The sequence below is a fragment of the Acanthopagrus latus genome, chromosome 8, assembly GCF_904848185.1.
Source record: "Acanthopagrus latus isolate v.2019 chromosome 8, fAcaLat1.1, whole genome shotgun sequence".
In the NCBI taxonomy this organism is placed as follows: Eukaryota; Metazoa; Chordata; class Actinopteri; order Spariformes; family Sparidae; genus Acanthopagrus; species Acanthopagrus latus.
In genome coordinates, this window is record NC_051046.1 from 26,586,122 (window position 1) to 26,730,300 (window position 144,179).

The window sequence follows — 144,179 nt, forward strand, 5'->3', positions numbered from 1 at the left end:
CTGTCTCAATAGCACCTTAAACAACACACAGCCCCTTGTGCTGCGGTACAGTACTCTACAGTACTCGAGTACTCTTGATACATCCATGGCTTGCCCATTTGTACAGACATTTGTTCATTTGTCAAAAGTCAGTGTCAAGCATAAATTACTCTCAATGATGAATGAGAATGAATACAGCGTTGCGTCTTCAGCGTAGCATTGCATGATGCAGAAAAAACAGCCTTGGAACAAAATGGCATATTGGTTTTGAATTCAAATATAAGTCAGTGTCCATTGTTCACTTAAATTTGTATTTTGTGTTTCAACTGTGAATGTCTCCATATAGAGTGAGAGTTTTAGTAGTGAGCCATGCAATACCTGTTTTCTGGCTGATGTGAAGATTTGCCCCTCAGCCCTTCAACTGTGAAGGAAAAGCTCAGTATGGGCACCAATGAGAGACCACATACTGGCAGACCATAATAGTCTAAATGTAAAAATCTGTATCAGAGTCAGTGTTGCAATCAGTCAAACAATTTAACGACTTAAGAAACTGATGTCTTGGCCTCAAAAACCAGGCGCTGTAAGTAAATAAAATCCATTTCACACACACAGTGTGGTTTTCTCTCAAGTATCATAATTCTGGTAGTATCCATATCAGCTGATCAATAGGAGCTCTTTGTGTTGTTTCTTCCTCAAAAACTATCCACTGCATACAGATCATCAAACAAACTCTTTTTCCCCAACTATACCCGTTGTCCTCTGTGCTATATGGAAAAGATGACTTCAGCGTTAAATGTCATTTGGGTAACTGACACCTTTATTTTGATCAATGTCAACATGCAGCAACATGCAGTGAACAGTAAAAACATTTGATGAAGTTCTCATTTACTATGGTTAAAGCTGCTGAGCATGTTGCCGTCGTTTTGGCTAAGTTCCTGTCCTGTTCCCTGCAGGTACTGACTCCTGAACAAAAAAGGGGGGAGTGAGTGGCATCTCTCCTAAACTGTGGCAACATGGGATTAGTAGTAGGACTCACACAGAAGACTGGGCTTTGTATCCCATTTTATAACACTATTCCTATTTTACACTAAGTTCACTCCTTATTTTCTGTTTCTTTTTAGCTTTATGTCACCATTTGGTTATAAAGGAAAATAATAAGGATTAGGCAAGAAAAATACTCTGTTTTTTAAAAAAAACAACAAAAAAACATGGTTTGGATTAATATGTACCAAGTGTATTTTTCCCCGAGGCCCTACGCTTCGACATTACCAAAACGTTGTTTGGGCAGTTGTAATGATGGTCCTGCTGCTCCACAAACAACAATGACAAGACAGTATCAGATCACGCAGTGGTATCAGTCTCCCAAACTGAATCTCAGCAAGAAGCAAATAGGCGCATTTCACAAAATGTTGAGCTATTCCTTTAACACTCAGCTGTCTGCTGGCTGGACGTATGTATCACTACCACTGCAGTCATCTTTAGACGCTCGGATCAAGCCAGCCGGCTGAGACTGAGACGAGATGCGGTAAGAGAAGACAAAGGGTGAGAGAATGGTAAAAAGCTACAGGTGATGGAGGGAGAGAGAAGAGTCTGTGCAGAGTGTGTGTCCCTTTAAGAGCTGGAGCGTGCTATTGAGCAGGGGAGGGGGGGGGATTGGTTGGCAGCATTGGAACAGTCCTCTCTAATGAGCAGATTTTCTGAGAGAGAGAGAGAGAGGGATAGAGGCACACACACACACACACACACACACATACACAGATCAGGAGGGAGAGAGAGAGAGATACTGAGATCCAGCCTTAGGAGGAGAAGAGATTGTAAGACCAAGACAGCAGGCAGGAAGGCAGGCCGTGCGTCAGCCGGCGCTCCATAGGGAAACATGGAGACGAGCAGGAGATGCTGAAGAGGACGCAGAACACCACAACAGGATCATATAGATGGATGTTATTTCATCAAGCAGGCAACCTGACGGCAACCCACGCAGAAGATAAACCACTTATGGACGCAGTGGATTAAAGACCTACAGACAGACTGAGAGAGAGAGAGAGAGAGAGAGAGGGAGAGGGAGAGGGGGAAGAGAGGAGGAGAAATTAATGAATTCACTTGTTTATTTTCGTTGTGTGCGTGTGCGCACTTGCTGTCAGAAAGAGTGTGTGTGTGCCTGCATATAGTGTGTGCCTGCATAAGGCAGGAGACTGCATTGCTGGTCTCCAGCAAGACAGGACAGACAAAAAAAAAAAAAAGAAGGCAGCCAAGCAGATTATCTTATGTTTCCCCATTTTTCTGTCTCTCCCTCTCTCTATGCATGTGTGTGTCGCCTCGCTGTGTGACCAGGCACAGTTGCTGTGTGTATGTGTGCAAAGCCTGGGACTAAGAAGAGGATGGTGAAGCCTGAAGTGAGCTACAGACTCTGACTTTAAATGGTCTTCTTTTTGTCTGATCATCAAGAGTGGGCTTGAAGACAAAAAAACCCCAAAAAGAACCCCAACAATCTCTGCGGAGGAGAGTCTTCTTCTTCTTCTTCTTCTTCTTCTTCTTCTTCTCAACATGTCACCGCTCCAGTTTGGTGCTGATCAGGGAGCCTGAGGGGTGGCTTCTATGCTGGAGGCTTGGAGGTTTGAAGGGCTGCCACCGGGGAGACTTCTCGTCTCTACGCCCCAGAGAGGTGCAAGCATCATCAGGTAGGAGGCGAGTGAACGCGGGGGCCTGAGCGGAAAGCAGGAAAGGAGTAGGAGGAAGAGTTGTGCGTGTCGTAGACTGTGTAGGCAGGCCGATGGCAGGACCGGTGGAGGTGCCTGATGCTCTGAACTCTTTTCGCTGAGAGAGGGATAATGGCAGCTCTGGGCCCACTCTCCTCCTCTCTCACCTGTGTTTGCCACAGAGAAGCCGGAAAGTGCTAACCGATGCTACAAAGAGCCCACCAAGAGGATGGTGTGAACAGCCTCACCCTTTCCCACCGCGCCGGGAGACCCCAGACACCCCTGTGAGGGGCCCAAGTTTTGTTCTTCACCTTGTTTCTTCTTCCCCTTCTCCAAACCAGCCGAGGAAAAGGGGGTGGTGTTGCCTGAATTGCTTTGGGGGTTCTCTCCCTCTCCCTCCCGCTCTCTCCTCACCCTCACCCCAGACCTCACCGACCTCCACGCTCAGCTCCATGGGTTGGCTCTAGCACCAACCTGTCCTTACTTTTCCTCCCTTCATTTTCTTTTTCTTTTCTTTTTCTTTTTGTTGAGGCTTCAGGGGAATTGCCAAGACCTGTTTCATGCATGTCCACTGGCGGCAGGTTCAACTTTGACGATGGGGGGTCATACTGCGGAGGGTGGGAGGAGGGCAAGGCGCACGGCCACGGGATCTGTACGGGACCCAAGGGCCAGGGCGAGTACTGCGGGTCCTGGGCCCATGGCTTCGAGCTGCTGGGCGTCTACACTTGGCCCAGCGGGAACACCTACCAAGGCACCTGGGCTCAGGGCAAGAGACACGGTGTGGGCGTCGAGAATAAAGGCCGATGGGTGTACAAAGGCGAGTGGACGCACGGCTTTAAGGGACGCTACGGCCTGCGGGAGAGCACAGGGACGAGCGGGAAGTACGAGGGGACATGGAACAACGGGCTCCAGGACGGATACGGAACAGAGACATACTCAGATGGAGGTAAGAAGGGGAGGAGAGACACAGGGGCAGATGCACTGTGGGTGTTTCGACGGTCGGTTTGAGCGCGTTACGTGAGAATGTGTGAACCAAAGTGTGCCTGCTATGTAGCGATATTTGAGAGTGACAGACAACTGTTCCGTGTAAAAAGGACTCAATGCTGGACAGCTACTGACAGGCCAATAACACTTTCACATGTGACAGATGTGGAATAGGAGGAGTTTGTCTGGGGGTCTTCCCGGGTCATCGTTTCTTCTGCTGTGCCTTGCAGAGGCGAGGGGTTGCATCAGGACAGGCTTTGAACGTGATTCTAAATTTCCACTCTAATTTTCTCCATCTGACTCTGCCTTTCTCCACATCTTTTCTCTCCTCCAAACCTTCACCCCGCTTTTCAGCCACATCAGGACACACTGTGTATTTGGAGTCCTTCAATTGAGGCCATGCAGTCTTAAGGGATATGTAAAAGGTTGGAGGGACAGAGGAGGACAGCAGCTCCAGAGTAACAAGTGCCAAGAAAACAAAGTGTTTTAGAAAACAGATTTCAGTGTCACTGTAGTCATTTAACAGAAAGGGTCGAGACATAAAATCCATGTCGTTACACATACCATGCCAGTTTAATTACGCCTGTAATTAATCTATACACAGAACAAAAGATTCACACTTCAGCGGCAGTGTAGAACACTAATGTTCAAACATTTTTTCACTCCAAATGAGATGTAATTAGCCGTGGTTTCAGTTATTCTGTCCAGACAAAACAAACACAAGTGACACTGTGATGCTAAATGTAAAAGTCAGCATGAGGAAACGCTCACATTGACAGTGCTAACACACTGATGCTCAGCTGGTTACAATTTGTACCATTTTAGTCTAGCATATTAGCACGCTAATGTTTGCAAATTAGCATGACACACAAAGAGGGCCATTGTGTAACTGGTTTTGCAGATATTCGTTGAAGATGGTGCCATATTGAAGGGGAAAAAAGACACATCACAGCAGACGTGTTGACTTGTCAAAGCAGGACAAGTGCAGGTGTAAATCCATACATTAATGATGGCTTCATTCCATTTAGTTGAGCTAGTTCCTGGGCTCTGGTGTTGTGTATGCTTACTCACTGCCATGACTAACTGGTACTCTTAATAGAATGGAGCCATGTAACACTATCGGTCACACCTGTGCTTTTCCTGCTAAGACAAGCCAAAATGTCTGCTCTGAGGGGGTGTATTAATCTTCTGGTAACCACTGACATCTTTACTAGATTGTGTGCAACCACCAGTTGTTGAGATATTTTAGTCTGGACCAAGGTAGTGTAACGGATCAGCTTCCCAACCAACATTGCCATTCCTATAAAATATGTCCAGAAAAATCCAATCGCAATCCAATCCAATTTTAACACTTGAAATATCCCAGAATAATGATAATAATTTGACTGCAGTACAAAGCTGAAAAAACAATTATGTATGTGTATAATTTTTCAAATTTCTGGTTCTATTTGCACTTGTAAACATATTTTAAAAATGCAGTATGTAAGACCTCTAGTTGAAAACATTGAAAAGAAAGAAAGGTGTCAACAGAATGTGAAGACATTTACGCTGTGATTTTTTTGTCGTGAGTTGCAGAAATATCTACTAAAGTTAGCATGCTTACCGGCTAGCCTCGGCACATCCAGGTCCAAGCTCCCGTGCTGGCAATGTAAAGATCAACACTCAGAGAACTGGGCTACCTAGCTAACCACAGCAGTTGCTCGCAGTTAGCGGTAACTCTCGTGATATGCTGCCCCTTTTATCTTTTCAGTATGACTTCAAAATGTGGTCAGTTCAATGTGCACATTTACAGGACTTTAGTTTGTGGAATATCTTTTGAATCAGCAGCAGAATTGCCCTGAAACTGAAACAATCAATGCACTTTAAGTCTCTTAGACCCAGCCTCAGTTCAGTCACTGTTAACGAGACACACCATATGGATTCTGGTGTAAAAATAGACACACACTTGCACACACCCAAGCATATTGTGCGTGCAAAAATGCACACACATGAAATCTGGTGGTGTGACTCGGAGCTGACGGTGGCATACTTGCAGTTAGCTTCGCAAAGCTTTGTGACATAACTCTACAACTAGCAGTCCGTTTTACAACGACTGGTCTGGATTAAAACACACACACACACACACACACACACACACACACACACACACACACACACACACACACACACAGTCCTGAGCAGCCTGATAAAATCCTTAGACCAGACTGGTTTCAGAGGTTGCTGCAGGACAAATGGGAAGAAGTAGGATTGATAGTTACACAGACAGATGGGACGGATGGGTGGAGGGAGGCAGGCCGGGGTGGATGGATGGACAGATGTACAGACTGATGGATGAACAGATCAGTTATATTATCAGCATACAATGGGAGGATGGCTGGCTGGCTAGAGGGATGGATGTATGATTATCATGATTACTATGAAAGATACGCTCTAATCAGGGGATGAGGAAGATGATTACAGAAAGAAAAGGGAGAGATAAAAATGGAAAGCAAAAGAAAAATAAATTACAAGAAAAACCTCCCAGGGAGGGACGTGTTGGAGAGATACTGTAGCGCTGTGAAGTATTTGAACCCGCATACTGTAAATGCAGCACAGATTGGCCTAGTTATGAGTGTTTATCTTGCTCCAGCAGTACACAGTGTCCTTATTAAGACAGCATGCATTTGCCCTTCCTAAAAATCTGAAGTAAGAAAAATGTCAAACAGAAATGTTTGTCATGGACAGATTAACTGATCAAGCTCATGATGATAAATCCTGTCATAAGTGTCCGAGGAGGGAATGATTTACCTCCCCATCACTGACAATTAACGTGTCTCTTTTTAGTTATCTGCACCAGTCACACTTCTTTTTTACTGGGTTATCCTTAGGTTTACCCTAATTTAGTCTCAGTTAGCCTCTTCAAAAGTAATGATTAACACTGGTGAATAATGCTTGTGTAAATCCCTCAGGAGAAGAACTTTCTTTAACTGCAGTCTTAGTATGTCAGGGGACGCTATGTAATAATAGGTGGTAGCTACCAGTGAAGCCTTCACACAGATGGGGTAAAGATGCAAATTATAGAGGCTTAAATGTAACAGATCGGCATGCTGTAACAACTAAACCCTTGGATGAAGCATGGCCTGGAAAAATTTGTCTGGCCTATGAGAACACGCTATATTATTAAGAGAGGTAGCCTATATTTCAGATTCAACAGTTTAGACACGTTGACGAGCTTTATCCGAAAGAAAAATTCATGTATTAAAAACTCTAATTCATTCCTGCCCACCAGAAAATGGATTAATTTAGATGCAGTCGGGTTTACGTGACTTTTACAGATTCAGCAGACGTGGACCAGCATTAGCATTCATTTGGACTGGTGTTTTTAACCACCTGACCAATGTTAGTTTAAAGTCACTTTGTTGTCTGACAACATCCTAGAAAATCTTTCTCTCTAGAAGCTAAATACTCAAATGTCCTTACCAGCTAGTTAGTAACTTTATCTAACAGATAGCATCTGACAGCACGAGCGTTTTTCTGCTCCGCCAGTGAGTAACATACATATATGTACCATTCAACTCAAACAAAGAGCTAAAAGAGGCTACAAAGCACATTTAAGTCATTTAAGGGTTACTTATTAACATTTTAGCTAAACTGAAGACAGTCATAGAATGACGGGAATATGCTGCATTGACTTTGAATTACAGTACTGACTGACTTTTTGCTCAAACTGTTTGCTCAGTTTGTCCTTAATGAACACCCAAATTACCCAGAACTACCAAAGAACTAAAAGATTCCTTTAACCTGTTAGTGTCTGCTTTTCCACCAGAGTCTAAAGACCTGCGAATAATAGAGATTTGGAAAATGAATCTGCTGAATAAGTACGAATAAGCGATGGCTGTTTTTTCACACGTGTACGCTTCAGACTCTACAACAAATGGGCCCAGATGTCGGAATCAGCTCATCTATCGTATGCTTCTTTTCTGTAACTCCATGATGATGAGTTGAAGCACAAAATGGTGGCTATAATAAAATGCGGACTTTTCTGGGGGGGTAATATAATGTCCCTGGAAGCTAGTTTCGACCCTGGTCCCTACGATGGAAAGGCACTGAGATCCTCCAAAGGTTCTGAGTCCCTGGGGAAAAGTCCCGCCATGGAAATGCGACTCTAGAACTGTCAGAAAACTCACTTTTGTTGACTTAATGGATCTTCCTTGTGTACTTGAGTTGGACGTTGCTCCGGACCAAAGTGTTCCCGCTAAATAAGGCATGAAGGTGGACATTTATTATGCATACTGTAAATGTCGACACGTATTAAGAGTATTCAATCGAAATCAAAATGTCAAAGTTGTGAAACATGACGCTAATGACTTTGGCACCCTGAATCAACTCCGGCATGGGAAGTGGTCATCTGAAAAGGCCAAACACAGGTTACTCTCCGGAGGAAGCTGACAGTCTATCTTTACAACCTCGGGGCTCTGTCATGTCCAAAGCAATAAGAGTCAGCGGCCAAATCATTCAAAGATGCTCTGCTGCCTACACACTTTTGGAACACGCAGCGCACTTAAGAGCCAGCTACTTTTCCCACAGTCAGGTCGAGGCTGCCTGCCAGTCCCACTCTCACCTCCATCTACACCTGATGCCACATTTCTAGGAAATACTCCTCCTCTATCTTATCACTGCTGCTTGGCTTCTGGTTCCTCTCCTACATTTGCCAACATTTCTCTCTCCTCTCCTCCCACCTCTCTCTATCCTCCCTCGCTCCACTGCATTTCCTCGGAGCCGCTCTGTACAGTAGGGTTTCCATAGCAACGCTCGCCGACATGCAGCAGGTCAGCGTGTCACGAGGGACTCAGTGTTCCTCGCTGCCATTGGCCGCCCAGCCGGCTCTACCGCGCTCTGATTGGCTGGTTCGGTCTTCCGGGCTAATGGTGTTTACTGAGATGAAGAGCTAAGCTGACTGATTACCGACCACACGCACACACACGCACACACACGGAGGAAGAGAGAGGGAGTGAAGTAGAAAAATGAGAAGACAGCCTCAGTAATCATTTTAGTGAGAAATGAAGTGAGTCACAAATGGAGAGATTACAACTGTCACAGTGTTCAACAGTGGTAACAACTGAAGATTACATCGGCGGCGGCTGCTGTTTGACAAGCCGATATGCCACACACAGGGCCAAACACACAGAGACTCTCAGAAACCATCCCTTATTTCACACTATTTTAAAAGATAAGTGTGGCAGCATTGAAACGAAGGCACATCCAATCACAGACGCTCCATTAAACGGGGCTCGTGACAGCTCAGCAGCATCCTGGAACCTCTCTCCTGTCCCCCAGCTGTTGGCAAATACACTACAACAACATCATAATTGTCCCGTATTAACATATCTTGCTAGCTCTGCTAAAGGCTGCTATCAGCGCAGTAATTATTCCAGCTCTGACCATGTTATGTAAGCTGACATAGTAAATTCACCTCTCATGTTTGAATACACCCAGCAAACTACATCAGTTAATATCTACTCTCAGACACGATGGGTGGCCTGCATTCATCCAAAAAAACTGCTTTCTTTGGGTCACTGCTGTCACGGCAAGACTCCTGGAAGCTCCACGGCTGAGTTTGAGAGAATAGATTTGCAGCCAATTTGAGCGTGTGGGAGGAAACTCTTCAGCTAACAGCCACACTCTGATTTCTATCATCCTGTTACTAAGACGTGTTTCTCTGGAACACTCAGCCATGCATGTAGAATAGTTCTGTTTAGATGGGAAATACTAAGGACCATTTTTAAAGCAGCTTTAAAGTCCCCATGAAACAAGTCGTGGAGTGTTCCCTGTAAAAAAACAAAAAAAAAAACAGACAGCAGCCAAAAGCGTAGAATGTGCGTTGAGCCCCACCCCAGCCCCTGACTACAGAGTCGCCGACGCTGTCTCTGCATAGACTGGCAGCTCCCAGCGAACTATGAAAAGACTGGGAAGATACAACACAGCCTCTGAGAAGATGAAGGCTAGAGAAGACCGAGATGGTTTTCTTGCCAGGCTTGGCTCATGGCAACCTAGGGCTGAGTCAGCAAGGACATCTTGCCGAGCTCTCGGCAGCTAACTACACTTAGCAGCAGTTAGCGCCGCTTTCGCAACAAAACATTCAGTATCCGTCAACCTGCAAACTCCATAAATCCGCTCAGCTGTAACTGGCCTCCTCGGTTGGCAAGGTACAGCCCCGGTCCAGAGGTAATCATTGAAAAGCTGCTGGTTATCAGTGAGTTACACTTGTCGACAGTTATCTTCCATCCAGAGTAAGCTGAGGGCAGCGGAGTGAAAAGCAGAAAATGTTGTTTCCATAAAATGTGACTTAAACTGCTGAATAAAGATATATAGTTGTGATTATGAACAAAATATAAAGTTGTGTCTTTGTACAGTAATCTGTGAGGTCCAGTCAAGAGCAAAGCACTCCTCTATCCTCCTTTTTATACATCCATGCCGGCGACATATAACAGTTTAACAGTATGCACGCCCCCGAGTGCAAGATGAGTCATCAACATTCTAAATCATTTTCCAGGAAGTTACAGATTCTCAAATACCTTTAAAAATACCCTCAAAACAGCTTTTTTGTCACTATTGATCCTGATACTGGCCTATACTGCAGGTGAGATATGGAGTGAGAAATGTGTGAATGGAACAGCAATGTTGATTTGGTGGGAACTTTAAAGACACTACAAACTGTCCATTACAATTACGCCATATTTGTGACCTTCAAGACAGACATCATTTTAGATATGACCAAGACAAACAAGGTCAGAGTCCAAGAAAACAACAACAGGCCTTGTTCCCAGTCCCTCTTTCAGCAGACATGAGCACTGCTGAATGTCCTCAACATGACAGTAGGTCCCCGTGGTCCTGGGACGCAGTTCACCAACAAAAGTTATCCAGGCATCCCTGTATTTACTCTGGTTTCTAGCTAGCTTCACACGCACATCATCTTTCTGTTGTCTGCATTTACATTCCGTTACCAACTGTTTGTCGGCCATCTTGCGGAGGTGACCAACCAATCCCTGTTATCATTTCATCCCTGCGCCTTCTGCATGTTTTTATTGAATGGACTATATCTCTGCTCCATAAAGTTGGAATGATTTCAACACACTGCCGTTTAATTCCCTAATCCTGGTTTGCAGTTGGTGGTTTAACATGATCTTAATGCTGTTCAACTGCATGGATATTACTTGCTTTGCCAACGATTGCCCTTATTGTAGTATCTGTGCTGCTTACTTGTCAATGACACTGCTGAGGTTTGGTCAGTTTCCCATCTCTTTCTAGCTTTCATTTGTCATTGCACCTTCACTGATATCAGAAGTGTTAACATTAAGGATCTTGGTTCTTCTGTGGTTTTGGGGCAAGGTCAACCTTGAGGGGCGGTGCAACTGTACACATCTTCTAATGCATCCCTTGAGACGTTTGAGACGGTAATCCCAAGTCATCTGTAAAGCACAGGTTGTCCAGCACAGGATGTCTTTGATTGCTGTCAGTTGCTGGCGAGAATAAAAAAAAAAAATGGGGAGGGCATGTATCCTTGACGAATGCAGGTCATTGCCTCATACCTGTTACCTCATGATGTTGATGAACTTGACTGACATATCACAAACAGTGCAAGGATACTCAAAGTTTGTCCCTGTCTTTGCCATCAAATACTCCTTAATTACATAGATGGACACACTGCTGTATTCCCTCTTTCTTCAGTCACATAGAGATGTATTTGGTCTGTGTGGTACAGCTCTGTGCTGCTCCTGTTTGAATGCTGATCAGTTCCTTCATACTCTTCAACATGATCCCATGAAGCACTTCGCCTGGTATAGAAAGGAGTGTGATCCCTCTGTAGTTTGCACGGTTGCTGAGGTTGACCTGTTTTGCTATCTCGACCGGAAAGTGAGATCAGAGTGTCTCCATCAGGGTGTTAAAGTAGGGATGTGGTTTCCAGGTCCTGCTGCCTTTCCAGATTTCTTCTTCGTTTTGTTTATTACCACGTCAGTTTTTTCTCATTCCTCACATCCTCTGGCTTTTCACTGGTCTTTCTTAGCAGCCGTGTCACCACCATACCATACTGCTTTGGATTTTAGCTCAAAATACGAATTAACTATAAAATTAATTAAAATTATCAACAGAGTGTGAAGAGAGTGCTGAGGTTATGTCACAGTCGTCTATGTACTGTGTTGCAGAGACTAAAGTTAGAATGCTAACCAGTTGGTCCCTGCCAGTTATGTCCCATTGTAACACTCTGAACCTTTAGAGTTGAAGCTGGAAGTATGCAAGCGTCAAGTTTTCTATGTATTGCAAACTATAAGCTGTTGGTGTAATAAAAAAGTAAAAGTAAAATCCACCCTCAGTCTTTTTCCCATTAGATACAGTATGTCTTCTCTTTAACTGTCTTGTTCATGGTTGGTTCACATGAACACATATTGCAGGAATCAAACCCATTACTTACTTACTTAAGTACAGGACTTTCTACTTGACCAAACCATCTAAAACACTTGGTAGTCTCAGAAGGCAAACATTTCATTTTCAACCACCTGCTTGGTTGGTTTGGTTTCCATCCTGTACACACATGTTTGATTTGGAGAGTCAAACTGGCACAACTGAAGACAACCTGTATGGACTTGGGAAAAGTGAGTTGTGTTAACAAATAAGGCTGAACTTTAGTGGTAGGCCCACTGCACAGTGAGATCTCAGCACAAAAACCATTGGTTACAAAATGTCTGCGGACGTTGTGTGGACGTTATTTTACTGCTCTGGGACACTGCTATGTTGCCATGTGTCTTTTTCATACGTTTTCTGAGCAGAGAAATAATCCCCAAATGGGAATCTGAAAGACTCAGACAGAAAAAGGGGCCTAGGCAAAATCTCTTAAACGGATAATGGTCCCACCCAGTGATTTACACAGGCAGAGGTTTAGCTTTGAACTGACTTCTCTTGCTTTTAGTGTTCAGTGATTTGACCGTGGCTTACTGTGTTTCTGTCTGTTTATCCCTCCTGCCTGTATGGCCTGATGTCTGTCAGTTGTCTCGTCTACACTGGTCTTCAGTTTACATCTGTCTCTCCTTTTGCCTGGGTACTTGTTGCTTTCCCTCTCTGCTGATGTGTCTGAGCCACTGGATCTTAGGGTTTCTTTGCCTTTTCGTCCTCTCTGTCGCTGGCTTTTCTCACACCATAGCAAGCTGAGCAACGCATTTCATAGCAGGAGATGCAAAATAGAAACCCGCTTCAGGGAAGAACCCTTGCATGTATAGTGCACTAGATTTACTTGTTTCTCCTAAAAGCATTGCACACTATCCCCACACATCAGTTCAGAATAAAAGAGACACATCACCATAAATGGTGGAGTCAAGGAAAATCCACCTCCAGCTTTTGTTCATGGCTTTTTTTTGATTTACCACAGATAGGCTCCAATTGTGTATGAAGAATCTATTCACAAGCGCCAAAGCATTGGCTTTATTTCTTTTCTTCTTTTTTTTTTTTATTCAGGGCCATCACTAATATGCTCCTCCTCTACTACCAACAACATCCCCACTGCAGGCTTTAGCTTATGTAATGGGAGTGGTTTGATGTTTGTAGTAGAGGATTAGCAGTGCCTTTCTAAAACATGAAAACTCTAAATGTCCATCTTGGAAGTCTGCCCTGGACCAAACGCTACAGTTCTGAGTGGACATACTAATGAGGGAGTTTGCCCTGGAAGCATTCAGGATGGCATGGTGCTGCAACTTCTCTCCAAGTCTTAATGACTTTATGGTAATAAATAGCAGAGGAGGGTCAGAAAATGGGGAGGGTGAAGGAATATTCATTGTTTTTGTTTTGTTTTTTTGTTGAAGGTAGTCTTGCTTTTTTAGGAGAGTAGGTGAGGATCTCATAATTTGTTTTTCACCCCAGTCTTATATTTTATTTAACTTTTGCCTTTCAGATGAATTATACATGATTTTCCCATCAAATGCTGGTTATAGGGAACATCATTTAAGATTCTTCATGCTTCGCCACTTTGGCTGTGTTTCCTCTGCATGGTAGAGCTCACGCCAACTTGCTTTTGGTACCAGGTACCTCTCTCTATTTTCCACTGCAGATATGATCCCCTCAATATATGGACAATGTCCTTGCTGATTGTCATAGCAATTATTATAAAATGCTACGGCCTGATCTTCAGTGCCACGAGAACATGCAGGATCAGTGAAAGATTCCTTCAGAGATCTTTTCATCAGGAACAGATCAGAGGAACGTCTGCAGTCTGTTGACCCGTTACCCCTTTTCAGACAAGGCGTTCAGGTGCTAGTTCGGAGCCAGTGCCTACTCTGAAACCAGTTATTTGTGCTTCACCAGCCAAAGAATTAGCTCTTGCAGTTGCAAACAAATGTATCCACTCACCTTGCTTGGAACCACAACTGAAGTGATACCAAAACAAGAACCAAGCAGTGCTATCTGGATCTTTTGGTGATGGAAAAACAAAAAGTAAGACTGAGTGGTTCCAGGAGCGTTGAGTAAAGCGGCGTCATATCAGTTCAAAAGCAGTATTTTAGTTATCAACGGTGAAATTGTTCTGCCATCGTTAAATTGTTTTTAGTTACTGGCGGAAGGATAGATTCCTTTTTTCCTTACACAGGGGGAGGGTTAAAATTAAACAATTAAACTTCTTTTTAAAAGTGAAACATGATGTGTGGCCCCGTCCCACACCAAACGTTTTCATACAGTCGCTTATTTATATCATTATTCATAATCTTATTATTGTCCTTGTAATTACGCATTTTCTTAGCAGCTGTACTGGATGAAAACTGAAGAATTGTAATCACCTAAGCTGAGACCTCTGTTGGCAAACTGTGTGAGAAACTTGACCTTGTGTTGTCTAATCTCCCTCTCCCTCCCCATTCCTCTCACACACACAAACACAGACAGCGCTCCGACATGCAAGTGCTGACATGGTGAAACAAAACATTAATAATTCATAAAATAGCCAATTTCAACACCGGCACAGGCCTCTCATTCTTACTGCTGTGCCCCACAGTCCAATATTTTGAGGTTTAAAGAAGCCGGTGAGGCTACTATGCAATAATATAGGTGCATATGAACTACGGACTTTGACTCCTCGGGAGCTAATGGCTGAATTTTAAACCTCTTTCATCAGAAAGTATGACTACCGGTCTAGTTTTTGAAAGACAGAAAAAAAGTACAGTTCAGACAAAAGATTGACAGAATTCGACAAGTGGTTCCTCCTGCTGTATCCTTAGAGTGAAATACAGACCCTGAGAGACAGATGGGATTTAACCTAGAAATAGAGAACAGACGTGTGCATTTGTTAAAGGGACAATTATGAATTCAGCCCGGGGGTTGGCACGTGATCAAATCGCTGCGCCTCTGTGATGTTTCCGCAGCTTTGATCTCTGTGCGTTAACTCTTTCTGTGCGGCCGGCCCGGCCCGGGTTACAGGCCCGTATGATTTCAGAGCGCTTCCTGTTGGCCTGCAGGCAAAATCAGTGAAATCGTTTTTGGCATGCGAGTTGTGAAGTGGATTCTCCTCACAACTGTAGGCCTGGGGTGGAGGCCTTTACGTATCCAGAGGTCTATTTTTTTTTTTTCAAAACAGCTGCGACAGGCTCATATTAAAAATGATGAGTGGTGTATAACTTAATCTGCCGTTGCTGCGGGTGTCGCATTTGGCCTTTTTTCCATTCAAAAGGCGCAGCTGTTGTGGTAAAAAAAAAAAAAGACAGTAGTGTTACATTCTTACTGGATGAGTTTCCATTTAAAGTGTAAATGAGTTTGATTTTGGAGGAATATCCCCACCAACAGTCTGCCTGTCAGACTGTATATTTCAGCACCATGGAGAGCGACAGACTCACTGGAACAGCAGCTCAGTGCCCCACTGAATATTTGATTTACTCAGGCAGTACAGATTGATGGTTGTATATGCATCCTAGAAATCACATAAAAGCAAAACCCACACTATCTTGCTGTTTTGATTTTATGAAACTGGTGGCGATTTGACTTGTTTGAGGCTACAGTTTGTGCTGCTGTTGAAGTGTTTTCTGTTATACTGAAGGTTCGTCAACATACCTCTTAATGGGTTACTCCACCAATCTTACACATTAATGTGTATTTACAGGTTTTGAGGATTTCCTGCAGTTAAAAAAAAAAGTAGTATAAAGCCTTTTGTGGCTCCAGAGGAAGCTGCGTCTAATCTGATAAGTGTCCTCCATTGTGGGTATGTTTTAAAAAGCAGTCAGCTGGCAGCCTCCTCTGGAGCCACAAAAGGCTTTATACTACTGCATATATGATGGTATTTTCCCAACCCTTTTGTGTTAGTTACACTTTAATGGTGTGGACAAAATGTTAGAAGCACTGTGTTTACCAACACCACACTTGGTTTTCCTACTCAATACATTTATTGGCATAAGAGTGATGGGCAGTGTTAAAAGGTAGCTGTGTTCGATTCTCATACTACAGAACAAGCTCTATACAGTATATACATAATAACTGACATTATGCTGTTTTTACAGTTGGTACACAAGAAGTCTACATATTTGACTATAGCTTTATAGTTACAGGAAAAAATTAAACGTCAGTCCGAGAATCGGTTAGCTGAGTTTAGCATCACATAAAGACTTGAAACAAGGGGAGATAGTTAGCCTGGCTCTGCGCCTATAGCTTATTAATTTACCTTCTGTATCATGTTTGTTTATCAGTATTTAATCCAAAGTGTATAAATGCAGTTTTATGTGGGTGATGTGCCTGACTATTTCTTTGCCAGGAAGACAAGGACTCCGGTTGCCTAGCAACCTCACGATGACGACAGACTTGAGCAAACACTGCCACAAACTCTCTGTTGAACGGATATGGACATTTCTGCAATATGTATGCTAAGCTAAGCTAATCAGCTACCTACATCTTTTCATCTCACCCTCGGCAAAACGCTGAACTATTCTACCATTGCTAGTTGAATGTAACAAAGTGGTTACCTTTAGTTTGCTGCAGGTTTCCTGTGGCTGTTTCATCACCAGTCATAGTTCAGTTTTGGTTTAAGTTGTTTCATTTTCAGTTGAGCAGCCCGGCTGTTTAACTTCACTGGGGTTTTTGTGCGCATAATGATTTGTTTTCATTTTTTTGTTCCCAGTGTGAACACAGTACATACCCAAAGCCCACTTACAATTTTGAATGCTGTACGAAGTTGGGACACATGCACTGTTTAGGTCGTACTGCTATCGTTCAGCGTCATTATAAACTTTAGCTTCAGTAATCTTTTTACTAGGTGTGTGACCTGCAGCAGACAGCAGCCTTTTGTCTCTCTGTCTGGTTCTACCTCTTTCTGCACTGTCAGCAGAAACACAGGTGATGCTGTCTGCCTCTACATGCTCAGGACTGTCTCTGTCTCACTCCCCTGCTCAAACATACTGCTAGTCTTTTAATAAAATTGTGATCTTATCACGCTGTTGCACGGGTGTTTGTGTGCGTCTGTGTGTGTGTGTGTGTGTGTGTTCTTTGATCTGTGTGTCATATGGTCGTACAGCTGTGTACTGACACGATTACAAAGGCCCAGCCAGATGTGCTGTCCAGCTGTCTATGACACAGACTGTTTGTTTGTGTGTGTGTGTGTGTGTGTGGCTGAGGGGCAAGAGACAGCATATCATCCTAATGACGAGGGCAGGTTCATAAAGAGGCTTTTCAACAGCACTGTGGATGTGCTTGTTGTGTCTGTGTGAGCGTGTCTGAGGGCGTCTTAGATCGTAAGCAGGGATACAATTGGCTTATAACATCGGCTTCATTGAGCACTTCCCACTTCACTGACACTTGAGCCCACAAGGGAAATGTTTGTGTGTGTTTGCGATGGAGATGGAGAACGTTGCAGTCCTTATATGGTCATGTAGTTAGGTTAGAGCGAGTGCGTTTGCTTCAGAATGAATCAGAGTGCTGTTACATCAGAGGTACGGGCAGGCGGGATGGATCACTTGCACTCCTATTGGAACACACACTTCCGTTTGAGCAGGCTGGTTTGACTGTGTGTGTGTGTGTGTGAGAGAGAGAGAGAAAGAAAGAGAGAGGGAGAAATGACGGAAGCAAACACACACACACACAAACACACACAGATGCCCTACTTTTCAGCATCATGGGGATGTAAGGACTATTATGCAGCAGTATGTGCGGGTGCTAGTGCAGAGACATGGTGTGAACAAATGGGAACTGATGGACAGGCAAGAGTAGGCCCCTCCCACCATGTACAGTACTACTCTTAAACTTAAACCTAACTCAAATTATTTCCTGTACTTTAAACAAAAAAACGGCATAAAATGCTGTGGAAATGAATTAAAGAGGGAATGAATTCACACATTTTGTGATTAATTCCATGTCCAGGAATATATCATGTTGCAAAATGGAAAAAGAAAGAAAAAGCTCAGGTCAAATTGAGCCTTTCATGCAGCTGTGTCCGAATTAAACTATTCAGGGGGCACATTTTTTTTGGAGAAGCCACCATAAATCAGTCCAAAGTATGCAAAATTAACAGCTGCAAATCTGTCTCCTGTTCACTTCCATCAAATGCAAGCGAACTGGCAAATGGAGCTTTTGCATCCAGTGAAGAAGTGAATTCATAACTTGGCTTAGCAAGGACATTGCTGAACTCTGACCGAAGCTGCTATAACAGAACTAGATTGCTGATCCTAAGAGAGCACATATTCCATCCCATGAGAACTGCCTGTCTATTGCATATGCCAAAGACATTCTGGCATTTGGGGTTTACGCCCTTGTTACGCAGCCCATTAAATGTTTCTCCCACAGGCCTTGTCGGTAATTCCAACTCAGCCCATAGACTTTAGATTGTGATGACATCACCGATTGCTTTTCTTGACTCAAGGAAAAGTTTTGCAAATATAAAACCTCAGAAATGTGTAGTAGATAGAGTCATAATGTCATGAATGTCAAGTGGTAGCCAAACAGTTAGTCTGCATCCTTCTGACTCACTCAAAATAAATGATTTTACATGTATGTAAAAGGAAATATTTTCATAGAATTCATTCATTTGTATATTCCCCCCTCTCTCTCCAGGAACTTTTCAGGGCCAGTGGGTTGGCGGGATGCGGCATGGCTACGGAGTTCGTCAGAGTGTCCCGTACGGCATGGCGGCCGTCATCCGTTCCCCACTCCGTACCTCCATAAACTCTCTCCGCTCCGGTTCGGAGCACAGCAATGGTACAGCTCTGCTGGACCGAACCGGGGCCGTGGTTCCTGGTCCGCCTCCCGTCCCCGGTACTCTAACCACCAGCGTGTCCATGTGCAGCACGGGCAGCAGTGGCAGCAGCCCCGCTGTGTCACGCGGAGGCTTCGTGCTGACGGCACACAGCGAGGCTGAGCTGCTGAAGGGGAAGAGAAAAGGCGGGCTGTTCCGGAGATCCATCCTGTCCGGGCTCAAGCTGAGGAAGTCCGAGTCCAGGAGCTCTCTGGCCTCCCAGAGGTCGAAACAGAGCTCGTTCAGGAGCGAGGCTGGGATGAGTACTGTGTCCTCTGCTGCATCTGACATCAACTCTACTATCAGGTAGTAACAGGAGAGGATGATGGAGGGGGTGGGTGAGCAAGCTCTACTCTGTCAGGGAGCTGCGTGGTCTGCTAGGTAGTGAAGTTCGCTTGTAAATTGAAGAACTAGAATATAATCACAAGGATACAATGGAAAGACAAAAAATTTCCTTTTTTAAAGCTATTTTAGATGGACCACATTGACACTGCGGCCATTTCCCTCTGACACGGCACTCAGGTGTGGAAACTCAAATGTTGAAAGTCAAATAATAGTTATTTTCCCGCGCTCTGATTGATTAACAACAGTAAGGACAATGGATAGATAAATCTGGAGGGACTTGTACCATATTTCAAGATAAAACAACAACTTTGATGACTGATTAGCATCCATTAGACGACAGCTTATATCAACATTCAGTCACATTTAAGCAAATGCTACTGTTTGATACAATACTGTTTTGATATAAAACAATTAGGAAAAATGAATTAAAATGAATTCAGAAATATCAACAAACATCTGTGAGAAGTTTGTCTCAACCTCAAATTGAAACACATAAGATATAATCAAATGGTAATGTTATCTAGAGCGTTCTTGAATGCTAACATCAGCTAACGAGTTATCAAATCTCTTGTTTTTCCTTGAAATATGGCCAGATGTGCCTCAAGATTTTCATCATCCATCATCTTTTTAGTTGCTGATCAATTGGGAAGCTATTAAATGACAACAATTTGTCAGATTTCCTTGGTCTGTATGACTTTTAGCTCGTAACACAGCGGCACAGCATAACATTGTACCAGTATTCAAGGTTTCCAGCCTGAGACGTTGGAGGAAAATGGCTGCCACCTGAGAACGGTCTATTGCGGCACAAAAAAAATCGAATGAGGGAAAACTTCAAATATGTTGCCTTTATTATTTATTGTCACACCCTTCCTCAAGTCTCCAAGACCTCAAGTCTCTTGGCCACAATCCCCCTTTTCACACAGAGGCATGTCGAAGGAGTTTCGAGGCTATGACATGGCAGCATTAAAATATTACATATTCCAAACTGTACTGGCTGACACTGAGAACAGTTTGTCATATCAACTCTGTCATAATCTAATAGAATGAACTAACATGCGGAGCAAGGTGGAGTGAGCAGGCAAGGAGGCATGACGTAGGGAGAGAGGGGACTGTCCTTCATCTGGAGGGCATCAAGACAACAAGAGGCGCGTGTCCCACTTTAGTGTCTTTAAAATGGATTGGCATGCAGTACTAAGTGGCCTACAGCTCAGTTTCCTGGTCAGTTGGCCTGGAGCCTGAAAAGTTTCCAGTTTAACATTGTGTTATCCAGTCATCTTTGTCTCTCTGCTCTGATGTCATCTTTGAATATCTTTTTAGCAGACATGTTGCACCAGCTCAGATCAGTCACACAGAGCATATTATGCAGGATACTCTGAATTATAGGAATAGTAGAAGCGTGTTTCATGTATTGAGTAAACAGCAACGTCATTGTCTTTAATGGGCTGAATCAATCCTGTGCCACTCAGTATTAAATTCCAGGTACGCTGGATTGAGGTGGCTTATTTTTAAAGGCAATTACCTGATGACAAGAGTCAGCACCTCCTAACTTGTTTGTCGGCAAACAAACCCGTTCGGAGCAGATAGCAGCTAATCACGTCTGGTTAAGTATTGGCAAAGCTAACAAGGTTTGAAACTTCTAGGTTTTTCTTCTGCGTTTAATTAATGTGTATGTTATATAGTACAGATGATCAGTGATTTGATGAGAGTTTTGGTAGTTTTTATCATTTGATAGCAAAAACTCTTAATTTGGGCCAGTGAAAACATACTAAAGGGAAAACAGATCGTTAATTGACGGATCTGAGGAGACAAGATGTGTCAGTGTGAATCCTAGTTGAACAAGACACTTATTATTCCCCACCAACTTCAGACGAGCTCTACACTGGCTGACCATGAGGGAGTGTTACACCAAGGACTGGTGTCGTATAAATAGACAGGGACAAGAGAATAGGGAAAATATCTGTGAAGCTTTGCCAGTGTTTTGTCTGTTCACAAGTTTTTTTGAGATGTACATTCCCTATAAGCAACCCTGCCTTCCCAACTTGGGATTCTTGGATTTGATCATGACCCGGGTTAAAATATTATTGAATGTTTTGCAATACAGAATTATCAAAGGAATAATTAAATGTCTTGGGAAAAGCCCTCACTGGCCTACTTTTTGAGGGAAGACTGATATCAATCTCACGCCTGTGTGATAAGTATGTAGACTTATTATTGACCTAGCGTAGCGAAAAGGCTTGAAACATGAAAAAACATCAAGCCTTTTGGGAGTCTCAGACTGCATCCAAATGTCTGGACTTCACCAGTCTTGCAGACTTGAGTCCTGACGGTTGTCCAAACCCACAATTCTTCCAGTCCACGAGGGCCTAAATTGCACTTCGTGCAGACTTCCAGAGAGTCCACTTGGGGGGTGTGGACTTTCACAGTATTTAAATGCCAACAATTCTTTGCCACAGGGATATGTATGAATATGTAAAACAGTTGCTTTATTTAAATGTTAATTGAGTCATGTGCTGTAAAGAAATAGCTTCAGCATGTAATTTTCCTGAAAATTCCAAATCTTCTTTTTTTACATTTCTGTTCTATTATATGGTACATATATGATACTACATTGCTGAATTTAACATTTTTAACATTTAATCTCAGTGCTAAGATGACCAGTTCCTGACTTAAGGGTTCAAGCTCGACCACTTTGTTTATTTTTTATGTTCTAAGAAGACCTTGTCTTTTGACCACACCAGGCAGACATAAAAAAAGTACTGCCTAAAGCTGCAATTCTACTTTTTGCACCCGCGAGTGCACAAGGGTCCTGGTAACGTACATTTCAATATGAAAGGGTGTGTGCACACACTCTTTGCAGATGTCTTCTGATTAGTTGTGACCAGCGGACGTTCATGTGATTATGACTCTACAGAAACAAGGAGCTAAATATCTGGGTCACATTGTGTCAGAACTCTCACAACTTACCTGCCACCATACCTGCTTTTGTTTTCTCAAAGTTGTATTAGCATGTACGATTGTAATCTGAGTAAGCCAACTAAACCGAAGTAACCTCTCACCTTTCCAGTCTCGGAGATGCAGATGCAGAGCTAGCCGTCGCCGACGACGATGTAGACGCCACGGCAACGGAGACCTACTGCGGGGAGTGGAAGAACGACAAGCGAACAGGGTATGGCGTGAGCCGGCGGTCCGACGGGCTGCAGTACGAGGGGGAGTGGCTTAGCAACAAGCGTCACGGCTATGGCTGCACCACGTTTCCCGATGGCACAAAAGAGGAAGGGAAGTACAAACAGAACATCCTGGTCAGCGGCAAAAGGAAGAACCTGATCCCCCTCCGGGCCAGTAAGATCAGAGAGAAGGTGGACCGAGCCGTGGAGGGAGCGCAGAAGGCTGCCGACATCGCCAGGCAGAAGGCGGAGATCGCTCTGTCCAGGTAAGGACTTTGTGTTGTTCCTTTGTTGCTTATTTCCTTCAGTTCTTTTAACGCAAGTAAAAAGCCAGCAAGTTTCAATTCTTAGCTTCTTCCTATGAGGGATGCGACCCTACATGAGCAAAAACCTTTTTGCTAAAATGACTATGTTTGAAATGGGTGGGGCTCGGTTGGAATAGGTGATGTCATGTACATCTGCACATGAATCAGGATTTAAAAACAGTGGATCAGGTTGTGATGACGGGTATTGTTTGCTTTTGTTGCCAGCACCATCAATCAAATCTGATCAAATCACACCCACAAAGTCCGGATAAAGCAAATACATTTTTTGGACTGCTCTGAACAAATATTAATGAAGGATGTTTTTTTTTCCCCTCAACTTAAACTTTGTGTGCTCCTGTTTAGTTATAAGTATTTAATGTCGTAATGATAATTAGGATCTGAAACACTTTCAGAGGTTTTAAAAACCTCTCTTCAAAGTACACAAGATAATGAGACGACATTAAATCATTGCGAGACTTAAAATATTCTCAGCAAAGTTCTTTTAGTTTCAGGTTACAGTATTTATCTGCATGGAAAGAACAATCTGCCACTGTAATCTTACTTGAAAGTCCACAGTTTTACAAATGAATGCTGTGGAATGCTTTATAAGCCTACTAATGAGACTGAATTGCCATTTTGTTTCACCTCATTTATTCAGTCACATCGTGTTCAGGTTACTTGATTTCGTTCAAGGGAAGAGAACATTTTTGTTTCTAACATTTTTTGCGGTGCCCCTGGATTTATTTTCAGAGTTTTTAACGCCATTTTCTTTTAAATAAATTCCGACTGACTTCTCTGGAAAAGTGATGCGTCCAAACACCAAACACGAATAATGTCAGGTGACGTTGTACAAAGAGCAAGAAAGTCCGAGTCGTGACGAGGTTGTGGTTGACAGATGGGTCAAACAAAGACAGGACTTTCACCATGTGCTCTCTGACACCAAAAGTCAATGTTGACTTGTTTTAACTCACATCTGTTAGTTAACAGACGTCACATGTTTAACATTTAGATAACATTATCTTTTTCTAAATCTTACTAAGTAGTTTTGTTGCCTCAGCCTCTACCGTGCCAACTGCCTAACAATCTGCACCATGAAATACTTCACTGCAAAATTACGTTTTTATGATTAATCAAACTTATTTTTCTTGAAGTTTTAAGATGACTTTTTACAGCTTCCTTGTAGTCATTGTGACAAAAAAAAAAAGTGTCCGCACACTGTTGCACTTTTGCTAATAGCTACTAAAAACTTATCATCACTTCACAGACACAGGTCAAATGATAATCCCCTCATCTCTTTCCTCACATTTCCACAACATGTGTTCTGTTCTGGTGCAAATAGATGCATTCTGAACCTGATGAACAGTATTTGTAAACTCTAGCAACGCATGGTCTTAACCACAAACACACTGAATGTACGACTGAGGTGAAAAAGCAATGCTGATTGCTGCGGCGGTGTAAACAGTGTTGCCTTCTCTTACTGATGTATTTACTGAGGTGACTTCAAATCTGCGAACTTAATTAAACCTTTTTTTCAAATCAACAAGATGATCTATTATCTATTATCATATGCCAGCCCTCTAAGTCTCTGTTCATCCCTCACTCTGTCCTCATATTGTACCAATGTCCACTGCGATGGCTCCATGTGTCTGAACCATGGGGGAAGTTGGCTCTCTCTGTTAACACTTGTGGCTCCACATCATAATTGAAATCTATGGCAGACTTAGAACTGTATTAAGGTTAAGGTGAAAGTAGGGTTAAGGAGGTTATTGTACAAGTGAAACAGTAAGCGAAGCGAGACCATCGGGAGCTGCTAAGACTCTGATGAAGCTGCTCTGCTGAATGGAAATGAGAATCTGCTCTCATTATAACTCGGCTCATTGAACTACAACAATGAGCACAGTTGGGGTGATGATGTTAATGGGCGTGCCCTGACCTTCTTTAGAAACTTTTGGACAGGAATATAAAGCGACATTTTTTGTTTATCAGCTCAGGACTCAAATCAGAAATTAATTAGCTGTCCAGGGACCTGCAGTCATTGATACTCATGTCATGTGGGGACCCTTCAGAAGTAGGCCTATGACCCATTTTGGTCCCAGACCTTGTTGTTTCAAGGAACCAGGTTATAGGGCCATGAATATAGCAGTTCTGTGGCAGCACTTGCTGTCAGAGTTTTGTTTTTTTTAAAACCACATATGATGGATTTTGTACAGCAGTGTTTGGATAAGGAAATTTGATAATTGTCAAGGTGAACATTTCCAAGCAAGCCTGGGGAGCAAGCAATTTGGCTGCGAGCGTCAAAGGAAGCCCATTTCACAGTTAGATTTATATCCACTCCAAGATGCCAATCGTGAAAAGTAAAACAGATGGTCACCAGTAAAATGTCTAGTTCCCCAGTGGCTGTACTTATTGGCAATATTTAGATCTAATCAGTATTTCCCTCATATTGCCCCAACAGCCTTAGGTATTTAAAATTTGAGAAAAGTGACCTCATTTGGTCCATTGTGTAGAATTAAGGAGGATCTATTGGCAGAAATACAATGTGATATTCATTATTGCATTTTAATCAGTGTATGAATGCCTACAAGTAAGATTTTTTGTATTTTTTGTTATTTTAGAATGAGCCTGCTATAGCTACACAGGGAGCAGGTCCTATTCCACAGAGTCCACCTGTTGCTCCGCCATGGTTCTACAGTAGCCCAGGTTGGACAAACCAAACACTGGGTACAGAGAAGGCTTTCTCATTTTTTGCAGCCACAGTAGGGGTGGGTGAGTCGAGGGGTATTCCCTTGTATACAATATGAAAGCTCAGCAGTAGATGCCGCTAAGTACTACTCACTTTATCTTTAGACTCTGGCCTAAAGGTTAGAGTACCATGCTTGTTGGACAATAGAGGATCAATGACAGAATACACTGGGTAATATGAAAGAGCAGAGCTGGTATCAGAAAAACATGAGGTTCAGTACACACAGCTAGTATCAGTTCAACAATAAAACTTGTATGTGCCTGAAAAGATGTATTCAAATAAATAGTTTGACAAATTGGGAAATGGGAGTTGAGTTGAGTTGAGTTTAAAGGTGCAGTATGTAGGAATTCATTCAAATTCATATGCAGAACAAACAGTGGGAAGCATATTGCCACTGTGACCGCTAACTGCTGCTAACTGTAGCTGCTGTTGGCTAGCTAGCTCATTTAGCCGTGGGACCAGAAGAGTGTTATTGTTAACACTGCTTTGGACTAGGCCGAGTAAGGGCTAGCTGGTTAGCATGCTAACCTAGTAGCAGTAAGAGTAGTAGATATCTATGCAACACAATAGATAGACATCATTATATATATAAAAAAAAAGCTATTTCTTCAAATTCTGTTGATAGTTTTAATTGATTATTAATCGCTTCAGACTTGCATTTCAAAGTGCTTGATCATGATTCTAATTCAGTGGAATTAAAAATGATATATTCCTTAGATATTTCTTATGAGAGGGTCTATGTTTTGTCTCTGTTTGGACTTTTGTGAAGAATTTTTTCAGATTTGACTTTATGTTCACCAAGTGTGTGTGTGTTCAGCCCGCCCCTCATATTGTCCTAAATCAGCAGAAATTTCAAACCTGATCTGAACAATGGGGATATGTGCCACGACATCAGATCTTGCTGCATGCACCCTACTGACCCTAATGAATTGTACGTAAACACAGCAATGGAAATCCCGTAACTTCACTGTTATCCATGAAGACACAGATATTGTGTATATATCCTGCAAAGGAAAGATGTGAGCAACAGTTGAGGTAAAAGGCAGCCTCACACAGTGGTCTGTGACCTTGAGTTTGTGAATGAACCAGCTGTGTGAAAAGAGGTTAGGTTTACTATCTGATTAGCAGTTGACCTTGGAACACATCAATATAATGTGTTGCACACTGACATAATGGTCAATAACTCTAACATGTATACAAAGTCCATGTACTGTATACTGTATATCCTTTTGTTTGCATGTGGTCAACAGTTGATCACGTCGTTTCTACAACTGGCTTAAATGGAAAAGCTTGTTAAGAAGAGGATAAAGAAAGAGCGTGACAAAGAAATTATGTGAGAGAAGACAGCGATGGGGAGAGCGTAAAAGTTGGATTTACAGAGAAAAAGACAATAAGAAAGTTAAACGGAAAAAGTTGGAGAGAGTGAGAGAGATTTCCGCATTACGCCAACAATGTTGGCAGGCAGCCTGAGGGAGAGCAGAGGCTGAACCAGAGGCTCTCTCTCACACACACACATACACAAACACACACATGCACCGGCTCTTCCTTAGATGCTTATAAGCTTACTTGCGAACTGATGTATGTGAATGCAGCTGCTGAGCATGCCTGTATTTGTTGAGCTACATGCAAGAGGATACATGAGCTGAATGATTAAAGATCCAATCCTATTAGTCCTGATAACAGGGCGGTCTGACCACAGCTCGCTCCAGCTGCTCACCTCACTCCTCTCACATTGTTGATACACAGAAAAACAAGGAAAGCCACAAAGAAATAAAGGCAAATTATAGATAGCCAAAACATCAGTCCCACATATATCATCATTAGGTCTTGTGCAATCCTCACTTTTGTTTTTTTTTAAGGATGCAGGTGTAGCAACTGGTATGTTTTACAGCTATCGGACCTGCAGTGAAGGTTGTCACATAATGTTCAGAAATACCCTGATGGATGGACCAAAACTTTGTCACACGTGTCGCCTGATTCTAGTCTGTACCCACACAGTATGAATGACTAGGAATACCAAATGTTCAGTTTTGTTAGGTTGTGTCTAAAATACAACACTTTGTAGAAGCACAAAGTTGAACATTTTTTCCCACTGTAAGAAATGGATTATGTCAACAAGTGCAGCAATGAAGACAATAGGCGTTTATTTAGATATAAATACTACATAACCTTTCAGCAAAAGTGACTGAAATCCAAACTGCCTTTGAAAAATCAGGGCAAAGTATTGTCCAGGGGCAGCTATGCTCATCACAGACCAGCTGGGACAGCCTGTCAGCAATTTTTTAAATATTGTGATATTCCCCAGAGGCTTCAATAGAGGCTAAGCACGGCTATGCAAAGTCAAGTATCCTGTTTAAAAGGGTGTCAGAATTATTTGACCCTGGTTCACATCCTCCTATATCTATAGCACAGTCCAGTATAAATTATATTTTAATGTCCTGCTGTGTGTACACCAGCAGTTGCACAAAACTTCAGAAATGAGTCAATAAGAGAGTGACCGACTGATCTATATATATGTTGTATGATATGCAGCAAACTGAAATGTTTTCTTTTACAAAACGTAATGCAGAAAAAGATGTTTGAGGTAATGAATAATTACATTTCCAGTGAAGTTAATTGTTTCAATGCACTGTTGTCATTTGTTAAACTCTATTATGTCCGTCCTCCATTACATATCTTTATCACAAGTTACAACTCCTAATATCAGCACTGACCCCAAAAATCCAATATTGGTCAGCCCTATTATACATTGTATAAGAATATATAAAGACGTTACTGGCATGACATATCCTCACCATACTACTAAAGTAGGTGGCCAGTGATAAAAATGTAATATGCAAAGAGGGTTGATTGGTCACAAATATAAAATGGACCAGATATATTTGAAAAATAAAACAAAAAAACATTCAAAACAGAAAAGCATTAATTTGTGGTTTAATAACTATCAGAACCTATTTCTATGTAATGCACCACTATGACATTGTTTGCTATGATGCACATACTAATGTTTAGGTCATTGGTATCTAAGTTTGAATAAATAAGATAAAAATAAAAATGGTTGATGTTGTATAATGATGTTAAAGAGTAATATAACAGAGTTTTCGTTTTAAGTAAGTAGCTTTTTATGTCCGCTGACCTTGATAAAAATTGATCAAAGCAAAAATAGATGTGAACTCTATCTCAGAATGTACCTTTTTGTTTTGCATTTGTTTTCATTGTGAGCTTGTGGTTTTCACTGTAGAGACTGACTGCTACAGTAACTTATGACCAAAGACTTGTGGTTTAGACCACTTGCACAGATAAAACAAGACAATGCATATATAAGAGTTATATAAGGACATTATTTTAAAGTGTAAATTTCCTATCAGTGTTAAGTACAGGAATTGGTCTTTTACATGTTTAACGTAAGCTAAAACAAACTCTTGAAGCAGGTGGAAACATGCTAGCTATCTACATCGCTACATCGCTAGTTGGCTACCTACATGATAAAACATGTCAGCTAAGCAATTTTGGATTTGTAAGACATCATTTTGTTCTTTCTCTGGAGGCTAGCTGATTCCCAATGCTTTCTGTCTGTGTGCTAAACTAGGCAACACATTTCAGACCTCTACTTGGATACAAAGGGATGAAATTTATATCAATAATGAATGTTATGATAGAAAACACTTTCATATCTATATATTTTTTAAAAGGTCAATCACAAGCATGTGTTTAACAGCAGTTGTATTTCCCATACATTTCCCATAAACTCTCTAAAAGGGGTTCCCATCAAGAATTAAGACTCTTCAAACTGTATTATTCATTCTGTTCACCTAGTTATTTTTGCAGTCTTTGCTCGTCAAACCGTTTGCTTCTTCGCCACTCCGTTGGTTTACCACTGCGTCCTCTTGGGGTAAACCTATGATACGGTGGGTGTCCTCCCTGTTTCATTTCGTAACAATCGTTGTTTTGAGCAGGTTGAAATGTTCAGTGGGTTTGAACAATGTTTGACTGGACACTGAGTTGTAATTTGGACCCACAGGTGGCTCTGTCAGAAATAAAGACGCACAGTCAGGTCGTGCATACTGCAGCTAATGCATGCTGAGGCGGACTGTGCTGGGATGTTTGGAGGGCAGGAGCTCATGCACAAGGGGGGACTTAAATTATTTTTGGGGAGGGACAGAGTGTCCTTGTTTAAAGTAGGGTGCCTCTTTATGCATGCTTAAAGCAGATAAAACCAGATCTCAATACAAAATGTACTTGAAAAAGCCTGATTCATGAGTAGCGGAGCGATGTCTCTGTGAGGCAAGGCTAAATGCTAACACATCCTTATTTTGTGTGTTATCATGGCAACACGCAACCTGTATTAGAAAAACAGCCAGTTTATGTTAGATTTGAAAACCATATCATGCATGAAACAGAAGTAGAGTTAAGTGGCTATGACGCTGCTGAATCTTGTCAGCAGGAAGTAACGTGCATATTTAAAGGTCTGTTTTCTGAAGTGTTGAGGTAGTTACAGTCGTTACAGTAGATTGCGATCAGCACATCCCCAGATTAGAGTAGCAGGAGTACCGGTGTAGGAAGCCATGAACAGAAAATGAGGCTGTTGTATCGCCCCCTTCAAAGCCACCAGACCTCTTTGACAAAAACAGCAATTTTACCAATTGCAGAACATGGGAGTTGCTGGTCTACCGCTGCCTGAATCCGTTAGTTTGTGTTATTGTGCCACGTGAATCTGAACTAAACCTATTAAACACCAAAGTCACACAATTTCACACACAAACTAATCGGTAGACCAGGAAGTCCTGTGCTCTGTGAGTTAAAATGACTGTTTTTGTCATGGGTGTCTGGTGGCTTTGAACGAGAGCATTAATGGATGTAACAGCCTTAGTTTTCCATCGCAGTGGTTGTCTGGCAAGGTAAAGGAGTGAATATGTTCCAAATATAGCGTACACCTCAACTGATATATATATATTTTTTAGGTGGGTAAAATATGTTTTGCTTCTGCTCCCGTCTACAGCAGATTATTGCTTAGCTTCCCACACTGGAACTCCTGCTTCGCTCCAAGCTGGGGGCGAGCCATATGCCATCTACTGTTGGTAAAACACTGACGATGAATAACCAACTCATATTACCCTACTTTAAAAAAACAAACAAAAAAACAGTCCCTTCAACTGATTTGAAGTGTATAGTTTTCTTGGGTAGCAGCAGAAATTAAACACAACTCTCAACAATCCTAATGGTACATACAGTAGAGTTGGTATTTAAACCAGCTCTCTGCAGCGCTGTGGTACACTCATGCACACACACACACACACACACACACACACACACACACACACACACACACACACACACAGAAATGTCTAACCCAGATTCAGACAGCAGCATAGCCCAGGACAGGACAGCCTCTCTCTTTCTTTCTCTGTGTCCCAGAACAGCAGGGTATTTCCTTGTGGAACACCAGGAGAAACCCTGAGAGGTGAAACACAGTCACAGGATAGCTGCTGCAGAGTCTAGGAGCTAAATACAAGAACAACAGCAATCTGGTTCAAGGATGAAGAGGCTCTTCGTCCAACTTTCCTGGAGTGTGTGCGTGTGTTTCTAAAAATGTTCATCAGCCTCTTTTGAATGTTCATGTGTACAATCCACGTTAGTTGGAAGAGAGGTCAAAGGTCAGCCTCAGCTCCAGAGCAAAATCCTGGATCTGGTAGAAAATCTGTGTCAGATGTCCATGTGCCTGATGTTACAGTAAATCCCAGATTTGTGTGTGTGTGTGTGTGCGCGTGTGTGTGAATGATACGATGTTCCCTGATGGCTGTTGTCACATGTGCTGATGTAACTGATGCGACATCAGGCTACCTGTGATTAGCTAGTACCAGACAAACACACCACTGACTCACTGCGCCTCGTGGACGGAGCCATTCACTGCAATCCTGTGACCTCGTTTCATCAGCGGGCCTAAAGCCCAACACACACTCTCACACGCACGCAAGCACACAGACACTATTAGCAGTGATGCAAACCAGAAAGCTCTGTTAGAGATTCAGGTATGAATCATCCTCATCATCATCATCAGCTGGTTCGGAGTAATGACAGAGATGATGGAGGAGCTTAGCATGAGTCCGGGATTAGACTTTCTCTCCCCGTCTCTCCCCTCATCTAACCTCAGTGTGCGTGTTTGCCTTCCTCTGTGTATCTCGTGTTTGTTTTGGCTCTCTCCCTCTCTGTCCTCCTTTATCTTGTGTCCTTTAGGGCTTGGTATCTCCGTTTGTTCGCTATGTCCTCTTCAAGGTGCTACATGTTGCTTAACATGCCCAAGTGTCTGTGACACTTTACACAAATGTTCGTTGTCCAGTCATAGCTCAGCATTTGATTGGCAGGCCTGTCAATTTTTGGTTATCGCTACATGTTGAAGTAGTGTCCATTAATGCTGTAGATGGTTGTGCATTTGTTAATTAGCTTTACAAAAACCAAAAACACAAGAGCAAAATTGTAAGGAACCAATTATACGGTGTGTTTATCGACTCCAACCTAAAATGAGCTGCTTACTCCCTGCAGTAGTGACCTAGCAATACTAGCCAAGGGTCATGTTGTTATCTAACTTGCCTATATCATCTTGTGGAACCATAGGTTTTTATAAGAAATACCCCTTTTCACAAGACAGACACCCATTTTGTGAGGACCAAGACATCAGCTGAAGGTTAACATCAAGGTTTTGAGTGGTAAATATGCCATTAGGTGTCATGAATGAGGCTGTCAGGGCTTATCAAGGGTTCATTACCATGAAAATATGAAACAGGAGTTATGCAACTAATAACTAACTTGACTGATCTGTCGATTATTTTTTTAGTCACTGGTTATCATTTATCTACACAAAACATAAGAAAATGATTCAGTGAAAATGAAACAACAATCAAGAAAAACATCGCCATGGTGCACATCAACACATTCATGCTGTGACCCATGACGAGTCAGTAGCAATTATTATATTATTACATGGGACCACACCCATCTTTGATCTCAACTACACACCTGCATAGTTTCCTGACTGCATCTTGCACGGTTGTGATGCTATCTGTTCACAGAAACCATTTAAACAGGCTTCTGCAGTAGTTCATATTACAATATTATCTACAGGAACACTTACTAAATCACCTTTTTTGTCTGACTAAGACTTGAAAACCTCAAATAATCAAGTTACAGTTATATAAAAGAGGAAAACAAAACCTTGAACCAGCATGTATTGTGAGGCAAAATTTTTAATGTGTCTGTTACTTTGGTTTATGAACAAATATCATTAACTACAGTTGTACTTTGTTTAGCTACTTAGGCAATCTTAGCAGGCTAGACTAAGATATCGAACATGGTGAACAATATTGATGCTAAACAAAAGCATGTAAGCATGTCGTGCAGTTGTGTGCATGTTAAAATGCTGACGTTAGCATTCAGCTTAATGCACCACTCTGCCAAGGTGTGACCTCATAGAGCTGCTCGCATAGATGATGACTCTTAGTCTTGTTCCTTGATACAGAGCAAAATGCTAAGTTGGTTTAAGAGTTTTTTATCTGTTGATATGACTAATCAATTAATCAATCTATTGTTTTCACACTAGTTGAACTTTATGTTTAAAAATGTTCAAATGGACAATGTATGAAAAAATATGAAATTATTATTAAATTATTAAAAATAAACTATTAAAATGTTCAAAGAACTAAGCTGTTCTACCTTTCTGCTTTCTATTCAGCAACTTTCTTAAATGTAAAACTAAACCCTTGGCTTTCAGTTACTATTTTCTTGGAATTAATCTCTGAGTCTCACGGCCTGGAAAATGTAGCTGCTCCCCAGTCTGGCGGTGCAGCAGTGGATAGTTCTGCTGGGTGAACAGACTGTGGCTGTTTGGGTTATGTCTTTATGTCGTACCCTTTGGGTTCTGTGCAGACATCTCACTTGAATGATGTCATTAATGCTCCGTAGATGGTACCAGTGATGTTCTAGGGTGGTTTTAATAACCCACTGTAGAGCTTTCCTGTCCTGGGCTGTGCACAAACCATACCAGTTGATTTTTCCAGTCAAGATGCTTTCCAGTGCTCTGCTGTCAAAGTTGACCAGAATCTGGCTCTGGAACTTAGCCTTCCTATGTTTCCTTGGGAAGTATAGCCTTTTTTTGGCTATTTGAACCGGGATGGTGATATATGATAACCAAGAATGGTTCTCACTGATGGTGTGTCCATGGAACTTATAACAATTCACCAACCAACTCAGTCCCACTGCTGTAGACAGGGGTGTGTGCCTCCTTTTTTATAGAGTATATGGAGTTCTTACCTCATATACAACCAGCGTCGAGACAATGGGCTGCCCTGTCTGCTTTCAGAGTTATTTTTTTCCGTGCAAATTGCTCACAGTGAAGCCATATTTCTGATAAACCCTGTTCCTCCCTGTCAGAAAGAAGACACTGCTGGTTGAACCCTCCTCCCATTCTCCTGCCTTAATGTAGAGGATGTCAATCTTTCAGGCGCCGCTTTAATTACGCTGTCTCACAATTAATCTGGTAATGATTCATTGACGATGAGGATCTAAAGCCTTTTCAACACCATCTTCTTTTTCTCTTTCTTCCTTTTCACTCTCTCCCTGTCACACCATCTCTACCTCTTCTTTGTCACACACTCTCCTCCCTCCCTCTCCTCATCACCTCTCTTTCTTTTCTCTCTCCTTGCCCTACGTTCTTCTTTTTTTTACCCCCTCTTTTGGACAGGATGTTGTGTTGTATAATCAAGCAAGCCATTGAACAGGCAGCTTTCTTCTCTGCGGGCAGTTGATTCATCCAGAAACAGGTTGTTCCTGGGGAAGACAGGAGTGGGCCAGGAAGTTGTGGAGGGTAGGATGAGAGAAAGAGGGAGAGATTCTTTTGTGCTGTGGCCTGAGCACCAAGGTGAGAGCAGGTTGTGCCAGACTGGTGTGAGTGTGTTTGCATGAGAAGCGGTTTTCCTCCATGACATTTAAACCTTGTGAATATGGAAAAAAAAAGCACATTAAAAAAAATTCCTACATGTGATTATGTCATGTGAAACAGTAGGACAGTCTTCCTCCCTCCTTACACCTCACCTCCCCCACAGCCAGCGAGCACGCACTCACACACATGGCGGTGTTGAGTATACTGTGGGCCTGGCATAGCGGTGCTGGCAGAGAGTGCAGAGAGGGGCAAAGAGAAACAGAGAGGCGAAGAGCAAAAAAAAAAAAAATCAATAGCCATCGACATGCAACACTGCATCAAGACTGTTACTGCCCAGAGAGAGAAACGGGAGGCATGGAGGGAGGGATGGAGAGGTTATTTTACAGGAGTCGAGAAGCCTTTCCAGAGACAGAGAAAGACAGGCGATTGGAATAGGGGAGAGACATCGGTGAGAGGAGGGTTATGATTGAGAGAATAGATCTGTTTGATAGATGCGGGGGGATAGAAAGAGATGGTGCTACAAGAGGCAGATAAAAAGGGGATTGTGATAGAGACGGAGGGAGCAATTAGGAATAGGCATAAAGGGACATGGGCAGGAATAAAAGAGAGAGCGAAGGACATGTGAAAAGGAGGCTGTAAAGGAGTAGTTGGGGAGATGAAGGAGATGTGAAAAAGCCCGACGAGCAGACGCAGCGGGATGAATTATTTTATGATAATAAAGACATTTTCAAGCAAAAGATTACAGCGCCTGTAAACAGATGAATACAGAAGACCTCATTGTGGTGTAGCTCTGTAATTATGGTCCTCCCAAAGCTACTGTGTGAGGTATCATGTAATATGCTGATGCCTACATGCTGTTCAAGATGTTGTGTGTGTGTGTGTGTGTGTGTGTGTGTGTGTGTGTGTGTGTGTGTGTGTGTGTGTGTTTCTCCCTTTCTGGCTCAGGTGTCTTTTATAATAAGATTTGTCAGCCATAACCAGACACAACAGATAAAGATATCTCAGATATAAAGGAGGCGCTGTGTGCTGCATGTGTTTTTAATAATGATACCTGAGGATGCTTCATAAGTTCCCGTAGACAAAGGAAAAGTGTTCTTGGGGTTTATGAAGGCCTGCAAATTGTTGTTGACATGCAACATTTTCTCCAATGTTATAGGCAGGTTTATAACAGTTGTTTAGCATGTGGTGTTGTCTTTATGTTATTCTAACATGTGGTGGCTGAACATTTTCGAGAAATTGTCCATCTAGTCACATAAGTGCACAACTGATACTGGATTTTTGGTGATGATACTGATGCCAGTGTTAGGGAATTAAAAATTCTGGAAGTCATATATCAGCCAATAGTCTTATCTACACAGAATATATACATAAACACATTTTTTTCCCCCAATGATCACTGAAATGTGTTTATCACACAGTTTTGACAAAGACATGTACTTAAGACAAAAGTTCCCCCTACTGTGGTTTCCGTGTTACTGTTGGTGCCGCTGGTGAAAACACATTGAGAGAGGGTTGACCATTAATATTCTATTAATAGGCATAGTCTATTAATAGCCTGCCAGGTTCGCATACTGATTTAGAAGACATAATGCATAAAGTTTTGAACCATCTCAAGCGGGGGGAACAGACTTCAACACAACACTGGCGCACTCCATCAAGTGAATGGCCTTCCCTTCACTCTTGTTTAACCTCTTACTCTCCCTCTTCACCTTCTTTGCCTCCTCCATCAGTGGGGGGGCTGGGGAATTTCCACAGTTCTTCCTGTTCTTCCAATGCTACATTGGGACGGAAACTCTTTTGGTTTGCAATGGCAGAAGCGCTTCCATTGTGCCGAAATGCTGCCTTCATTTTTGCGGGATTCCTCGGTCCCAGTGACAGACAGAATAACATAGTGAAAGTGAAACAGGGAACCAATCTGTACGCAGATGATATCACACCGTGCAGTCAGTATTTACCTCAGAATGGGAAGTTAAAGCAAAAAAGTTTTGCCAGTTTAATGGAGGTGGGATATTTTAAAACAGACAAATAGACTTTATTGTCCAAACATCACATCACTGGACTGTGACTAAAGCTCACTGGGAATTGAATAATTAAAAATGATCACAAACCTCTTTTTTTCTGCTTTGTGTTCTGTTAAATGAATGTTTTTAATATCCGCACATATCGGACAACATACTAGACCGATACCAATATATCTGTGACATGCCAATATTTAACTAATAATGCATGGCTATGCTGAGAGCCTCATTTGATGAAAAAGTTGAATCTGAACACGAAAGTTACATCCACACTTCTTATCCGTTAGTGGCTGATTGGTGAAATGGTCAGTCTGTAGGGACTTGGCTTGGCGAACATAGGGTTGCCGGTTCAAGATCCGCTTGGACCGGGTTAGTATGGAGCGTGGACTGATAGCTACAGATGTGCAAGCTCACTTCCTGGGTGCTGTAGAGAGGAAAGCACCGAATCCCTTAAATGCTTGCAACGCCTAGTTACAGTATTCCCCCATCTCTCTGACACCTCTCCATATATAAATGCAAGTGTGCTGAATGTGAAACAAAATGGCAATTCAGTCTGATAATCAGGCTACATACTCTGATCAACTGCACTACGTTTTCTGGTTATACGACCAAATTCTCAATTCACAGTAGCTGTCCTCATCTGCATGTCATTCTGTTCCGTCACACAAATGGAGCATTTAAATGGTCATTTATTTGCTGCTCTCTAAAAACTCCGTTTTCAGGTGTGATAAGTGTTTTTGTGGACAGAGGGGTCATCATTTAGCGCTTGTTGTGGGTTGGACATCAAAGGTTGCCAACCTGTTTTTTCCATGGGTTTCAACAAGGTCAATGAGAGCCCTTTAGAATTATTATTATATAACAAATAGATTCCTTAATTTGCATGCAGTTTCCTGAACTTTTTTCCAATCAAAGTGTAGAGCCCACGCTGCAAGATACAAGCCGAAACAAATTTAATAGAAGTGAACTGGTTGCGTTCTGAGGGTGTGTATTAAATGGACCAGCGTTCAACAATAAATACCTCTATATCAGTGAAAAACTTTAATACTGGGGTGTACTGTTTGCACTTTCATTGTTACAAAAGGTCAGTTATTGTTTTTTTTTTTTTTTTTTTCCTCCAGTATTTATTGAAACCTTTTCTATATTCTCTTCTGTCCTTTGCATTCCTTATCTCCTTCCAGCTTGCTGTACTTTTTTTCTTGCAGGAATTAGTTTTTGACACTGCTATGATTTATTTATTTATTTATTTATTTTTGGCATACATACGTACATTCTGTTCCCTGTCTTTTGTGCATCAGGACGGCTCACGCACAGGGTAAAGCAGAGGCAGCGGTGGGAGCAGCTCAGAAAGCGCAGGAGGAGAGTCGGATGGCCAGGGTCACAGCCAAACAGTTCTCCCCTTCCTTTCAGCACCCAGGAAACGGTGAGCGAACATACAAACATGTACACGCTACAGCAGATGTCCATAATCTGCAACCCATCCAAGCAGGCTTATACACAACGACACGTGTTTGTGTGTGTGTATGTGTACATGTATGTGTGGGTTGGTGGTAAAGGTCAGTGTGAGCCCCCCTCCAGCTTCGTGTTTCTGCCTCTGTCACTCACTCCTGTACAGCACTGCAGGTAGCCAACCCACAAGAACATGCATTACTAAGCGCTGTGAGGAACACACACACACACGTGCGCGCACACACACACACACACACACACACACACACACACACACACACACACACACACACACTGGCTTAATGACATGTACAGTACACTCCCACACACAGATACCTGAGATGACAGTGATTGTTCTTTAGCAATCCGTTCTGCTCTCAGTGGCTGTCTGTTGCTCTCACAGCTAAAAGGAAAAAAAAGAAAACACTCCATGTCACTGTGAGGACATCTGTGTCACCAAGTATTAGCTGACATTTTGCAACATGCTTGTGTTGAGACGTACATCCTGGACATCATCAAGTACATTACCGTTTGCCCCGCATTTGTACACAAATAAAAACTAAGGGACTTAAAAAATATATATCATCAGCGCCGAGATTGAAAAATGCTTATACCATTGGATCAGTTGGTATGTCCGTGCCCAAAGGCCAATACGCTTGATCCACAGGTTCTTATCACAATTCAGCAGTTAAACAGTAAACAGTCAAACTACCATGTGGCAGGAAATATCCCAATGTCTATGCAAGTCATTTTTTTTCTTTATTAGTGGCTTATTCTGGTCATTCAAAGTAAAGTGAACATGTTACATAATATGCCACATCGGTTAATGTTCCGCAACATAGATTTTATATGAATTACTGCATTATTGTGTTCTCCTCATAAGGATAACTTGTCAGTATTGTTTGGTTGCTTTCTGCTATCGATTAGGCAACGGTACCCATTCAGCAGTCTTTCAATGGCATAACAGTCTCCAGCGGCACATACCACTTTTTGATCTCGGAATCAGTCAAAAATATTAGACCTGAAGATTTGGTTGGAGGAGCCATGCAACTCAGGCATCATATAATCCAGTAATCTTCAATGACTTTCAGGCCAAGGACCCCTTAGCTGATAGCAAGACAGAGCAGGGACCCTACTCTTTATATTGTATAATATTCTGTTTCACATTGAACTGGACCTATAATAACATTAAGGGTTAGCATCACCTCCTGGGTGGAGGTTATGTGATCTCTTACTTGATAAGTTACAAAACAACACATTTTTGCCTCGAGAGAATGTCTGCACACTTGGGATGATAATACAGAAACTGACCAATATGTCAGTAATATATTAGCTGATTTGTTAGCCTCTGCAGATAGGAGCTGTATAGAGATTAAGGGTATTGTTACATTAGCATGCTCACAGGGACAAGTTTCACATCCAGAGCTAGCTGTTATAGCTGAATGGGTTAAATACAGGCTCCTCACCCAGGAGACTGGCATTTGTGTCCCACATGTTAGTTTTGTTGTGCTGTTATTATTTTGGTTATTCTCCATTTTGTTTCTGTTTTTTCTCCACTTCTCTGATGCAGTTTAATTCCATTTTGGCAACAAACAAAGAAAATATGCTTTGTATAGACCCTTATATAATACTAAAGACACAAGCTATGACATTTTAAACACGTGATTTGTCAGTTTAGTGGAGGTCATGGAGTAACTTCACTTGTGATGTTCCAGGAGCAATGCCAACAATGTGATATCAGATTGTCCAGAGGAAATACTGCAACCAGAGATGGTGCTTGTGCTCGTTTCATTCCGCACCTGATAACTTTTTCTGATAGCTTCTTTCAAAGATAGATCCCCACCCTAATTAATTATAAGTTTAGTAGTCCCCAACATGTATTGTGAAATTATGCATGTTTTTGTTGTCTGACCTGATGCAAGTTTAAAGTAGCGAGAAGAGATGAACATTGAATGTCAAAACATCTTTCCCATGTCTTCTGACTTTTGCAGGTATGGAGGTGCAGCGCCCCAAACGCCAGGTCTCCAGTGAGGTGGAGGGCGAAGGGCTGTCAAGTAGCGCTGGCACCGCCGACAGCCCCGATCTCTATGTAAAGAGCGGGGCCTCTGACGACCCATCTAACGACGCTGCAACCCCAGACCTCAGTCCCCCTTCTTCCTCACCCCCCCACACTCCTCCTCCCCCTGCTCGGCCCACCCAACGCAGCAGGAGCGCCCGCTTCCATCGGCAGAGCGCAGTGGACCACACGGACAGGACGAAGGAAGGGGGAGAAAGGGGTGAGAAAGGCGGGGTAGGAGGGCAGACGGAGATCCAGGTGCTGATGGAGGGAGGAAGTGGGGGAGGTGAAGGAGGAGGAGGAGGGAAGGGGGAGTACCCGCGGGCCAACAGCTGGAGTGAGGACAAGAGGAGAGGCGTGTTGTCAAAAGGAGGAGGTGGGGTAAGCGGTCGAGGAGCGAGCCGGACCAACGGACACAAACACAGCTCGTCCAATCACAAGTCCCGGGAGCATGGATCATCCAATCACAGACAGGCCAGAGGGGACAGGTGGACGGAGTCATCCTCCTCTGCCTCATGGACATCTGGACACAGGGGCGTGCACGGCAGGGGGGGCCGGCTGCTGGAGCAGGACGAGGAGAAAATTAGCAATTATGAGATGGAGATGAAGCCTTTACAGCCCAGAGACTCCACTACCCACAAGCCCCATGGGCACGGGGAGGAGAGGCATGGGCACAGTCACGCACACGGAGAGGGGCGCTCGCACACCGTGCAACGACAGAGGCATAAGAACCGCGATGGGAGGGAGGGGAGGGAAGGGAGAGATGGGAAAGAGGGGCGGGAGGCGGGTAAAGACTCACACAAACTGGACAAAGCGGGGGACAAGATGGATTCGCGGCCTCTACGTCGGGACCTCACCCTCTCCCCCCCTCTGAAGTCCTCCCCCATCACACCGGAGCAGCAGGACCGCAGCCTCACGCAGAGCAAAGGCAACTCTGTAAGACTCACACTGAGCACACCAACACAACTCTATCACACAGATTTTCGTCTCACCAAACAGCTGACGGCTGAGACATCCTCAACATGGCACCACACAAATCACTTGGAAATAGTTTCTGTTGTCATTGGCTGAAAATTCCTCTGCCGCAGCGGCTGTGTGAGTTTAAATTTAGGAGAAAAAGACTAACTCCTAAAAACAGTAAGCAAGCACTTTTTTTGGTACTCACCTCGTTTTATACCTTCATTGTCTTTGCCACATCAGCAGCCACAGTGAACACAAAATTCTCCCACAACATTAAGTTTCTTACATTTCAAACTTCCGAAAATTCCATCAGTCCAAAGTTGCCTTTTGATGCAAGATTTAAATCTTTTTTTAAAGACTTTATACAGCAATAAAAATAGCCCACCTCACCGGTGAAGCAGATGTATGAAACTGTGACAACTATGACCCTGTGGACTCAGAGCCCAACTAGTCCAGCTTGAGCGAACTGTTTCAACTTGATTTTAATTGTAGTCATTTTTATCAATTTTATTAATTTTATCAGGCTTTGTTAACTTTAAAGGTGCAGTATGTAGGCACTGGCTATCTGAACTCAAAACAGACAGGGGGCAGCATATCAACTAAGTTTCTGCTAAATGTAGCTGCTGTTAGCTAGTTAGCTTGGTTAGCTGTGCATCTAGTGGTCCAGTGTTGTTTGTGGTGTTTGTATGGTATGTTGTAAATACTTAAAGCTAATTTTAAGGGAATGAAAACACAATTATTCTTAGTGTCAGGTAATTATATTCAAATGAAAACATGATTAGGAGTATTATATATAATTTCTACCAGTATGTCCCCCTAAATCCTACACACTGGACCTTTAACAGGTGATAATATGTCAGTGCTGTTTACAGCTTCCACAGTTCACAAATGTCCAAAACATAAATGATTGCAGATTTAACTATTCGCTAACCATCAGACTTCGCAATAAGATACTGACTTGCTTAAAGCGGCCTTTTTTCCCCTTTCATAGAAATAAGGCATTTTATTTTGATGTCAAGGTCTAATAAAGCATTTTTATGAAACCAGATTAATTCATATATATATTTATTTGAGATCTGGTTGAAAACATAATAACATAAACACTGTCCCAGGTGATTACAGGTGAATTGCTCTGTACTGTCAGGTGTCAAGTGTACAGTATGAGCTGTGCTTGTTAACAGAATTTCAGCTGCCTGATTAACTCCCTCATGCATACTATCAAGCGTCACACTGACAAATATGTGCTGAAAGCTTTTTTAATACACACAGTGGCAACCAGGTGCAAAATAAGCACAGTTAGAATTTGTTCCGTGTTCATTTGTTGTGGTTCAGCAGCACACATAATAAGGTAATCACTTATTGTCTACACCAATACTGCTAATGGATTTTCTGTCAATTTGACCATCATTCCAGTTGGTTATTATAATAACTTTACCCATCTGTTTATTTAGGGACATGGTGACTCTGCTAGACATCGTTAGGACAAAAAACACATCAGTGCTAAGCTCATTTTTCCAGTTACAAAATACAAATACAACCAGGGACTTTAAAACCTGTCTGGTTGTTTGAGTGAAGCCTCATAAATCGAAAGATTATATTTAGTTGAGTTACCGCTTGCTGGATCTCCGCAAATTAGCCTGATGGGTGAAGTATAATAATGACTTTTGTCAGTGATATGCCATTTTCAGTCACCATGTTACTCTATGTGGCCAGAAGTATATGGACACATAAACCTTAAACTTCTTTGGGATTGTTGAACATCCTATTCTGTGTTATAACAGTCTCCACTCTTCAAGTCAGGCTTTCGATGGGACTTTGATACGTGTCTGCACAGATTTGCTCCCCTTCAGCCACAGGAGCATTAGTGAGGTCCAACACTGATGCTGGGCGATAAGTGCTTGTTCACACCCCAAAGCTATTGGATGGAGCTGAGATCAGGGCCTTGTGCAGGCTGGTTATTCCCAACTGGGAAAACTATCTATGGATACATTTTCTTAGATTTCTGTAAAGCTGCTTTAGTTGATTTAGCCAACTGGGGGCAGCACAATAGTCGGAAATCACAACATCGGCATTATTACTGTATAAAGACGATACTGCAAACATTATAGCAGTTTATTGCAGTTTACACAGTGAGCAGAAATATTGCAACATTAGCATTCATTTGTCGTCATGATTCTGGCCATCTAATGTCAGTCCAATATTCACTCTCCATTCAGGTCTGATTTTGAAATGTGTCACAGGAATAAGTACTAAAACGGGAAAAATTTGAGTGCAGTTCCCTTGTCTCAAGTCAATTATTTTGTAATAATGTTTTTGGTTAAATGCCAGAAAAAAAGGTGCGTTGTTTACCCTTTTTATTTTTTTACAACATAAAATACATCTGTAAAAACCCCACTCTTGAATTATAAAGCCATACAGGTCTTTAAAAAGGTATTTGCCAACAAGTGGCTAAATACAACTATAGAATTTGCCAACAACATTAAACTTCTGATGCGCTTAAGCATATCGTACTCAATTATGTAATGTCCGTTGCCATGAGCCTGTCACAACCAAAACCAAATCTTTTCTGGGAAGTGTCTGGTGGTGGTGGGGGGGCAGAGCCACTGCAGCTGCTCAGACCCGGCAAACTTTCCAGGAGAGCATCAAATGCAGCGCCAGAACTTCTGGAGGGATAAACACCCCTCTTTACAGACAGACTTTAAGAGCAAACTAGTCTAACGCCAAGATTCCACCAGATACATGTCTGCTGTGTTATGTCTCCACCACGCCAGTGAAGCTAATAGGTTTCACTCTAGTCTATGTGTTAACTTCCACCAGGTCCGGCGCGCTGCATATCTGCTCCATCCCAGCTCTGGCAGTCCGAAGCCCTCCGGGACTTCTGTTTCTGGCAGATGCCAGAACACGACGCAGCAATTCAGCTGAATTTAGCACAAAGCGGCCAAGAATTCATGTACAGGAACAACAATATGACAACCGGTTACTTTTCAAAATAAAACACTCCGTGTTGATGCCAGCACACAAATCTCACAAAAGAGACAAATGCAAGCTCTTCTACTAATCCTTCGGTCGGGAACACTTTGTGATGTTGTTTTTATAACACATACCTATAACTGCAGTCATGAGTGATTATGTGATTATCGTGGAAACTCCTTGGTCTCATGACGCCAGCTATTGACAGTACTGCGCCATGGTGGACTCAAAACGCAACCGGTGTTGGTTACTTCGCGGCAGATGCCAAAACAAAACTGGATCTGAGCCGTAACACAGCGGTCACATATCTGGTGGAATCGTGGGGTTACTCCCACTTTCCAGCTTGTAGATTAAATTTACTTTTTAAGTTACTTGTAGATGTAGATATTAAAATGTTCATAGTATGGTGTACTACGAAGCTTAGTGGTGGTGACAATGAAGGCTTGCCAAGACGATGTAGTTCATGACATGACATAGCTAATATTGGCTTTTTACCTCTGGCGATTGCAATTACACCTCAAATATCATAGAAGTGATGTATATGTGAAGATTATCTCACTGAACAAAACATGCAAGTATCATAAACTCATGTTTGCCACAGAGCTCATTTTCTGCAATAATCCAAAAATGTAAAAAGCCTATAGCTTTCTGATGAGATAACCAGGGCAATGGTAACTTCCAGGATAGCCTATAAAAATACCTCATCCCTGCTGCACTCTCTATATACTGTATCTGGCTCTTTGGGAGCCAAATGCTTCCCTTTAACAATCAGCTTGTTGCTCTAATTTCTTGTTGGTACAGCAAGTAGCTGGATGTGGTTTCATAAGAACTCCGTACTGTAGCTCAAAACAGCTGTTCCTGGAAACAACACTGTTGATAAAGCTGAGATTGAGGCAAGATGTTGAGAGGCAGGATATAAAACAAAAATGATTTAAAGTTACATGGCGCTAAGAAGAGGTGAGATGTCGTCAGTTGATATTTTTCATGTGAGCAACCAATTTTACTTTGAATGTAGTGATTTTAACCATTCTTAATATTAAAAAAAATGACCGTAGCAGCTTAAAATCCCGTAGTTTGAACCTTTGCTTGGCTCTGTTCAGCCTTAATATCACCCGGTAAAGCAGCTGTATGGTGCATTTGTCATATCTGTCATGTTGCTGCCACACATTGATTTCTCTAAAAGGATTTGTTGCCCACTGTCATGAGGATACATTCCATCCCCAGTGACATAACACAATGTTATCCCACATATTAAGATAATCCTGAGGGAGAGGCACAAGGTTTAACCTTATGAAATAAAGAAAGATTTTTTTTTTGTACTATGAGCAAGCAGGGGGGATTACGCCGCTATAATATAATTTTTTGGCTACGTCTTGACTCAGGCTGGTGGACGGGCCCATGCTAATCCTGGATCATAATGCGGTCGTAGCATTAGCTAATGAAACCAAGAGGAAAGTCGGCAGCGAGTGAAAGCCACACACGGTACTCTACTGACATGCAGTGAGCACATTAGAAATACAAGCTCTCTCCCTCTCTCTCTCTCTCTCTCTCACTCTCTCTCTCACTCTCTCTCTCTCTCTCTCTCGCTCGCACACACACACACTCTACTTGTGTGTAAACTGTTAAATACAGTTCCACACTGCAAGTACAACTTGCTCACTTTATTACAAATTTGTCTGCAGCAGCGTTGACTCTGGCACAGTAAATGAAGCGGGTTCATTTGTAGTTTTGCGCGCACACACACACACACACAGATATACAGGCGGAGAGAGAACCCCAGCGGTCCTCTCTCCACCTTAGTAACAGCAGACTGGCAAACTAGCCCCTTCCTCACAGAAGGCCCCCTATTGGTTAACCAGTGCTCTGTTGCTAGGGAACAGCTTATGCCTTGCTTCAGTGGTGGCCAATCGGTGGGTGTATGTCAGTGACAAGGGGGCGGGGGGTGGTTGGAGGTGGGGTGTATGTGTGTTTGTGTGTGTGTGTGTGTGTGTGTGTGTGTGTGTGTTTGCAGCCGCAGAGAAGCAAGTGAGATTTGTGTAAGGCAGGTTCACAGCAGACACAGATACTATCACACTCATAAATACACACAGGGAACGCTGCAAACACCGAGGGAACACAGACACACACAGAATATCTATCTCTCTATCAGTCACTCAAACTTTTTTTTGGACTTGGTCCTTTTTGTGCAAGATGGCAACACAAAGTGCATCATACAGAAACAAAAAAAAAGATGCTTACTCTTTAAAGGTATCCATTACGGCATGAAACCCCTGTACCAAAATAGCTCTGCACCCCTTGTGTCCACTCAAAGACATCAACTAGTCGTCATCATGGAACACAGAAATGAACCTCTGTGCATCCCAAAGGCTCATATTTACAGGAACAACACTGCAGTACGATGTGTCCCCAGACAACCGAGCCCTTCACGGTCCACAATAACAAAAACTAACATGATGACAAACAGATCTGAAGAATAGTGAAGAGACGGATAAGTGAACGTGAAAGGCCAATGCAAGATACATGAGCAAAAATTAGCAGGAACACATCTTAAAAGCATCTTTGACATGCTACTTGAAAACCAATCGCAGAATCTTACAATACAAAGATTCATATGCTGCCAAATGGTCAGCACACATGCTGCCGCATTTTGGCCAGTCTGCAGCTTGTCTTAAGCTTTCTTGGGTGGACCACAAAAGAAAGCATGACTGTACTGTAGTCAAAGCGGTTGATGCATAAAAGAAAAGCATGCATAGGTCCTTTGGTATCTGCATTGGAAGCAATATGGCAGTGCCTGTTCAGTGTTTCCTGAGACGATGAAAGGCTTTGCTGGTGATATTTTCAAAATTCAGATGAGGATCAGAAAGCAGACCGAGGTTACCAGCTTGGGGCTTGATTTTAAATCAGTGCACAACTTCTGTCTCGGAGCCTGTACTCTAATTAATAGATCCATTGTGGGAAGGTTTGTGACATAAAAGAGCAGACATGATGAATATGTTTGGAGTTACATCACAGAGTCATATGGAATTTATAGCCCAGTAGCCCGAGGGATTATGTCCATATTGGCCGATACCACACACACACGCACACACACACACACACAGATGATTTTTTCATCCAATGCCAGTGTTCAGTGCCAATGCTGGAAGTGGTGTGCCCTTTATGTAGTCAGGCAGATTGTTAGGGCGTGGAGGTGGGGGTGGTATGGTAGATGGTGGTGTTCCATGTCACCTTCATGCAGGAGAGCCGGGGTCTCATCCCATACTTGCACTTAATGTTCACCGTAGTCGTGACCACAAACTTTCTCTAACCATAACCAGATATTTAAGTTGCCTAACCCTGCAGAAACATCCAATAGCTACATGTGGTTTGGTCTAAATAAAACAATTCTTTTAAAGTCAGAACAGCTGGTCCTAAAATGGAGCCTTGGGGCAAGAAAAAGAACAAAGTCATTGCATAGTCTCTGCCGGACAGACATGTTGGAAGTCTACATTTAAATGCCTAAATACGACTTGAGTTGTGTGCTTACATTATCTCAGATGTTTCCAACAATGTTGAAACCAAGAAAATCCCAAAGTTTGCTCTGGGATAATGTAGGGAAGGAAGTTTGCAATGTCACAAATCCTCAAGTGTATAAAACTTTTGAATGTTAACTCGTCCGTCATTGTCACGCCACATAGATTTTCGTCAGCAGTGGTGGTTGTTACAAAGTTTAAGCACAGGATCATTTATGTTTATTCTCGTTACAGTGAGGAGTGTTTGCTGTCCCAAAACAGCCAGATTACTTTATTGTACATTAGCAATAAGCTAGCAAGCAACAACAAGCAATGAGGGTTACAACACTCACGACTCCTGCTCTCTCTCTTCTTTTTCCTCTCTCTGTAGTATTGCAGTCGCAAAGTAAGGTACACTTCTCCTTCAGATCCAGTAGGCAGTTAGCATTACAGTTGCTGCAGTCTGGTTGATAAACAGGAGTGAAGATAAATCCAAATTCAAACACCAAAGTTAATCTCTGAGCTCTCCTCCTGTTGGGAAACGGCTCCGGATTAGAGCACAGTCCAATGTGACTCTGAGGTTTGTTCCTCCAGTTGGTCTGGCTCTGCACCCAACTCTCTCCTGGAGGGCTGGCTGGCTCTGAGCAGCTGCAGTGGCTCCGCCCCCCACACCACCACACTCTTGCCAGAAGCGACTCAATACTGACAGGCTCCGAACAACAGATTTAGATATTGTGCACTAGAACTAATTTAGAACTGCCTCCCATATCTCTGCATGTTTATAAGAGTAAATACAACATGCTAAAGCGTATCACAAGTAGCATTTTTGTTGTCTCAGGTGTGTTGAGGATGTAAGCCAGGACAAACATGTTTTTCCTCTCAGTTTCAGACAACTCACGCGATAAGTTCAACAGTCACAAAGCAGCATAAGCATTTATTTCATCTAATTTCTGGACACGTGAAGTCTAATATTTGGGCTTCTTTTATCTCTGTTTAAGTCTTCAATATGTGGTTCTTGGGCTGCTTTATATGTTTGTTTTTTGCCTACTAGCTACTAACTTTCTTTGCCATTTAGTGCTGGGCAGGTAGAGTACAGCTGGTTTATCACAGCTTGTTTGCTGAAAGCAGCTGCCTGCTTCTGCTTGATGAGAGCGGTCAACAATACTGTCAATATGTGGGCAATAAAAGAAAAGATTAGCTAAAAAAAAAAAAAAAAAGAAAGCTCTGTAGAGTTGAAGAGTCATAGACTGTTTGTTGCTGCGAGTGGCTTTTTTAACATTACACACAGTAGTAGTTGCTCAAATTGTTTTTTCCAATGATTTAACCGGATAAATGTTTGCAATTGGCCAGAATTTAGCCTGAAGAATCTAAGTTACTTCTCTTCAAGAGCTATTCACAATGGCAGCTCCCAGTGGCGGGGGGAAGATGCCAGTATGCAAGAAAAAATATTTACTCTTTGCCAGCACTTCATCTTCAGCATAATAAGCATTCTGTTATAAAATTAGGGGTTTGGTGGGGTCAAGGGAGCTGGTGAAGAGACTGAGTTGCATTTCACTGCTAATTACAAAAAAGTGCTTCATATTAGATTCAAGCAAATGGAAAAGAATGCTAAATGGGATTCTCACCATTTTTACTGCGATGATAATCTGCGCTCTCTGCATTTTTATGATTTCCCACCAGGAGGATTAAAAACAAACTGTTGCAGTTGATGTGTACTTGAAAAGTAAATAGTTGTGAAGAGGGCAAAGTAATATGAATATAATTTGGTGTTTTTGACAGTAAATATGCAAATGAATTAAGTCATATTTGAGGATTGAAGAGATAATTCTAGGAAATACTTATATCAGAGTTGCATATTATAGATAAATTATTACATGTATAAAATACATGGGTAGATCTGCTTAAAATCTATCAACTTAAACCACAGCCCCCCCCATATATTTCCTTATATAAAAAGAAAAAAGAGTAAGTAAGTAATAGTAATAAGTATAATGATGTATGTGATTGCGCCTCCTTTTGTTCCTGATGTTGAGGGCAGATTAAACCAAACCAAAGTCCAGGTCACATTTGCCAAAATTGGCCAAAAAAAAAAAAAAAAGCTGAAGGAAAAGACTAAATTGAAAAAGCATGATAGATCTCCTGAAGAGGCAGAGCTGATCGCTTAGACCTGAGAGTATCTGTGTGGTTTACGAATTGAAAATACTAATTATGAATGATCACGCTCCACCCACATAAAGGAAGTAATTACACTGAAAATGTAATTTAATTATTCACATATCAGCCAACCAATCGTAAACAGTAGAAACTGCAGAGTCAAAACCAGAGAAAACAGGTATGATTCTCTCTAAGTCAGGAATGGTACTGCAGTGCGTGGATACATAAAAAGCACACACTTTCACACTAAATCAAGATAGAAAACGCTGATTATCAGAGGATTTCACTGTCCTGGTCTGGTAATCATCTATGACACAGATCTGAGATAAGCCTATCACCGGATTGATCAGCAGAAACCTTGTTAGCAGCCACTCTGGACAGATTCATTTACAACAATGTTGCACTGATGCTGCTTAATACCAGAGTAGTGTTACTCAGAGTCCCATTTCCCCTCTCCCACTGTAGCTGTTGTTAAAATTATTTTAGAGGTAGACTTAATTAAAACCATAGGTCTTCTGCACCTCCTCTTTTGGTAAATCCTTTAATAAGACTGAAATACACTCTATATCAGTATCGTAAAATGTGTCATATTCAAGCAAGGAGATTATTTGTAAGGCATTCTCCGAGGGGGTAAAAAACTGCTGCATCAGTGATAATGTCAGTGAATATACTGGGATCACTTTCACCTATTTACCCACAGTGGACAGGTGGTCAGAAAGACTGGCCTTCACCCACATGACCCAGGTTGTCACCAAGCATCTGCTTAAGTGTCATCGAGCAAGGCGCTGACTCCCCACTAGCTCCAGGCTGCTGTTCTGCAGCAGAGCTTGCCCTCTGACCTCACTCTGTCAGAGAAGGTGGGCTTCCCTGTGGGGTCAACACAGCATTGTTTCATTCAGCTAAAGATGCAAGTTGCTTTGTCATTATTGCACATTTATCGCCAGTGCTGCTGGGTATCTCCATACGCACTGCAAATCATAAACAGCTTTACAATTTAGGGCTTTTTTGTGCCATTTATCCAGAGACCAACAACATAATTCTTGCTAGAAAATAAGAAAGAGTGATAACTGAATCTGTTATGTGATTATTGGAATGGCTAGTGGTGCAGCTCTTTAAGGGATTTCTCCTTATTTATCTAATTTCCGTCTAACATGTTGCTTTTACCTGTGGTCTTGACATGTAGTCTTTAGTGTATTATATATCAATTTGTCTTTTATCATTGATATGCTGGCTTAATGCTTTTTTGAAACCAGGGGATTTTTTTTTATTTAGCTATTTGAGATGACATTGTTGCCTTACTGAGATTACTTGTTGTAATCTTCTTGTTGTTGAGTCTCCTCTGTTTTGTTGCTTGTTTGCCTATTTTGGATGCATTTAAAACTGATTTTGAAAAAGAGAGAGCGGTCAGGTCACTCAGTGCAGCCTGAAGTGTGGTGTTTTTCTGCACATCATATGAACTATTTTGGCATGTGGTTTACATTTCACATTTAGGGCATTCAGCTTCTTTTTTTTTATGTCCAAAGTGACTTACAGCAATTCATACAGACATTCATACACTGATGGCGGTGGATGCCAAGCAAGGTGCCGACTATTAGATGATAGTTTAGTTCTAAACATTATATTGTTCATTGCTCTGGTCGTTAAAACCAGTGTGATCATTTACCTATTTTCAGCTTCACCCACTGCCTATGAGTGTGACAACCTCCTTACCATGACATGCCTGTGTGGGTTACAGTGCTGGCTCCGCTGAATCAGTCCACACTAAACATGATAGTGGCCGAATGAAAGCTGTCTTTGACTTTTAAAGAAAAGGAAGAACAAAAAGTTTTTACTGTGTAATTAAATGTTAATTTCATTTATTAAAAAAATATAAGTTAGGAAAGTACATGTTCTCCTGGTCATTTAGGATGGGTCGATTGGACAAGTACGGGCTCTTATCTGTTAGACCCATCCACCCGCTGTACACACATGAAATTCAAATCCCTCAAATTAAGTTATGTAACACTTATGACAAAGACTTTGTCATCTGAAATGACATCAGTGCACTGAAACAGTAAACTTAACAGAGAATTTAATTTAAAAAAAAATGAATAACAATAAAATATGATAAAATATATGCATTATATTCTCTTAAAAAGTGTTTTGAAATTGTCGCGTGTTGGGCACAGTAGACACTGATACTGATTTATCTGTGAGGTCTGCGGATAACATCGGCTCTATAAAATCCTATTTGTAACTGTGAATCATTGGTAACCCTGGTTTTGCCATGGAAACACATTTTTTTTTTTTTTAAAGTATTTTTTTGGCCTTTTTCTGGCTTTATTGATAGTGCAGATGAAGAGTTTGACAGGAAACAGGGTAAGAGACAGGGAGTGACACGCAGCAAAGGGACCCGGGCCGGGAGTCGAACACGGGTCCGCTGCAGAGCCTCGGCTCATGGGTCGCGCGCGCTACCAAATGAGCTATGCGGCGCCCCATGGAAACACATTTTAAAGTTGCTGCACACATACTATTTCTAAAGGAATATGGACAAGGTAGAGTGAGGATTGGTAACGTAGGCTGATTTGTGTGTGTACCCAATACTGAGAAAAACAGGTGGGTTTCTCTTCCACACATCTGAAGAGAACATCAGTCACTGCGGCTGAAATTGACTCAGAAAAAAAAGCTCTGAATTTGTTCGTTTTAGCATCACACAGCGGCACTGAAAGCCAGTATCAACATTTATACAATACAGGGGAATACTACTGCTGTCGGGTGAAAACCTGGCATCTTCAAAATGTCAGAGCATTGTATTGAACCTGGCACCCATGTGTTGGAGTTCATCTGATTTTTTTTTGAAAGGTTCTATAAACCCCAGGGCTGTGGGATTTTCTGACCCACTAAAAGAGCCGGATCCAGCTGAAGTGACAGTTAGCACAATTTACCTGACAGCAGTGGGATGAGTGATGTGCGTGCAGTTGTGCGAGTTTGAATAAATGTTTAAAATGATTTAAGCAGCGAGAGTTCAACAAGTTCCTATGAATACACTGATGAAAAAGAGGAGAATGATGTGATATGTTAAAAATGTTAGTTTGGACCTTTAAACTGTGTTAAAGCGAAAGCCTCTACCACCCACACTGAACAGCAGGTTGGACTGCAGGTTTAAGGTTCCCCTGACACTGAATCTACTGGCGTATTAACGACCAACTGTGGTAATGAAAGCTTTCTTGGCTGTTCGGTAAAGACATAAATATGACTGTGTGGATTTGAATGCATTAGCAGGTGTGTGTGTCCTTATTATTGACACTCTCGCCTTCTCTTTCTCTCTCTCTCTCCCACGCAGGCCTACAGCTCTATCCTCGTTGTCATGGTGATTCTGCTCAACATTGGAGTGGCTATTTTGTTTATCCACTTTTTTATTTAAAGACAGCATTGCTTTCAGAGTCAGCCTATCTATGCTACAACAACTATAAATTCATATGAGTATTACGACAAAATCTGCTGCTCCTTCGTGTTCCTGCCGAGAGGACTGCACCCGGCTGACGGAAGACCAGGACCCACGGAGGGCTCCGGCATCATTTTTTGGCTAAAGGTGGCGAAGCTGGTCTAACCTCAGCTGAGCTTGGTCCAGAGATGCTGTAGTGCGTAGCCAAAAGAAATGGACGGCACAGGGGTGAGACAGTCCAGGTGACTGGGCTACAGGGAGATAACATAGTCCAGGGACTGGACTCAAGTGAGCTTCAGTAGTTCACATATAGACTCAAATGGGCTGAACTGGTCTGATCCCCAGGCCTTGAGAGCTGCAGCTGGCATTACAGCAAGATGTCTGCTTCCACTGTCTGCAGACAGGACTGACGAGACAGACTTTTTCATCTTCAAATCATAGTTTTCAACAGATTTGTAACTTATAATTTATTTATTAACATTTTCTCTCATGTACAATATGTTGATGGATATATTCTTTATTTTGTAACCCTCCACCCCTCTTTATACAACTCCTGCCTTTTGGTTCCTCCACCTGCCCAGGTGTTGTTACTGATGGCTTAAGGTGTGTGTTCCTGTGTGTGTGTGTGTGTGTGTGTGCGTGTGTGTGTGTGTTTTTATGTAAGACTCAGAGCTGGTGAGTGTGTGCTTCCTGCATAATGGCTGATAGCCCCCTGTCCCTCTCATTCATCAGACCCCACTCGGATACCTGTCTCCTCTCATTCTTTGTCTCATGCTGAGATTGAGAACATGTATGTGTGTGTGTGTGTGTGTGTGTGTGTGTGAGTGTGTTTGTGTGGTCTCCAAGTAACTCAGTGGCCTTTCATGCTGTTCATGAACTTTAGCAGAGCATCTCATGAGGACACAGTCACTGCTCATCCACATCTAGCCTTCTAGCATCAGCTGACAGCTGTGCTCTCTCTCCATTTCTCCCTCCTACTCTCTCCCACCTCCACACACACCAGTCAGAGGATGGAGCTTCCTCTGAGTTGGTGGGAGTTCAAGAAAGACTGTCCTTGGCAAAGCCATGCGCCTACTGTACCACTAGCGGAGGTATTCAGAGGTGGTGCTGCATTCACCGAAGAAAAGCCTGGATGTGCAACAGCAGAAATATCATGTTGATACATCAGTGTCTCCTGCTGCTTCTTTCAAAACTTAACCTGACAAGACAATTACTACATCTTTTATACTATACTTGCAAGATGTCTGAAAAAAAAAAATCCTAGTCGCCACTTGCTTTGCTTTTGTAGCCCAAATTGATAAAAGTACAACAATGCATGCATATGTACTGTAATATCTTAGTTGTGCGTTGAAACTGAAAGTGGAAGAAGCTTCAGAAGCACATGCGACATGTTAAGTTTTGATAGGAGCAGCATCTGGAAAGAAGTCTATCTGGCACTGATGATTAAACTTTAGAGTCCAAATGTCTTTCATGGACTGATATCTATCGTTTTTCTGGGTTAAATGAAACCTCTATGTGGAGCCAAGTGATACTCCAAGCAGTCTGACAAGAACTTCCTCTGAAAGGATTTTAGTGAAATGATGCAAGACTGTTGTAGTAGAAGCAAACAGTGGCCATGATCAAGGTCAGAGGATTTAACGCCTCCATTCCTCAGCCTCTCCTCCACCGACTCAAGACCCTGAATGATAAACACACAAACTAAAGTGCAGTCACAAATATCAGTCACAATTTGTCTATTTTTATAGTCCAGTGAAGACACTGTTTGTGTGTGTGTGTGTGTGTGTGTGTGTGTGTATGTGTGTGTATGTGTGAAACCCATCTGGCAAACCAGCCTCTGTGTTTGTTTGCATGTGTTCACATGAACGCACATCAGAGTGTCTGAAAATGTGTGTGCATCCTCCTTCTTCCACGTGATGGGGTGGCTGAGCCCGCTGCCATCGGTAACAACTTCCATAGGGCAGGAAGGCTCGCTGTTGTTTTTTCTGTCCAACAGCGTTTCTCAAACTACGGATTGAAACACAAACTTGGCTGTAGGCTCATTTCCGGTGTTTCCCCACAAGTACAGTCTAATGTGCCTGCACCCTGAGAGGCAGAACAATATATTTTCCTTTCATTTGGGTCCCAGACTGAAGCTCTGCTGTATGCCATCAGCCTGGTGACGATGCCCTGCGCCACCCTGTTAGTCCGCAGCATGCTACAGCATGCCAAGCTCTCTCTCTCTATAGTTTGACTCTCCTTTCCTTCTTTCTTTCTTTCTTTCTTTCTTTCTTTCTTTCTTTCTTTCTTTCTTTCTTTCTTTCTTTATGTTTCTGGGAATTACTCTGCTTTGTTTTTGAGTTATGTGGAGAAAATAATGAAAGTGTTTGAAAGAAAATGACTCTTGGCTCTTGTGTTTTTAATAATGTCTCTCTCTTTGTGTTGCTATGTTGTGTTTTCGTACTTTCCTAGTGTGTGTTAGGAGGCAGCATCCCTGATGCAGAGAGGGAGTGGTACAGGCCCCAAAGGGAGGGGTATGGTTGCTATAGAAACCTTAACTGAATTTTCCTCCGTCACTGATGGGGCGGGGCCGGTAGTTGGGGGCGGGGCTTACCTCCTAAGGCCAATGTTGTCAATGAGAGGGAGGATGGAGGGAGGCTGTGTTGATGGAGTGGAGGAGACAGTAGAGAAGGACAGGGTGGTGGGGGGGGGGAGCAAGAGCTAATACAAATGAAGTCATTTAAAACTGTGTTTAATCAACATGTTTAAAGAAATTTTAGTGTGTGATGTTTTTTATCACCTGTGAGGAGGCATGCACGGTCAGGCGTCATGATGGATGTAACAGCAGGTCCATCAGCAAAGTGTGCCTCTGCATCATCAACATGGACGTCTGGCGCCATCATCTGGTCCTTGATGTGAACTACAAAACTAGAGCATCAAGGGGCTTCAAAGAAGGACACTGAGGAATTCAGATACTAAATAACTATAAACATAATGGGTATTATCGCTGCTGCCATGTACGACACGAAGTATGTCTGTCTCTACAGCTGCCTGAGTGAATCTCCAGCCGGTCTGACGTTCTGAAATTAAGTGACCACATCTTTCATCCATCGCCAAAACTACAGTATATTTCTATACACAATCCTTTAATACTCATTGCTGTGCCTTTAAATGTCACTTTCCCTATTCATGGCGTTTCAAAACTGGTAATTACACTAGTCCTTTAATATTTCTATATCTGCATGTGTTTGTTTTTGTAATATTCAGCGGTGACCGTCTTGCTCGCTCACTCACTTTTTTTCCCCCCACGAGTTTCCCTTTTGTTTGTTTAAAGTATGTTCGTTGCAATCACATCTGAGAAGGCTAGCTAACTTATTAAACTCGAGTAGTAACGATACTAAAAATAAAAACTCCATTAATCCTCGACCATAACTTGTTTTATGCTGAGGCTATCATGCCAAATCTACGATAGCGCATCAGTTTGACGTGTATCTGGCACTTTAAAGCTCCATTAACCGAGCACAGTTATGTATGAGCGCATGAGAAAAAGATGTGAAATAGCAGGACAGCGGATATCCCTCGGAGCCAATCACGAGAGAGCTTTCGAATACAGACGGGGCTCGAAGCCAATTAGAGGACAAATTTCCGTACGAGGGGCTAGTCTTGCTGCCAGAGTTGGGATAATGTCATACACAGCTGCTTTTTTTCCCCCTCTGCATTTCAAGACTCATGGTAGAATTCAGGGAGCGTACAACTGTATTTTGCACGGAATTCATTCATGGACACCGGACAAAACCTCTAGTATCTGCTATTTTCTAAACCCACAGCGGCTTTTGACGAGGTAATGTCTTGAAAATATTATAATGTTAACTCCAGTGGCAGCAGCAGCAGCAGCTCCAAGCCACACTAGTTTTGTTCTTAAACTTTAACGCAAGCACAGCCTTGCTCGCGGTTAGGACTTCAGTCGTCAGCTCCTCGCAGAAGTTGTGGAAAACCATGAGGACCGGGGAACGGCTGTACAGGACGGGTTCGCTGTGGGACAGGAGAGCGAGGCGGCAAAGTTTCTGTCCGGCTCAGCGTCTCCTTGAATGGGACGGTGTGTTTTGATCCTGCTTGCCATTCTGCACGAGCTCTCTCTGTACCGTCAGGGGGGGCAGCGGTCCGACTGGCGGGGAGGGACACGGCGGAGCGGAGGGGCTCCTGGCTGTCGTACTGCCTGCTCAACCAAAACCAGACCACTTTTCATATGAGGCGATTTGGGGAGATTATGGTTGGGAAAGGCCTGCTGCTTTGTCGCTGCTGGCCCGCCAACACGGGGAACAACTGTTGTTTGTTTTATTTCACTGCTATAGCCACAGACAGTGGGACTGAAGGGAGACACAGCGTCACTCACTGGTTTGACTTCATGTTGATTAATGAGCTCTGACTTTACGAGAGTGAAGCTGCTCACGCGCGCCTGCGCATTTACGCACGCACGCAGACACGCGCTCCCTTTTGTTGTGAAGTTTACTTTCAGCTGAAAGTCTGCCATTTTAATTCCACTCATTGTCCAAACAAGTAAGTTCAAGTTGAGTTGCAGTGGAGGTGTGAGGATGGTGGAGAGCCGGAGCTGTGTCCAGAGGGAGGGGGTGTACCGCTGGTTCTCCTCCCTCACCTCAGCACAGAGGGCAGAGTTCCTATGCGGCCTTCTAGACCTCTGCGTCCCCATCGAGCTCCGCTTCCTCGGCTCCTGCCTGGAGGACCTGGCCCGCAAGGACTACCACTCCCTCCGGGATGCGGAGATCAAAGCCAACAACCCCACCGACCTCTCGGGCCTCACCAACATCACGGACGAGGTGGTGCGCAGCAAACTGCTGGTTTCCCTCGCCCTGCTGGGCTCGGACAACAGGGAGGCAGCGGGGGTCCTGTACCGGACCCTGACTCACATAGACACGGTTATCAATAACTACGGCCTGGCGTTGAACGACGGGAGGACGGAGGAGCAGTTCCTATTACTGTTCACCATGGCCTCTCACCACCCGGCCTTCAGCTTCCACCAGAAGCAGGTGCTGAGGCAGCAGCTCGGCCAGATCCAGGACATCCTGCAGGTGAGAAGGATGCTCCAAGTGGAGAGCCACTGAAAGTTCATACCTGAACTTCACAGGGCCCCAGGTGACCGACTGCACTTAATAAGATCAGATAAGATAAAATCATCAACCCCTATCAGACCACCACATTTTTCTAACTGAAAAATATTCTGCGTGTGAAATAATGGTTCTACTAGTAAATTACATTTGTCAATAAAATAATCTTATCTATACTAGTTGAATGAGAGTAGAAAATACCTTCTACGTAAATGTAAAAGTGAGGTCAAGCAACCTTTGGAAAGTACATAATGTACCTTAGGAGAAACTCATGAGACACAAATGTACCGTACGTCTTCTCTTATTTCTCACTTGAAATGACACTTTCTCGGCATTTAAATGATCAGACACAGGCTTTGTTTCACACAAATACTATGAAATCTAAATGTAAGTACAGGGGTGCAGACTGTACCAGGTGATGAAAGTGGAACATAGATATATGTGTTCTCATGGCATTACAGTCTTATGAGTGTAAATGGCATAACAATAAAACAAAAAGTAGTAAAAGTCCTACTCAGTGGCTGACTGAGAACATGTGGTGGGAGCCCACTGACCGAAAGGTTGGATTAAAGAGCTCATAAAGCAGGTGAGATGACTACATGCTGCTGCTGGCTGTTGCTATGCTATGAATCCACATCTCTCTGACATAATGCCTTCTTCAGGATGAAAGAGTCCCATAAATTTAGACCACTGGGCATTGTTAACCAGTGCAGGGTGCTTTGATTTATCACTATGTCAAGGCCATCCATCAGGCCCCTGGCCACAGGTGAGCTGTTCACCTGCTCCAGAGGAAAGGAAAAGTCATAACAGCAGGTGAAATTCAAACTAATTTTAGGGTCTCTAGGTGGTTAACTGAGGAAATATTTTAAAGAGCAGAACAGCACTCTGACATGTTACCTATACACCAAAATTACAGGTAAGACCGTCAATGACAGGCTGCCTCAGTCATGTGTTATTCAGTGGTGAACAAGGAAAATGACATGCTTTGGCATGCAGTGTTTACAACATTGACAGCTGAGATCAGACCAAAGATGTATTTCTATTGAATTATTTTAAAGATTGATTTATGTATTTTTAAACCAATCATCTTGATGGCGTCTTTGATAAATTGCAGTTCTGTCATGCATCTCTCACCAAATGTAATTTAATGGCTCTCAATGCTGCAGTGTTTAGTCTATCATAAGAAAATATCAGCTCAGAAACAACTAAAATAAACGGGCTACATCTCCTACATTTTTGGCAAACATTGGAACAGTCATTCATGTCTAACATTTAATTCCCATGCTCCATTTGCTCTGGAGACCCTGGTAAACAGCTCAAAACCAAACCTAACATTGGTTTGTCACCGAATAAATATACAGTCTTCTCTAATTTTATGATAATTAATAGATATGGAACTTATGACATGTTTGGTACATCCCCCATAGAAACTGCCTGTACAGACGATGTATGTTTGGGCTCTCAGTGTCTCAGCTAGTAAACACTGATAAGACAATTGCTCTTCATTTACTTCATAATCTGTAATTGATGTTGACAGTAGTTTTACATACACCTCTCAAAATGGTGGACTTAGATTTGTAATTGACCCCATCAGGCAGGACATGATGTACATTCCTTTGAACTGAACAGAATATATTTGTTTTTGCTTATCACATAAAACAGTGTGAAATTATATAGTGTGTGAACTACATCAAATTTTGACTCTTTGAGTGATTTATTGGCCTTCTCTGAAATTCACGCTTCTGTCAATTGTAACTACACTGCACAAGGCAGCAAGATGCCTTTTTTGTCTCCCCTTGATAAAAAAAGAGTAGACATTGTAAGCAGAAAAGGGGATGACCCAACTGCCAATCTTGCTGTGTTTCTGATTCTGGCATCTTTTGAAACACGTTACAGGTGAGCAGTGGAGGAGGAGGTGGAGCGGGGGAGGCTCAAGCAGCGGTCCCTGGTGGAGATCGAGCCGCCATCTGTTATGCTCAGCGACACCACCACTATCACCATCAGACTATGTCCCTGCCTCTGGCCTCTTTGTCCCCCACTGCCTGCTCCCTGCCTGATGCCAGTGCTGCCTACCTGCCTCTGTCGGCCTGCAAACCCTGCCACACACATTGCACCTGCTGGCACAAGGTAGGGAGCATCACAGCCAGACTTTAGTGGGCTTTGTTGAGTCTTTGTACATTTAATATTGGAGTGAGCTTCAGTTCTTAAAGAAATTATATAGATGTGTTTCCATTGAGAGGATTTCACTGATGGGTCTTAGCAGTGTCATTCTTACAGGGAGTATGTGCAGAGTTTTCTGCAAGTGAAATTTGGACTGGATTTAAATTAACATTGTGAAATTTCTGCTGCTTGAGGTCCTGCAGTCAAACAATGAAAACGAAAGAGGTGATTTTAACAAGAAGTCATTTATGCCGGCAACATGTCTGATCTAACACCTGGCGTTTACCCGGTGACCAAATGAAATGTAGGTAGCTTGATCCATACAGTTTATGGTTTTCTCTGGGTTTAGCATTTAGGATAATGTTAGTACACAACTCAACAAAACAAGTAACAGAGGGTGAATCATTTTTTTTATTTTGGCAGAGATGTTACATATTAAAGAGTTCATGTTAAACACATTTTTTGAATAATAATCACATTTTGTTGACGAACAAAAGATGACAAGATGAAAAGACTGCCAGTTGGCACTGGCACATATTTTTGAAATACAAAATTTTATTAACTGAGCAATTTTTATGAGGAAGAAAATGTATTCAACACATTTGTTAAACTACAAATGTACACTTTATCGGCCCATTATTCCTGATAATGCAACGACCTGCACAAGGAGCACTCAGTTAGATGTTCTCCTGACCTTGATATTTCCAGTATTTTGGCCCAGATTTAACAGCAAGTGAAAAAAACAAACTATATGCAAGGTTAACATGCTGTATGATATGTGGTAAATATGGTGTGCTGTGGTGTCACACATAAAGTATACAGGGTATACATTAACCTATATAAGCAGTGAGCTGTAATTGCATATGTGTGCGCACAGGTGTACAACTGGGTGTATCAAACGTGTAGAACATGTGGGACTACAAACAAAAATGGCACTCAGTAGAGCGCACATCTCCACCAAGGCCCACAGTCCCCTTTAATTCAGTCAACCCGGATCCATTATCAATCACTGTAACCCTGCATCACCCTGCATTTTAAACCACCCATAACTGCTGAGCCATAATTTAAGCTCACCAGATCTGTAACTGCCAACCACCAGTATAACAAAACATTGCAGATGGAAACATGATCTCCATTGTATTGTGTAAAAAATGGTGGGTTGATTTTAAAAAAGGAGATCATGTTAAGGTCAAGCCAAATTTAAAAATGCCATAACCATTTTAGCTCAAATCCAGGGTCTAATTGTGCATGTATTCAACCATACACTCCCAAAAAATGACCCAAAAATTACTGTATCAAAATTCAGTCCTGTGTTCATCCTACAAAAAAATGTCACATCAAACCAATCCCAATGAAAAATAACTTGACATCAATCCATCAATCGATCTTTAGCTGTGAGTGGTGAGTGAGTGGCACAGAGCTAAGGCCTCACTGAGTGCTGTATAAAAATACTAATTTATAGCTTTATTCACTGATTTGGGTGAAACTGGATAATACGTTATGGAGACAATGTTATGGTATTATGGGGACTTAAAATGAAAACCAGTGAGAAAAAATGTCTGGATCCGACCCTGTATTCTAATCTGCACCAAAAGATGATGAGGTACATTCTGGGCCGAGACCCATCCTTCATCTAAGTTTGAAGGACATCTGTCTGAAATCACTAGTTGTATAATCCTGCTCACAAACCAACCAAGAAACCAACCAACACACAGACATGGATGAAAACATAACCTACTTGGTGGAGGTGACAGTGACGTGTTGTCAAGATCATAAATTCCCTGTTCCACTGGAATGAGTGTGTTGACTTTCACCTTTTTATGACCAGTTTAATGACTAGTCTAAAGCTAGTGGAGCTGGATGTGGAGTTTGAACCACCAACCTTCTTTCTGGTAATCCCTGTCATGTGATCAATGTTTCGAAATGTGAAGACAGGCCCTCTTCTTGTAAAAAAAAAAAAAATACAATCCTCTAACAACACCATCAGTGGTCAACCAGAAATGTCCAAATATTTATGATAAAGTGGGACAGGAAGAAAAAGAGTGTTTACAACCAATTGTGGTCACTCTGCCTGGATGTGTTGTAATTAAAGGTGGATATAATAGGGGGAGAGAGGGGAGGGGATTTCCCGGTGATGCAGAGAGCTGAATGGTTCATTAACCTTCTGTTACAGTAACATGTGGGATCACCCTGCAGACATCTGAGGAGGGATTATTTAGAAACGAATATGGGCTTTGAGAGGAGAAAGAATCTTATGCTCTATTAATGCCAGCGGGATAAAGAGAGATGTGACAAGAAAGATAAAGAAGCCAGACTTTGGGTATTTTGTTCTTGTTCTTCTCACAGACGTAAACACACACTAAATGGTCACACAGAAGCAGACAGGCACACTGTTTAAACATGTGTGAGCAGTGAAGGGAAAGTACCCAGCTCAGAGAGGAGCGTTTGTATTTAGTGTTTTGTTGCCCTTGGCTCCTGCTTAGTGCAGGTCAGCACATTTCTCTATGCTGAAATCAACCCTCTGTGGTGTGTGTGTGTGTGTGTGTGGGTGTGTGTGTGTGTCTCCAGTGAATCCCCAGGAAGTTATAAATGCTCTCACTCTCTCTCCCTCTCTGGCTCTCTTTACTTCCCTCAGCGCTCTACAGGCAATAACAGGGTTTCACTGTAAACCAGAGCAGTCGTATACTTTATGTACAGTAGAGAAGGTTAAAGCCAAGCCTTCTGTCACGTATTGTAGATGTGTTTTTGAAACAATATTCACTCAAGGTCGTAATAGTGTGTATCTCCATTGTAAAAGGGTTAATGGTAGCTGCAACGTTAGTAGGCTGGAGGGAGTGTAACTGAAATAAGTGGTCCAGTAGCAGACATTGTTAAAGTTCCAAGTAATCAGTTGTGAAAGAAGTACACAAAACATATACTCAAAGCTGCAGAAATCAGTGTTTTCATCTTAACGAGAAGGTTTAACATGAACGTGTCTCTGCTCTTTAGTCTCTTTTGGCTTTTTGTTTTAGTCTCATGTTTCAAAACTTTACTGTTTTGCTTCACTCTCTCAGCTCTCATCAGCATCGTTTCTATTCATAGCAGACAACTTTGTCAAAGAGGAAGGGCTTTGATAGACTCACACCAAACATTAGACAAAGTTAGCGACTAGCTATAGAACGTATTGAAGCATTTAATACTTACTATAAAGAGCCAACTAAGAGAAGGGAGGCTACCTTTGTAGGATGCAGTATAGCAATATTTTGGTGCTCTGCAATATTGCATGAAAAATAAAAGGAATTTTCACATGAAAGCTTGAGTAGCTCTATGTGGAGATAATTAGTCAGTTGAGAATGATTAGGGTGATTTTGTAGAGTGAGGGAGTGACTTTTTCTCAAGATTCTCCAGAGTAATTTGGTTGCAGAACTTTACAATATGGGTCACACCAATGACAGCCAGCAGATCAGACCACGAGCAGGAAACACCAAATATGTCTTTGCATTTCATTCTTGTTTTACTGCCGTAAAAACATGTGGTAGTGTAACCGTAGAACAAAAACAGGTGAGTCAGAGTCAGTGTCACTGACTCAGTAATGTGAGTTAAACAGTAATAACTCAGAAGTTTGGAAACATCAGCTAACGTTAGTCATCTTAAGGCACTGGTCATACGAAATGAAGTAAAGCTGTAACAGCTAGACTGTTTAGTGCACTGAATAGAGCAAGGATAGGTTTTATTGTTCATGAATTTTACTTTTCATTTGAATGATGAAGAATGTGTGATTGCTTTTTTTTAAAGAGACTTTTCTCCAACATCTAATCAGTATGTTAATGTTATAGCAGAGGTTGGAGCTAACTTTGAACTGCTCTGTATACTATTGGGATACTGAGCTATAATTTATAAGCTCATCATCACGTTTACTTAGCATGATTTTAATCTTAAAAGTAAACAGTAATGCAGCTGTGAGACAGAGGTAGTGGAATAAAAAGTACAATATTGTCCTCTGAACTATAATTGAGTAAAAGTTGTATTTTCTGAGTGACTTGCCACCATTACACAAAAGACAGACTTTTCAAGAGTGCTGTTCTGGCCACTGTGGTCTCTTCGTCCTACAGAGTTTAAGGCAACGTGCGTGAGTTTATTTTAACACAAAGCAGCTGGATACCGAGTCACCGCTGAGGAAAGATAGTTGAATTACATTTTCTCCAGTGAGATTTTGCAACACGACGCAATGGTATTGCAGTGCTATAAAAGCAATGGCAGTTTGAGAACAGCAGAGTTAAGCTATCTTTTGTTGGAGAGGAAGGAGGAGTTGATGTCAGCACGTTACGTGTTTATAGTTTCAGTGATTTCAGTTCAACACTGCTTGTTTGTCTGCTTCTTCCTCGTAATCTGACTCATGTTGTTCTCATGAGTACCATTTCTAGTTCATGTGCCTCCAGTGTAACAGAGTAAGACTGTCTCTTCACTAAAAATCTGCAGACAGCACAGAGTTGGCAGGTTGGACAAGTAACATGTGGATGTGGCAGTAGCTCACTTAATTGTTTTCAGATCTACTGCCTCATGCTGTGTGTATGATTGCAGGGAATGTTTGTTTGTACATGTTTGGTTTGGATTAAAATATTTTCTTGTGATGAACTCCTTTTCCCTGAAACATACTTACTTGATACATACTTAATAGATTTTTTTGCCACTTGCAGCCAGTACAACAAGACATAAACACAATACTCATATATTATTTTTTTGCTATCTTTGACTTTTCATAAACTAGGCGAGTAATAAATGATGTTAACTGATTCATTATGTCAGACTAATCCATAATGAACATTATCGTTGGCTGCAGCCCTAATGTAGTGTGGACTAAACAACCTGTCTCGGTCCGCTTCCAAGTGCTGCGATTCATTTGCGGTTTGAATGCTCCAGCGTCAGCTGGTAATGTTTACACTTCATGATTCTGTGTGTGTCATCATGGCAAAATGTGGTCCTGGCGACACTTCTTGTAGCGGGAACTACCACAGAGGTAGTTTTCAGTAAATTGCCAGGTGTTTGTCTGTCTGTTTGTCTGTCTGTCGACAGATTTTGTCAAAGCAATAGTGTCACAACAGTGCAAAATACAGTCATGAAACAGGCGGGTAATTGAGATAAAAATGAAGGCCAAATTCAATGATGGGTATTTGGTCATGTACAAATACAGTAACAAATCCTAGTAAAAACTACTGAGCAGCCATGGATCAAACATGTCGACAGGCATCAGGGCTAGTGTGATTCTCTTGTTTTATATTAGTATTAGACGCAATACTGGGGCTGGTATTGTTTTCAACTTGTGTGCCTGTGTGTGAGTGTCCTTGTGGCAAGATATGGTCCTGGAGACTTTTGTAGCGAGGACTAAGACACCAAAACCAAGCAGTTTTGAGTATATGCCATGTGTTTATATATTTTTATGTCTGTGGATAGATTTTTGTTATTGTGCAAGAAGGAGTCACAAAACTCTACAGGTTCATAGCTGAGAGCAACCTATGAATTCTGAGTAGGCCTAGTTATGAAATAATGTAGCATAGTGCTGGGCGGTATGCTGGTTCACACCGAATACCGATGTATATTTTCGTTATGATATGAATTTTTAATATACGCCACAGCGGTGAATTTGATTACACAACATACGGAACGCTGCGCCACGCGACACTGTTTCAGACCGGACCGTTTTCAATGTTGCGCTTCAACAGGCATGGTGCAAGTGTGAGGTGTGGTGAGGGGAAACAGTAGTGTTCTGGTGTTACGGTGAAGATGGGTAGAATAGACATGGCAGTTCATGACTTCATCCTCGGATGTCAAGATGAGCAACTACCTAAATGACTCTGATCAAAAATGTACATAACCTGAAGGTTTTGGGCTGATAACATACATACAAGCTGACACATACAGATTTAAATAGGTACTAAAGGTAACTCTCCTCACCTGTGATCTATCTGCTTGTAATCAGCGTGTGTGTATAAAAAGTAGTGAGTTTATGGGCTCCTTAGAGACCCCTGCACGTTTCATCCAGTGCTGCGCTGACATTGATTGATTCCGAGCCATGAGGAAAGCAAAAGAATTATCAAAGGATCTGCGGGAGAAGGTAGTTGAACTTTATAAAACAGGAATCTAAAACAATATCCAAGGAATTGAGAATGCCAATGAGCAGTGTTCAAACTCTAATTAAGAAGTGGAAAATGAGGGATTCTGTTGAAACCAAGCTACAGTCGGGTTTTCAGCCACAACTGCCAGGTTCCATTGTTCAGGATGAAAAGAAAGACCCACAAATAACTTCAGCTGACATACAGGACTCTCTGAAAAAATGTGGTGTGGCTGTTTCAAGATGCACAGTAAGGAGGCACTATAAGAAAAATGGGCTGCATGGTCGAGTTGCCAGAAGAAAGCCATTACTACACACAAAGCAGCCCGCTTACGACAAGCCTCAAAACTTCTGGAACAAAGTCATTTGAAGTGATGAAACTCAAATTTAACTTCTTGGCCACAACTGTAAATGCTTCATTTGGACAGGAGTCAACAATGCCTATGATGAAAAGTACACCATTCCTACTGTGAAACATAGAGGTGGATCACTGATGTTTTTGGTGTGTGATGTGGATGTGTGAGCTACAAAGGCAAAGGGATCGTGGTCAGATTGATGCCAAGATGAAGGCAGCGTGTTATCAGAACATTTTTAGAGGGCAATTTGCATTCATCAGCCGGAAGCTGCGCATGGGACATACTTGGAGGTTCCAACATAACAATGATGCAAAACACAAGACCAAGTCAACCTGTCACTGGCTATAGCAGAAAAAGTGAAGGTACTGGAGTGGCCATCTCAGTCTCCTGACCTCAATATCATTGAGCCACTTTGGGGATCTCAAATGTGCAGTTCATCATTCATCAGAATTTGACTGATGACTGACCGACTCCCCCATATCGGTCCTGATGAGTTATCAAACTCATTGTGAAGTCAAAGTCAGCTGTGTTGCAGGTGTGAAGCAACCTAACACAGTTTTGAAAAGAGTCGTTTCCTGTTTTCAAATTGAATTTTTCGGAAATAGTAGTAATAATAGTAGTTAATGATAGTTTTCAGGTTGCAGTTCCTGGATCAGGTTACAAATGTCTGGTGGGAGATGTGGGACTTTTACTCAAAGTGCTCTTAAGCAAAGCACATCATTCCCAAATTTAAATTGGAGCTACAGTTTACCCAACAGTAACAGACAGCTCCATGTTTAAATGTGTGTTGGGATGTCAACTCTTTCTCCCTACAACTGCTCCTCGAGGACGCTGCTATAAATAAAAGCGTGCTCTCGGTTGACGAGCCTAGCTAAATATTGGTTTGCTCTGCACTGCCAGATCTTTCTCCTCACTTTGTTTTAGCCCTGTGCCAGCCCTTCAGAGAACGTTGCCTAGTGTTTGAATTTGTTCAAGCAGGGACAGCACAGAGCTAAAGATTTACATTCATCTAGATGGTTGTTGAGTGTTGTTTTTTGTGTGTTTTTGTGCCCACGTGAGACTATGAAGACAACTGGTTGAGCAACTGGGGGAATTGTGTGTGACCGTTTTAGTGTGCTCACATAGACGTAGATGCAGAATTCACTATCTGACTTTTTGCAGTCGACCCATCTTTAACCACAGACGTACCACTTTGAGGTCATTGCTATATTGATACTGCACATACTCCAGCGTGTGAACGAGCTGCACTTGAGTCTGAGGAGTTAATGCCATTCTGTACTGTATTTACTTACCCCAGACCTCTGCTCTGTGGTGTTAACCTCTCTTTCATTGAACAACCTCTCAACCCTTTGCTGCAGAGCCAGAACAGAGAGACAGGCGCAGTCTCGGGGCCGGGCTCAGGGGTCAGCATGGGGCGACGAGACCAAGTGGTCAGCCAAGAGCTTAGCCCTCCTCAACCAGACCTCCCTCCTCCACCTCCTCCTCTTCCCCCTCCCCCTCCTCCACCACCACCTCCTCCTCATCTGCCTCCTCCTCTACCTGCTGGGCAAGGCCACGATGCAGCACCACCAACCAAGAACATCCAGGGGAAAGCAGGAGAAGGTGAGCTACTGGAGCAGTCATTACAGAAGTTCTCGTTTTATATTGACTCAACATTTCGAAAATTGTTGCATCACTCCCAGAAGAGCACTTGCTGTTCTTGATCTTGAATGTTCAAGAGCACATAGATATTCTTGGTCTAGTACCATTTATAGTTCATATGGGCTATATTATGGAAATATTTATGTATGTATGTATGGTTGGCCTCTGCCATCCATCTGTGTGTATTGCCATGAAAAGTGTGTGTCATGCTGTATATTCAGTTAAGCCCAGTTGAACAAGATGTGGCATGCTGGCACATCTGAACACTAAAACTAAGTGCAAAGAATGCTGCCCTAAGGCTTAAGTTTGTGTGCGTGTATGTGCATGTGTGTGTGTGTGTGTGTGTGTGTGTGTGTGTGTGTGTGTGTGTGTGTGTGTGTGTGTGTGTGTGTGTGTGTGTCTGTGTGTGAGAGCTGCAGTGTAGTATGTCACTTAAGGATGCATGTGGTTTCAGGTTCAGGGTGAGGAGTCAAGGCAGTCATCACCAAAGCTTCTGCATCAGCAGTCACTATTATGATAAAACTTACTTAAAAATGCTTTTTGTTTAGTAATGCAAAATGCTATTGTCATGCATTGCTACAGTGCATTATCGTATTAAATAAAAAATAATAAAAAGTAATCTTTCAGTTCACCTCCTGTGTATTGGGATGTCAAAACAAATCTCAACACAACGCTCTCTGCATACAACAAACCTATGTACATAATCAGCAATCAGAAAATCCAATATTCCTTCTCCTTTTTGATCTGTTTTGGTCTCCGTCTGTTGCTGGGTTTCTTTTTGTTTTTTTTTGCTGTGTTATTTCTGCAATATATAGAAACTTAATGCTACTTTTGCATTAAAACTGTTACTTCTCCACCCTCTACACATGGAGGTGACACACCTGAGTCTATTTGATAGAAGTTTGGAGCATGGAGAATCAGACAGTTACGCTCGGCACAGCCCTTTTCTCAGTTTGGCTTACTGGGATGTTGCTTACCATGGCAATGGTGGATGCTTTAAAGCTGCGACGCATATTACAAATAGTCATTTGAGACGGTGTCAATAGATTATTATATTTTGCAATGCAAATGTATCATACTATTAATTTATAAAATTGCCCTAAATAGGACCAAAATCTCTGTCCTATTCAAAGGACATTGGGTTAGACATTATTTGGTTTCATAAGATTATTAAATCACCTTGAATATCTTCCATTATCAAGTATTGGAAATCAATCACCCTGTGACCAGCTGGTGTACAGTATGCGGTTTGAGGCGGGGCAAGCCTCTCCAGCCCAGTCTGTTATTGTCTTGGCCCTCTAACTCTGTCTGTAACACAATACTCAACTATGTCACTACCTCATGGTCACACCACATAGCTGTCAGCAGCATACAGCACACACACACACACACACACACACACACACACACACACACACATAATGTGGTTGCAGTCAGCATGTAGAACCACATAAAACACAAATGCAGAGAAGCACACATACATTCTCACATGCGCACACAATTAAGTTTATATGCCATGCCCTGCCATTTTCCCTGTGTGCGTTTAGAGTGTTGTTACCTCGGGCACAATGAGCCACACCTTTTTAGCACACGCATAAACTCTAGTTGTCAAGTCAGAAAGACACAGAGGCAACACCATGTGGGATGTTGATCAATATGCAGTACTATTTCTAGAACCAAAACTCTTTCGACCATCTCATCAGCGTGTGTGTGCGGGTGTGGGTGTGTGTGGCAGCCTAGATTAGTGTGAATGGCAGGCGGCATTTAGAGCCCTCCACAGCTGCTATCCAACAGGCACACTGTAAGGTGGTGAGGGATGTTTGTGTGTGTGTATGTGCGCACGTGTGTGTGTGTTCTCTGAGCAACCCCTCCCTCTTCACTCCTTTATCCCCCTCCTTATTTGTCTCCTCCTTTGCTAATGTCATCCCCTCCCTGCTGCTTGTTCCTGCACGCCTCATGTGGTTTCAAATGGAGACTTTTGGAGTCTAATATGTCTGAATCAATACCTGGAGGTCTTCTGCACACTCCACACACACACACACACACACACACACACACACACACACACACACACACACACACACACACACACACACAAGCACAAACCTTTAACACCATTTCAACTCGCCTTGTATGTTGTAGAATGGATCTAATAGCAGTGGAGGGGCCCTAACTTGCCTCTGCACCAGAGGCATCCATTCAGACACAGAAGTAGACATATGTGAATGCATTATATGTCCTCACTCATGTGTGACTACAGACAGATTTGCATCTGTATATTTATTGTAAACATGTGCTTTTTTGACAAAAATAAGTATTCTTAAAAAAACAAACACTTTATTAAGTCAAAATGATACTTTAATATGTAATAATTATATACTAATTAATAATAATATTGTGATTTGGAGTGAGGGTAGGGTGGAAGGATAATTTGACTGTGATGGAAATGACATTTCAGAACCAGGAGTGAGAGGATTTGGCACCAAATTCAAGGGCTTAATCATTACTTAGAGGTTAATAGTCTTAAATGTCAGGACTAGTGTTTTAAATTTGATACAAATTGCTCCACACAGCCAATGGGCAGATTCCAGGTTGGACCAGACAGATTTGGGGAGGTTGAATCCCAGGTGGGGAGCACCATCCTGAATGAACTGTGTAGTAACAGCTGTTGGGAGCGATTTGGCAGTGCGGTCAGAGAAAGTGGAAAATTAGAGGGCATATACATGTACGTGCTAGAGTTGTTGCCAAGATGTTTTGCCTCCCAAAGTCACCAACTGACTGTTAGTATCACATGGTTCACATGATGGGGTTACCAAATGAATGGAAAAGTAAGACGAGAAGCTTTCACACTTTGATCCCACAGTTCAAATCTGACTTATTGGTAGATGAAGAAGAAGCTCAAGGCATTGAGTTTTTGGAGAGGGATACGGTTTGATTAATCTATTCAGGTATGTGTAATTGTATATCACAGTACTAATACATGGTTTGATATGACACATTTTAGAAGAAATCAGTTGAGAAGTTGTTAATGGACAAAATAAACAGACATGACTCTTTGTATTTCGTTGATCCAGCGAAGTACTTCACTGTTAATGCAAAGAAATATACCAAAACATAAACAGACTGAAAAACAGACCTGCTCTTTTGATATGTACCACTACCTGCCTGCCTAACAAGGTAGAGACATTTCACCTGATGGTATGTACTGTGATACTGTGCACTCTTGAAATGTTTAGTCTTGAATATACCCCCCAAAAATGATAAATTATGTGTTTTGTCTAGCCAACAGACCAAAACCCAATCATATTGCATTTAGAGTTATATAAAGCAAACAAAAACAGCAAAATCTCACATTGAAGAAACTGAATGTTTTGCTTGATAATGACTTGAATTAAAATAGCTGTAAATTAGATTCCTGTCAGTCAATGAGTTTAGTGACAGAAGCTCAAGTTAATGAAACTACTGGTGAGTAATGAACTGCAGCAAGTATCTCCACTTCTTAAACTGGACTGCAAATGACAAAAAATTACATATTGGTAAATATTGGAAATAAAAAAAATAAATTAATGAGATTCGGAACTGTTGGAAACTTCTATCAAATAGGTTGTTTTTCTGAAATGTAGGATACAAATTATTATAGCACTGTCCTTCACCTTTTGGCAGGTAAAATGTACTGTATGTGCCTTGGGAAGGAGAGTCATTCAGCAACATAATGCAGGGAGTACATCTCAGCACCTTGAAAAATAATTGACATGTCACTGAAGAAGGTCAACAACCCCACCAACCCTTTGTTCACAGTATATACTTGATTCAGTCTGTGCTGTGGAACAATAGTACACTTCAGTCCACATCACAGTTGCTGCAGTAACCCAATTAAACCACTTCACTTGTAGCTTCTAGGTTTGCCCTTATATGACAAATCACTCATGGGGGAAGGCCAAGTTTAAACTCCTCCAGGCCATTTAAACTAATCATCCCTAAATGACTGAAGTGTTAATGCAACTGTCACAAACATGTCATCTGGTTAATCATCTGTGAAACGATCTGTGCCCCTTTCAGCGCTGATTGAGAGGGTGGTGCTGAGAGGAGTGACACACAAGTCTGAAGACAGCAGTGAATATATGTTTGAGGTGGGTCCAGTGTAAACGCAGAAAACACATGACTCCTGCTCACTTTTCCAAAATGTCTGCGTTCATCTCTTCATGTTTCTACCCCCTGTATCCACCTGGGTTTGTACTCCATCACCTATACCTTTCTCTTCTCATTCTCTTTTCAACCACCCTTCAGGCCAGCTGGTCGGACGGTTTTGTGTCATCCGTTGTCAGGACTCAGCAGGAAGTGACAGATCTGCTGTCCCAGGTCAGGACCACCACTGAAACACACTTTAACTGATTGATAATAACACTCTCAGAATACAGTCATCAGTTCAAAATTTAATTGATTTGACCCTAATAAAATAAAGTATAAAGCTGTCGGGTTTTATTGGGATGTAAAGCTTAGCGTCATCAGCATGGAAGTGTTATAACACAATGAGCTATGCTGTATATCCTCATGTCTTAATTGTTGAACTTTTCTCTTGAAGCTGTCACAAGCATTTCCTGATGAAGGAGTGGAGACATTCCTCCCTCAGTCAATAGAGCTGGACCCCAGGTTAGTCACATAACATTTCCTGTACATTTTTGTCTATGAAAACTGTCTGTCTGTTTCTGTCCTATCGTGGTGAGGTGTGCTCCAGCTGAAGAAAATAAAGGAATTTATGTGAGCTCTGTCAGTAATGGCTCATCAGAGATTTTGATTACTTACAACAGATCAAGTTTGGGTCAAAGATTTATGTTACAAAGATTTTTGAATTATTTAAACTCTGTGCTGTTTACGTCCTTGTTTGCTGGCTTACAGTCTTCTTTCTTGATGCTTTTCACTGTTTTTTGGTTCGTTACAGCCTTCAAGTAACACAAAGGCTTTAACTAATCACTTTTTTTCATTCTTGCTTTACCATTATTTTCTTGAATAATCAATACGTTGTTTGAGCTATAGAATGATGAAAATATTTCCTAAGACAGTGGCCTAAAACATGTCTCCTTTTGTCCACAATGCAAAGATATTTAGTTTACCATCATGAGGTTTTAAAGAAACCAGAAAGGAGCTCTATGGAACTTCTGTGTTGTGCTAAAAGCCAGTCGTTTCAAAAGGAACTGTAGCTGCTCTCTGTTAGTGGAGCAGAGAGAGGCACTGAGGCAAGGCTCTTGAGAACGTGCATAAAGTCACATCCTTTGTACTGTTGTAGAAAATCCAATCTGAGTGCTTCACAAAGAAATCCACAGTCCAGCAGCATTAAACGATTTTAGACAAATCATCCACAGGCTTGTATAGGCAATGGAGAGAGCCAGGGAAGATCTTCTTTTTCACATCACATGACAATCTCACATATGGCAAAAAAAAGATTTATACATTTGAATCAGTTATCAAAATAGTTAGTAATTCAACAGTTGAAACTGATCAGTAACTTGATAAATTAACCAGCACAGTGAAAACTAACATGAATTTGTATTAAATCATGATGAACTTCAGATCCCTTTGCACCTGCACAAAATGGCATATAATATTTGCTAAATACAAAACAAAAATCACAGCATTTTACTATCAGCAGCTGCTTGTGAATATTATCATACTTGTTTTCTGGTTGTCTGGCTATCAAATAAATGACAAGGTATATAGGTTGACTTTATTTGGCCTCCCTGTGTCTGTCTGACTCCCCGTCTGTTACCCTGCTGTGCTGTCTCTCTGCCTGCACCCAGGTGTCTGACAGCGCTGCCCTGCCATGTCCTCCAGCACCACAGTGTCCAGCTGTTCTTCACCTCCACCAGGCCTCTCTCACCCAACTGTCCTGCCTCCCTCCCTCCTTTGCCCTCCTCCCTTCCAACGGCTCCTGTAGCTCCATCCTGCCCGTTCACCTCCAGCTCTAGTAAGATTTTGTTTTATTCTTGATGAGATTTTGAATTTTGATTTATTAAATTTCTGTTTCTTTCTTAAAAGTATGTTTGAATTGAGAGATGATAAGTAACAGAATTAATCAGATATGATTAAACTGCAGATGTCATGAGTTTGTGTAAGACATTGCAGAAGGCAGCAGGGATATAAAACAGGAGATCTCTATTCTTAGATGTGGGCAGTGAAGATGCCAAGGAGGGAAGGGGCAAAAAGGGCAAGATAAAAGATGCCATGTCTGAGTTTTGGAGTAGGTGGTGAGAGAAAGAGTGGAGTGAAAAAATTAATGATGGAAAGGACAAGAACAGGGGTGTTGGTGTTGGCTGGTGGTAATGAGGAGGTGACAGAGGTGAGACTGTAGGCAGGATTTTCAGTTTGTGTTTTGGAGGTGTTGGAGGGAGCGGATGGGGTCTATTTTAGTCTGGTGTGGGAATTCAGCGTGGCATGTTTGTGTTGGGAAGCCTAGAGTGTGGTGACCTCATGTTAGAGTGTGTGACTATGAGTGTGTGTGTTTGATTCTATGAATGTGACTTAATCCCAGAGAGTATTTATAGCCATCAGTGCAGTGTATCTGTGTGTACTTGTACTTTTTGCATGTGTTTCGACATGAATGTGTGTGTATGTGCATGTGCGCAGGCTGATAGGAGACCCCAGGGACCCAGGCTAATATGAATATGTCTGACTGTGCTGTAATATGCCTCCACAAACACACAGAGCTCTGCCCTCGACCACAATATATCACATCCATTCTTCATGAACTCAATATGAGGCTGTTATATCACAGTTATTGCTCTGAACACATTGGTCACTCCTTGTGTACTTCAAGTTAATGGGTTCATCGCAATAAAAAACACAGCACACGCACAAAATGCACTTTCCAGTTGGGAACAAAATGACACCTGATGAAATGTTCTCAATAAGTTCAAGATGATGAGCCTTAAAGGAATAGTTCACCCTAAAATGCAAATTCACTCACTCTCTACTCACCCTTATGCTGATTGAAAGTCAGGTGAAGTTTCACTGCTTGTTTTCTCATTTCTGTTAATGTAATGTTCCGGAAATGCAAACTTGTTTTTGCTGAAAATGCATGACTTTATAGCTATGATAGTAATATTTTATAATTACCATTTATATTAAAATGTAGTAACAGCTGAAATTCTATCATTAACACACAGTGGTGTGATGCTCTGATTAACTCAGTTTCACCCAATTTGACATAAATGTTTAACTTGCTGTGTTAAGATTTGAGGCCAAAATGTGGCTCTGTAGGAACAACACAATTACAAAATACGTAAATGTCAGTGTCTTAACCTTTCTTTTAAACAAGCAGTCTCTGGGTTTACCTTCTAGTTCTTTCAGCAAATTTAATCTGAGTTGTTTAAAACTTTTTGGTTGTGATGATAATGAAGATGATGAAGGTCTTTTTTGTTTTCTGTTCTTCAGATCTTGGCTGTATGGTTCAGTACAGAGGAACTAACAGGTAAGATTTTTTTTCTCTCTTCTTCTTTTATCATTCATCATTCATCATCATCATTATTTGTTCCCCCTCACATACTCTTCCTCTTCTTAGGGCAGTGTACAGAGTGGCCAGTGTCCAACCCGTCATCAGCACCCACAGCTCTGTCTTGTCTCGCCCTTCTCCTCACCTCTCCTCCGTCCCTCCTCCTCTACCTCCCTCCCTTCCTCCTCCCCAGCACTCCCCACAGCTCTCCTCCCTTCCCCCTCCCGTGCCAGCCCTACCAGCACAGTGCTCCATGGCTGTGGGAGGGGATCCCTGCTCCCAGCCGCATCCCCAACTCACTCAGTCGCACTCGTACCCTCAGTCCCAGCAGCACTCCCAGCACCACCTTCATACACAAACCAGCAGTCAACCCAGCGCACAGTCTCAATCCCTACACCTGTCTCACTCCCTGCCAGCAACCCACTCACATTCCCAGACCCGTTCTCAGTCCCATACACAGGCACCATGCCAGTCCCAGCCCAACACCCCAGAGCAGAATGAGATACTGGACTGGCTCCGCAGGCTTCGGCTTCACAAGTATTACCCTGTCTTCAAAGAGCTCACTATGGAGGAGGTGGGTCAGCTTTAGGTTCTGTTCTGTAATCTATTTATTCAAGTACATTCAATCAGTCCCTATATTCAGAATTCAAAGCTGTGGTCCTGTTTAGCCTTTTGAACTCATATATAATCCACTATGTTTCCTCTTCTTATACATGTTTATTAGTTTTAAATTGGTTTCTCTGTGTTACCTGCAGTTTTTAGGGCTGACAGAGGAAGACCTAAATAAGTACGACCTGACCCAAGGAGCAAAGAAGAAACTAAAGACTCAACTGGAGCTACAAAAGTCAGTCGAGTAAGCTGCAGAAGGCACTGTTTTTGTATTCAAGGCATAACATTGTTTTGATGTGTTAATTAAGAGGCTTGAAGTTTCATCTTTTATTGAAAATGCTTAGAATATAGAGGCTGATGCGCTTATACATTTCTATAACTTAGCATAAACATTAGTGAAATATTTGCTTTCTTGCCGAGAGTGAGTTGACATGACCGAACAACCTTCTTGTTTGTGTGTTGAAGTATGAAGCTTGAGTCAAGAGACAGTTAGCTTAGCTTAGAATAAAAGTGGTACAGGAGGAAACCGTAAGCTGGCCTCTAAAGGTCTAAAATATGCCTACCAGCACTCTTGAGCTGTGATGTATCGAAGGCAACTGGACTTGTTTCAGTTTCGTTAAGATGTTTAACCTCTCATGCAAGTGGCTTCCTCAGTTACTAACTGGAGGGGAGTTCCAGGCTTGTAAACTCTGTGTGGGAGTGCCCTTACACAGTAGTATTAGCACTCTTGTTGTTGTCTAACTCTTAGCCAGATAGCAAATGAGCATATTTCCCCAAATGTTGAACTATTTCTTTCATTCCTTAAAAAAGTAACATGAGGAATGAATAGCCTTGAAGGCAATGTGGTGAGGAGGCTGCTCCATAAGGGCTGTGCAGGTAATGAATTCCACACAGAAAGGCTTTTCAAAGTGCTTTACATAATGCATTAAAACATGAAAAATAAGTAAAACATTGAAATGCAAATTTAAAGAACATAAACCTTTTTTAAAGGTACCCTGTGGGGTTTTTAATTACTATGAGCACTATAGAGCAATGATTATATTATGAGTGGGTCCCTGTTTGTTTGTTCTCATGCATGTGCACAAGGAGCCACCTGCATTTATCCATCGATCTACAGGTGGTAACCTGGTAGCCAACAAAGGCAGTGAACTAGATGAGTGCTGGAAAGCAAGCAAAGATGAAAAATACAGCTTTAGAAAAAGTCACTCTCGCAAGTGATTTATGAGGAAGGAAATGCACTTGACATGTTTGTTAGGACTTTTTGTGGACTCTCATTTAAAGGAAATTTTAACATTAAGAACAAAGAGTTTGCAGCACTGATGACCTGAGAGGCTGAGATGGTTCATAGAGTTAAAGACAGAGAGATGTATATGGTCCAAAGCTACTGAATGATTTATAGTCAAACAGCAGTGTGGGAGCCAGGGAGACCTGAGAACACCTGCATGTGCTACTTTTCTTTTTGAGAGGCCTGAGAAAAAAATCATAATGCTAATCTAACCCAATGGAAATAAAGTTATGAATTAGTTCCTGTTTTTAAGATGGTGGACTTTGAACTAGAAAGTAATCTATTTTATAGTGACTCTGAATTCAAGATGGCACCACTATCGCTTGTTTTTTGTTGTTCAGAGATAGAGTTGAGAGGAGCCCAAACTCTCAGCATTACTTTTCTGTGCCAAAGACAGTTACCTTTGTCTTCATTTAGTTGAAGACGTTCAGGCGCATCCAATAGTATTTCCTATGGAGAGATAATCTATGAGAATGTAGTTGCTTAATTGCTCAGGAAGATAAAGCTGGGTGCCTTTGCATAGTTTAATGAAAGTAGATATTATTGTTTTACATAATGTGGCCTTGTCGAAGCATGTAGAAAATGTTAACTAGAAAAGGACCGAAGATTGAGCCTTGGGGGAACTCACAAATCAGGTGCATAATAACCCATTGAGGGAGAGTACTTCCTGTTCTGACGAGTTGACGAAAACCACTTGAGCTCTTTGCCTTGAGAGCCCAAATTAGTTTTCGAGTCTTTCCAGTGTCATGTAGTATTGTATGGTCAACAAAAGCAGCAATGAGATCTTATGAGTATGGTATATATCTGAAAATAAGGCCTGCCTCTGGCCAGTCAGAATACAGAATAATCAACCTAACTATAATCATGGTAAAATTGAAACAATAGCCAGTCTGTCATTGAAAAATCCACTCCAAAATTAAATCCGTAGGGAAACAAGAAAGTGTTGCATTAAGTGTCCTTTTCTCCCTGCTTTCTGAGTGCCATCTTTGTGTCATTGTGTGCCAACAGTGGCTTAGCCTGCATCCTCTCACATGCATAGAGTCTAAGAGAACATCTGGAGGGAATCGTGACAGCAGATTTTGAACTTGCCATGCACAAAAGGAAATGCGGTGAAAAAAATATATTCTGCAATAATGAATCGTCCTGCTAATTCTGATTAGAGTTACAGGTTGGTACAGGATGTCCTGGCAAATGATGCAGTTAATATCCCAGGTTAGAGCTGCAGTTAAAATAACTGCTCACTTAACAGTGTAGGAAGTTACTCTAGGTACAGGGTTAATGTTGTTAATTCTAAGTGACTTCAAACGAGGCTTGTTGGCATTAATTTCAGTATCCTTTACAATAAAAGTGCATGGTGAAATTAGCAGCTGCTTTGTCCTAATAATGATTAACAGACACACTGATCAGTTGCTGATTTGGAAAGCAAAAATTCAGCACTACTGGTCCCTAAAGCATCAATGGTTAACCAGCTGTGGGTGGGTTGCTGAGATAAGATGTACTTAGGAGGAGATAACCAACAGAAACACATGCAAAAACACAAAAACATGGACATGCAAGTAAATGTGTCTAATTATGCTACTTACATAAACACATCCACCCACATGCACGTTCACACACACACACTCTCTCTCTCTCACACACACACACACACACTCAGTTGGGTTCCTCACATGTGTACCTGCTCTCTCATTATCTCTTGATCTTGGTGTTTCCATCCGCAGTATCAGCAGCTTTCCATCAGGCAGGTGGCAACACCTGAGTGACTGTTTGTGTCTGAGCATGCTTAAACAAGCAAAGAAAATGGAAAGTTCCTGCAGTGGTTTTCCATGTGACAGGCTTTGCAGATGTTTGTGGAAGAGCTGTTGGGATGCTGAGGATGCTGTTGAGTGGACAATGTCTCCCCCTGGTGGTGAGAGGCGGCCATAAGCTGCCTTTCAAGCCTTACGAAGACCTAGACAGACATCTAACATATGGGATATTTTGTTCTCATCCAGACCAGAGGAAAAGTTTTTTTTTTTCTTAACCATCCATTCCTTTTAAAACAGAAATACTTGGGCTTATAAAATGATTTGCCCCCTCATATTTATGCTTAAATTTGCTTTTTTTATAAAAAATAATATGCACAAAACAGGATTCACACTATGCCTCACACCTCTGTCTGTGTGTGTCCCCAGCAGGGAGACGAAGATGGAGAAACGGTCCTGCAGCGGCATCGCCAGGGTCACACCCTCCAGTCACATGGGACCCTCAACACATCCCACCTCCACTGCAGGTAACAAAGCTGGTTGTCTCTGCTAATTTAACTTCAGTTTACGGTGTTTAGTTGTGACAAATGTTTTCTACCAGTTGCCCTAAAACTTTGTAAATGTAACATATAATTGTGGGGTATTGAAATGTATTTCAGGAGAGCTAAGAGTGGAGGTGGATGCTGTGCTGCACCATCACCCCATCTCAACAGATAGCAGCTCTTCCTCAGGCTACTCAAGCTCCTCCTGCTCCCCCCGAACACCACTTTGCTGTGACTCAACCTTCGACAGAACCAGAGACATTCACAGGCGTAAGTTTTCTCACAGGACGATTGAATCATTACAGATTATTATTTGCCTTTTTTCCTACTTTTTAATTCTTCATCAGTGTGTTCCCACTGATGTACAAAATAAAGAGCATGAATTAATATTTATATGAAATGAACACAAATCTCCCCAGTTTCCTTGTTGTTTAAACATTGAGACATGCCTTTTCTTTCTTATATTACATTTTATCATAAAAACGTTTATCCATATAAAGTTTAACATGCCACAAGTTGTATTCTTTGATAGGTCTGATATTTTGAGATGTCTCTGAAAATAGTATCACAGCAAACCACGTGATGTCATATTACTAGAAATGTTGCATTACCAGTGGATGTCCTGCACAAATCCAGTTACTTAATAATTAATGAGTAAAGCTGAGTTGAATTATTGTTTACTTTTTCAAAGAAACATTCTTGATAATGCACACATTAAATGTTTTTTTTTTTTATTATTATTTTTCTAAATGATTTGTCTGCATAAAAATGTTATCAATGACCTTTAAGATGAGCTGAGATGAGTATGTGTGTTACAGGTGTGCAGGGTCCAGATGCAGCAGCAGGGGGTCCTGAGAAGGACCGGTCCTGCCTCTTCATCCTGAACTCCAGCTGCCCCACAGGCTCCAGTCGCCCCACAGCCCAGGTCTTACCTGTACAAACCGATCCCGCTCCTCCTCTCCCTCCCTCCTGCTCCTTCGGCCTCCCGCAGTCTCCCTACCCCCCACAGGCCAGTTACCCTCAGACCCTGCTCTCCCCAGTCCCAAACCCAGCACGCATCCTGACATCCCCACGCAAGCCCAGGCCCCCTCCGCTGAGCACGGAGGACAGGACTAAACCGCTGGGCTCGGGCCTGCCGCCAGCTGGTGGAAGCTTTAATGTGGGGATGGGGATGAGGCTGGAGAACCTGTTCCCTGCCCTCAACATGGACGGCTCCTCCACACTGCAGGACTCAGGGGTTTGCCGTGGCCTGGTGGGAGGTGCTGTGGGTCTGATGGTAGAAACCAGTGCTGCTATGACCTCCACCTCTAACAGCCTCCACCACGTCTCCCACCCCCCCCTGCACTTCCACCTCTCGTCCTCTTCGACGCCCTCTCCATCCGGATACTACTCCTGCCCACCTGCTTCCTCTTCCTCCACCTTCACTTCTTACTCCTCCTCCTCCTCCTGTCCCTCCACAAAGTCTGGCTTGCAGTCTGGCAGCTCAGCTGGTGGTGGTGGCTTTCTTCCCATGGTGACTGCAAACAGTGTTCCTGTGGCTGCGGTACCCGGCAACACTTACTACCCACCCCAGCCTACTTCAAGCCCCTCCCCTTCCTCCTCCTCTGCCTCTTCATTGGATCAAAGTTCAGGTCACGCCCCCTCTGTGTGTGTGTGCAGCTCGTGTGGCTGTCGAGGGAACTGCGGCACCTACGGAGCGTTGCCTGGATACGCAGCGGCCGGCTACCTGCAGCCGTTCTCGGCTGGCCCGTCCCTCTTCACCTTGGGTCCTCTGCTCCACCTCAGCCCCCTGATAGCCTCATCCACTAATGCCAGCTCCGGAGCCACACCCTTCTCCTACCCGATGATGATGCCACCGCCCCTGTACCGCCACAGCCCTGTGTCACATGACCAGCAGCAGAGCTTTGCCTTTTACCAGCCCCATGGCATGCTGGGAAGCCAGAAACGTGCAGCTGGGAGTCTGTCGTGCTATAACTGTGGTGCCAATGGACACAGAGCAGAGGAGTGCAAACAGCCGCCCATGGACTCAGCTCAGCAAGGTGAGTGAAATAAGTGCTTCAATAGATTCAGTGGTAATCAATTCATAAATTTGGTCACATTTGAATTGTGCCAGGAATCACACATGTGATGTTTGACTTCATTTTTCAACTCAAGAAAGTCATGTTTGCTATGAAACTAATGAGACTGTGAAAATCCACACCGTCACATCGCTCAGTCTCCTGTCACATGACTGCAGCTGTCAGTGTGGCCAGATTTTCACCTTCTTCTATCATTTTTCTGTGCCAAGGTGGCGTACACTGAATGAGACCATGTAGTTCAAAAATTGAATTAAGTTAGTAAGTAAACTCAATAATTAAATTGTACTTTAATTAAATGTTAACAAATCACAAAATAGAAACTCCTCTGCCACTTAAACAATGACACATGTTTTGTTCTTTGCTAATGCATGCTTTAAAGCATTTAAATGCCTATTTTATTTATCGTTGATTGTACATTTATCAGTTCCAATTAAAGACATACAGAGTCATGAAAAATGATTACGATCCATCTCACTAGTCAGTGCTAATTTTAGAATAAATCCCCATTATCAATTAATAACATAGTCACCAATGTTTATACTGCAAATATCTGTTGTGACTTTACTTGACTTTGAGACTGTCGATTACCCAAAAAACTATATTAACCATTAATTCTATCCCTAATTTTTCCTTATATTTTATTTATCATCACCATCTGTTCTGCTCTGCTACAGATTTCTCAATAACCTGGTTGATTTGTATAAACTTTAAGGCTGCATTTTGATAACATTAATCTTATATATAAAACAAGGATACCGTTATCATTACTTTAAACTTCTTCACACTAATTTTAAACCTCTATTCTTTTGATAATAGCACCTCTTGCAGTTGGGTCACAGAATGTCACACAACCTCAGATTTATTTGTAAATACGTGAGACTAGGCTGTTCTTCATCAAGCAAACAGGACCTATGACTGCGTGTCTTTGTATTATTTTGGAATTGTAAAGCTTCAACGTCCTCTGTTGTGTCTCACAGGGACATTTCGACTGAAGTACACTCCTCACTCTGACAGTAAGGACTCAGGGGACTAACCAGCAGAAACACCAGTGGATCTGAACTGTCTGACTCCTGACACAACTGTACCTCATGTTGCTGCTGAAGCCAGAGGGCAGCAGCCTCTGTGTTTAAAAGGGACGAGACGAGACATGGCGATGGAAGTCTTTTCAAAGATGGTGGATCTGGAAGCACAGATCTCCTTTTTATACTTATTTTAAGACAGAGTACAGAGAGATAAGAGGAGCATGGAGAGGAAACAGATTGGCGAGAAGAGGAGTGGTTGTCACAGATTAGCTTTCATCCCTCCTCAGATCTCCACAAACACAAACACAAGTTCCTCTCAGCTGTAGCTGAAACTCTGCTCATCTTCAGATAAAACACTACAAACAGGCAATCACTTGTGTTGCTTATGGTACAGAACAACCAGAGTCTCCAAATCTGCCACCCGGCTCATCATTCATATCTTTTTAGATGGTTCACAAACCAAAGTCACAGCACTCCCTGGGAGCTCGGCGCATTTTTCCTTGTTCTAAATCTAAAAAACTGTTCAATATGAATACTGTGGCAGACTGGATGTCCAGCTCCCTCCAGCCACAAGGAAGCACCTTTGATGTAAAACATCTCAATCTCAACGCCTTATATTCAAAGGAAATCATGCAATACACGCTCTGAGTGAAGGCCATTTAGTGAGTGAATCACCATTTAACTACCATCCACAACTCTTTTTGTGCAGCTGTGAGTAGCCCCTTTTTGAGCACTGCATCATGGGAGAATCATGTTCGATGACACACACTATCAGTCTGGTGTTTATTGTAAGCACATCGACTCTTTTCAAGTACTTAATTTTGTAAGGTTTATGTACACACCACATATTCAAAACCTGCTGAGGATTATTGTTCACTAAAGATGTAGGACACAGGCAGGGTGTTACTAAGGTTTTCAGATCATTTTCAGATCATCCTCTTGGTCAACCTCCCTCCCAAATGAGGTAAAAATGCTTCTTCAATGTGTAGGATCCCTAATTATTATTTTTCATCTTCTGAGCATCAATGTCTCCTTTTAATATCTGATGGCGGATCATTAGATACTGGAGGATGCATAAGAAGCTTGTGTATCCTCCAACAGGAACGCAATCTGACAGGCCTTGTTGGCCACGGGTGACGGCGTACGTATATTGGGTGAACATTATCCAGCCGTTGTGCTGGGACACAGCAGTGTGCGTGTGTGTGGACAGGTCACACCTGTAAATTGGAAATAGGGATCCTGCACCGGCCATTTTCCTGTCTGTTTAAACCTTCACCAGTGCCTGAAGTCAAACCCTCAGCAGCCTCTCTACCTCTGAGAGAGAAATGGCCTCCAGTGCCAAATGCTGTTCTCCTACATCACGACAACCAGAAGGAACAGTGAACAGATTTAGACACTTTGTGTACCGACTAAACAGCCCTGATGTCTTTTTTTCACATCAGTGTTTCTGTGCTGTTTCAGGTTAAATGGATCTTTCAAAGGTGCCATTTTCTTCAGTTCAGTTTTGATGTTTTTTTTGTTTTTTGTTTTGTTCATGTTTTTGATGTTATTGAATGAATGTTGAGCAACAACAACAACACTCTTTGTATTAATGTGTGTCGTCTTTTATGCAAAGGAACATTCAGGGCTGAGTTGGAAAGGATCTGAGTCTGTCAGTAAAGGTTTGGCAGTGTGTTGGAGTCTCTGATGTGAGTGAGTTGCTGGGCAGGACCCAGAGTTTTTCCAGACACGAGGACAGCTGGTCCTTCAGATGAAACTCTATCTGTACCCCTGGAGGGCACAGCACAGGGACATGGGGTGTTTATTTAAAATAGTAAATACTGAACATTCAGTGTGTATTACGGCTTCTGTCTGTTTTTTAGAATAAGTCAACAGTTGTGTATTTTAATGTAAGATCTCTTTGGAGTACAGCTTTTTCACAGAAATATGAGGCTAGCAAAGCCTCGCTCGCTCCGCTGAATGTTTGCTAAACTTCCTGTCACAGTGCAGTTGTCTCTGTGGACATGGACGCATAAACACACTTATATATTTTCTTCAAAGGTTTGCACAGGAAGAGAAAACTGCCTCCATAGATCACACCAAAGAAAGCCTTCTTTTGAGGTTATTTGTCATAAAACTCAATTTTTGTCGGGTTTTTTGAAGCCATTAGTTTTGCAGTTTCATTAAAGCAGGACACGAGTCTAAATCTGCCTCAGTCACAGCAGAGGCTGGTTAACTGATGCACCAGCATGCATGTTTCTTCATCTTTAGCAAAATGTGCTTTTGGAATGTTTGTTTGCAAATGTTTGAGCCCAGTTTATAATCATCCATTTCATTTGTAGGTCAGATTTTATATCGCTTTTTGTGTTTTAAAACTTTTAGACGTCTATTTGAACTTTGAGGGGGAAAAAACATGTTTGAGAAATAAAATATTTTTCTCATTCTGTCTTTCATCAAGTGGTCCATATGATTTATTTATTACTTTCCTACTAAAAGGATTTAAAACTGGTTCTGAAACTATTTCATACTGAAGCCTCTGTGTGAGCTACATAATCAAATGACACCATCAGCGAGAGGTATGGATATTTCTTTATAATAATTGTAAATGGCAACAACTGGGTGGAATTTTGACATATATGTCAGATAAGTCATGAAATTAAACTATTTTTCATGGCAGATTGCTGAGGATTCACTGAGGAAAGAAGCTGCTCTGTAGTCAGTAGAAGTGTTGCAGCTTTCTTCATATTCAGAACAAATAATAACAATAATAATGCATTTTATTTAAAGGCGCCTTTCAAAGCACTCAAGGACACCGCACATAACAACAGTACAACAAAAACAGGAGACAATTTAGTGCAAATGAGGAACAATAAATAAATAAATGCAAACATTAACCAGACGACGAGGTGGTGGCACTACTGCTGCTTCTGTCCGGACGGGCTGCCAGAAAAACATTGAAATGAATGTTCGGTATCAATGCTTTAAAGGAAGAGCTCACAATGCAACTTGACTGCCAACAGTTGCTCTGATGTGTTATGCTAGTAGTGGCTGACACAGCCTCGAGGAGCTCAACACCCACAGAGTCTTTTCATTTCAAACGTGTCGTCTTCAAACCTGTCGCTAACTCGAGTAAGATCACTCAAGGAAATGTCTCAGATTTTGTGCAGCTCCCTCTGGTGCGACAAAACTCCATTTCACACATGCAGAGGTACCTGTAGACAGACTGTTGTGTGCAGTTGGAGTTCGCCTTAAAATGTGTCAACGTTTAAAGAATGTTTATGGACATTAGCAAATATATTGCAAATATATTACACCAAAGAACACATTTTAGAATGAAGCGCTTGAATAATTAACATCCACTTTTGTGGCTGTGTTATATACAGTTCTACTCGTGTCAGTAGATACTTTCAGTTTCAGCCTGAATATAAATCCAATAATAGTTTTCTGTTTTAAAAGTCACATCTAAATGTTAAAACTGAACCAGTGTTCTGGGGGACTGTTAAAATTAGCCAGTGGAGCAACACTGAGGTTAAAGGTCTAATTTAGTCATGGATAAAAAAAACAACAAAAAACATCATTCTCATCCGTAGAAATTACAGGGTAGACAGTGAAACAGGCCCATTTTTACAAATGTATGATTAGAATGCTAAAAAATACATCTTCAGTGTTGCAGAGCGTGGCCATTATTCTGCAGGTCCGTATTTTTGCCATTATTGCAAAACAAGTTACCATCCAATACATTAAATAAAGGGTCAACATTGTTTTCTTAACCTAGACGTAAAGATTGCATGTGAAGCCAGACACACACACACACACACACACACACAACACACACAACATTGCTAGTTATGATGATGTTAGAAGATCTATAAGCTGTTTTAGCCACCAAATAAAAGTCAATGCATCAGCGCGTCGAGTAACCAGAAGTGCATGTAGGGTTTATCGAGGCTGAACTGTGGATCTGACAGCTTCACATTGTTCTGAGAGTATTTATTCACACTTAAATGGTTCATTTGTAGTTGATTAAACATTAGTTAATGGAAAGCCCAACCAGCTTTATCAGTGTCGACATGCACTATATTGCCAAAAGTATTCGCTCACCTACTTTGACTTGCATATGAATTTAAGTGACATCCCATTTTTAATCCATAGGGTTTAATATGACATCAGTCCACCCTTTGCAGCTATAACAGCTTCAACTCTTCTGGGAAGGCTTTCCACAAGGTTCAGGAGTGTGTTCATGGGAATTCTTGACCATTTTTCCAGAATTTGTGAGGTCACACACTGATGTTGGATGGGAAGGCCTGGCTCTCAGTCTCCACTCTAATTCATCCCAAAGATGTTCTATCAGGTTGAGGTCAGGACTGTGTGCAGGCCAGTCAAGTTCATCCACACCAAACTCTCTCACCCATGTCTTAATGGACCTAGCATTGTGCACTGGTGCACAGCCATGTTATAACAGGAAGCAGCCATCCCCAAACTGTTCCCACAAAGTTGGGAGCATGGAATTGTCCATCATCTCTTGGTATGCTGAAGCATTCAGAGTTCCTTTCACAGGAACTAAGGGGCCAAGCCCAACTCCTGAAAAACAACCTCACACCATAATCCCCCCTCCACCAAACTTTACACTTGGCACAATGCAGTCAGACAAGTACTGTACTGTTCTCCTGGCAACCGCCAAACCCAGACGCATCCATCAGATTGCCAGAAGGAGAAGCACGACTCGTCACTCCAGAGTCACCACGCTGCAATTCACTGAGCTCCTGTGAGCGACCCGTGTGTTCACAAATATTTGTAGAAACAGTCTGCATGCCTACGTGCTTGCTTTTATACACCTGTGGCCGTGGAAGTGATTGGAACACCTGATTTCAATTATTTGGATGGGTTAGCGAATACTTTTGTCAATATCATGTCTATGCAGTCTGCTGATATGAAAACATTTTGGCTTTATATATTTATATTTCTGTCATTTCAGACAATATAGTTTATTGCTCAACTGTATAATATCCTGCCTTTATTACATGTCTCTGTACCTGTTGTGTTTGATGACCATATTTGAGGCACCATCGCAAAAAATATGGATTTCTGAACTTTTCACTCAGGCTCTAGCAAGCAGTTACTTCACTGTTAACACACAGTTGAAATGCTTTATAAACCATTCACTAAGCAATTTACAGATGTAGCACAAAGGACTCATAGTATTTAGTTGTTAGGTAACAGTGAAATAACTATTAACTCAAGTTTAATTAACTATATATTTACCGTGTGATGATAGTTTTTAAGTTAAAGTTTTTCCTTTCATGTTTATGTTTGCCAAATCAACTCAAAACCTGTTTCGGTTTTATGCGATCGCTGTGAGTGTTTAATCACGTGGTATGTTTTACACGACTGACTCACTCTGTCAGTGCTGCCTCGTTCTATCCTGTATGAGAATTTGTCGGTTGGTATGAGTAGCATAAGGGGCACCAGTATAACACCGTGCAAAAACAGAAAAACCAACAACATCTCTTTTTTTTTCTTCTGTTTTTATTGTTTACAAAATACCAACATAAATACACACGAGGAGGCTGTGTGATATTGCTGTGTGTGGATATGTGTGTGCGTGAAACCGAGGAGCAGGCAGAAAGGACAGCACTGAAACAAATGCTCCACCCCTCTGTAACAGACACACAGTGGCTTTCACCAGTCAGAAAAAGAAAGAGTCACCGTTACACTTCACACACTGTAGACAGCGAAGAGTAAAGACAATGGCATACAATGGAATAAAATCACATTAAATAAAAAGAACCAAAAAGATAAAATACTGCGATATAAAAGCAGCTAAACGGTCTGGTAAAAAGACGACGATGCGGATGAGGAGGAGGAGAAGTACGTCAGTACAGAGGAACATCTACAGACAGACAGGTTGTATTTGTTTTGTTTTGTTTTATGAGTGCAGACGGTGAAAACTCGCTGGGTGGGCTCCCCGCGGGTGAGCGTGCCCGTTGGCTTTCAGCGAAGTGAAACCGGAACAACGACGACAGCTGTGGGAAACGAGCCCGGCGGGTCAGAGGCACAACACAGATGAACCAGTCGGACGTGATGCTCGTCAACCTGCCCGTGTTTCGCTCGTGTTCTGACTTCCTAACATTCCTTCATCGCCTTTATAAATACTCGTGACGAAGGAGATTAAATAGGCAAAGGAAATGGCAACTCCCCCCTCCACCTCCCCTCATCAGCGTCTACAGAAACATCCCCCATTCACACATGCACTCAGACCATGCTCCTTGTAGTGTGTCCAAAGTCAACTTGGTTACACTCTCACCAGAACCCCTTTTATAATCGAAGCCGTAAAGTCAATATTATCTGTACACCAAGGCTTTTTTTCTTCTTCTTTTTTTTTTTTTGCAAACTACAATCATCTGTTTCGAGAGCAAAAGCAGTTTCCTAACATCTCTATGTTACAGTGAAGATGCTTTAGGCTACAAGGCAGGGAGGGATAAAAACACCAAAGAAGGACCACTGAGGGGAATGTGACGACACACACGGCAGAGATCCGCTCATCAACGAGGATCCTCTCTACTTCATTTTTGCATTGCGCTCTGGCAAAATAACTCTGATCCAGACTACAAATCCCTTAGTTTTTACCTTTAAACTGCAATAAAACAAACAAAAAAAACCACACACACTTCCCACACTTTTCTCTAGTTCCTGTCTCCAAAAACCTTTAAATAAAAGGTTGGCTTTGTTCATCGGCTAATGTATATATAGACAAGTGGTGGAGCCTCGCCACTTTTATGTAATATCACTACCTGAAATGTATATATACATTAACATAAATACAGCCTCGGAGACACTTAAACGCAATACTGAAAATAACTGCCGTCAACAAGCTGCACGTTGCCATGAGAGCGGACATGAGTCAACAGAGAGGACAATAAAGAAGCAGAGACACCGAAGACTCTCTTGGCCTGAGTCATGGTCTAATTTAGGGAATTCTTTACTTAAACTCTGTGTTCTGGTCAACCATTGTGGCGTTATGCTACTGGGAGAGTGTGGTGGCACACGAACAGACGACTCGCTCGCTGCAGTCGTAATTTAGAGATCGCAACCTGGACCAGTTCAAGCTGGGAAATTATCTCACGCTGTGTTTAGATTTAGCAGTTTGTGTTTTAGTCGTTACACTAAAGGTGTGTCGCAGGAAACATGGAGGGGGCTTAGAACTACTGATTGTCCAATGGCCTGCCAGACAGAAGGCAGGCTGTTCACTGGGCGGTCATAGCGGAGCCAAAGGTCTCCTGGGAGGCGTACACCATGTAGAGGAAGCCATCTTGGTCCCGCTCCCGCTCGTAAACCTCGGAGATGGCAGCAGACACAGAGACCATGCTGTGGCCGTTGACCAGCAGGAAGAAGGCCTGGTTGGAGTTGAGCTGGAGGCGCCTCCTGGTGGAGAGACAGGGACATGACAGTGTGAGAAGAAGGACGGCGAGTAAGGGTAACGAAAGGTTTGAAAAGAGAAGGAAGGGAAGATGGGTATAAAAAGTAAGGATAGCAAAGGAAGGAAAATAAAAAAGTGGAAAGCAAAAGGAAGGAAAGGTGAGTAGGTGAGAAGAGAAAAGAGAAAAGGATAGCAAAGGCTATAAATGAAAAGTGTAGAAGAGAGGAGGAGATGAACCCTGAGTGGAACACTGGAGCTCTACCTGATAATCTTGATGAGCTCGCTCATGTTGACGTGGTCTGGCACCAGGAACTTGGTCTTGTCCAGGATGGGAAGCTGTTTTTCTCCTTTATACCTCTCAATGATCACCTACAGGCAAAGGCAGACACAGAATCAGTCTCTCCACTTTTATTCTGGCTGGTGAAATTCTATGAAGGCAACATTTCCTGTGCTGTTTTTAGACCTGATACCCTGACAGCAGAACAGTGTCCATGATCAATACTGAGATGTAATAGGGGGATGAGGTCATGGATATTTGTATATGGAGGAAAAAGAGCCCAGTCCTCTGCTTGTGAGTCTAAAGTCCATGTTTACTGGTCCAAAGCTAATTTGCTCGACCTACGAACACAGACTGTTTTTCTTACAGCAGAAAGACATTTAATCAAGTTAAAAAATGTGTTTCAAATAAGCCTTTTACAAACAGCCCTGCAGAACCACACTGACCACTTCATGGCCTATAACTCTAATCCATTAAAGCTGGCTGCCACAGAGAATCTTCTGACTGATTTGAAAACACTCTCTGTTACTTATATGGGCTCTTTAATGTGCTAACGTTTAATGCTTGTGTTTATATATATATATATATATATATATATATATATATATATATATATATATATATATATATATATATATATATATATATATATATATATATATATATATATATATATATATAGACACACACATATATATACACACACACGGTGTATATCTATGTGTGTGTGTGTGTGTGTGTGTTGGTTTGTATGGGTCTGAGCACCACACATCGATGATGTAAACACAGAAACTTCCTCTCATCATAATAATAAATAATAATACATTTCATTTGATGGCACCTTTCAGGTCACCCAAGGTCACCTTACATAGAATAAAAGCATAAAATAACAACATCAAACATTATCATCGCACCGTGATCATTAGCTCAGTCTCTCTGCTGTTATGTAACAGGATATTATACACACTGTGACAACCTGGCTGTCTGATACAGATGGAATATTCTGCCATGGAATGTGTGATCTTATATCTCCACAGTGATATACATTGTGGAACATTTCATATGAGAAATCGTTTATTACTTGGAACGGACAGCATTTCCGATTAGCCTTGCAATGGTTCTGGTGATTAATCGATGAGTCGAAGTACAGAAGATGAATCTGCAACTAATTTGGTTTTCTATCTTTTATTTACATCACATATAAAATCAAAACATCTTGTTTACAGTACTCAAATTTAACAATTTATAATCATAATTAGTTGATTATCTTTTGGTTTTGGACTGTTGGTCGAACAAAACAAGATTTTATGATGTAATATCGACCAAACCAAGTATCAAGGAAATTATCAGCAGATACACTGAAAGTGAAGGATGGATGAATGGATGGATGGATGGATGGATGGATGAAAGAGATACCCAATTATAGTGACCACAGTCCAGACGAATTGTATATCAGGATATTGACAGGATACCACCCAGCTCTAATGTACATGTATCTGTAATATGTCCATTGATTGCTTCATCATTTTTTATGTGTCATTTGTTTACCCTTTAACCTGCATGCTGACAAGTGTTCGACTGGATCGGTTGAATTTTTTTCTGACATTTAATCTTTCCAAGTCCGAAAATCTACCATTACGGAAATTAAAAATAAAAACACAACTGCTGCTCTGAAATTTGAGCAAGCACTTCAAAGTGGACTCACTTCCTTTTGGCTTGAGAGCAGATCTGCAGTTCAGTGAGTTGAGGCCTGTCTGAGAGCTATAATGAGTCTGTCATACAGTCCTCTGCTCCCACAGCCCCCCACAGGCTCCACTGAGCCTGTCTGGATGGAGTTATATTACAGTGACACAGCGCATCTGCCTCTGGTCTCAACACTTAGCATGACATGGCAGTTTATAACCCCAGGGGAGCACACAGGAAACACACACACACGCACACACACAAGGGTGCTTTTAAGATGAGATGAGGCCTTACATGCAGCAGCAGATGGAGGGCTGGTCTGATACTCAACTTGATAAAACGAGCAGGTGAAACGTGAGGTGTGTGTTTGTTTATGGCTGGTTGCTAAGACACCCAACTCATTAGCAGATGCAGTCACACCTAATTCTCTTAAAAAGAACTTGAAACATCTGCTGTGGTCACTGGTAGCAGAAGATAAAGCTTGACCACAGAAACTAAACATGAAATAAACTTAGAAGACAGGGCTCCAGACTATTTGCACTAGCAGCACTGGTGCTCCTCCCTGAAAATTTCAGGAACATCAGCGTAAAATTTAAGAGCGCTGCTTAAGTCTGTGGAGAACCGAAATGGCCAAGAAAAAAAAAAGTAGGCATGAATGACTTTTTTTTTTGCATATTAATGAACATCACTGTATATATGCCAGAATTAGCTTTCATTTGTGGTCCCTGGCCAAACAAAATGTGTGTAGATTTCATTATATTTATCATATAGTTACAATATTTGGCTCTGGGGTAGAACAATCTTCTTGTTGTCGGAAGGTTGCTGGTTTGATTCCCTGGCCTGCATGCCGAAGTGTCTTTGGGCAAGATACTGAACCCCAAACTGCCTCTGATGTGCTGTCTGGCACCTTGCATGGCCGCCACCAGTGAATGAATTACTGTAAGTTGCTTTGGACAAAAATGTCTGCTACATGCCCTAAATGTAAATGTACTTAATCACCATTGTTACATTTTTTAAAAATTGTGTCCAATTGTGTCACATTCTATAAATTGATCAGTGCCTAACTAATGACTTAATTTTCGAATTTGGCCTTTTCAGTCTTCCCTATATGTAGCGCATACATTAATTTCTTTTCCATATGAAATGTATAACTGGGAGATGGTTTAGTAATAAATAGGCAATTTATGTTCTATTTTGTTTTAAAGGAAAAAGTCACATTTTAAAGTAGTGCTGAAAGAGAAGTTCATTTCCGTGGCTTTTTAAAGGGAGCAGCAGCACATCCTGTAACCTAATATTATGAATACCATCAACTGACAAATCATTTAAATTTTGTTCATATAATGTTAACCCTATGATGGGTCTCCTTTCTTGTTGAGATACAGGCTATATGTGTAGTAAACAAGTATTTGTGATTGCAAAAAGGATTCACTTTAGGTTTGTTATCATGTGCGGAAGGCCATTTTTAGATACAGAGATTACAGAGTTTGAGTCCTGCTGAATCAGTGTAACAGACATCAAGGTCAGACAGCCTCCTAATGAGAGCTCATGCACTTATGTGTCCGACGCTATCAAATAACATTTAAACGATCTCACAGACAGTTCAGATCAGGAAATATGTGGTAACACTTTCCGTTGCAGGGAGATTGTCTTGTTCTTACTCGTGTCTTCCTGTTACACTCATCGCGCTCAAACATTTCTGCCCTTTCAGTTTTGTTCTCAAAGCATTTTGAGAATTCTGGTGCTTTTTCTGCATACAGCAGGCTTTGGTGCTCACACAACCATAGCAAGTAAACGTAAACTCACAGGTATCTTGTTGGGGTGCTGCTCTCGGATCAGTCTGACATCTTCTACTCTCTGTTCTGTAGGGCAGACAAACAGACTCGGGTTAATGGGTGTGCACAACCAGACAAAGAGATTAGCCGGTCAGCGGAATCAGCAAGAACTGATCAAACACCAGTGAGGTCGTTGACATCAGACAAAAACATGAACAGAGCCACCTAAAAAGAAAATTAATACAGTCAAAATATATCCTCCACATTCCACTGTTAATGTATTTAGTGATCACGTAATCAAGGTGCAGTCATGGTGTAATTATAATCTCCGGTTCAACAGCTTTGTGGAAAGGTTATCACACATTCCTGTTTAACCAAAGAATGTCCCAGCTGTAATTCACTCTCCACTATTTCGTATCAGATCTACTTGAAATAATATTCAGTAAAAAAATCTAAACGAGATTACGTTCTTGGGGTTTAATGGAGAATAAAAGGGGGAACAGTGTATTTAAAAGACTGCTTAGTGGACTAAGGCACTGCAGTAAAAAAAAAAAAAAAAAAAAAAAAAACACAAAACAAAAAAACCATAATGGGCTTTCCTAAAATCCACTCATAGTGCAACAACATTGTTTCACAGTGATTAGCAGATTATTAGAATAAAATTAGGAGTCACTCATTTTCCACTCAATTACATAAGCATGTGTTCATTAGTGTGTACAGTTTACATCCCCTAACACACACCAAAACTGCACGAAATTAGCAAAAATGTGTCACTTACATAATGAAGATTTGGTCTGTTTATGCCTGTCATAATGTAACAATGTGCAGCCACTAAATGCTCTCAGTATGGGCTGCAGAATTCAAAATCATATTCATGTGGGCCTGGATGGTTCTACTAGGGATGAATATAGTTTGTCACGGTAGATACCGATGATAAATAATCAAGAAGACTGGTACCAGATAACAGATATTTAATTTGGAACCGACATTTATGACATATGACATATATGTAAAAATACAGATCTTGATGTCAGAATTTAGAATAACCAGTGAGGGAATGCAACTAGCAACAATTTTCTCAAGTGCTGTATATACATACAATTTTGAGATACTCTACTGGAGTATTTCCATTTTATGCTATTGTATTCTTCCACCTCTCTACATTTATTTCATAACTTTAGTTAGTATTTATTGTGCAGATTCAAACTATTCAGTTTTCATAGGCTATTACTCACAAAGAGTAACCAATCAGACACTGGTGTGGGTGGGTCATTGGGTGAGAATATAGAATGGTGACTGCAGACAGAACAGATAATGCATCAGGTCCAAAGTATTGCATTTTTAAAATTTAATTTAATCTGCAATTGGACACAAAAACCAATACAGATAATCTGTCTATCTCTAGTTTCTATACATTGGTTTGTTAGAGTATCAGCTAAAGATGGACCTTATCAACACAAGGTTTCTCCTCCACTATGATTACTCAGAAGGTCAGGTCAGTAACAGCTGCTGATTGGCAGCAGGCCCCTCCTTTCTGGGGTTTAACCCAGTCTGAAGTGATTTGTGGCTGGGCCAAAATAAATGGCCACAGATAACACCTTGGGCTTAGTGCACTTTGTACTGACAACATCAACATCAAAAACAACAATCTGTTGGTCAACATGGGATCAATCAACAAACTTGAACATGTGGGGTAAAAAACTGTCTGAACATCATCACAGTCATCTTCATCTGTTTGTGCACTTCGATGTACAATGAAACGTTTGGTAGTATCGAGGAAGCTGGAGCCAAGCATTCAAAGGCAGTACAATGGCTCCTGTCAGCCATCTGAGTCACTTAAAACTTTGTGTTACTACTGGTATCCAGTCTTGTGACATCAGGCACAAATAGATGTTAACACCTACTGTTAGGTGATATGTTTATCATCTTGAGGGCTATTTACATACTAAACTTGAGGAAATGTTGGGCACTGTACATTTAAATTGGGATGAGCTCATGGCTGGGGAACAAGGAAGCTCTGTATGTGTCACAGCTGGTTCTCATGACCAGACCAACAGCCTTTGAGTCATCAGATTTCAATCAAACAGAGGAGAAAAAAGGGAAGCAGTTGACTTAAAAAGCATGTGTTTTTTTTCTGCCCAAATATCTGTTTTGTCACGATATGGAAATAGTCAGTACCACCCAGCACAAGTGGAAGATTCCCTGTGGTTTCATGAGTCATGTCCTGACCTACTCCACAGACACAACTTGAACTGTTTCATACTGGGGAAGTAAACTCTGGTTTAGGCCAGCGGATTCATACAGGCTTAATGACAATGTAATGTACATGGTGGAGAGGTGTATTTACTCAAATATGTGGGCCAGATAACCATGTAAAACATTTTGACTACAGAAACTGGTGAGCCATGTCACACTGTAAATAACCACTCATAAATTCCTGTCTGCTCCTGAAGGATAATGTATGTAGCTACAGTTAGTTGCGAATCTCGCGATATTACAGTAATACATAATTAGTATGCAAAGCTTCACTTTGGCACGCTCTCGAATAACGTTAAACGCACGTGACACATGTTTCTTTTGGCTGCTTGGTCCTCACGTGTTGCGGTTGTGTAAATTTGGACTAATAACGTGACGTTAAACCGGAAGTCGGGTACTTGTAGTCAGTCACTCTGGGAATTATATTTCCAGGACTGAAGGCAACATTTCCCATCTTTTGTTCAAGGTACATAACACTAATTAAGAAACAAAAAATGGCGTACTTGACGACCTGATGGGAATTCATAGAATTGCACTGAGTTACCTACAGAAAAACACAGATCTTATGCAATTAGATAGCGGCAAGAGGAAAAAAGACTAAGTTTGAAAAGCGTCGCAGGCCATGTCTTTAGCTCTGGGGGAAGGGAGAGCATAACCAAAACAATAATCCGCATCGAGGCTGGGGCCTAGCCTCCAGACAAGAGCGAAACTTAATTTCTGGGCACCATCTGAATCTGTTACCTCTTCTAAAACTCCTCTCTTCTCATCCACAAACTGTCCCATCCCCCAATCCTGCAGCTCCCTTTTTCTCTGCCCTGCATTTCGACACCACTTTGTTTTTCTCCAGTCGCTCTGATGCAAACAAACACACACAGGCGTGCGCGCACACAGACACACTGAGGCAGAGACAGGCCTGTGGCAAACAACCATGTTTTGTTCTATTTGATTCAATTTTAGACCTTTCTGTATACGAATGTGAACATTTCTGTATCCTATTTTAGACAAGTTGAAACGACCATCGCTGACGGCGGTGTCCTGTATGTTCATTATCTGTACAGATAAACCTGCAGTATCTCTTCTATGTGAAACGTCAACCTTTAAACTGTCGTCTACACTGTCTGAGGTAGTTTGATAATAATGAACGCTAATACTCGCAACTGGGACATCAACCAACAGCTATCTGGCCTGTCTACATTAACGTCGTAATTCGCTCTTGTCCACTTCAGGGGCCGACAGCTACAAACATACTTAGCTCAGGAAAGACAAGAAGCGGAGGAGTTTTGTTTAAAAAAAGAAAGAAAAGAAATAAAGAGACTGTGATAATAACACCTACCGAATGTCCTTCTTTGTTTGAAGGTTTTTTCTGAAGGCATTGCGTCAAAGTCAACCAGCTGGCAGTAGGAATGTAGACGGAGGTAGCGGCTGTATCAAAGCACAAATATAAAAGCTAAAAAGGGTTTATAAAACTCTCCGTGGCGTCCAGCGGGCAGCTTTTCGGTAAAAACGCTAACTGAGGAGGAGTACTTCAAAGATGGGTTGCTGTCGTTGCTTCCTTCCTCTCGCTGTGTTTTTATCTGAGCGAGCTCGAGCAAGCAAAACAAACCGGTCAGCTGACCTCTGACGTCATGCGCCTCATCCCTCCCTCTCCCCATCTCTCTCTCCCCCCTCTATCACCCTCTCTCCCTCTCCTCCTCTCGCTCCCCTCTCTCTCTACCCCTGCCCCCTCTTTCCCTCTCTATCTCTCCCTCTCCCCCTCTACCCCCCCCCCATCCACTTGCAGACACACAAAGCATTGCATCACTATTTAAAGAGTAATTGTCAGTGAGACAAAATTTGATTACCCTTTATTTGTCCTACAATAGGGACATGTTTGCATCTTTACAGCAGCAAAGGGAGGCAAATATAGAGAGGATCAATTAAAACAGTAAAGTAAGTAAAAAAATGATGGTGAAACAATATTGAAAATATAAATGAGAAACTAAATATTCACTGAGATGCTGAAATTGCCCACAGTTTGAATTCTTTAGTCACAATGCAACAATAAATCGTCCCGACACTGTGCCAGCCGATATTCACCTTGTTGACTGCTATAGAGAGCCAGAGTCAGACACCTTATTTTGGTTGGGGTAAAAAAAAAAAAAAAAAAATATATATATATATATATATATATATATATATATATATATATATATATATATATATATATATATATATATACATATATAGATAATGAAACAGGTGTCGTCTCATTGAACGGTCAACAAAGCCCGTAACTTAAACATTGTAGTGCAGCCTCTGTATATAAGCAGCTCGCAGAACTGACAAACTACCCTTTCACGTAACTGCTGCGGTCAACATGAGCATGTTTATTGGGATTTTCACCTTTGTTGATTCTTATTCTGTGCAGAGGAGGCGACCACGTTGGTGTGGGTGATGTGTTGAGCGAGACGACGTCGCTCACTGAGGACCCTCACACAAACCAGATTGTACCTTACTCTCTTTATAACAAACAGTGACTTTCTTGATGTGTGAAATGATCTTTTTACTTCTAAAACATGTGTGCTTCTTGGCACAATTCGAACGGGATGAAAAAATATATTAGTGTCTCCCTGCCGATTACTGAACAATTTTTGAATATGCAGACAGAGACGAAGTCAAGGCCCTTCCGGTCCACATGGCTGATGTTTACCTGTTGTGTCACATCAGTTTTGTGCAGGCTCATCAGCTCCTGGCTCTTGTCACCCCTGCCATCAGTTTGTAAGCCTTAGTTCTGTAAGCACTGATAAAAATCTTATCACTGAGTAGGCGAAGAGGCTTTTGAAATACCTACTTTTCACAACAAGCATCTTTTTCATATGAACTAGGTTATATTTAAGGGGCTCTATTTAACAATTTTTAGTCATCTACATGTATTAATCTTTTTTTTTATATTATCATATGCAAGCACATTGCAACATGATGTGATAAATGAGACCTTACCCGTCTCTCTCTAGGTTGACTAGACAAGCCTGTGGAAGTTGTTCAATGCTGCTGGACTCCGCAATTCTGTGTGAAAGTCTTGGTTTGGCCACAGCCCAAAGGATGTGACTTTATATATTTTATCAAGTGCCTCCTCTCTGTGCCTCTGTCTGCCCCACTAACAGAGAGCGACAGTAGCTGAAGTTAGTCAAGAAATGGAGTCTGCTCACATCAGCTGGCCTCCAGCACAACACAGAAGCTCCACAGAGCTCCTTTAGAGTTTGTTTCATAAATACTGTATCTTTGATTGGCTGAATGACTCAGAATAGTTCATTTCCTTTTTTGTAGTGATTGATTTGATTTGGATTTTTTTGTAACAATGAACAACAACAGGAAAACTTTGGTATCAGCATCAGGTATTGGCCAAAATGATATTCTGAACAACGGCATTGGTTTTGGCCCCAGGATTTTACAATTTGTGCATCCTTGATTGTATCATTTTTCCTTTCTATTGCCCGTTTCAGTGACAGAGACATTTGAAGCATGTTGTTCTGCATTAGGAAGCAGTGGTTTCATTCATGTGTATTCATGTGGCCAAGTTACAAGAGAGATCCAAGTTCTAGGATCTCATAATGTTTTGTCAAGGTCCCGAAACTTGTTACACAAAAAACTGCAGATATGATATTCTCATCCCAAAAGAAATCCAGAGCAATAATACTGATAATAATAATAATAACCATTATTTATAAAGCACATTTAAAACCAGAGTTACAAGGTGCTGTACAATCCAAACAGGGAGGAAAAAGTTAAACAATCAAATAAATAAATAACTACAAAAAACAGTCAAACCTACATAGATGGTGACTGTACATTACAGGACAAAGACAGTCTTAGTCTTATCGTCTGACTTAGCATTTTTTTAAGAGCATAGGGAGATAGAACCAGAGGCTGGGAGCCACAACTGCAAAAGTCTGGTCCCTTTTGGTTCTGGGTCAGCCAAAAGGCCTTAGTCCTTAGACTTCAGTGTTCTTCATTGGCAATAATGCAGAAATATAAAGTGTGGCCTGTGTAGTTCTAAGCAAAAAGTGTTTAAAAAATCAATTCTACCCTCAATTTCATTGTGTAACCAGTGTAGGTTGGCTAACAGCGGTGTAATGTGTGACCCACGTCCTGCATTGAATAAAAACCTAGGGGCAGCAGTTTGGACCAGCTGGAGCTGAGACACAGACAAACAGCTCAGGGTGGTGAACAGTGAATTACAATAATTAAGACGAAGAGACAAACACATGAAGGTTTTTTTTTTCCCCACATCTTGGAAGGAGAGAACAACTACTGCAGCTTTTGATTAACATGTCAAACTGACTAAAAAACTTTTTTTTTCACCAGTATATTCTTGTATTTAGTCTGCTGTAAATGTTAAATCAACTTTCTATGAATTAGTGCCAGAGGAAACTGCACCGGGGCAGACTGAGAGATACTGCTTCAAGATCGGGAATAAAAGCAAGAAATCAGACTTCACACTGGCTACCCTGATTGATGTTGACTTTACAAAAGGAAAAATAAATTGTCTCTGTGGTCAAAAAGTAGAGTAAACATATTAATGTGAGCTCTGCATACTGCTGTATTCAAATGGCAGTTTTTACTGCTGTAAGAGTTTGAGTTTATCCCGAATTATTAGTTCTTCACTTTTTGCCCAGAACCTCAAAGCAACAATGTGTAACTTCCTGGAGAAAGAAGATGGATGATTGTTAAAGGTGCACTGTGTGGTATTGTGGAAAACAAATGTAATCAGAAGAAAAAGATCTTCATTGACAGATTTTTTTTATGCCTAATCAAACTAAATAAGCAAACTCCCTTAGTTTTCATAACTGGACAAACTGAAAAAAATAAACTGAGCTTGAAGAACATCTTTCACAATTTCATGTGATGCTTTATATGTGGCGGACCCTGCCACCTTTAGCAAAAAGTGTTACGCAGACCTTATTTTCCTGTAAGAAACAGCTTATTTATTCACTCATATAACAAACAAATATCTGTGTTTTGATTATTACCTCACTATCATGGCAGATTTTAAAATTCTGCGTTTGAATTTCTCGCCCCAAACTACAAAGTGTCTTTACAAACTAATAAATGAGATAAAACTCAACACCCAACTACCTATCGCCAAGAAGTTATATTTTGTTGCCTTTATTTTGGCCAAATATACTAAAATCTATGCCACAGAGAAAAGTAATGTTCGTGTCTCATCTGACCTGGAGGACAAAGCCTTTAAGGTTAGTTAAAACAGCTAGTGAACTGAGAGGGATGACCTACACACACACATTTGATTTAGCCGCATTATCGATAGCCGGTGCATTTTAAAATGCATTTGTGGTTGGAAAGTTGTTAAATTCCACTTATGGATAGATAGCACTTACTCGTATACTTGTGCAGTAACAGGAGAGTACATTTAGAGTACGTAAGCAGCCTGTGCATTTGTTAAAAAACAAAAACAAAATCGACTGTTGAGTTATTGAGTTATTATGAACAGAATTGTATTGTTGTAGCTGATCCTGGTGATGAGTGACTGGTGGTGAGTTCAGCTACTTTGTTTATTTTTTATTTTTTTATTTTATTTTTTAAAAAGAAGCAATTAATCGATATTATGAGATCAGAATCTATTCTAGTAAAAGTACAAATTGGCCTACATGTGGTGGAATCAAACATTCAGTGTTTTTCTCTGAGCTGTAGTAGAACTGAAGTAGTGTCAAATGAATACCTAATCCACCTTCCTACTGTAATTAAATCTTGCTGCTTAAACACTTAATCTCTGCTAATGGACGCTGTGGCTGATGTAAGTTGTAGTCTTGAGGAAGTAGGCCACTAACTAGATGCAGTTTTCATTTTAGTCCAGCAGGTGGAGAACTCAGATCACCTGTTGCTGATGATCTGTGCAAATCCTGGTGCACCACCTGATGGCTGCCTGACCACACACTTTACTGCACGCAGAAACTGCAGAACCTTTAAATCACTGTGAGACTCGGCTCAGTTTGTGTTTTGCCGTAATAACAAAAGCTTTGGTGTCATCAGACACTACTAACATGCCAAAGCGTGGGGTCAGGCCAGTGTTAGATTTCACACACAGGGCCATTTGACTGTTTCCTGTGCAGCACTGATGCTCGTCCGCTAATCTTCCTGTTCCAGGTGTTTCTTGAGGAATGGCTTATGTCACAGTGTGTTTGTTTATTCACAAAGGACTGCCAAGTGCATTATATTTTTAGGCCAGCCATGCTGTGAAGCCTTCCCTGCGGACTTCCACCTGAAACCCCCCAACTGATGCTCAGTCAGGTGTGTGTGTGTGTGTGTGTGTGTGTGTGTGTGTGTGTGTGTGTGTGTGTGTGGATGTGGGAGTGTGTGTTTCTGAGTGAGTGTGTTTCAAAGGGTTGCATAGAGACTGCTGTTAATGTGTGTGAATGTGCTGCTGGCACCCTACCAGGTGTGTCAATGATAGACATGAAGTCAGTTAGAAATGATCTGCAGCTAAGACTCTCTCTCTCCATCACACACACACACACACACACACACACACACACACACACACACACACACACACACACACACACACACACACACACACACACACACCTGCAGCCTCAGCTACCACTGTCAGCTGTGTATTTGTCTCAGCATGGTGCAGGCCCTGAGGACTGTGTGTGTAGGTGCATATATGAAGCATCCACCCCTCTCTTCAAGTCAACGACAGCTGTACACGCTGATATAATGTGTGCGTGTGCGTGTGTGTGTTTTCTTTGTCTGAGTCTCACTCTTATGAGTCAGGGGACACCCCTACCCTTCAATCAAATATTTGCTGTCAATATTTAGTCCATCTCCTCCCCTCCGCAGTGTGCTCCTGCCGGTTCCCTCCACTCATTAGGTGGTGGCGTTGAGATTTCACAGTTCTCGCCAGGAGGCTTCAGTAGAGCAGAACTGGTCTCGCTCAGCTGTACAGACGGCTGAAGCGCTAATCCATGTGATATAAAGTGTTGACACTGTTGTAGTGTCATATATGACAGGGTGGAACAATACCAGAGTGGTCGATAACAATAAGAGGTGAGGGATCTTAAGGGGGCAAAGGTGGAGGTTGGGTTTTCTGTGTGTGTGTGTGTTTGTGTGTGTGTGTGTGTGTGTGTGTGTGTGTGTGTGTGTGTGTGTGTGTGTGTGTGTGTGTGTGTGTGTGTGTGTGTGTGTGTGTGTGTCCCTAAGAATTTCTTTTCCTTTGCTTGGTCGTATAACTGTAAATCAAATGAAATGATGCATAAGTAGAAGCAGTGTGTTCAGGGAAGAACATGTTTAGGTTGCGGTGTATCAGCACTGAATTTAAAAAAATGATAACAAACTCACCAACTGCTTGTCCCTCAAGAAACAATGTCCTTTGTTATTTTTCGAATAATAAAAGAGCAGCTACTCAAAGTAAGGTCTGTTGATTTTCCTGAGTATTCAGGACAGAAGCCTAAGTGCTGTTGAGTTTATAAAATGTTTTCAGCGCTTTGAGGAGCACAAACACGATTCCATCCACTTTGGATAGCTCATCTACAAACTCTATGCACTCGAGCTACCATTAGGAGCAATTGAGCGAAAGCTACATTTACTTTGTCATTTAGCTGAAAGTTCTCATTGCGTGTCAGACTTCTGCACAATTTTCTCTGCGCCAGAAATGCTTCACAACACAGTTCTGATTGCAAATTAATACAAGCTAGCAGTCGACTCAAAGGCTAGCTTCTAATCTACCATGCGTGTGTTTTTGAATTGAAATTTATATCACTTGTGTTATCTGTTCATATGCAATATAAGCATAGGTGGAGTTTGTGGGGAGGCGGGAGGGCGTTGCTCCCCTGAGCAGCTGAAAAGTATCACTACATTTAGGCCAAAATAAATCTAACAAAAGTACTTCTTGTGTAAACAAAAATATTTTAAAGTGATCTTATGAAATGTAAATTAATTATTTCATGATGTGCAACTGTTAGTGGGGAGTTTCATCTCTTCTTCAGTCGATCATTCAGAAAGCTTTCTCTCTGTTACACAATGAGCAGTGATCTCTGAGTGAGTATTTGTATTTCAGTTTTCAATTTCGTGTGTGTGACTGCTAAATGGTTTGAAAAGTTATATGGAAAATTATACTATATGTAATACATAGAATATTATATATTATTATGTATGTAATGTATATAGTATAATTTAGCCCTACACAAATTAATAATTCACTTTTAACAATGTACCTAAACATTATGGTTGAAAGTCTGTTTCTGCCCCAGCGCTTATGTGTGAATGCTCAGAAACAAATTGTATGCTCCATTGTTAGGGTATATGGCAAGCTTGGTACCATTGTCTATCTTACTATGTATATTGACATTATAAAATGCGTTATAAAATGTTCCCAAATGTAGAAAATCGTCTATGAATATAACTACCTATACGACTCAAGAGAAATGTGGAAATAATTACAAAGTGAGTTTAACCACCGCAACCACCAGTGGTAACAAAAAAAAAACAACAACAAACAAACAACTAAAGCAGGGAGAAGAAATATGGCAGCCATCTGTAGAGTAGTATTACTTCATCATCATCATCTTTTTATATGTCAGGGGATAATGAACACACCCTTGTGAATCTTTTTTGACCTTTATGCAGCCACTGCTTTGTATCCATATCATCTGTCACCATTTGGAGTAGTTAACTTTAACCAAATGCTCACCTCTCTGCTGTACATCCACCACAGTGGAGCAGACTGTGGCTGATGTCACGATGATGGGAAATACAGTTACCAAGCAGTCCTGTTGGAGAGAACACTTTTTGGAAATATTTTTGCTCTGCATCATTGCAGGATGATGAGCACATGGAAGGATGTGTTGGGGAAGTACCGCGTCACTGTTTGTGTTCTGGTGACTGGGGCTCCTGCCAGGGGTCGTGGGCCCTTAGCAAAAAGATGGCCAAAAGGCATGCATTGTGACATTAAACGTAGCTCTGTTAATACTCTACTTCACATCAAACACTCCAGAAATTTAAATAGTTTCCCTTAAAAGTGAATTAAATCAATTTTTTTTGTTTGTTTCTTTAAACCAGAAACTGCTTCCTCTGTAATGACCTTGTTGTAATGTTAGGGGGAGGGAGCTGAATGTTACATTTCACTTTTTGTTTAAAAGCAAGTCCCTCTCCAATTTTGGCGAGTCAAACGCTTCATTTCCTGCCTTCTGGTGTTTTTTTTACGCACCAATTTGTGCATCCATCTGTGGTGGAAATGTCTTCATTTATGTTAAGGAAAACACAAAAGCCACCGGGAGACAATTCAAAAATATAATGGAATATAATTCGACGAGGCTCTCAGACAAGCAATTCGTCAAAATAAAAGTCCTCACCTACTTTCATGTTCTTATTTCAGAGGGCACAGATGCTTGCTTTGCGTGGCAGCTGGATTCAGGAGGTCATGTGATCGTGTAATCTCGAGTGTCCCTCTCACCAGGCTTCAGGCTATGTGCTTGTGGCTGAACACACAGTGGTTCAACTAATAATTTCTCCTCCTTTGAGGAACGACCGGCCAGCTATGGCTGTGGTTTAGGTGTGGCTGGGAGAAAAACAGCAGTTTGAAAATAGCTGTCTTTAAGAGGTTAGGGTATACGCTGTTACAGCATCAGAACAGGACAGTATATTTGATTAGAAGGAGAGCACTCAACGGAAAACACGTGTTTGCTCTTCTCTCCACCGGCTGGAGTCAAAGTTTGATTTACCAACAGGCTCTGCTGGTGGTGGTGATCTCCTGCTGTTGATCTGATTGGTTAAAATTAGCCCTTGGTAGATGGTGATAGACAGATGGCTCGTCCAATCCCCTGCCAAGTATTTGTTAGTGCCTGCCCTTTTCCAAACAGTTCCTAGCAGCACCTGTCCAAGATGGTTCTGTGTAACAAACCATCTGGAGCATCAGGTTCAAAAAATGCACCTGTTCCTGATATTGAGGGAGTCTCGTCCTTCAATCTCCCCTGAAGTCTCCGTCTATGGCCCAACAGCAAAATCATATTGAACAGCATGGCATTGGTTCAGCTTGTTTAATCATGTCCCCCAAATGAAATGTCTTTATATAACAATAACACAGTCTCCAGTGGTCACATGAAAAGAGACTCTGGAAAGTGTTGAATAATCCTACCACTCTGCATTTAAATAAAGAACCATGAGTGAAGTACATATGAGAGATGGGCAAATTTGTACCTCAGCATTCAAACAAAACTTTTTGTAGTGAGGTCAGACTCTGCCAAACCATTACCGACCTCAGCCTGAACGAAGATGTCCCTGCTTCACACTTGAGCATATCAGCAGGTCGAAGGTTAGGGCTTTTTTTGACAAATATATTAACCCAAAATTTGCACTAAACACGCACACACACACACACACACACACACACACACACACAGTACAGGGCAAAATTAAAAGACACAAACACACAAGAGATCACTTGAAAAACAGGACAGGAGCAGGTGGGAATAGCTCTCAAGTTTTGAGCTGTCATAGTTGAATATGTGGATAAATATCTTGTACAAAAATATAATTGCATTTTTTTTTCACAATTAGCTGAGCTACTCCTCATTCTGTCTGTGCACCACCTGGGAACTGCAGAAGAACACCTGGGATACAAATAAAAATACCATACAGAAATCGTACACATACAGGCAGCTTGTGCAGGGACCAATCCTTTTGCCAGACAGCAGCGCGGTGCGCAGACTGTGGCTGGGGTGGGTGTTGTCTTTTGTGGGCTGAACACACTGGCTGCGAATACACACATCACAACAGGCGAAGAGCAGTTTTGATCCTGTGCACTTGAGAATAAAGAAAAATCCTGTCATAACTGTTATTGATGTGTATTGAGGGCAAGCTGCAGCCGCTCAGCAGTGCAGCCAACAGCCACTAAACAAGCAGGCAGTGTGGATCATAGGTAGGTATCTTCTTGGCTCTGCTCTGACATCTCACTTCACTGACATCACTGATGCTCTGTAGATGGTACCAATGATGTGGTGGGCGGTGGTGTGTCATGACCATGATACAGGTTGACCAGGTTCTCTGTGATGTTGACTGCCAGGAACCTAAAACTGTTCACCTGCTCCACCTCAGCTCCACTGATGCAGACAGGCATGTGTGTCTAACAGAGGGAAGGGGACAGTGACGACGACACCGCTGCAAATCGTCTGTTGCTTCCCCACCACAGACAGTGAATTTGCCAAAAACACTGCACAGCTGCACAGGGCTGCTGATACTTCAGAGCCATGGCGGGGACGTGGATTGTAACTTGCACGAACCTCAGTCTGATTAAGGACCAATGAACCAGGCAGACTGAACTATTCTATTTAAGAACACGACCGCCCTGCCCCTGCATTTTTTTCTCTGCTACTAGAAGACGGAGACAGGGATGGCAGGTTAACAAGGGGGATGCATCCCCCTTAAGAAACATCCCCTCTGCTGCTCTAAACAAAAGGATGGAGAGGAGGGTAGCAGGTTAACAAAGGGGATGCATTTTGTTAATTTTACTAACAAGGGGGAGCATCCCCCTTTTATATCGCCCGTGTACTACCTGGCAACTGCAGAAATACACCTCCAAAAATAGTCCAGGTACAGGAGCAGCACTGAAGGACAGCCAGCCCCTTTTGTGTGTGTATTTTAAGGAGCCCTTTAAACCTCAGAAAGTAGACTCAGCTTGAATTATTATGTTTTGAGGATGAACTGACAAAAGAAGCAGCTCCTGAAAAAAATAAGTGAAAGCGTCAGTGTTCCTTTTGAGCCCACTGAACCCATGTGGTTTACACTGCGGACCCATAAGTGCTTATATCCGTGACTGTGTCAGTGTCCACTGCGTCCTCCACGCGTCCCCCAACAACAGGACCCCACACGGTGGAGCTCCACTGTTCTTGGAGGCGACTGCGGTCTGAAACGATGCGTGTTTAAGAGACCGCTCCGAGAAGACGAGCCCTGCAACAGGAAACACTTTGTGGCCTTTTCTGGAGTACATTGGTTGGACTGTTGCCAAGACAACAGCAATTAGAAAAGACTTGGTTACCAAGCAGAGAGCGGTTATGTCTCCTTGGCAACCAAGGTCAGGAAGACGGCTCTGGGTTTACCTGATTCTTAAGAAAACCGATACAATGTACTTGTTATTGTACAAGGTATTCGGAGGCACTGTAGTAATATATGATATGTTTGCACTGAGGACTCTGGCGGTAACTAACTCCACAGTGTGCTGCGTCCTTATTGGCTTTTGAACATCTGCTGGGAAACTGTATAGCCGATAGCTGCTCACTTGACCTATAAGGGAAGTGAAGGCTTATATTTCCTGCAGAAAACCCAAAACATATTAACCCCAGCAGCACCACAGTGGGCACAAACAGAGCCGCACTAACTCACCACCTCGCCAGCACTCAGGCGCACACAATTTCATATAGGCAATCTGATTGTTGCGAGGACGACAGACAACGTGTCCTCCTATCCTGTATGTAGGCCTTTCTACAGCTGCTGTGCGCGCTTCATGCAATTAGTTGATTATCACAGCATGTCGTCACACACCAGCTTACACAAACACACTGTAATGACAATGACATAACACGGCTTCCTTAATCCACGATCTACAACGCTGCATTTGTTGTGCTTGAGCAAAGCTAAGCAGCTGCATCACACAGTCTGTGCACTCAAGACATCGATCCTCACATCTCGTCCATTCTTTCATCTCTCCATCATCTTTCTCTGTCTCTAAATACCTACTTCCCTCCGCCTAAAACCCCCGTTAGTCTCCCTCTCCCTCATGCACACACCTCCCAGGTCCACTGTAGAGTGTAACCAGAGGCTAGGAGGACACTTAATCCCTATGCACCTGCTCTCCGTGCCACCATGACCTCTTTGCAGCTGCTTCCACGTGTGCTTTTTTTTTTGCCTTTATATCTGTTTATCATACACGTTCCTGTTCATGTGCGTTCACGTTGAAAGAGGGGGTGTCGGACTATTTGCATATGTGTAGATTTGTTTATATCTGTGTGTGTGTGTTTGTGTGTTACTATAACACATTTCTAATGTAAACAGATGTCCGGTGCTTTCGCCCGCAGAACAGATGGACCCCATGTGAAAAAAAAAAAAAATGCGATGTCTTGAGCCTATACAGTACGGGAGAACAGACTGCATGGAACAGCAGTCAAATTAAATATGACGACACTTGCACTGCATGTTTTCTGCGCTCCATATGCAACACAACCCTGTGCTATCATTATTTCAGGTTCATTATAAGGCTCTGAGGCAATAAGATATGCAGTGCGACTCTTTTTTAGATTCCAATGCCTGTGCAAAAAACACGTTAAGAAATAGATATGTAAAACGATTATGATAGGAAACATGCTGAATGTGCTATATGATTAAACACAGCTGCATCCAAGAAGAACAATGTCTGCAGTTGTTTTGCTCTGATGTTGTCCCTCACATTGCATTAAAAAAAAAAAAAAGAAAGAAAGAAACGCCCATACCTGCATGCGCATAAGCTCACACACAAACACGAAGTATATAAAGAAATGTCTTCTCCCATATCAAGGAGTACACAGGCCAATATTTAGAGGTCAGAAGCAGAAACAATACTAGTTCAGGCCACAGCAAGCCTTTCCCTGTCCACTACTCAGGCACTCTTATATAAAAAAGGCTTTCAGCAGAATCGAACCACAATTGCTATCTACAGCTATAGAGTAACTGCATAACCTCAAATTCAAAAGTACATTAAATTTAAAAAAACAGCAAAATTTAGACAATTTTATTGGCATAAAATATATACAAGTGGTAATATGTAAAAAAAAAAAAAAAAAAGTGTAAAACAATATATTTTAAAATTACCTCTTGAATCAACAGGATAAGCATTCTGATATGAATGTGCAGCTTTCAATGCATAGCAGGAAAAAAAAAAAAAAAAAAACACCTCTGGTTCCTTCTTCTAAGAGCTTCGGCTACCTGCGGCTCCCACCTCCGTCGCACATCAATCACTCTCTCTACATCTCCATTTACACTTATTCCTGCCTCTCTTCCCTACTGCTCCCTCTTTGTTCTGCCGAGGAAGAGGGAACAAGGAGGTGAAGCGGCGCAGACGAAAGCAAAAAAGCAGAATTGCTGCCTTCTTGCGGAGGGGGAGGAGTGGCGGAAGTGGAGCGACCACTGTGTGATGGAGGGGGCAAGAGGAGAGGAACAGTGGTTTCCATCAGGAGGAGAATGAAGAAAAAGGACTGCTGATTTCTGTGGAGGAGGAGAGGGCGACTAACAGAACAAGCGGTTTTGTGCCTCCTGATGGAGGACACGTTTGTTGTATTGTCGACAGTAACTGCTAACCGAAGCCCAAGGGTCCCGCAATTTCATTCCAAGTGTGAGTCCGCAGGCTCTCCGAGTTCAGATTACTGCACGTATACGCACGCTCCTCAGGCGCAGACATGCCTCATGTGGAAGTTGACCACATACTCTGCGTTGGTGCGCTGGACAGAGATGGCAAATGGTTCGAAGGGATGGAAAGTGAAAGCAACCAGGCGTCGCACTGCGTGGTTCACCGGCCGTCCCAGCAGGCCTGCCTGGATCTTAAACTTCAGCAGGCCGGAGTCCCGTGCATAAAACCTGGCATGTGAGAGATGCAGGGATAACAAGTAGTGCCATTAAATTCTTAATGCAGTCCAGTCTGTTGGTTTCTAAAGGCTTCCACTCCCGTATAAAAGGGATTTACTCCTTCTAGAAAAGTGAGTACTGAATGTTACAAAACTGTGAATGTCACCTACTGACAGTGTAATACTATGACATCATTTGATGGGATGCAAATTCAGCCCGACAGAGTGCGTACCTGATGGGGTGGTCTCCGCAGGTCTTGGGTCTCTCCATCACCGACACCCACTTATCATCATAACTGAAGAGGGAGAGGTCGAGGTACGGACTGCTGCTGTAGGACTGGGCGCTGATGGGGAGCTGACCCAGCAGCCGACGCACCGCCTCGGTGTGCCCGCCATATTTGGCATTCACTATGGTGTCTTTGAATCTGAAGCACAGACACAGACAGACAGATATCAGCGGGATAACATTAAGCAGCAACACTAATCTTCTCTTTTGGCACTGAGGCTAAACTCCCACAGAAGTGCCTTTATGATCCTCAAGTATTTTTCCACTTATTTTGGTTTGAAGTCCAGAAAGCAGTGAAGCGCCTTGTTTGCACTTTAGTTGTTTTGTTTTGGAGAATAACAGCTCAAAGCCTGCATGTCATAAAAGTCTGAGTTCGGTGAGGAAACGCTTTTTTTTTTTTTTTTTAATATATTCTAAGCCGCTATTTTCCAAAAATGCCTGGCTAAATTACACCCAAGTCTTGCTAAACTACCAACATTCAGCTGTGACTGTGGTCTCAGAGACCCACCTCCTTCCTTTTCGACCAACACTCTGCATCTATATTTTTAGTTTTTCCTGTCGACCTGTTTGCTACTGCAGACCCGCCTGTCTCACTATACTCGGTTTGATGCGGTCTAAAACCCTGTGAACTGGGCTAATGCTAGCCAGTTGTTAAGTGGTATAAATCCTGTTTGCCGAATTAGCTCACCAGCTTTCAATTTCTCCTCTCCCTCTTCCACATATCAATTTTCACTACTCCAAAATCCTATTATAAGCTCCTTTTCCCTGTTCTAACTATCCTTTATCCTCGCCTCCTTCCTGTACCCTCCCCCTCCGTCTGGTCACTCTTCACCTTCCACTGAGGATTTTGTCTCCTATGCTGGCGAGACAAACACCAAATTCAATCACAGTTCCACTGGCCATGCTGACTGTCTTAATGTCTCTCTCTATATCCAGATTAAGTCCTAAAACTCCCCTTCCTTCTCCTCCAGGCAATTGCTGCTGATCTGGTTCCCTTCCTTCAACCGTCTTCAAATCCTCCCTGACATTTGGCTGCACGACATCAGGTGCAGTTTTTTCATTTTTTTTATTTTCAGTAAGAAGTCCTCTCAACCCAGCAGCTGGCCAGCACAATTATGTCCAAAATGAAATATTTTCAGTGTTGACAGAAAGCTATGTGGTATTTCAATTCTTCTCTGCTGTACCTTCTCTGGACCTGCCGTGCGTAGTTGTTGGATGACGCGGAGCAGGGGAACTGGACGGCCTGGCTGTGCAGCGTGGCGTTTCTGAAGAGGTCACAGAAATTCTCAAACAGCTCCAGGAGCTGGTCGGAGGTGTTCTCAAAGACGGCCAGCACCTCTGTAGACACCATGTTGTACACAACGAAGAACGACGGCTGTCAGATAAAGAGGAGCAGGGGGTGAAGGTTTGGAGAAAAAAAGTACAGACTACAAGTTCTGTTGTATCCTCTTCCTTAAAAAGGTATTTTGTTATTACAAACCATGACACAATCCACACTGGCCCTTCCATAGTGATAAACCAAGGACAGTCGATTCAATGTTTATTATAGTGAGATAAGCATTCCAGGCTTTAGCTTTCACCTGTATTGATAATGAATACAAGATTTTTTCTATTGTCTTCATTGGTGAGACAAAAACAGGGACAAGAAAGCTAGAGAGTTGACACCTCATGTAAATAAAAGATGTTTACATTAATTAGATCTATTTGTTGTTGCCACGAATGAGTAACAGGACTGAAGAAAATCTGTAGGAGAAAAGTGTCCTTGGAGACCTGAAAGAGGAATCCCTGCTATGCAGCACAAACAAGAAAAAGGACACAAGAGAGGCATGAGAGAGCAACCGAGCGAACACAGAGAGGAATTTAGATGTGTGTGTGTGTGTGTGTGTGTGTGTGTGTGTGTGGCTTCTACCTGTGAGGGGTCGGTGACTCTGAGTGTGACCACATCTTCGCTGGTGTATTTAATGAAGAGGTGATGCTCATCTAACAGCTGCATCTTCCACATCCTTAACCTCCTCAGCTGATCGAAAAACTGGAAGAATCTGACGACAAAAACAAGTGTGGGTGAACTGAAGTGATCACTAAAATAATATCTAAACATCAGCACAACATGGAAGAGGTGCTTAATAAACTATTAACTTGTACAGCGGCGCTCCTGCTCAACATGCTCATTACAGTATTTTCTGAAATGTCAAGGGGTGTGCAAACAAAACAATCTGTGAGGAAGCAAGAAGTCAACAAGTGCTACTGCAACAGATCGAAAATAGTTTCACGCTCTGCGATTAAGATCCTCAATGCTGGGACTGCACAATTAATCGATTAATCAAAATCCAAGTATGGCCAAGTACAATATCCAAATTACATGAAGCTGCAACTTTTTGATAGAGGTAACAGCATTATAATGAAGTACTGCAGTGCTGCAGCGATGCCCTGATCTACAAATCTTGTTCTCAAGATTAAGAAAGAGTGTTTGTTTGGTAGAGACCCCAATAAATGTCACATCACAATATGATTTTATTTACCATATTGTGCAGCACTACTCAATGCCAAGGGGAGAACTGTAATTACAGTGGGGTTTCCATAGCTCTCTTGGTGCATGTCTTTGTAAAGTGAACATCTTTTAGACTATGGACTGTTGGTCAGACACACTCACTGTTCACTATTTTTTTGTATAGATAAGCAATTTACTGAGCTTGCAATAGCTGTGCTAATAATTTTGTTTTAATTAGTTTTTTGGTTTTGTCATCTCATGAACATTAATATTTCACATTATTGCATTCTAATGACAACAGTAACCACTACACACTAGTACTTTACTTGGCTCATGAACACTTGATACTGACTGTACACTTGTTTTGCTTTGTTAATAGTATACAGTAGTCACATGTAGGATGTTACCAATACAGGAACTCAGTCAGGTGACCAAGAACCCCATCAGGCACCACAGACTTCAGCCTGAGTTTCAAACAGAGGCACCAGGGGATGGAAATAGCTCCTGTGTAATAGTTCCAGGTATAATAAAAGGGTTGACTGTTGCCGATTGGTCAAGCAGGCACCGCTGCAAATATAGCCAGTGTCTTCATGGACCTCTTGGTATACTGCTTATTTTACTAAATGAGGAAGTGTTCTAGTATCAATATCAGGGTGAGAGGTCGAGATATCTTCATGTTTATTCACGTTAAAAAAACATAGACTTTTTATGTCAGCTTGCATGCCTTTGTAGGCAAAAAAATGGAAATAAAAAGAAAGTTTGTGCAAAGGGGACGAGAGCATCAGCAAGTGAGAAAGCTAGGGACTGAACGAGAGAGAAAGTGGAGATGAGAAATCCAAGGGAGCGAAGCACAAAAATCATTGTTCATTTTTTGATAGTTCACGGCGGTTTAGTTCTAAAGAAGAGATAAACACCATCGAACACTCTACAAATCATCTACTTCAGAGAGAGGCACTCTGGAGTTTTCAGTCTCCCTCCTCTGCTCAGGATTTTTCCTTTTCATCTAAAACTGCTGACTCACAAACACTCAAGGAGCTGTTAGCAGGACATTCAACAGAATGACTCTCAAGTTCTTTTAAAGCACTATTTTTTTTTTTTTTTTACATTTTTAAGGACCGCACTCAAAGCAAAGAATTCATTAATTAACTTTTCAACATATATACAACATACTTTATGTATATACATACTTCTTCTCCTCTATATGTCTTTGATAAATGTTGTTACTTAGGATCCAAAGTGATTCAATTTTAAATTTAACTTACCTCATCAGCAATCTGTCAGGAAAATCACTGATATTAATAATATACTCAAAATCGGCCCCTATAATCAGACAGTAGAAAAGAAACACTTCTTTCATCGATGAAACAAAACCAATACCTTGGTTTCACCTAAACCCTCGGCTGGTTTAATGAGAGCATTTTTAGGTAAGAGTACAATGAAAAGAAAAGTCAACAGAGCATCAGAGTAATGTTCCATACCTCCTCTTGGCAGTGGCACTGCCGTCCTGCTCAGCCCTCCTCCACAGGTAGACCAGCAGCCTGTGCTTGAGTGAATTGATGGTTTTGTCTGTATACAGGCGAGGGAACCCCGGCTGACTCTCAGCCTGAGCCTCAGTGTAAACTGCTGAAAGGGTCAGGAGGTCGTCCTCATAACAGAACCGCCCAATAGTTCTTACATCTAGAAACGTTCCCTCTGGAGTGACCTGGAACAGTGAGAGGAAAAAGAGAGATGAGGAAAGACACTCTCATGACACACTGATGTTTGAAAATGTTCTGGTACATATACAGTGTCAGCACCTTGTTCAAACCCTATCAGGTTCCACATTATTATATGTTTATGAACTAAGACTTTTATGTCCAGGGGTGGAGAGCATTGCGGTGGAGTTACAGCTGGGTGAGATGGCAGCAAAGCTGGAGACGACTGTTCGAGACTGCGTTTTAACATTTGTTAGCGTGATACCACTGAATACTTTTAACGAGACGTCTGGACAATTCTTTGCTGAGTTTATGGTGACAAAACCAGGTATTTTAAGTAGGGGTGCACTGATCCGACATTAAGATCAGATATCGGTCCCAATATTGACAAAATAGCTGGATTGGGGATCGGAAAAATTAACAGATGCATGGGCCGATCCAGTTTTTTTTTTCCCCTCCATCGCAGCACATTCTACGTCATTCGCCAGCAACACGTGTGTCACATGCTGGAAGAGCACAAGTTGTAGTTTGACCAACTTTTTATTAGTTTATTCTCAGGTTCAGCTGCTATGCTTTATTTTGAATTCCTGTTTGCAGGACTTTGCACGTAATATATTTTTTACATATTTACTATGTTTGGTTACTGTTTGATTACTATTGTATGTTCAACCGATTCACTATTTTGTGGCTACAATTAATTTATTTTAGTTTAAGAAGTTTGATTATATTCTGTTTTAGATATGAATGCACAATTGTTTTGTTTTTTTTAAATAACAAATGAATAAGAATTCAAAGGTTTTTTTTACATGTTTACAATGTTTGGTAACTGTTTGATTATTTAGTCTAAGTTAGGAAAGTAATGTTTAATTAAAGTCTGGTGCCTTTAGTCTCTTCCACATGGTGGAAGGAAGGTATAAGGTGGAAGGTACACAGTTTATTATTAATTCAACTATGGTACTGCATTGGTTTTGGGTACTGACAGATACACAAAGCCTAGGCATCTGTGTTGGCACAGAAAAAGTCTGATCGGTGCATCGCTAATTTTAAGCAAAAGATTGACCTTTTCTTTAACCTTACCAAGTAGTTTTTGTGAACCAGAACATAAGCACAATATTGTCACAACATAACAATGGAAGGTGAAGTTACAACATAAAGAAATTGAAAGTTTCAAAATATCTGTCGTTTGCAGAAACATTCATTGCCAACAGTTATTCTGGCGATTGGATTGCAAATGGCTGTCTACAACTAATTTATATGTGTTTTGCCTTTCAGTGATAGTAGGTAACCACTTCTGACACCAGTGGTGCCATTTGAATTCAAAAAAATGTAAAATGTAAATGGTGAATCAGCTCACCTGAAACACATGTATAGTTTGCTGCTGGACCGACAGCACAGCCAAGATGTTCCTGTAGAGGTAGAGGCCCTGGTTATGGGACAGGATGATCTTGTCACATTTGAAGGCCCTGGTGTCACACAGCCTGCCAGTGTGGAGGTCAATAATGTGTAGCGAGTAGTCCTCTAGAGGAGACCGGGGATTGGGAGTCACAGATTCGTTGTTCCGATACACCTGGTGGGAGATGGAATATGGATTAAAGGGACAGTCTGACCAAATCTATGGAAGTTAATTTGTAGTTAACCAGGACCTTTTGGTTTTATTTAATAAGTCTGATGACATTGTTACCTCAAAGAAGTAAGGCGGCGGCTCCTCTGGGACGTACACAGCCGACCCTACGATGACATAACGGCAGTCGTCTGTGAAGAGGCTGCATTCCCGGTTGAGATGTTCTCCATTTGAGGCCACATTAGTGACGTGGAGCAAGGAGAAGAAGCGCTCAAACAGGCGGCCGCGGATGTTGAGGGAACGCTGGTCATTGGCTGTAAGAAGAGTTTCTCCCTCTTGCCCTAACAGCAGGTCCTGAGCTGCCTGGCAGCCTTGGTATTCATATATCTGCAAGAAGAACATATTTTTCAAATCTCGCTGTCTATAATTAAGGAACAGGACGGATGAAGTCTGTTTCAGTCTGGGTCAAACAATACGTTTAGATTGGAAATATGATTAGCAGTTCAGTTTCCATCTTACCTCCAGAGAAGTCTGGTCAGAAGAGAAGGCAATAAAGCAACGCCCATCAGGTGAGAACTTCCTCAGGAAGCAGGGGGGCTTTTCCACATTGACCACAGTGAAGTTGGGGAAAAGGTTCTGGTGGAAGCAGCGTACTCTGTACCAGTGAGCTCCGGGTCGGCCCGAACAGATCCTGCGCCTCTCAAGACGATGAACCACATTTTGATTCTGAATCCGTCTGGGCTTCAGGGTTGGGGTGTCCTCATCCATCGCTGGGATCAGATAAAGCTCTCAAACCCCTCCTCAAAAGGTAGTCAGACTGGCAGCCAGTACGGTGACACAACTGCATCACAGTACAGTCATGTTACCTCTGTTTTCTAAAGAAGGTGAGAGAGAATAAGAGTACTCAGTTTTCAAGTAAAACAACAGTTGTTGCTGAAAGCATTGGTCGCCCAATTTACCAGTTTTATGTCAGTGATAGTGCAAAATGACAAAATATTTGCTGGTCAGATAAAGTAAATTGATATTTTTTTTGCCATGTAAATTATAAGTAGAAATCAGAAATGCAAGATGACAGAAAAACATCAAGGGGAAAGATATGTGTGGCATCCCTAACACACAAAAACCAACAACTCCTAATGGAAGTTCAGTCCACAATATCTGAAAAAAGGAAACACAGCTGCTGGGATGAAAGAGTGAGAAAAAGCATGGCAAACAATAGGGGGCAACTGAATGCATGAGAGCCTAAAGTCTACATTTACTTACCACATCTTTAACAGAAAGTTAATGTTTTTAATCTCTCACAGCAGAAGAAGTGATCCCAGCAAACACAGGGTCAAAAGATATCATGGCGTCCTCCCCCTGTTGTTTCAGCAGTGTATAGTAAAATTAGACCTGTGTTGAAAAAAATCGATTCTCCAATTCTGAATCGATTCTCATATTAATACCTAAAGATCGATTCATATGTCCAGAGATCGCTTTTTTTAAAAATGCATTTTTCCCCGGTGAACTTATCCCCACTTCACGCGCGACGTGAAGTGAAGCTCTCAAAACAATGAACATGGCGCTGGACAGCAGTAAAGTTAGGGATTCATTTTCAAAGATATGTGGCCGTATTCAGTTGTTGAAAACGAGGGCTTCAGGCGGCTAATGAAAGTAACGGAGCCGCACCACGTTATGGTGTCTCGCAATATCGGATGGGATCAGATCGAACTGAACTGTGATAATCGATTCTGAATCTTCAGAATCGAAATCGAATCGATTCTTGAAATCTGAATCGATACCAAGCCTTAAGTAAAATGTGTGTTTACTGGGCCAGTGAACTGGGACTAGAATTTGTGAGGATTATACAATTATGACACAGAAGCACCACAAACTGTGTGCTACCTATGTAAAATAAAATACTTCTGAACATGGAAGAGTAGCATACCAGCTTGATCTGTATCGTTAAAGCGACACCAAAAATCAATAAATCAACTAAAGTAACAATGTGTATTGCTCTGTGACCAGTCCATCATTGATTTTAATCAGGATATATTGCAACAGAGGTAAGACATCCTGACTTTCAGTCCCTGGTCTTGATCGAGCTTCAAAAATACTTTCAGACTTTTCCCAGAATGCAACGTAACAGCAGTTTCCATTGACATTAACTCCTCAGCCTGTAAGATGTGGATGACTTTATAGCTTTACATCCTCAGTTTACATGGCAGGCGTTCTGTGAAAAATGTTCAGACCATGCTGAGATAACCTCGCTGACATTATCAGGCTGATTCTTTGAGACCAGAGAAAGCTCCGCTGGTGAGCTTAGAGAGCTCTTTTCACAACACTTTGCACTCTCAGGTAGTTACTTGTGGAGATCAGCATCGCAGACCAGATTCACATGGAAATCATCGCTCTACAGCAGCAGGGACAGGAGGGCTTTCTCCTGCCGTTTGCTGTCTGATCCTACTATATGTCTCTGGTTTAATAGAGAGCTAAAATTACAGCCACCACCTTAATTCACTTACGTTACCAGACATTTAACACTGTAAGGCGCTACTCACATGTTGTTTTAAAAAGCAGACCGGCCCGCTGTTTGCAATCTTTCTTGGTCCTCCGAGTTCAGCTGGTTGTGTTAGCAAGAGCAGTTAAGTTTGACTGAACAGTTAGCTACCGGCTACTAGCTTGCACCTCACGTTAGTGGGAAATGCCAAGCTTCATTCATTTCATTCAAGTGTAAAAGTAACTGCTATGTCTCACATGTATTCAAACATGCGACTGCCGGGAGGGTTTAGGTGAAACGGCGGCTATGTTTGTTGTGAGTGAGCCGTGAAGGAACCGCAGAAGAAGAGGAGGAAGACAGCAGCGCTGCTGGACCCAAGTGTAACTCAGAGCTGTTTCAAACAGCGCCACCACATCCTCTTCCTCAGGTCGGAAATGGTACTGCAGGCTGTTTTTATTTGTATCAAATGGACCTGTGATACTGTCATGAAGACCAAAGGCAACCCACAGCGACGTGCAAAGCTGGTCGTGACTGGGCCGAACGTGTTTTATTATTATTTTTTTTTAACTTTATCTTTAAAAAACAAAGTCGTATTAGTTCACACATATACCTATAATGCATATTAAAATACTCATGAGCAGCAAAAGATACCAAACCCCAGAGGAGATTGATCTCGGCACTCTCCAGTGAAAAGATTGCACTGACAAACAGAGAACAATGAATAAAGCAGGTGGAAAAAAGAAAGGAACACAGAAAAAGATTTCACACACGATTAAACATACATATAGGAGCAGAAAGTAAGGAGAGAATCCATGCAGACAAAATTGCAGAGAAAAAAAAACCAAACCTTTAAGGGCTTTCTTAAATGGACACTGTGTAGTTTTGGAGAAAAACTTGGAAATTAGTTATTTTCCATAACTGAACAAACAAGCTGTTCTCAAAGGAAAATAAGGTCCCAGAACACTGTTTGAAGCTAGAAACATGGCAGGGTCCGCCACATATAAACAAAGTAAAACAGTATGAAACTGTGTTGTCCTTTAAGGTCAGTTTATATATTCAGTTTATTCAGTCAAGGAAAGGAAGAGAGTTTATTTATTTAGTTTGTTTAGGCAGAAAATAAAAAAAAAATAAAAAAAATGAACAGACGAAGGTCTTTATCTTCTGATTCAAAAATTCCCTAAACTGCATAGTGCGCCTTTAAATTGTTCAGGAGCTAAATTTTTAAAAATGAGATAGCATTCAATATCACCGAACGTCTGCTAATGAAACCAAGGTGTAATTGAGATGTTCAACAGATAGGAGACCTGAGTTTATGGTGGTTTTGAGCTGAATAATTATGAAATTGGTGGTAGTAGAAACACTGTTCCTAGAGCTGTATACAGGAGAAGCAGCCAGTGGCTGGTTGACCTGATAAACAGTGATGTTAACAACCAATTTTGCTATATAGATGATTCGTAGACACGTTATGTAACTACTTTAAAATAACAGCCGTAAAATCATGTTGATGGTACAGTGTCTTGTAGTGGGCTGAAAGGTGTCTCTGTCTCAGCCTCTCCGTCCCCCCCGTCACTTGTTTCTGTGTGATGTAAGTTCAGAGAGAGGGTAGGATCACAGCGTTACATGCAGTCATGTTTTCAACACATAGCATCGTTATGATCTATCGAGTGTTGTTTGTAGTTAACACCTACAACACGTCTGCGGAACTGTTACAGACCTGGGATTTATGACAGTGGGTGTTTCTATTCTACATATAGTTGCTTTAATGAGTTCTTGATTTGATGGTTTAGCTATTTCATCAATTCGAGTCTTTGTGTGAACCAAAAACAGTTGTGTCATACCCAAACCTACCAGTTTGTCTGAAATATTACATAAATCATTCTTGTAAATTAAGAATCATAATGGCCCAGGGACCAATCCTTCATAATGGTTACAGCATAGTAACACAACACTTAGATGATCACAGGGATCAATGAATGTAATTTGATACATTATATTTGAAATGTTTCCATTGTTCATTCATGATGTTGTAAGTGTAAACATTTCTTTAACCTGTGTATTTCTTTTTAACCTAGATGCTAATAACCCCAAAGGTAAACCAATACGCCAAACTAATGTATTACCAATATATTTCTGAGCACTACAGTGCAAAGTTTTACTGAATATAACTGTAAGTAGATAATTGCAGTGGACTGTATTTTAAGGTAACCCTTATAGTTGCCTCTCATGAGCCCAACATCCACCTGCTGATTTCCGTAAAGGGTCAATTTACTGAGCAGTAGGTGAGGAGCAGAAAGCTTCGAACATGATTATAATTGCTTTCACTAAAATGGCAGGGTACAAAAAAAAAAAAAGACAGACCTTTGGCCACTGTACCTAGAGTGTGTGCAACTGTCTTATTTGTTTAGCCTGTTTCATTTAATTGATTTGTTTATAAAAGCATGTAGCATAAATGAATCTGAGGTGACCTACGTTTTGCTCCCCATAATGACAGATAATTAAATCATAATTATCCCCTTTCTTATGAGGCATGTTCTTACAGATTGAGATTAGCATTATAAAAAGAAAAAAAAGAAGAAAAATGTTCATAGTACATTTGTCTTGGAAGACTGCTAATGGATCTTTGTGTAATTATCCCTGACCAAAGAGTCTGGCTTAAATGTTGTAATTTTCCATAAAAGCACATGTAGTGGGCATAAAAGGCCGGTTTGAAAAGAAAAATGAAGAAATGAATGGATGGAAGGATGTGAAATTATCCACTTTAAATTCTAATGGCATTTTCCATTTCAACTATGCCTGATTAAACCTGTGCTTCAAGATGTGGATGTGGATGTGTGTCTGTGCGTGTGCGTGTGTGTGCGCGCTTGTGCGCATGTGTGTATACGTCCAGCTGTTTCTGGGCTACGACAATAACCCACACAGGAGTAATTCAGCATAGAGATGTGCCATACTCCGGTTGTTCTTCTGTTATTTTCTAATAAATAGAAAGTAAACTGCTTGCTACACAGGACCCTCGCCTCAGCTTTTAGCATCTGCCCATGAAGTAGAGAAAAGATGGAGAGAGGGTTTATTTATGATCATTTTTTCATCCTTCTCTGCTTTTTACAGTCCAAAGTGGACAGACTATTCTTCCTGCACTCTTTTCCAGGCGAAGAACACAGACATTTTGCTCTTAACGGCATGCTTTCACCCTACCCCAAAATGGAGTTACTGGAAAACTTTAAATTGTTCTCTCTTCGGCAGTCAGAGGGTAGAAGAGATGGTAAAGACATGCAACCAATGACAACAGATCCTAGGCACAGAAATGTGAGAAAACAAAGATACAGAGACAAAGATTGGGGCTCCGTGACGCCCTTTCTTTAAACAGGAGCTGAACAGAGTGCAAAGTCTTGGAAAATGCTTTTATTATGATCATTATGACAAAGAGAAGTGTCTAAAATAGCTTTTGAATCAAAGGACATCTGGAAGTATAGAGCAAATTAATTGACTTGATAGGACTCCTATATAAAAGGCACTTAGAAAAAGGTTATCCAAACCATGGAGAGCAAATACAAATACACTGTTTAACCATTTCCTCCATCTTTTACACTCAGACAGTTGTGTTTGGCATTTAACAAAAGCTTTTAACTTTTCGATCCAGCCTAATTTCAGAGCGCAACAGGACGTTGCAACTTTCCAGTCGTTATGCAGCATGAACTTTTCCTGTCTAGCATGGCAGTGGATGATTTCCACTTTTTTTTTTCTGAGAAATTACAGTGATCACAAATGCATTATGGCAGGCCACAGTCTCCTCAGCGCTGTGAAGTGTGAGCATCCGCACTGAGAGAGACACAGGCAAGAGAAAGATGCAGCTACTGTACAGGCCACATTTTTCTCTGTCTTCAGCACGGATGGACTAATGAATGTGCAGGATATAGGTCCAGGGATCCAAAGAGTCAGGGGTCCGAAAGCAGGACCCCCTGTGTCTCTCAAAGGCAGCATGTATTCTTTCAGTACCACCAAAATGTTAGGATATTGATTTTTAAAAAAAAATGCAATTTAGACAGCGGTACATTCTGCAAATTCTTCAGTAAAAGTAGCAGGACTGCAACATTAAGATACTCCCTTACATTTCTGCTTTAAAAATCTTACCTAAAATACACAAGCATCGCAGGAAAAGGAACAACAGTTCAACAACATTTTATCATATTATTTTCTGTCCTATGTTTAACTTATTTCATTTTTTTCCCTTATGTCTAAGATTGTCATTTTTATATGTATTTTTATCAGCCACGCTGGCACTGGCTAGTGTTGTTTTTCACCTTGGGAGTCTAGAACTAACACAGAAACAGTTTAAGTCCTTTGCCATGTGTCTGTCATCTGTCTGTTGTAGTGTCACAAGTGAGCAAGATGCAGTCACAAAACTTCACAGGTGTGTAGTTAAGATCAAAACGAAGGCTGAGCTGGAAGGTAGGTGAGGTCCTACCAATGAGTACTGTGTACTCATATAATAATGAAGCAATGAGTACTGAGTAGTCTTGGGTTGGAATGTGAACATGTTGACGGGTGTTGCAGCGAGTGTTCCATCTCAAAAAGGTCTAGCAGCATTGCTGGAGGGAGCCGAAGACTTAAGAACAATTGATAATTACTGCCTCACTGTAAGTACTGCACAACTGGCTGTTAGAGGGTTGAAACTAAAAGAGTACTTGAAGCATAAGTAGGCCTATCATCATTAACATAATGTTCGATACATGTAAAAAGTAAAAGTTCTCAGAATGCAGAGCAATGGCTCCCATGTTATGTCATATCATATCATATAATATCATATAATATAATATTATATTATATTATATTATATTATATTATATTATATTATATTATATTATATTATATATTATACATAGTTATAAAATAATATATATTCATTTTTAAAATGCAATTTTGTACTATAATTTTTGTTATGTAATGTTATGTTAAGTTGGTATATTATTGAATTATATTCATTATACAATATAATACGTAAAATCATTTATTATATTGAATGATTTTTTTAAATTTAATTTTGTATTATATTATTTTGTTATGTAATGTTATTTTAATTTGGTTATATTATATTATATTATATTATATTATATTATATTATATTATATTATATTATATTATATTATATTATATTAAAAAATTGGACAGACATTACTGATGCTTGAATGGCTAGATGGCATTTTGGTAAATGGACTTGCATTTCTGTAGCACTTTTCCCGTCTACTGACCACTCAAATCGCTTTACAACACTTGTCACATTCCCCCATTCATACACACATTCATACACACCTCCTGAGCTACAGCGGCCCTAATTTTCAAATTGAAACAAAGTGAATCAAATCACATCTAAAAGAATCACAGATTCACAGATGGATCACATTTATGTAAGTGCAGCTGCTATGAGTAGAAATAACTGAATGTGGAGTCCTTCAATAGAGCAGTGTTACAATAAAATTCAAAAACATATATTCATGTTAAGCATATGAGCTCTGAAAAATACCATAACCACTAAGAGCAGACCTTGTGAACAAATCACTCACATTTACACACTTGCATTGAATATACACGCACTGTCCCTTTAGGTCTATGAATAAGACGCAGTCACATAAATTGCGGTACATGCTGACACAAAATACATCTCACAATCTGCCTTCGGTGTCTTGGCTGAAGGTGCATGTGTGTCTATGAAAGAAAATGCATGTGCATATGATAAAAGTCACATTAAATGACATCCAACCGTACATTTGAGCCAGCAGCATTTGATATGTATCCTGCCCAGACCTTTGCTACCACTCTGAATATATTTACCCTCACAACAGTGTGTGATGTGGAAGGCACAGGCCAAGCGTGACAACAGCATGAATAAGAGACAACTGCTGTTACTTGGATATTTTATGGAAATTATTATTTTTTTTCTTCTTTTCAGTGAGCCCACCCACACAAATCACATCTCATTTAGACATGCGCAAGAATGGTTCAGAGGTTAAACACACACACACTCACACACACACACACACACACACACACACACACACACACACACACAGCTGTTTGTCTCCATCCTTGTCGTTTAAACATGAATAATTTGGTGGGTCTAAAAAGTCACAAAAAATCTCACTGCCGATTGGTTAATCACTACATGCATCATTTTCTTGTGAAGCTTGATTAACTTTCACATTTAAAAAAAAACACGGCTCTTAATTAATTATATACATTTTTATCAAACCTCCTGTTATTTTCTTTCACTGGAAATAAGGCTTCAGCCTCACAGCTTTGTTCTGCTTCTCGTGTGTAATTGGTTGTATGGGAACCCTCCTGCTAAATGTTCCACATTTTCAATTTCAATTTTCTTCAAGTGAGGCATAATTTTAGATGTGAGTTACCAGGGGGAAAGGAAGGAGAGAGCAAAAGCAACTGCTAGTGCGCTGCATTGTCAATGTGTGTGGTTTTGCATTTGCATGCGCATGCACATACTAGAGTACTGTGAACATTTTCAATTATCCATTCCTTTCTCTTGATCATGATCATGATAAACAACCACACATTGCAATTTCCCAATCACACTTCTAATTCAGTTGCCAGTCTTTTGCTCTGCTCGTTCTGCTGTTGACTTCCTGTTCTGTTTCCCCTCACCAGGCTCCATAATAATGGAAATAAGAGCAGAGGATGAGGTGTTAATGGGTGTGTCTATGTGTGTGTGAGGTCAGAACAGCGAACAAGCATAAGAAATTTGGCGAGAATTCGTTCATTCAGTGGTTTATAATCACAACAACACAGCATGGCCAATTCTTTCCACGGGGTCAAGCCTTTCCCCCCACTCAGGTCAGCGGCACAACACAAGAAGTCAGGGACACAATTATTTTGCCATTTCTCCCCAAAGAAAAAGAGACCTCAGATCTCAAAGGAAGAGCTTAAAAAGAGGTCACCAAAACTTGCCTCACTACCCTCTCACGTTCCCAATTCAGCCAGAGACGAATGGCCTTGGTGGGGGAATGAGCAGCTGTACACATTACAGCCCAGTCTCAACAGCTAGAGCTGAGGCAGGCCTGTAATTTCTGCCATTTGAGAGTGTGAGGTGAAAAGCAGAGTGATGGCCACTTTTCTGTTATTATTCCTTTTGCAGAGTGCTGGCTGAAGGAAACAGCCGGGCTTTAAGAACATGTCCATCAGCTGCCGGCAGTATTTGGAAATAGTATTTGGAAAAGTAACTCTGTCATGTTGTATTGTCAATTTTGAAAAGAAAGTTCAGCTGGACATGTTGCAGTATATAATGCCCCATCCTCGCCTCCTGCCTCATATTGCAGCAGCTGCTGTGGTCTAGCCTCACTTGATTTTTTTTAAATACTCTGATTCATGACCGACGAACAGCTAAAAAGTTGCTAAAACGTACCGTGCGGATGAAGAGTGCAACATCACGGCAGTAGTTTTTGTAACAGAGACAGTAGTGTTTTTCATATCATACATACTACTGGAAATGGAAAATTCAGGTTATTCACCCGAAAGGCCAAGACGCCTCTTCACCTTGTGCCAAGTGGGAAAGAAATGTCAGCCTCCTATTCCAAAGCCAGACTTCACCACCGCTGACCATCGCAAATAAAATCAGATCGCAAGATAATCTTTGGAACAGTCCAGTTTGTACCTGATCTGACAAAACAACTACAAGAACATGCATGTCACATAAAAACAATAGCTAATTTATCATTTCCATTTCCATGTGGTTTGACCAAGAGGCTTCAAAGTTTAGAATAACAGGAACAAGATATTTTCAGTTTCCAGGATGAAAGGTAGAAGGTGTAACTGATACCATTAACGATGGATCTGTTCTATTCATGAATATTATATTTAGTCGTGGCAGTATGAACCATCCTGAAACTGAAGTGCTCTGAAACTCAGTCACAATTCATTCCTGAGACATGTTAAAGGCTCAGTTTGTCTGCAATGTGATAGTTAATGGGTGACACTCGAATACTCTTCATCTTGTGCCCGGCCCGACAAACCAACCGGAAGAGTCAGTATTTGATGAGCTGGTAATTCATTTCTTAAAAAGCCTTTTCTTCCCATTCTGCTTACCTGGCATGAATTCAGCGCCAGTGATAGTGGCTTGCTGGTTTTACTGTGTTAGCTAGATAAATAAGCTTAGCAGGGTTCATGTAAAAACTACAAAGTTTGTATTCATTTCAACATGGTGTGTTTTAAAAAGTTATCATAGAGATTTATTGTCCACAGCACCTTTAACTGATGCCATGTATGCCAATTTATGTGCATGTGTGTGTGTGTGTGTGTGTGTGTGAGACTCCTTTCTTTTTTCTTTTTCTTTTCCACTCTTTCCTTCTTTATTTATTTTACATCACTTGGCCTGTTTGTTGGTGTGAGCCATCACCAAGAGTGCTGGAATTAGTAGCTGTTCCACTGTTGCTGGAAAGCAGGCCAAGCAGGAAGGACCGCCTCTTTATGGAGTTCTCCATCCTGACTGGATAAAGTGGGCAGGGATACCAGAAAATGTCTTTCCTCTCTTATTGCATTAGCAGGAGCAGGAGGGATATGGGTTACTGACCAAATACTCAATACAGAGCTACAGGACACTGATTTTTAAATAAGAAAATATCTGTTACAGCAGCTGTAGGTGAACTTGCATGGATTGGGGTACTATTTTCAGACGCGGAGTAATACACATTTGGCATTTATTTCCAGCAGCAGCACAGTGTATGTGTGATTGAGTCAAAATAAATTACTGTGTGTAGGTCTGTCCGTTTTTGTGTGTGTGTGTGTGTGTGTGTGTGTGTGTGTGTGTGTGTGTGTGTGTGTGTGTGTGTGTGTGTGTGTGTGTGTGTGTGTGTGTGTGTGTAATCATAGTAATGACAGAACATGACACACAGTGCAATGTGGCTCATTAATGTGTTTGTGGACAACAGTGGAGCTGAACGGCACCAAGGAATAATCAGGCTTTAGCCACATGGGCACTAGTTGTTGATTGGCTGATTTTATTGTTGGTCTTAGTCTTGTCATTTGATTTGTTTACAGTAAGATCAATAGGAAATACCACCAGACTTATCCTATAATTTAATATCAAGTGGTTCTCTTGGCAGATTTTGGTTTGTGTCGTAAGCCCTTTATATTAGTGACATAATTGAAATGTGTAAAGCTTTATGACCTTTTATTCCTATATCCTACAAATACAATTGGAAGTCTTGGGCCTGCATTCATCAAAAGACATCGTTATTGAATCACCAGCACGCTGGTTTTAAGATGATTTGCCATGTTGCTGGTATTATCAGCCATGCTTATGAATAAGGAAATGCAATAGAAGCTGATGTTTGTGTTGAAATTAATGGCCTCTGTGTGTTATTATTATGATAGCACTCGCCATTGAGTCATAAAATGGTTTACAGACTGAGAAGACATAGTGCGAAAGAGAGGTGTGATCGTACACGTGTTGATTCAATCAAAAACATAAGAGGCCGACATCGTAAATTGACTAAATCGTCAGCGTAAACATGTCAATCCAGTATTTGGACTCTTTTTAGTCATCAGTTGTAGACCTCCCGTTGAGCTGCAGCTGCATGGCTGCTCTCCCTCCTTTATCATCTCTCTTTCCCTCCACGTCTCCCTTGTGTTTTCAGACCCGCCTCGGTGTTTGCAGGTAAATGAGTTCTTAGTGAGTATTAACTAAGATCAGCGGTGGTTATCTGATCAGAGCAGGTCACATGGAACAAAGGCCTCTCCCTTACCTCCAGCCACCTGCACTGCCCGCCGCAAATGAGCTCGAAAGCCCTGTGTGTGTGTGTGTGTGTGTGTGTGTGTGTGTATACCTGCATTTGTGCATGTGACCGAATGCTCATGTAAGTTTGTTTATCTATGCATAACTGTGTGTGTATGTGTGTGGCTCCGGGGCCGAGGGGTCGACAGATGCTCCTTCTCAGTGAACACAATGAATTACTTATAGGCCGTTAAGCCAAACACGGCTGCGCTGGTCGCTGGTTTACCCAACACTGATAGGGCCATCTGCTGAGGTGACTCTGCCTTCCCCACTGCTCTCAACAGGCAGGTAACCAGACGCTTATCTACCAGGGTGGGGCCTCTCTGCCGATTAAAAACATCAGGACATCTACAATCGTCTGCGTGGATTTGAACATGTGTGTACACGTTCGACTGTGTGTGGGTGGGTGTATTCCTCCATAAAAAAACAATGAGAGGGGTTAGTGTGCGGGGTTAAGGCAAGGTGACTAGATCTCTGAAATGAAAAGGAGGACATTTCCAGTTCTGCGGTCAACATATGATTAAATATGCAGCGATATTCTTTGGACAATTTCAGTCTCCTTTATTTTGACCGTGTAACTCTTTAATGCAAATGGTGCAGCTGTTATATGGTAGTGGTATGAAAGGAGGTTTGATCGAGCAATGCATCCTATTCTGTAGGATCATCTTTTGTTTGTAGCGTGGCTTTGCTGTGAGAGCCACAAATCTCTAATCCAAGAAGGATTTGATACAGTTTATTTAAGCTTATGTGAAGTGAGGGAATTTTCTCAAGCAGTCAAAATCAACACATTTGGACTGACAGCGTTTTCACTGGACAGGACGGGTGTGAAGAATTGCAATCTGAAAAGTTCTGAGGTACGATGTAAGGTTAAACAGTGGTGACTCACGACACAGTTGTACTTTCATTATATGAAATTGCAGGTTTTACTACTCCCCAGTTACCCGCCTTATGTGAAAAAAATGTCTGAGGCATTTTTTTGAGATCTCTTTAATAATTTGATTTTCCCCCTGGGCAGGACATAAGAAAAAGGTGGATCCAAATGCATGGAACAGCAGACAAAAGCTTAAATGGATGAAGTTGTTATAAGTGATATAAGCTGGAACAGGAGACAACAACAGCAGGATCACTGAAAAAAGACAGGACTTCAGTACAAACTAAACTAACAAGGCGGTGGAGGTGCAGGTGGAGCGAGGCGGAGTGAGGTGGAGAAACACAGGTGAGGGGGGTAATGAATGGAAAAACACGACAAGCACGTCAAGGAGCTGAAAGGCTGAAAAAAAAGAAAAAAAAAACACTGGGAAAAGGGAAGAGCTAATGAAGGTGATGTGGCGCAGGTGTGGAGGGAAGGCAGACCGGGGAGGAACTCAGGTAACAGGGCCGGGCTAATCAAACACACACAAGACAGGTGTGTGAGGGGCGCAAAGAAAACAGGAAGAGAAACAGACGCCGCAAAAACATAACATGACATAAACAACTTGACCAAATACATGTGATACATATGATATATATAGCACTAGTAAAGCGCATTAGACATTGTTTTTGAAAGCTTAATGTTCGGGGTCGTCAAAGGTCAGGTCACCTTTGACTGTGACATTACACTGGTGCTTATCTGTCAGACTGTTTACTGAACCCCTCCCCCGTCCTGAAGGCCTTATCTCTTGTAATTTTAAAGTGAAACTCTCGCCGAAAAGCAACCTAGGCTTTATTTGTGATTGCATATGAGTCAAACCTTCGTGTTAAAGCATAATTACGGCGAAAGAGGCAGATTTACCATAGTTTTGTTTTCTTTCGAGCAAATTTTTTTAACGGCGTGCAGGGGCACTTTAGCGCTAGCATCAGAATCGCTATTTTTAAAACACTAAGAGGAGAACATTGTTTGTGTACGCAGAGTTTGCTGACAAAAATAGACAAAAAGTATCGATCCCAGAGTGCGACCTAACAGGCAGGAGAGTAATGGTCGCACTCGGGGATCAATACTTTTTGTCTGCCATGCAGCAGCAACCATGAGTAGTTCAAAGACCTTCTTTTTAGTAAACTCTGTGTACACAAACAATGTTCTCAATGCTCATGTTCATGTGTAGAGACCCTGGTGATACTACAAGCAAAGTTTCATGTTGTGTCGAGCCTACTTAGTGTTTTAAAAATAGCGATGCTAAAGTGCCCCTGCACTCCCACTGAAAATGAACTAACCTGAAGACGGAACTACAGTAAATCTTAAAAGTGCCTCTTTCATTGTAATTATGCTTTTTTACACATATATTATTATCATATTCAATCCCAAATAAAGCCTAGGTTGCTTTAAAAATATATGTGAGCTAAGTAGCTAAAGATTATCATTATCATTATCATTGGTTTGATGATGTCTTTCTGGCAAATGTGCTTCCAATACTGTTAAAATGGTATCATCTTTATAATAATATTATCTTATCTTTTAGCTTTGCCAACCTGTGAGAACAATGTTTGCGTCTGTACCTGCTAATTGTTGCACTATGTTCACCAGCTAGTCGCTAACTGTTTCTGTCTGCCTGGTGCTGAGCAGGTAGAGAGTGAGGACAGCTGCCAGCTGCATCCAAACATCACACTCCATGTAAGCGCAGTGAGAGTGAATCAAAACAGTATGTCCAGAAGTCTGATATTGAAAATGTTGGTATTGATGATGTCCCTTCAGTGTATTTGATTCATTGACACAGAAACAGACGGCAGACATTTTGACTTTTCAAAGCAGGAAAAGCACAGGTGTGACCATTAATGTGAATCATTCTGTTAAGTTTACCTGTAAGCCATGACCGCTAATCAGCATCCACAATACCAGAGCTAATGAACTAGCCACCTCAGTAGAATGGAGCTATCATTACTGCTCTAAACTCTAGCTGTGCTTTTCCTGCTTTGATAAGCCAAAATGTCTGCCGTCAAAAGGGTCCATAGAAAACTATGGTTGGCACCGCTGTCACAAACACAGCATTAGAAACGTGGCTGCCACTAGCAGTGGGAAGAAGCCAGTTTGAACTGTTTGATGTCCTGGTGGAAGAAGAAACACATCTCCAATCTGGAACAGACTTTGACACCAGCACTCTCCATCGAGTGAGTGCCCGTCCATTCACTCTTGTTTTACTTCAGTTTCTATGATTATCTGTTCACCTTTTTTTCCTCCTCCATCAGCGGGCTTCTTCTTCTGTTGCAGAGTAGGGGTCTCCACAGTTATTCCAGTTATTCCACCATCACCTGGTGACAGTGACCAGGTAAACATTGCCTCTTCCAAAGTCCAGCCCAGTGGCAGACAGGAAAGCGCTGTGAAAGCGAGGTTCATTGGAAACCAATCCATACATGGATGGTGTGATTTTCCTACAGCCATTACAGTGTGAAATCAGGATTTACTTCAGAATGACTGGTTAAAACAAAAACGGTTGTCTGTTGCCAGTGTCAGAATGTTTTCCACTGTTGCTAGAAGTAACGTTTTAGCTGGAATGTACCTTTTAGCTTCCAGACAGCTGTGAATACATTAGGTTTTGTATCAGTTCTATTTCACATTGTACCTGCAGACGATTTATTAGGATGCTATTTTAAAATGGTATTTGGCTTTTCAGTCACAAAGTTTAGTTTTGTATGTGTGTGGGTGTTTGTCTGTTTGTGTGTCTGGGAGTGTAGGTGTATTATACATACCTGTGTGTGTGTGTGTGTGTGTGTGTGTGTGTGTGTGTGTGTGTGTGTGTGTGTGTGTGTGTCTGATATTTGGAGTGGTTGCCATGCTTACAGGACCTTCTGTATAAACTCTGAAGAAGTACAGATTTGGAAGGTCTCTGTAATGATGATTGGACCCACTTCAGTCAAACTGCACTCTGCTAGAGAGTTGAATCTCTGTCCTGTTCAACTCTATAAACATACAGCGGTCTGTCAACATGATTAACTGTGTTCTCAAAGTGTTCAGCCCCACATTCAACAGGACATTCCTCCATGTTTTTCTGTGTCGTGTCCAGTGCTGAAGGGTTCAGTTCCAAAATGCGCGAAAAATTGCATTGTGTTCAATAGTTCAGTGACACAACTACGTGTATATTGTTTTTAATTCAAATCTGCATACGGCAATGTTATGGTGAGATGTTTTAATTTTGATGAGTGGGACGTCTTCACATGATTGCGGCTGCACCAATGTTTGTGTTGGCATCTGTCAGATCAGTTCTACATTGTGACTGGACATATCTTGTTCTAATGAAGCTATAAAGCATTTTGTTTTGTGCAACATAGAACTGGGCTTCCCCACACAGCTGCAGGACAAAACCTTTCGTCATGAGTGTTTTTTTTCCAGCTCTCAGATCCCCGAAGATAAACATGGCTATCTCAAGATAAGTAAGACACTCTTTTCAAGCTCACTTCACATCTTTTCCACATGCAACCAATCAAATTAGCTGGACTAAACGTCTGGAGATTCTGCTCAACTCGAAGGCTATAGTTCTAAGAATGATCATCCTATGACACTGGATGCACATTCTCATTTTAAAACAAAATTATCTTCTGAAGCTTTACAGTTTAAGCACCATGACCACCTTAGCAGACCAAAGCACGCCGGGATCTACGTAAATGCTCATTAGCTCACTCAGTTGGTAAAGCCGGCGTCCCACGTGCAGAGGCTTTGTCCTCACTGGGGTTGGAGCCCGACCTGAGGCCTCTTGCTGCGTGTCACATGTAATAATCAAACTAGATAAACTCACAAAGTGATACGTACGCAAATTTCTCCAAACTTAACTGCCTTGTTAAAGGTACAATATGTAAGAAATCTATAGCAACTGGCTGTAAAATCATCCTAATATGTCACAGAGACTCAGGAATAACAGACTGCAAATCGTTGATGTTTTGAAATCATGTTTTGGCATGTGGCGCCACCCACCACTGTCTACAAATCATTGCAGTCAGTGGAGTCTCAGCTGCCGAGCAACCACAGGTTGCCAGTTACGACTGAGCTACAATGGCGGAGGCAACGAAATCTAAAAGACCTCATAATGAATCACAAAAACGCCAAGATAAAATTGGAGGCAAAGCGAGGGTCTATGTAGGAGATGAATTTGAACGGTGGAGACAGTTGAAAGCGGAGAGGAATTTGAAAACGGATGCAGAATTGGCTACTCTTCTCCTAGACAGGTAAGTTAAGCTTGGCTAACTAAGTTAGCATCATAGCTTGACGGGGATGGACATTTTGAATACTTTGAACTGTCGAGTAATAATATTAACATCGATCATAGAAACAAATGTTAGCAGCACAGCTAACGCTAGCAGCATTAGCACTGTCCTGGTACGGGCATCCGGGCTCCAGTGTGCTGCTGTCCAGCCGCTGTCCACTCGATGTCCAGTCGCTGTCCACTCGATGTCCAGCCGCTGTCCACTCGATGTCCAGCCGCTGTCGGCGCGTTTGCCAGCAGCAGCTGGACAATACGAAATCTTATATTTGATCCTTAACCAAATTCGAGTCCTCTTTAGGTCTTTGGAGTGGAGGGGGAGGTGGATACAGCTCGCCACAGTATTTTGAATTTGAGTGTAGTAACCATTTTTGGCCACACTCTTACATATGGCGCCTTTAACTCATCGCAAAACACACTTCAAACAACATGATGAAAAAATAAAGATAGCATTTTTTTTTTTTGTTTGTTTCTGGATGCAGGTTTTTTCTATGCAGAGTTCATTGTAATTGTGTGATTGGTTAATCCCCCATGATCCTCTGTCTAGTCTTAAGAGTTGGCATTTGAAAACTGAAAGAATAGATTTCACTTTTAGGGGTCTGTAGACCATTTCTATAACAAGTGGCAGTGCTTGATAAATGATTAACAGCCTTCGAACTTCAGAGTGGGGGTTAGAAGAAGGTTAAGAGAATATTATTTAACTCGAAAAGTCTTTTCCTCCTGAAAATGCAGTCTGAATGCTGACAGCTGAAATGCCCATTGCTAGAAATGCATTGCCTTGCATTGCACTGCGACCGGTCAAACTACCAACCTGCGGATCTCACAAGATCAAGCAGTCAGTTTCATTTGAATAGTGTCAAACCGCAACAACTTATCTCATGACACTTTTCAATTAGAGCCAGTCTAGCACCCAACATTTCCCTATGAGCATGTGTTTGGCAAAAGTGGCAAAAACTGCCCTGTAACAGAAACCTCGGAGCAGGCACGGACCTTTGGTGGGCGGCCATCTGCCTTGACCAGTTGAACATGTGTTATATGCACTTACAATTATGCCACTGAGCAGCAGTTACTGTTGAACAGATCTTGATAAAGACACATCAAGTGAAAGAGCTCCAGGGGAAATCTAATACTAATACTAATATCTAATGCACTGCACTTGATTTGCCATGATTTGTGCTGTGGACTTGAACACACTGATAGTCGGTTCTTGTAAAAGCTGTTGAAATAGTGGTAGTAATAAAGGCCTTTTGACTGTAGTTGTAACAACAGTAGTAGTAGCAGTAGTATTTGCAGTAATAGTAGTAGCAGTAGCTGAATTGTAGTAGCAGTAGTGGTAGTAGTTGTGGTAAAGGTTGCAGTAGGGTTTGGTGTCGGGGTTCGAGCCGTGCATTTAACCTTGTGATCACGTGAACACGTGCCCTCCCACAAAGGTACAGCTACCTGACAGCAAGCAGGAGTAGCAGTTGCCAAAAAAGGTATGGAATCTGAAAAGTGTGAACACTTCAGTCTTCATTTTATTCACTCGGAAGAACTGCTACTAGATATAATTTTTCAAACTGCTTCTACTTTATTATATATATATATGTATATATATATATATATATATATTTGTTTTTTTTTATTTTTATTTATTTTTATTTTTATTTTCGATGTTTACATTTCTTACAGCTTTTTCTTTTCCTATAGTCAATTGTGCGTTGAGCTTCTATCTTTATGGACTTTCAAGGTAGTGGCAGAAGAGGATGGGTGGGAGGTGGAGAGGGATGACTTCTGCAAAGAATAACAGTTCTTCAGTTGTACATATTGGACTTGTATCCGTTCTTCAGTAAAAACATTTAACCAAAAAATTTCAAATGTACAATAAGTCAGAATAGAGTTAACCAAACCTGTGTCTGTATCGAAATGTATAAAGCCACAGAGCGACAGATGTGATTATATTTCATGTTCCCTGAGCCCTGCATTGTTTTTCAAAATTGAATATAACAGCGGGTCACGCAAAACATCTGAAAAAACAATTTTACTAAACTGAAACATTATCCAAATTTCCCCATGGGAGACCATTACTTTATTATTTTATCTCACAAATGTCACATCATTTTCAGTTGCCTTGACTGAGTGTGTTGTATTCCGTGAGTGCAATAATCATGCATTGTTGTCTGTGTCCATTTATGATGGCGATCTGTTATACCTAAAAGAGTGTTTATTTCTCGCGGTTGGCATTTGTGCCTCTGCTTGCTAATCATACATCCAGTGAATGAGTGAGAGTTAAATTTATTAGTTTCAGTAAAATGTAGCTGATTCTCTTTCTGGTTCAATGTTTCCACTTTATCGAAGCAACATTATGTAACTTTTATGTAACGTTAGAATGACAGCTTCAAAGTGATTCTGATGTTACAGTGTCTTGGAACAGGGTGAATGGCGTCTCTGTCACTTGTTTCTGCACTATGTAACTTAAATGAGAGAGGAGGATCACAGTGTTACATTTTTACATCATAGTTTTCAACACATGACACTGTTATGTCGTAATGAGTTTTATCTGTGGTTGGCACCTACATTACTTCTGACCAATCGTTACAGACCCAGGAATTTACAACACCTATGGTCCACAGAATGCCAATTTCTACATAATGTCACTTTCAGGGAACAGTAGAACGAAAATAGTTGCTTTGTTAGCTGCTGATGGATGAAATGACTGACATCTCTCTCATTTTTTGAATGGTGTATACAAAACTACAGCCAGCACCTGGTTAGCTTAGCTTAGCATAAAGACTGGAAACGAGGAGGGAGCAGCTACTGTAGCCTGGCTCTGGCTGTCAGATTGACATTTTTTATGTTGGTGGTATGATCTGTAAAACTTAAAACAAACAAACAAATGCTGTGTATAAAGGACAAGTTTTGGTGTCATGTGGGAGTTATGTGTCAGATTTTTTTTTCTCGGTGTCTCTGCTGGTTGCCTGGCAACCTTACTGCACCCTGCTAAAAAAATACTAAGTAAAGATGTAAAGAGTAAAGATGGTGGTAGATGGCTGTTGTTACCTTTTGACAGAGCCAGGCTAGCTGTTTCCCCTTGCTTACAGTCTTTAAGCTAAGCTATGCTAACCAACTTTACATTTACCATGCAGACATTCGAGCGGGTTAAATCTTTTCATGTAACTCTTGGCAAGAATGTGAATTCACATATTTCCCAAATTTGAATTAGTGTGAAACACCTCATTAGTTGACCCCCACATAGGTTAGGTTGAGTTTTAAATACGTTGCCGCATCCTCCACCTTTTGCCATATGGGCTTCTTATGTCAGCCTCTGACACGTGTTCACTTCTGCATATGGCAAAAGAGCCATCTTATTTTGTAGAGGCAGCACTCAGGGTACAGCACACACCTGTGTTCACTGTAGTTTAGCTGGGTGGTACAATCCGCCTTGTGACCTCCACTATTCACTGTCCTCACAGCCTTTGTCAAACTACTACAGTGTCACATGAAAGTAGTCAGACTTGACCTAGATTTATATGAAAGGGAACACAGGTTACAATCAAGTTTCCAAAAAGACCGAAAAAAAAAACAAAAAAAAAACAAAACGCCCCTGCACAAATGTGTGTGTGTTCGTGTGTGTGTGTGTGTGTGTGTGTGTGTGTGTGTGTGTGTGTGTGTGTGTGTGTGTGTGTGCGCAGAGGAGACCCATTTCAAAAGCTGCAGGGGAAAGAGAACAGGACACAAAACCCACAGAAAACAAAACAAAAAAACAAGCACTCAATGGAGGCACAATTGCATTTCCCACAATGGTTTCTGAGTCTGGGAAATTAGAAAGTACAATGATGCACGCGGCACACAATGGCCTCGCAAAATGCTCATTTGTGTGAAAATACACCTCTTTTGCCAGTGTTTCTGCCATCACTCTGCTGGGGAGACACGCGGTGACAGATTATGTGTAGCTGTCATCTGCTGAGCGGGTAGAGTTCACATGAAATGTAACATCGCTTTCAATGTCTTTATTGGCTCTAGATACTGTTGTAGCTGCTGCTGCTGCTGCTGCTGCTGCTGCTGCTGCTGCTGCTTAGAGCTGGAGAGCAATAGGGGGACAGTCAGGAGTGAAGTGGGTGTTTGGACGTCTGGCACTCTACTTATGAGCATGTGTTCCTTTTTCAACACATCAGTACAGGCTTATGAGAACCTTGACAGTAAGACTATTCCAATTTTGGTAAAATACATATGAATTACTCTGACATTTAATGTTTTTTCCTCATATTTATCCCTCTAAATATATCAAATGTTGAACTCAACAACAGTGCATATATACAGTCTTACATAAGGTGTGCGGCCTTGAAGGGCTCCTCGCTGGACTAAAAATATAAATCTAAAGCACAGATCTCATGAAAACATGTCCAACATTAATTTGCAATTGAAAAAAAAAAAAACGCATGAAAGATGTCAATTTAGACATTCATTGTTGTCTCAGGTTGAGAGTGTTGGTCATGGTGGATTCATAAATTCATAACTCAAGGTTGCCACTCATACTATGTTGCAGCCTTGGATGTTAATGACGGTCTGATAGAGCTGGAAGAATTATTTGTGTCCTTGCTTACCTTGTTTTTTATTAAAGTACATTTTTTGCTAGAGTGGACACTCAATTGCGTCCATGGCGCGGCAGTTTATTCGCTCCCTTACACCATGTTCATAATTAAGAGCCTAAAACATGTAAATCCAGCCCTGAACTCGATGTTGTAGCTGCAGTTACAGGTTTACAATCTCCTCTGTGGGTTGTTTTGCATTTTTGTCATTAATGTTGGTGATATGAAACAATCTGAAAGCTTTGCATGAATACACGCAAACTGGTTGTGAACTAATTTTTTTTTTTGATTCTGAAATAGACACATTTGCTTTAAAGTCTTTTCTTGTGTTATTGTACCTTCAAAAATAGAATGTTTCTCTGTAATGTGATAATCAAGGCTTTCCTCACACTGCGGGCCTGGAATTATACTTTCAAGACACGCATATTCTGCTTTACCAAACTACTTGAAACAGCTGACAAATAATGGAAAAAAGTGTTTTGCATTTGCATTTGTAATGTGATTCTACATAGGCGATACATTGTTTAGCAAGCAGCACTGTACTGTAAGTCACTATCTGATCATGAACTCTAAAATCCGGGAAATTGGATGCAATCTACGTATGATGATCTTCGTGTGTGAATTCTGATTCTACAGCCTATAATCCACTGAACAGTAACATTTTTCCAGCATATGCCGTAGGCTGTTGCCCAGCCATGGTTTGCAGCTTTCTGTACACATCAGGTCCTGGGTTAAAACTTTGTCAAGGTTTCTCCCCAGACTCTGGGGCGGCCGTTTCAACTGCAGGTGCCGAGTGAGGGCAAAGTGTTCTTTTCCTTCCATAGCTCCTTTGTTTGAGAACATTTCTCGGTGAAAGCTATGTCTCAGAACATTTGTAACAAGTCACGCTTTTAAAAAGTGATGGGGACAAATCTGTCCATTTCGAAAAGTGGCGGGGACATATCTATATATAACTACGCCTGTATTTATTGTACAAATACCGGGATCGGATTCGAAGCGATGCATTAACGTGGAAGCGGCGTTTTGATGTTTTACAGCTCGGAGCCACATCTGAATAATGGTATGTACTGTGGAAGGTTTACTCTAACAGTTCATCATCATACATCCTTAATGTCAAACCTTAATGTGAAAAGACTGAGTCACTAGACATGAAACAAATTTAGTGAATGAATGAATGAAAGAATGAACGTGTTTTGGAAGTAGAGAAACTCAGATTGCAAACTACAGATGATAATGATATGGAATGCCCCATCCCGCAAGTTAACGGGATTGGTTCCTCAGGTGTGTGACAGACAAAAACCCTGGTTGTCTGAATCTGTTTTGTCACTGGGGCACTCCAGTGACAAAGCAGAACTGCTCAGCCACTGCATAAAAAAACACCATATGGACAGGTTAACAAGTTTAAAAACCTGATTTTCATTGAACATGGTCTTTTGTATTTACAGCGTGCAGCTACATTGTAATAACTGTGTGTACTATTTACTCTGACAGTGCGTCATGATGCATCCGTAATGTAAAATCTTAATCTGACAAGGGTGAGTCACTTGCTTTGAAAGGAATTTTATGGAGTAGAAGTGGAAAGAGGCATAAAATGAGAATACCAAGGTAAAATATTTGTATGCACTTGGTTGCACTGCACAACTGCATCATACATACAGAAAGGTTGGATTTAAAGGGGCGATATGTGTAGTTTTGGACAAGAATTCACATTTTTCATTTTGATATTTGCAATATTAATTAGGTAATTATTCAAACTCAGACATATGTATCTATTTTTTCCCATAACTGAAAAAACAAGCTGTTCTCAGAGGGAAATAAGGTCCAAGAACACTGTTTTGAAGCTAGAAAGGTGGCAGGGTCTGCCACATATAAACAGTACAATTCAGTTTATTCATTCATTTATTTGTTTAGTTTGTTTAGGCATAAAACAGTCAGTGATGATCTTTCTCCTCTGATTAAAATGTCCCCCCCAAAACTAAGAAGTGCAGCTTTAAACACAAAATATGAAGAGCATATTGAGATGTGGAGCTGCACCCTGTTGCTCTGTGTCAGTCTGTCTAATAGTGACGATGGTGTGGAGATCAGGATGTGTTGGGTTTTTTTTTTTTTCACGTCTTCAGTGGAGGGAACAGCTACTGTACAGTGGACAATATATGAGGGGTTCATGAGTCTGGCACATTCTGCTGTTGACACAAAAGATTGGAGGTATATATATATATATATATATATATATATATATATATATATATATATATATATATATATATATATATATATACCTCCAATCTTTTTGTGTCATGTTCAAAAATCACTTTTGTTTCATTTGTAATATGAAAAGCCAAATGGAAGCAGGGACTGGAACTGAGGAGCTGAAAATCTTCCTCCCACCGATACTTCTTCAGAGTTGTCTTCCCTCTGTGTGGAGGAAATAACGCTCCTATAATTTCTCCTATAGTTCTAATGTAGTGGGGGGGGGGGGGGGGGGGGGGGGGGGGGGGTGACGTCAGCACCCTTCACGCTGGCAGACCTCCTATTGGCCCAGTGGAGGCTTTTTAAAGGAGCAGGCAGCGCCGCACCGGAGACTCGATCTCCTCTTCAGACGCGCCGCACTTCTCCACCTCTCCATCCCTCCATCCATCCGCGACGGCACCAGCAGAGGCAGCGGAGCAGGAGTGACAACAGCCAGGTGAGCGCGGACATTCACGGCCGGCTTTGTCACACTGTAGCTGAGAAACAGAGCCAGAAAGAGGGAGGAGAGGAGAGGAGAGGAGAGGAGAGGAGAGGAGAGGAGAGGAGAGGGGAGGAGAGGAGAGGGGAGAGAGGGCTCACTGTTAGAGGAGGGCTGATTGAAATATTTCGCTTTTAAGTATCGGGAAGATTTTGAATTGTGACATTCATCATCTTTCCCTGCCCTGATCCTCCTTGTTCTTCTTCTTTCCTGCTTTAGATGCGACGACGGCGGGGACGCACGTTGCCGGCCGACCTGCACAGATATCAACAGGTATGTGAACCCGGCGATCCCTACACAACAGACAGGCTCCCAAGTGTCACAACTTGCACTTTGGAGTGAGAAAAAAACGCGATCGTCCTTTGCAAACACCAAAAAAAAAAAAAAAAAAAAAAAAAGAGAAAAAAGAAAGTGTGTCCGATCCCAGCGCAGCCCGGCAGCGCAGCGTAGAGTATCGATCCGGAGACGACGGTGTGCCAATCAACAATAAAGACAGTGTAATTAGATCGAAAATAAAGTTCGTCATCTCGCCCCCGACAGATAAGAGCAGCGCGCTCCCCGCGTCGTTAGCCCAGATAGATTATCAGCAGCATCCTCCCCCCTGATCGGGCTTCCCGGGGTCAGAGGACAACAGCTCCGTGTCGAAACCCTCCGACTGAATCAATAGCTGAGTCGTCTCCTGTAGCTCGGACCCGTGACAGAGAGGCGGGAAGAGGAGCTCCATTTGTCTTTACGCTGTTTTCAAAGTGTGAAACGGTTTCTGCCGCGGTGTAAATGAAGTGCGCTCCCGTGGGGGGCTCGTAACCGCAATAATTTCACTTTTAATAATTAATTTCTAGTTCTTGTTGTTTTTTTTTTCCCCCTATCCCCTCAATGTTATGCTGAAATGACAGCTGTCATGAGCGTGAAACGAGAGGTGGATGTGCGCGCAACGCAGGCAGAATAGAGATTTCAGCACCGGCGCGCCGGACAGCTCCACACATGTGGCCAGAAGATGGCCCAGAGCGAGTCTCTCTCTCTCTCTCTCTCTCTCTCTCTCTCTCTCTCTCTCTCTCTCTCTCTCTCTCTCTCCCTCACACACACACACACACACACACACACACACACACACACACACACACACACACACACACACACAGCTTTTGTCTGATCTCAAACCAAAACGGAGCCGGAGACCCGCAGCTTCAGTGCCCTACAGCAGGTGAAATGAGCAGAAACAAGGCTCCAGAAGAACTAACGGAGAGAGAGCAGTGATGACAGCATGAGAGGTGTGAAGGGCCAAGATGTATCATGCATATTATTCATTTTCTTGTCAAAGTCCCAAATTATTCTGGGTGAATCGCCTTGGGATGTGTCAGTGACAGGCAGCCTCCTTCTGGCAGGGTCTGAGGTGTCAAAATGGAAACTGGAGCTCAGCCAGGATTTCATATTTACATAACCCCCCATTTATGGGAGGGAAGGGGGGGGTAACACAATCTGAGGCTCACACACAGGGATGCATACATACACCCACATGTACACACACACACACACACACACACTCACACACGCGCGCACCAAATGGTGTGACACAGCACATGCAATCTGTAGCCATGAGAGAAATTCAGTGCTAACAGGTGTTCAAACAGGCCGCTCGGTACGTTCTTCCAATTATTGCAATTAGATGCTGCCTGGTTACCACTCCATAATGTACAACTGCTGTGGAGGAGTGTGTGTGTGTGTGTGTGTGAGGGAGAGAGGGAGAGAGAGAGAGAGAGAGAGAGAGAAAGAGAAAGGATGACAGAGACAGACAGAAATAGAGGGAACACAGCAGGAGAGAGGGAGAGACAGCGAGCCCCTCTGTGTATTTGTGATGATGTGGCGATTGTTGCTATCTGTGGAGAATTATATACTACTGAGTGAACGCGCTGCGAATGCATAACTAATCCCCTTTTTTTGCCCTGAGTCATTATCAGCTTTAGCAGATTGTCTAGAAAACCGCAGGCTTTTCGCCTCGGCAGCAGACGACGGTGTTTCGAATAAAAACACAGCGTCCCTCGGTACATTAGAGTGATCGGTGCATTTTAGATAAACTGCTGTTATTACCGGGTTTGTGTTGTCTGTGTGTAGACGCACAGCATACAGAGTGGAGCGGGCCTTGGCTTTGGAGTGAAGCTGCGTCTGGGAGAGTGAAAATGACAATTATTTTCATTAACTGGTAAACTTTTGAGTCATGTCTTGGTCTATAAAACATCATTTCTCGGGGACCAAGGCGACGTCTTCGATTGTCTTGTTTTGCCCCAAATCCCACAGGTGTTGAGTTAACTATAGCATCACGCCAACAGGTTTACACTACACGATCATCGTGGCCAAACAAATTCACGATAACGGCATTATCGCGATATCTACAGCAGTTTGAAAGAAAAATGCTAGTGATCCGACCTCACTTGGTGGCACGTAAATAATCGACAAAATATGAGTGGAAGGAGACA

At 41.8% G+C, this 144,179-nt stretch overlaps 4 protein-coding genes across 5 annotated transcripts; 2 read left to right on the top strand and 2 right to left on the bottom strand.

Moving 5' to 3' along the window:
* Positions 1 to 2,000: 2,000 nt before the first annotated feature.
* Positions 2,001 to 55,196, top strand: jph3 (junctophilin 3). Its single transcript, XM_037106942.1, has 6 exons — positions 2,001 to 3,621; positions 18,699 to 19,185; positions 22,289 to 22,654; positions 37,682 to 37,806; positions 39,824 to 40,824; positions 52,786 to 55,196. Exons 1-6 carry the CDS (start codon positions 3,240 to 3,242, stop codon positions 52,864 to 52,866), a joined length of 2,442 nt encoding a protein of 813 aa, XP_036962837.1. The 5' UTR covers positions 2,001 to 3,239; the 3' UTR covers positions 52,867 to 55,196.
* A 1,351-nt stretch (positions 55,197 to 56,547) lies between these two features.
* Positions 56,548 to 84,672, top strand: zcchc14 (zinc finger, CCHC domain containing 14). 2 transcript variants are annotated; one of them, XM_037106939.1, is made up of 14 exons: positions 56,548 to 57,950; positions 59,883 to 60,113; positions 67,949 to 68,192; positions 72,291 to 72,361; positions 72,519 to 72,590; positions 72,814 to 72,881; positions 74,027 to 74,193; positions 75,660 to 75,696; positions 75,787 to 76,291; positions 76,473 to 76,570; positions 79,786 to 79,883; positions 80,016 to 80,168; positions 80,717 to 81,937; positions 82,954 to 84,672. In XM_037106939.1, exons 1-14 carry the CDS (start codon positions 57,456 to 57,458, stop codon positions 83,007 to 83,009), a joined length of 3,516 nt encoding a protein of 1,171 aa, XP_036962834.1. In that variant the 5' UTR covers positions 56,548 to 57,455; the 3' UTR covers positions 83,010 to 84,672. The 2 variants fall into 2 exon arrangements, with proteins under 2 accessions (XP_036962834.1, XP_036962835.1); XM_037106940.1 differs by having other exon boundaries at positions 76,473 to 76,561.
* Positions 84,673 to 88,485: 3,813 nt separating this feature from the next.
* Positions 88,486 to 97,981, bottom strand: map1lc3b (microtubule-associated protein 1 light chain 3 beta). The gene is made up of 4 exons (XM_037107820.1): positions 97,716 to 97,981; positions 94,158 to 94,213; positions 90,657 to 90,763; positions 88,486 to 90,399 (listed from the first exon to the last, which is right to left on the bottom strand). The coding sequence occupies exons 1-4, from the start codon at positions 97,753 to 97,755 to the stop codon at positions 90,222 to 90,224; spliced, it is 381 nt and encodes a 126-aa protein (XP_036963715.1). The 5' UTR covers positions 97,756 to 97,981; the 3' UTR covers positions 88,486 to 90,221.
* Positions 97,982 to 110,123: 12,142 nt separating this feature from the next.
* On the bottom strand, positions 110,124 to 119,850 carry det1 (DET1 partner of COP1 E3 ubiquitin ligase). The gene is made up of 9 exons (XM_037108347.1): positions 119,537 to 119,850; positions 117,516 to 117,871; positions 117,117 to 117,383; positions 116,790 to 117,002; positions 115,220 to 115,443; positions 113,163 to 113,292; positions 112,438 to 112,628; positions 111,201 to 111,392; positions 110,124 to 110,980 (listed from the first exon to the last, which is right to left on the bottom strand). Exons 2-9 carry the CDS (start codon positions 117,762 to 117,764, stop codon positions 110,791 to 110,793), a joined length of 1,656 nt encoding a protein of 551 aa, XP_036964242.1. The 5' UTR covers positions 117,765 to 117,871; positions 119,537 to 119,850; the 3' UTR covers positions 110,124 to 110,790.
* Between the last annotated feature and the right edge of the window lie 24,329 nt (positions 119,851 to 144,179).

Bases quoted from the DNA above. Each gene is read 5' to 3' on its own strand.
- zcchc14 (XM_037106939.1), top strand. From the start codon at position 57,456: ATGGTGGAGAGCCGGAGCTGTGTCCAGAGGGAGGGGGTGTACCGCTGG. The intron at 79,884-80,015 runs GTAACAAAGCTG...AATGTATTTCAG, and splicing joins ACATCCCACCTCCACTGCAG to GAGAGCTAAGAGTGGAGGTG. The intron at 80,169-80,716 runs GTAAGTTTTCTC...TGTGTGTTACAG, and splicing joins AACCAGAGACATTCACAGGC to GTGTGCAGGGTCCAGATGCA.
- map1lc3b (XM_037107820.1), bottom strand. From the start codon at position 97,755: ATGCCTTCAGAAAAAACCTTCAAACAAAGAAGGACATTCG. The intron at 94,214-97,715 runs GTAGGTGTTATT...TCTGCCCTACAG, and splicing joins CAAACAAAGAAGGACATTCG to AACAGAGAGTAGAAGATGTC. The intron at 90,764-94,157 runs GTGAGTTTACGT...CTTTGCCTGTAG, and splicing joins AGCACCCCAACAAGATACCT to GTGATCATTGAGAGGTATAA.
- det1 (XM_037108347.1), bottom strand. From the start codon at position 117,764: ATGGATGAGGACACCCCAACCCTGAAGCCCAGACGGATTCAGAATCAA. The intron at 117,384-117,515 runs GTAAGATGGAAA...TTCTTCTTGCAG, and splicing joins CTGACCAGACTTCTCTGGAG to ATATATGAATACCAAGGCTG. The intron at 115,444-116,789 runs GTGAGCTGATTC...TCACTGTTCCAG, and splicing joins AAACTATACATGTGTTTCAG to GTCACTCCAGAGGGAACGTT.
- jph3 (XM_037106942.1), top strand. From the start codon at position 3,240: ATGTCCACTGGCGGCAGGTTCAACTTTGACGATGGGGGGTCATACTGC. The intron at 3,622-18,698 runs GTAAGAAGGGGA...CTCTCTCTCCAG, and splicing joins AGAGACATACTCAGATGGAG to GAACTTTTCAGGGCCAGTGG. The intron at 40,825-52,785 runs GTAAGACTCACA...TCTCCCACGCAG, and splicing joins CGCAGAGCAAAGGCAACTCT to GCCTACAGCTCTATCCTCGT.